General features: G+C 38.5%; 3 protein-coding genes across 19 annotated transcripts in view; all 3 read left to right on the top strand.

Moving 5' to 3' along the window:
* FGD6 (FYVE, RhoGEF and PH domain containing 6) overlaps positions 1–61,379 on the top strand; it is a 72,178-nt gene extending 10,799 nt beyond the window's left edge. The window contains exons 2-21 of one of the 3 annotated variants that reach the window (XM_033514265.1): positions 1–1,182; positions 18,445–18,592; positions 21,317–21,384; positions 21,477–21,507; positions 29,913–30,064; positions 30,805–30,961; positions 31,588–31,675; positions 37,238–37,288; positions 40,264–40,322; positions 40,466–40,537; positions 41,034–41,102; positions 42,687–42,770; positions 44,580–44,659; positions 49,205–49,307; positions 49,813–49,959; positions 50,819–50,921; positions 52,621–52,748; positions 53,244–53,372; positions 55,659–55,716; positions 58,283–61,379. The exon at positions 1–1,182 is cut by the window's left edge and continues 1,240 nt beyond it. In XM_033514265.1, the coding sequence (XP_033370156.1) occupies positions 1–1,182; positions 18,445–18,592; positions 21,317–21,384; positions 21,477–21,507; positions 29,913–30,064; positions 30,805–30,961; positions 31,588–31,675; positions 37,238–37,288; positions 40,264–40,322; positions 40,466–40,537; positions 41,034–41,102; positions 42,687–42,770; positions 44,580–44,659; positions 49,205–49,307; positions 49,813–49,959; positions 50,819–50,921; positions 52,621–52,748; positions 53,244–53,372; positions 55,659–55,716; positions 58,283–58,290 (2,917 nt within the window). In that variant the 3' untranslated portion in view covers positions 58,291–61,379. Of the gene's footprint in view, positions 1,183–18,444; positions 18,593–21,316; positions 21,385–21,476; positions 21,508–29,912; positions 30,065–30,804; positions 30,962–31,587; positions 31,676–37,237; positions 37,289–40,263; positions 40,323–40,465; positions 40,538–41,033; positions 41,103–42,686; positions 42,771–44,278; positions 44,531–44,579; positions 44,660–49,204; positions 49,308–49,812; positions 49,960–50,818; positions 50,922–52,620; positions 52,749–53,243; positions 53,373–55,658; positions 55,808–58,282 lie in introns of those variants that run through there. The other 2 variants (XM_015628451.3, XM_033514266.1) reach the window with 2 other exon arrangements.
* Positions 61,380–64,341: 2,962 nt separating this feature from the next.
* On the top strand, positions 64,342–118,989 carry NR2C1 (nuclear receptor subfamily 2 group C member 1). Of its 15 annotated transcripts, none has more exons than XM_015627400.3 (17): positions 64,342–64,448; positions 74,863–74,919; positions 77,888–77,963; positions 82,451–82,558; positions 86,655–86,885; positions 90,268–90,349; positions 92,247–92,426; positions 93,105–93,200; positions 94,365–94,512; positions 94,614–94,704; positions 96,333–96,517; positions 99,751–99,913; positions 101,322–101,443; positions 104,500–104,639; positions 106,433–106,570; positions 108,591–108,696; positions 109,211–109,767. In XM_015627400.3, exons 3-17 carry the CDS (start codon positions 77,910–77,912, stop codon positions 109,383–109,385), a joined length of 2,019 nt encoding a protein of 672 aa, XP_015482886.1. In that variant the 5' UTR covers positions 64,342–64,448; positions 74,863–74,919; positions 77,888–77,909; the 3' UTR covers positions 109,386–109,767. The 15 variants fall into 15 exon arrangements, 14 of the variants coding, with proteins under 14 accessions (XP_015482886.1, XP_015482889.1, XP_015482893.1 ...); XM_015627401.3 differs by lacking the exon at positions 64,342–64,448 and adding an exon at positions 68,836–74,062; XM_015627403.3 differs by lacking the exon at positions 77,888–77,963.
* Positions 118,990–121,290: 2,301 nt separating this feature from the next.
* NDUFA12 (NADH:ubiquinone oxidoreductase subunit A12) lies at positions 121,291–134,096 on the top strand. Its single transcript, XM_015627411.3, has 4 exons — positions 121,291–121,415; positions 124,944–125,026; positions 126,004–126,091; positions 133,826–134,096. Exons 1-4 carry the CDS (start codon positions 121,327–121,329, stop codon positions 134,004–134,006), a joined length of 441 nt encoding a protein of 146 aa, XP_015482897.1. The 5' UTR covers positions 121,291–121,326; the 3' UTR covers positions 134,007–134,096.
* The last annotated feature ends 10,083 nt before the right edge of the window (positions 134,097–144,179 follow it).

Genomic DNA, 144,179 nt, shown 5'->3' with positions numbered 1-144,179 from the left:
GGTGAGACATGTTGAATCTTCTTTAAATGCAGACCATAACTGCATGGATGAGATAACAGATCATGCCAGTATGCCAGATGCTGTGGTCAAAAGGACCGACTTTGTCAGGTGTGATACCCTGTCCATGAGTTTGCCAAAGCAGCTCAAACTGGCAAGCAGTCAGCACTCATCTGCTTCCAACAGCCTCCATGTTTCCTCACAAAACATGGAAAATAAAGAATTTAAAATAAAGGATGAGAGTTCCCCAAAAGTTATTCCTAAGAAACCACAGAGGCATGGCCTTCCAGCTGCTGGATTGCTGAAAAAGGCTGCATCAGCAGAGCTTGTGGACAAAAGTTCTTACACCACCAGTGAGGACAAATCAAACAGCCTTCTAGAAGGATCTCACTTCGCACATGCACGAGCCAAGGAGCAGGATGCACTTTTGTCCTGTGACATACCCAAACGTTCTTCTGAAAAACCCGTCTGGAAGTTACCTCATCCTATTCTTCCATTTTCAGGAAATTCTGAATCATTAAAAACTGCTACCAGCTTCAGCCACTTGACTGTTGTGACAAAACCTCGGGCCAAGTCTCTCTCTGCCATGGATATGGACAGGACAGACAAGCCCTGCAAAGACCACCATCACAAGAAAAATAGCTTGAAAAAGCTTCTGAACATGAAACTGTCAGTTTGCTTAAAGAAAAGTGACTTCCAAAAATTTCTGTCTAAAGGCAGCCAGTCAGTGGAGAGTGCTATTGCCAACCTTTCCAATGGGGATGGGTATGGAAATAACAACAGGAATATAGGGTCTGTAGGCAGTGAAAGGAAAGCTAAATCTGCCAAGGCGCATTCCTTAGAAATAGGTAGTCTGGGATTACAGAAGAAGAGACAGAGGAACAGAAGTCAACCTGAGATGCGAAATAACCAAAGGCTGGATTCTTTAGAAAAACATGGACTTTTGGGAGAGAATTTGTCCCAAATGCCTTTGAATTCTGTAACCAGCATTTGTGATCCAGAGTATGAGAACGTACGTCACTATGAGGAAATACCTGAGTATGAGAACTTGCCTTTTGCTATGGGTGCTAGGAGAAATCTCTGCTCTGAATGGCAAAACTCCAGCAGCGTGGAAGACCAGAGCACTGACTTCTATGAAGTTGAGGAACCTTGTGAAGCTACAAGCAGGCATTGGAGACTTGACAGGTAAAATAAAGAGAAAAGGGAAGTTAAACCAGCTGTATTGTAACTCTGTTGGTTGTAAATATGTTTAAATGATAACTTCAGAGGCTGTACCTCTTTCAGTAAATGTCAGCAGGACAGTTTTTCCTGTATATCTTTCTGTAGGCTTTTGTTGTTTTGAAAACTGCTTGCACTTGGCAGTGAGTCAAGAGGAAAAGCTAGTTATTCCTCATATATTCCTCAAAATTTGGGAAACTTTTCAAGTTTTAATTAAAGCAAATCAGATACAGTCATGTATTTGTACCCAAGAATATTTCAATGGGGAGGAATGAACCTTACCAGTCTCACGATGAACTGGAATAACTATCCAAAGGGTGCATAGTTGCTAGGTTTGGAGGGGGAATGAATATATTTTTAGATCAGTTGATAGAGCTGAGAAAAGCAGACAAGCTTTTCATTATGCAAATTCTTCATCAGGTCTGGAAAGCTTTCTCGGGTATAGCAGAAGCTACTGCCTCTCTCTAAATTCAGTGAGTCTGCTGTATCTGCTTGTGCTCCCAGCCAAGGTGGTAGTGGTGCAGAATTTCTATGTGACTCATAGAATGTTAGTGTGATTAGGGGTTTGGTAACTCTGCAGGTTGAGTTAGCTGAGGAGGTGGTGGAGACAGATAATAGCAGATTCAAAAAGGGATTGGACAGGTTCATAGATATGTGGAAATGGCCTCCATTTGTCCCAGGGAGGTTTAGATTTTATATTGGGAAAAATTTGTTCACTAAAAGGGTGAGTGATCAGGCATTGGAATAGGCTACTAAGAGAAGTGGGGAGATCACTGTCCCTGGAAGCGTTCAAGAAATGTCTGCCTGTGGCACGTGGGGACACGGTTTAGTGATGGACATGGCAGTGTTGGTTGGACTGAATGATTTTTGAGGTATTTTCCAACCTTAATGATTCTGTGATTCTATGTCCAAAAGGGTTGCTAAATGGAATAGGCAGGAATGGATCTTTAAATATTTGTATTGCTGTGATAGATTGCTGAGAAAAGAAATGGGCCAGACTCATGTGCTCTCCCTAAACAGTATCACTTAGTGTGGTAACAGGTAAAGCATTGCTTTGTCCCAATATGGTATCATGTAATTTCTTTACTTTAGCTGATCAGTTTTTCTTACAGTTCCTAAAGATTTACCTCAAACCAGCAATAAGTCCCCAGCAAACTTCTTCACGCTATTGAGAACATATGCCTAACAACAAGAATAAATGAATTAGCTTCTAGATAGTCACATTGAACTTCATTTTTCACTGAGTTACTAAGCTTTGTTTCCTTTTGGATGTGTGTATAGCAAACACTTGCTCCAAAGAATGTGTTCTCATATAGGAAGAGACAAATATTTTAAGGGGCATCCTATGTTAATTATTTTACACCTAATATTATCGACATGGGTCTGTTTGTTGGAAAGCATGAAACCTTATAATGGAGAGTAGGATTTCTAGTTATGGGCTATGTCCTGGTACATTTATTCAAGTGGTTGTTGAGTATATTTGTAGTTTACAGCAGGGTGTTTCTTAGTTTTGTCTTTGGCATAATTTAAGCTCCTGACAGAGTGTATGCTTTTTGTTTAAGTCTAATCTTTGAGTATCTTTCAAGGATTTTGACCAAGCTCTCTCGGTATTCCCTCAATTTGGTGTACCTAAGAAGGGTGAGACCAAACTTGAATAAAGATGCATTTCACGTGTTTATGTGACTAATTTTGGTTTGTGTTGTTTTGTTCTGAATACAGGTGAATATCTGTCTGCTTTAGGAAGAGGATAGTTTTCCTGTATGAAGCATGGTAGATGTGAGATTGCAGTTGCTCCTCAAGTGAAATTCTGTAGTCTTCTTATCTGGCTAAATCTTTGAGATTTATTGTTAGTCCCTCTCCATACAAACTTTCCCCAGTACCAACAGTGATATATGGGCTTGAGTGGCCCCTCTGGCACGTCTACACATGAAGCTGCTCCCTAAGTTGGATGTCCTTGGCACAGCTGGGTTTGTGTTGTTTTTCTTTAAAAAGCACACATAGAAAACCAGAGCTAGAGCCATTTGTGTGTTTGTTTAAATCAAATGAAATAGCGGGAAACTACCTTATGAAACAAGTAATACATGTAGTTACTTTGATAGATTTCAGAGAATAAAGAAATGCCTAGGGAAAAAAATAAAGGGGACACAACAGTACAGTAGTCTCTTGACCTGTATCAGTGCTGCTGGGAAAGCAGGGATTAATATTCATTTTGGCTCTGCCTTGGGAGGTGTAAGGGTCCTCGCCCAGACAGGCCAGGCAGGCAGCTTCTCCCATCCAGTATTATCTCAAATCCTTTGAAGCTTCCTTATCAATGTTGTCTCACCCTTTCTGCATAGTTCTGTAAGAGCTTTTTATCATTTCCTGGGCCAGGCTGTATTATAAAACCAGTTAGAGAAACAGTGCTGCTGTTGTTATTGAAATAATTGCCTCTCGCGTTTTCCCTAGCCTGTCAGAACATGCACTCAGCTCTTTTTCATAGATTGTGGCACACGAATTCCTGTAATGCACTGCTAATGGGGATCTCAAAGCAAATTATGTTATGATTAAAGCCAATGTACAAATGAGATTGTTCTTCTGAGAAGTTCAGACCAATTGCCAACACTTCTAGTCATAAGAGTACATTCAGTATATATTAAGTCTGAATGCCAGTCTTGGCATTACCAGAAGAGTTCAATGGTGTCTTTAGCTCATGCTACATTTCTTTCTGGAGGAAGAAATAAAATTTTGATAATGTACTCAATACTTTGGTGGTTACAGAGGAATTTCCTTACAATCTGATCTGATGAAACCAGTGTGCTTTAATGGAAAATGGTAATAGCTTTTGACACTTTTATCTGAACTTTTTATGTCGTATTTAATTCAGCTATGTTTTGCTTGCTTGAGCCTTCCCACAGGGAATTAAATGCACATGGAAGGCCTGGCTAATTAATGGTAGGTATCAGTTGTCAGGACTTAATTTCTGAGATATTTGATGTCAACCTGCTTTCTACTGAAAAGAGAAGGCTTGGCTTTGAAAGGAAGAGAGTCAGGGTCCTGATCCAGTATACGAACCACTGAGGTGGAGCAGGTGCTGCTGATGGGAGTCAGAATGGATTTGGTTTTTGTTACGTAGTTCAGAGGAATATTCTCAATAAAGTGAATAATATCAGTAGCTTGGGAACATATAGTCTATGTTTCCATTATACAAAAAAGAAGTCTTTCAAAATGGTGTTTAAGGATTGTTTATTTTGGTCTAGTCTACCTTCTTGTCTGCCAATTTTAAATGGATAATTTAGATAAATGTGTTTTTATGCGGACTCTATAAACAAAGTGAGTGAAGACTATATGCTCTGAGATAGAAAATGTGCTGTTATATATAAAAGAAGTTTTAAATACATTATCCAGTCATATAACAACAGGAAATGCAGCTCTCTGGGTTTTGTGGGGGTTTTTTGCATGTTTGGGGTTTTGGTTTGCTTGTTTGTTTTGTGTTTTGTTCTGTTTGGAGGTTTGTTGGTTTTGTTTGTTGATTGTTTGGGTTTTAGGGCTTTTTTTGAGAAAACAATGGTTCAGGCCTGAAAAGTGAGATGAAAAGTCAGTCGTGCTGGTGCCACAATTCGTTTAGTGTTGTCAGAAGCCAGTTGTTGTAATGGTTGTTTCAAAGTAATGCCATTCTTTTGAAAATTCCAAATGAAAGAGAAGTATTTTTGCATTAGTTATCATATTTTTAGTGTCAAACCTTTATTCTGAGGAGGACAGCAAAATCTTCCTTAGATCTAAAAGTAACATTGAGTGTACATTTGTCCAGTGAACTGAAAATGCAAAGGAACAATAAGTGTGCCTTGGAGCATCTGTCATGCTACAGAAAATAGAAATTTAAACTCCTTTGGATCTTTTGGCCTTCCTTTTGGTATTGCATTTTTCTAGACAAACAATTGTATTTTAGATTGAGTGAGTCTACTCCTTCAACCTTCTGGGAATAGCACAGTGCATTTACTGGATACTTTTGACAGTGTTCCTTGAAGATGTTGCAAATGTACACGACTGCTAATTTATTTATGTCTGTGTCATTGTGTTTCCAGCTAGGATTTTTCTTTGGAAAGGCCTGAGGAGGGAGAATACCATGTGACAACAATCGTTTATGCTTTCAATGTTGGTTTAATCAAATACTATTTTGTACTTTACCCACACCTGCTGATTTACAATAATCCATTGTTTTTCCAGAAATGAGCATGTCAGTACAAAATATAAGTTTAGTTTTCTGTACTAAATTCTGCTTTGGGGACTGAGCCCCCAGAGGGCAATTAAGTGTCTGTGAAAACCTTCATGGAATATTGAATTTCATATTGAAATCTGTGTGGCTAAGCACTTTGCTTTGATACATATTCCTCTTTGATGTTGTGGTGGGGTTTTTTGGTATGTTTTTGTGTGGTTTTTTTGGGTTTTGTGTGGTTTTTGTGGGTTTTTTTTTGCAATGGTGAAATTCCCATTCAGAAACACTAAATTAATAAAAGACTGCAAGATCTAAATAGCATTTAAAATACTGCTAGTTCAAACCCTTATGCTGAGATTTGAATGTACAAAATACATTCTGGGTATTGGACGTGTTATACCTATGTCTTCCATTTACTGAATTTTTTTGAAGGATATAACTTCCTGATAAGTAGAGGCCAAGTATGTAGATTTTTTTTTTAATTTAATTTGTTTCTCAAAGATTATTTTCTGATCTGAAGAAGGTCAGTTCCTCCTTCTTCATCAGCTCTGCAGTTTTGCCTTGTCTTCCAATCTCCCCTGTGTGTCTAGCTGGCTTCTGCCACCCTCAGTTATACAGAAAATTCTTTCTCTGAAATTGCCCATCAGGTTTTAATGAAATAGCTTCAATAATAGACTATTTAGATTTCCTATCAGGCTTCATTGTCCTTGGTCGTCATGTGTTATCGCTGGCTTTCTTTTTGTGCTGTGCTTCCTTGGGTCTGCCTTTCTTTTCCCCTCCCTCCTTTTTGCAGTGTGGTGCAGCAGGGAGGCCTCTGCCAGCTCTGAGTTCTTGTCAGTGAGGAGTGAGGCAGAGGGCTCAGATCTGTGCTCTCAGTCCCCCTCAAGGCTGACTGCAGAGCTCTCTGGCAGTCCCAGCCCCAGAGCTGGGAATGAACAGGAATGGACAAAGCAATTCTTGCCTATCAGATATAAGGAATAAACCGTTTTGCTGACTCGTCACTTTTTGCTCTTACAGACCATGAAGGAATAAATTCTGTAATTGTTAGGCATGTCTAATCAGAGTTGAATCAGGGAGGCAAGGAAATGTTGGTGAGAAGAGGTAGTAGTACAGTTGCTTGGGAATACTTTTGTGTGACATAAGGACTTAGGGGAGAATGCAGACACTGGGAACCTTGGGTCTGGAATTTTGTAGTGTCGAGTTAATTATTTTGTACCCACAGGGTAGCATGTTAAACTACATGGAGGACTCACAGTTAACTTTTTTACTCAGGAGAGCACATGGGCTGTTTTGGGTTTTCTTTCTTTCCAAGAAACTTCATGTGAGTCAGTGTCTCCATGGTCTGCTTTTCCAGTAAGAGTATTTTTCCTTAGCATTGGAGTGTCTTTCAGTTATACAGCTTTACAGTTTAGTCTGCTATACAACCTGAAGTAAAATGCATATACTGTAAGAAAAAATTATGCAGTCTAGAAAAATACCCAAATCTTCTAAAGCAATCTGGTAGAACTATGCTGATATTCTCCCTCCTTGCCTCCCCCTCTTTTTAAGATTTTTTAAAATTGGAATAAATAGGAACTTTATTAGAATCTTGACAAATTCTCATGCAAATATGTTTTTGAGATGTGCTGATTTAATCTGTTTTGATAGTGGGATTCTGAGGTGTGATTTTCTCCATCTTCAATGAGGGAAAGAAGTTGGAGAACTACATTTTTCCAATACTGTAATTCTGGTGTACAGTCCAGTAATGAAAAGATTTAAAATGTTCTATAACATGCAAATAACTGTGAAGATCCCCAAGATGGTAATAAAAAAGAATTTTCATCTTTGATATTTGTTTCATCCCTCTTTTTGAGGGCTCCCTCTTGATTTTGGTTAAAGAAAGAGGTGGGTGAAGAACGCTGGCATGGTCAGGGAAACTTCTGACAGAGCTGGACATGCAATAATGAAAGTCTTGGAAGTTACCAGGTGGTGTTATAAGTGCTACATAAAAACAGATGTGGTTTCAATTCTCAATGTTACCTTTTTATTTTATTTAGTTAGGGCTGGGTGTGCTTGTGAGTACAAGAGGCAGTAAGATGGTGACAGTGGTGATGAGGCAGGCACTGCTGTGAGTACTGCCCAGCTACTGGGTGAATCCTCATCTGCTCTCCAAAAGATTTGGTGGCTACTTTGGTCACAGTCTTGTGCAGTCTAGAAAATTACATCATATTAACCTTGATGCACATGCAATCTATATGCATTAAAAGAGTAATTTTGAGGGTAAACTGTGCTACCCTTTGTTTCCCACTGAAGAAATGCTCACCACAGATAGCAAAAATGTCCAAACTTCTGTTGCCACTTCTCCCCTGATACAATACAAGGATGTCCTTGTCCTTCCGGTGACGTTGCCCTCAGCTCAGTGTGCTGGCTCTTGGCTCCAGCTGGAGGGTGGCTCAGTGTGCTGTGGGGGAGCCTGAAGGAAGCAAAGCCGTGCACAAGCTGCTGCGTCTCTTAGGCTCCTTCCTTACCCCCCTGGTCATGGGTAACAGGAACTTGAACATCACGCACTTTTGTAAATTAATCTGCAATGCTTTATCTTTTTCTTTCCTCTTTTATTCCATGTTTGTGTTTTTCCTAATTTTGGCATTCTTCAAATGTATTTCCTGTCCTTAAAGGTGGAGAAAGCTAAGTTAACGCTGCATATTTGTCACCAATGTTGGCCTTTCTCCCCTGCCTCCAACGTGTGTGCTCTGTCTCCTTTTGCCAACCGTGATATAAATTAGCAAAATGTAGCTCTAGAGAATACATCAGATGCAGAGAGGAGAGTCAAATGTGATATGAGAATTGATGAAAGACCCATTTATATGCTCAACAGCAGCCTTTTCCTGTGGTTATTTTCAGCATCAGCTCAGGAAATGTGCTTGTGGAGCTCTGTGGCACAGTGATATTCCAACTGCATTCTAATGTAATAGTATCTGTAAAACAGTAAGATTTTTGGGTTGCACAAATAAATGTCTAAAGAAAGTGACCAAAATACAAACTTGTTTTTTTTATTTAAATGGCAACAGTGCTATTAATATGCCACATTTACCCAACATTTCTATTTGACCTAGTTAAAGATGTTTTAATGATTAGATTTACAAAAGTGTGCAGCTATGTTGTTTCAATGCACTAGACAAAATTTAGGTAAAGAAGTGCTGGTTTTATTTTAGATGCTAGAATCCAGTAAGTTTCATATAGAAACATAAGGTTTATACACGATTTAATTTTTCTTTAAAATATCTTTGTCCTTATGAAAAACTGTTCTACTCAAGCAGAAGACTAAAGAAATATTTAAGATGCATACAAATAAAACAAGGTAGTTTTTACGAAAACTACCATTTTGAAAGCTACAATTTGAGCCTTATGGCTCAGTGATTTCAACTGCTCAGAGTTCACTTGGTTCTTTTGTTGCTTTTTTCCTAGTGGTGTTTGTGGAGGTGGGCTGTTCTGTACAGATTTTTAGATGAACTGAACAAGTTTATGAAGAGTGTCTGAATCTCATTCTTCTAATTTGTGCAAAAGATTAGAGGAAGAGATCGCATGGGTCTAATCTCGCAAGAAGCTCAGTTAGTCTTTGTTCTTAGTCTGTGTTACTCTTGACCAAACTATTTCATCCTCTCTTTTCTGACATACTGTCCAGGAAGCTGCATAAGCTCCCATGCATGCAGAGAGTTGTGTGTTTAGGAGCTAAGCCACTCCATTTTTGTTCCAAATCTAGGTCACTACCTTTTGAGTAAGCTGTTACTCAGCTTTCTTTTGTCATCTTCTCAATATCTGCTATGTAAAAAAACCTGAGTGCAATAGGATGTGCGTTATTTTTAAATTGAGTGAGCAACTGTTTGAAGAGAGATATTGGAGCCCTGATTCAGGAATAGTCATGCAAAAATCATAGAAGTAATGCTGAGTCAGTACAGAAGATACTGGGTAGGGCCTTGCATTGACTCTGATTATAGGGAACAGAAGTAGCTATGGATTGAAATGTCATGGTAGTTCTGGCAGGGCAAGGCAAATTTTATTTGAAATTGGTATTAATAGGAAGTTTTGTTGTCACTTGGTCTGAGTTTTCCCTTTCCTATTTGATACATCTGTCTTGGCATTTTTTTGTCACAATTATATTACAGTCTTCCAGAAGTCTATTTTTCGTGTGGTAGAGTTCTGTTGTGGTTTTTCCTTTTTTTTGTGTGACAGGAAAACAAGTGTTGCTTTACTTCTGATCATGCTGTCCTTTCCCAATCTACTTCATTCCACTAGGGTCTGTTTTGTAAATTGAGAGAAGTTAGAATGAGTGCCATATTTTTCTGGCCCTTTTTTATATTGTTTTTGCCAGGAGCTTCTTCCAAAGGTCTTGCCCATGAGCATTGCAGCTCTCCCTTAATTCTTGAAACAAGAATTCATGATAGGGGAAGGCAAAAAGCTCTAAATTCTGCTCTAAATCTCTGTAAGGAGATAATTTGAGAGCTGTTCGCACCTTTTTTAAACTGTGCTTTCTAAAGTCATGCTGCAAAGTATGCTCATGAGTGTAAATTCTCTTTACCTACCCTGGGAGACAGGTAATGCCTCACAGCTTTTGTTGGTGACAGAAAGCACCGATGCAGGGAACCCTTTCCCTTTTATATGCTTCCAGCTAAGGGTTTAAATCCCTAGGTTTTGCCACAGTATTTCACTTTCCAGAACCAGTGCTCAAGACTATCCTACTGTATCCTCCTGGATTATATTTTACTATATTGGCATCATCTCCTTTTGGCACCTTTGCTGGAATGGGTAAGATAAATACAGCTCCTGGCGTAGGCTACATTTCACTCTCATTTTTTGCCTCATGGTCCAGTATGCCCAAAGGAGAATGGAAAAGAAGGGGGACGTAAAGAGGACAATGAGGGAGGGGATTTTTTAGCTCTAATGGTAGACAGTCACTGCTGTTAAGAAGATCTGAAGTTCAGGTGACAGTTCTGAATTTACGATGGGCTAGGTTCCAGGTGCATCTAGAGTGATCTTAAATTAATCTTCATGCTTTCTAGACTGGTTTGCAAAAGGAAATGTGCTGGTGTTGGCTTCTTCAGGCTGCTTGTGGATGGGAGGTATTGCAGCAAAATGTAGCTCATCTACAGTGCAGTAATTGATGCCTTTACTAGTCTTGCTGATCACTAATCTCTTTATGTATTTTTTTAAACATTCCGTAGAAACCCACTTTTGATCTTGGTTAGTATTCATGATAATTTGTCAATTTGTGTGTCTGTTCTGCTTGTTCATGTTGTGCCACACTGTTCAGGAGCTGAGCTGTCCCACTCTGAGCACCAGTTTTCTTGCAGACTTTTAAACTGAGACTTCTGTCTTTCTTATCCATTTCTTTTTCTAATGTGGCTTTGCTGTGGTGACTGTAGAAACATCTGAAGCATGCATGTGTGTTTATGTTAAACTTTCAATGGAACTGAGGAATTGTCAACAAACGGTCTCACTGAAGATGACTTCGGTGAACATGGGAGGCTGCCTGTGATGAGCCATTCTTGGGTGCCTCTGGCCTCAGGAGCTCATGTTTGCAAATCACAGCTAAATAAGGAGATAATTTGAGATCTGTTTGCACTTTTTTTAAGCCATTCTTTTTAAAATTGGGCCATGGAAATATGGGCATGACTGTATCGATCATAGTGTGCCCGAAGTAGGGTGACTTAATTTAATTAATTAATAAGAGCAGATTACTTAATAAATTTTGTACTTTCATTTTAATGTGAAGCTCATATGACAAATGTGTGCTTTTTTCTGGCTTTTTTTTTTTTTGCCTTAGAGTGTGAGTCAGCTGTATTTTTCTTTCATCTCCTTGAAGAAAGTAGTATTAGCTGTCTTGACCTGAGGATAAGAAATGCTAGACTGAATGCTGCTGGCTACAAACGCTGGGATAACTTGGTTCAAGCAAGTCAGGTGCAGAAGTGTGCAATGTGCTCAGCCAAGTATAGAAGGAGCTGCTAATGGCATGATCTAACAGGCTAAATGCAGTTGCAGCTCTCGAAGTGTTTGTGATGTCCTCCTTGCCCAGAAGTCTCAGGTGTAACCAGTGAGTGCCAGAGGTAAGGACTGGGACAAAGATGATAGTTCTTGGTGTTTCTCCTGGCAAGAGCAAACTCCTGGCATTCCCACATGGCCTCTCTCAGCAGCCAGCCCATTGTCCAGGAGCCAGCAGACAGCTTTCAAAGTGCAAGTGGCTCTGAATGAAAATCCATTTCAAATAGATTGTACTGAGCTTTTCTTTTGGTAGTGTATTTCTGCCATTGAGCATCCTGGCTTTCTGTAAAAAAATACACTAATGAGTGCATACAGTACATATGATATTGTTTAAAATAATTCTACTTCAATTCTTGAAGTCTTTAAATTGAAATTTGAAAAAGGAACCTGGAGTGCACAAAGTATTTTCAATTGTAGTTGCTCAGCTGGATGCTAGCTGTTTCTGTTTTCTAGCTGTGATTCTTGAGGAGTGTTTATATTTGTAATTGAATCCTTTAAATTCCCTAACTAGCCAGGAGAGAATATAGCACAGCAGTTCTAAGCAATGCAGATAGTCATTGATTCATCAGTTTAGTTTGTTTGGACCTTATTTTGTGCTGCTTTTTATTTTTAAGACTTTATTTTAATGATTGTTTTATTCCTTGCCATGCCACCTGTGGAAGGATCACTTGCAGAAGGAACTAATGAATCTCACAGGCATGATCTAGTTAGGTAGTCTTAAAAGATAAAAAGAAAATAAAAATCAATTGTTGTGTTCCTTGGGATCACACCAATAAAAATTCATGTCTGGTTGCCTTTTTTTCTTGTTACTAGTTGTAATAATAATAATAATAACTTACTGATATCAATGACTTCTTACTGCAGAATGTTAATGCTATTGTGTAAAATCATATTTGAGAGGGCACCTTGCTATCTTGCCTCTTACTGTGAAAAGGTGCCATTTTTGGCAGAGAAGTTGAAGGCCAAGCAGGTTGGCTGCAATAAGGCAACCAGTCTCCAGTGCTGGCAGCCACATCAGCACTGCGAGAGACACAGCAGCATCCACCAGCCTTTCTCACACTGTCCACTACACCTAGAGGAGAGAGATGTGATCTCAGCTTCAGCTTTTTACATCTGTGAGTCTGTCATTAAACCAGAGAGGTGACTGATGCTGTAGAAATAATTCAGAGAGGTAATCCCCCTGGCCTGGGTTGCATTTCATCTTCATTTGCTGCTTCATGGTCCAGTGTTCCTGAAGGAGAAATGAAAAGCAGGGGGACATGAAAACAATAAAAAGGGATGGGATATTTTAGCTGTAATGGTGAGCAGCCACTGTTGTTAGAGAATCTGAAGTTCAAATGAGAGGTGAATATTAAGCTCCAGTTAAGCTCCAGGTGCATCTAGAGTGATCTGAAATTCATCTTTATGCTTTCTAGACTGGTTTGCAAAAGGAAATGTGCTAGTGTTGACTTCTACAGGCTGGCTGTGGATGGGAGGTATTGCAGCAAAATGTAACTCATTCAGAAAGTGCAGTAATTGATGCCTTTACTAATCTTGCTGATCACTAATTTCTTTATGTGTTTTCTTAAACCTTCCATAGGAGCTCACTCATGATCTCGGCATCCTTTATTATCTCAGTGCTTTGCCAAGTATGGTTGCTTCCTAGAACTGATTTTCTTTTTCCAAAAACCTGCAGTAATTAAATAATAAAAGACAGTGGACTGTCTTTAAAAATGAGCATTAAGCAAAAGCAGAAGAAATTCACTAAACAAAACAAAATGGTTATTAACCAAGTATTAATTTCACTTTTGCTTTGAAGGAGCATCTTCTGTTGTTTGGGCACCAAATCAGGGAATTACTTCCTAAGTTGTTTTGGGACATTAATTCGAGCTCTATGTTTACAGTCCTTCCTTGAAAGGGATTCTGAATTTAGATAGGACCAAACAGAAAAGGTTCCATAGAACATTTTATTTCTTTAGGTCTTTGACTGTTGCATTTTCCCAGAAGTGTACAACTAGGGTTCATGGGGGGAATCAGTGAGGCATGCTTACATCTACTGGGAGAATGATGGGCCATGAGAAAAATAATGTTATATCAGCTATTGCCTTCACAGAGAACCAGTGCACTTTTAGGTCTTAAAAAGCCAGCAGGTGAATGTGCCTTAATTACTAAAATTGATTGCAGGGAATGGTGATGTTAAAAATTGAAAATGGATAAGCACTAATAATAGTTGCTTGCTCTCTGGGGGGAAAATGAGGTGCAAGCAGCTGTGAAAAGATTGTGAAATGCTGTAATGAAACGAGAAGGATTTGAGACGAAATATTATAATGGGGCATGTTTAGTTGCTCTCTCAAGTTGTGGTGTATATTTTTTATTTGAATAGGAACTTCAGTTTGTTTAATTCTGCCTGTATGCTGAATGATTGCTTTAAAAATAAATAAACAAACATAAACACCCACAAAAAACATGCAATAAAATACTGGAGGAAGAGACAGAAGGATAAAGCAGAGTATACTGGAGACTCCTTTTAGAACAATAAAAGGATGAGAAATTAAGAGTGTAGCAGAGTGTTGTGTTCATTCAGCATTCCTACGTATTTTTATTACTTACTGAAAGTAGGAAAAAGATCTAAAAATAATGAAGATCACAAGGAAATGTGTGTAAAGCAGTAGTGTGGATGAATCTATTTCAGCAAATACTTTGGAGCTGTGGAAACTAGCTTTAGTAGTTATGGTGATGCTAACACTTGAAGTCATTCCAATATACTATAAAATACTTAATGTTGGAGCATTCCATGGCAGAGAATCTTTCTGAATGATTTCAGTCAACCTTAAAATACTATTGGCCTTCTAAAGGAGTTGAAAACAGAGACTGAAATGTTAATTGTGACTTCAGGTTATAGTGCCCTGTATTTGCAGGGTCCAAATCAACAGTGTCTGAAAGTGAAGCCACAGGTGCACTTGAAGTTTCTATAAGACAAAATATTCTGAACTAGTCTTGGTCATCTCTTGAAGACAATAAATGGTTTTTATGCTGATTCCCAGTGGTAATAGTCAGATGGCAATTTTTGATAGTTTATCTTGCTGTATGTATGTCTTGCTAGGACCAGCATGTTTTATCTCATTAGTGTTTTACTATTGCAATAGGAAAATACAGCACAACATATATGCATCATCCCATAAGCCGTTCATTCCAAGGCAAACTAATGGTTCCTTCATTTTATGTGTCAAATAAAAAAGCCCCACATCTATATTTAGATAACTTGCTCACGAGATACAGCAAGATGTTCTTACTCAGTGCACAGCACAGTGAGTTGGCAGGGCTGGTGTTTCACATGACTGATAATGCAGAAGTTTCTATCGGTATTGCTGTGGGTAGGACAAAGAATTGCGATGAAGAGGGAACAAGATAGAGACAGTTCACAGTATCCCCAAAATACCTATCAGAAGAGCCACTTAAAATAAGCCTTACTGCATGCTTGTGGCATTTTGGAGAAGGGGGATTAATATGTGTCAGAAAAGACTGTTTATTTAAAGAATTATTACTATTTCCAAAGGCAGTTAAAATGCAAGAGATTTCACTTTATCCAGAGATAACTTAGAGAACCATACATACAGCTGTGTTGTAGATGACTTCAGAGGTAAAAGTACAGAAAAGAGTAATCAGTAAATACAAACCTGCTTTCTGTTTCACCAGAAAAGGCGTAGCATATACCATGAAAGGTTAAGGTGTGATGTATGAAGAGAATTGCGTGTTATTCAGCACGTGGCTGATAAACACAAATGAACGCAGTAACTCTGTCCCCATTTTCTATGAGGAAGAGGACACAACTGCAGATACTACCAGGAAGGTATCTACCCCTGGCTTCAGTATTACATCCTGTCCCTGAACTGGTGGCTTGTTTTGGCTGAGGGTGAACTGACTCTTGATCATTAATCATCTAATCATCCAATGTGTTTTTGCTTTAAAAAGCAAAGAAAAAAAGGGAAAAAGTATTAAAAATACCACTAAAAAAACCCTCAACAAGATATATCATGTGGAAGAACCGGAGAGCTGTGATAAAAGTGGATAAAATACTGTATGTAAGATTTTATACATGGTTCTCTCAGCTGTCATAGCTTCCTTTACATGAATAGTAGTGCATAAGCACCACAAAGGCCAGAAAAGGAACCTAGTGCTTGTGATTTATAGAAGAAGAAAAAACTTATACAGTGAGTGGCTGGCATTTGTGGACACTTGTTACACATCCTAAATTATCACTAGTAAATTATTAAAATTTTTAAGTAGTCGTTATTTTTTACTGAAACTTTCAATTAGATAAACCGATTAATCTTATGTTTAGAAGAAGCTTCACACAACACATGCCAGCTAGTTTGTTCCTCATCCTTCAGTGGTGAGGGGATTGTGTTTGTGCAAGAAAAATATAGAATACCTGGAAGCATTCTGATTGCTGACTTCCAAAAGGGTGGATTTTCTAAAACTCCTAAGTTTTGGCACAGCTGCTCTGAAAAGTTTAAATGGAAAATGACAACAAAATCTGGGAGTGGGCATCCAGTAGAATATGCTGAGGCAAAAGAACAGTGATGTCACAGGTGTGAAAACAATGTTTTCTTGATGAGAAGGAATCTCAGTTAAAGGAAATTAAAACAGGAATTAAAAGAGCATTAAGGCTAGGAAAAAGGGCAATAAAGTATCTAGTAGCAAAAATAGACATTAATGAATAATGGACTAAAAAGTGTATTCCTCTGACCAGTGTGGTCAGAGACAAAGCACTTAATATATTTTGTAGTGGGGGAAAACATTCCCTTGATCAGAGATAGATTCAGTGACAGACATGGATGGCAAAGCTGAGTAATTTAGTAAAGGAAGAAACAGTAGTAATTTCTGTTGCAGGTTTTGACTAAAGCTGGGGCATATATCTACTTCATGTCATGCTACTGATATAATAAAGATGTTTGTCATAATAAAAGAATGTGAGGTGACATCTGCTAAAATAAATATTCTCAGCTGACTGTGACTTATAGAAACTAGACAAGGAGTTTTGTGAATTGCTGAAGTTAATGAATAACTGCAGAAACCTTAATTTCCTGCTAGCATGAATCTGGGGAAATCTCCAGTAAAAAGCTGTCTTTTTTGCCTTCCTGAAGCGCCTGGAGACTCCATGGGAACTGTCCCTGGCATACACCATATGCTGTTGTCATCAGCACTCATCTCTCTGGTGCCTGCTGTCTTCCTGCACAAAGCTGATAATTTCCAAACCCAAGTAAAGGGGTGCCTCTTTGCACCTAGGGTGCTGTGGTTGTGGCTCAGGACCTTGTTGAATTCGGTGATGAGCTTGCAGGCGCCTTCCTCCTCCCCCCCATTCAGTTCTGGGAGACAGTAGCTGCTTGGGAGTTTCCCAAGTCCTTCCTGTGTTGTCTTAATAGAATCAAGTTATTTTAATCTTCTCTATGTCTTCATGGCTGACCAAGGTCTGTCCACAGGCCAGCTAATCTTCATCTCCAAATATATTTCTATTTGTGATCAGCATTTTTGTGTTAGTTTGTTTTAAACTCTATCTTGAGCATTGAGTAATAAATGATTGGCTGTAGTAGAATCCCCTTTCTTGAATGCTGGGCATTCTTGCTGAGGGTGCCCTCAGTCCCACTGTTTGTCACTGACAAACCTGTTTAACAGTGCCACTTCCAATACTGAACCTGAGCCCTGATGAATACTTCTGCTTTTCAGATTGCTGGCAGACACCTTCTGTGGGATCCATGGTGACAGGTTTTCTTTCTGGCAGCTATCACAGATAGAGGTGGCAAGTCTGAATAGTTACCCTCCATCCCTGCTTTCCTCTGATTCAAAGCAAGGAGAAAAACAGTTATAACTATTCCTTCCCTTGGGAGCAGAGGGCCAGGTACATGGAGAAGTCTGTAGCCCTGGCAGTTGTTGGCTGTGCAAAATTAGGTGTTGGCTGCAGCAGCTTGTGGACAAGGGTTCCTAGATTTGCTTTTTGTTTTGCAGGATAGCTAATCAATTTTGGCTCATGTCAAAAATCTGTAGCATCCCAACATCTCTTTTGCAGACCTTGAACACATGTCTTAGTGTTTCTTAGATTCTAAGGTAGCTTTAGTGTAATTGGAGATTATTAGCTATTTTTAAGGATTAAAAGTAGGAGCCCAGAGATTTGCTGTGTTTCCATGTAACCTTTCAAAAACTTAAGGTTGTTTCCTCTAGTCTGTTTTCCTATTTATCTTTCCCTACCCCCTTTTTTATTTTCTTCTAGAATTGCATTTCTTAAATCTCTACTGAAGCTGTCAAGGCTAGTTAGAGGAAGGAGATTGTGTGCCTGTCTCATGCAATTCCTGTATTGCAAATATGGCTGAAGCTAATAAAAAGAGACCTGTATAATGATTGTACAGCAGCAGAACAAGGTTGTGTTTTATAGCTGTGACAACTATCCAAAAGGTGTCTGTTTCTGAGGGATGGGTGTTCTTAACAGAAAAAGATTCTGCTTTCCTGCTTTGAAGAAGAATTGTTGGACAGAATGGTTATGATATTGACGTCACTGATGCAGTTGTTTAGCATATGCATTGGGAAACAGACCCATATGTATGCATGCATCTAGAATTTCACACAGGAAGCTCCAGTGTGAGTACCATATCTGGAACAAGACCTGCTGCCGTGAGATAGAGGATAGCAAAATGGCTATGATCTTCCTTTATCCTGGCACACAGTACAAATGTTGCTCTATACATGTGCATAGCAATAAGGGTATAGATTTATCAGACTTTGTTGTTAGGCAAACTCTGATGGACACAAAACATATAAATACTCCAAAGGTACTGTGGCTTTTGCTTGCTGTTAATGAGCATTGTATTAATACTAGCATAAATAAAATGATGCAGAGTTACAAGTCCACTGTGGAAAAGCCTCAAGCTGTTGTAATCTTCAGACTACCCACTGCTATAGGTCTCTGATACCAAGTAGATAATTTATTGTGGGTTAAAACAGAAAGCTCTTTACATAAATGAAGTATGATGTATATATTTTAATATTAGGTCCTTAGAAGAACATCATGATCATCCCAACGTGGTAATGGGAGATCTTCAGTCAGATGAAGAAGATATCATGAACAGTTCTGATGAAGATGATGACACAAATTCTGATTCCAGCAAAGGGGAAACTGATCTTCAAGAAGATAAACAGGTATCTTTTCATCTTTATCTTCTGAAGCTATTCCTCACTCTTGCAGTATTTCACAAGTTGTAACCTGTTAGGATATTTTCAAATGTAAACCATCTGTTGCCTATTGAGGTCTGACCTTCTGTTACCTTCTGTGAGTGCTAGCTTGGAGTGATTTTCCTTATTTTAATCTTATTTCTTCTTCAAATGAGAAGCAGGAAGACAGTGTTAAGTACTCTGAATTAAATGAAGTTATGAGGGTCCTGTCTCTCCCTCTGGAGGTACCCATAGTCTTACTTTCTCTGTCCTGGAGACCCTGTAATCAGCCTGCCTGTAGACCAATGCCTCTCCTCAGCACCAGTCCCAGCAGCTGTTTCCTTTGATAGTAGTTGTATCTGCTTCCTTCCTTTAAAAATAATTTAAAAACAAAACAAAAACAATGCCCCAACAAGATAAACAGAAAAACCCAATGAAACCTTACAGTGCTGGAAGAGATGACTTGGCATGGTGGGCCCGAATGTTGTTAAACCAAATGAGAGGACTAAATTGGGAAAGAGTCAAGGGAAAAGCTTGTTCCTGTAAAACTAAAGAAGACTTTACCTGTATAGAAGCTAATTTGCGTGCCTCTAGAAGTGCCCCCAATCTTTCACAATGGAGTTCTACACGAAAGTGTCCCTATTAGGAGGGCTCTCAGGCATGTTTTATGGAGTAATTCAGTGCTTGCTGTGAGGCATCTGCTGTTGCTGGCTTCAGCTGCCTGCGGCACGTGCAGCCGGCAGCTGGGAATTAACAACCAACTTCCTCACAGCGAGAGCAGCTGCAGAGGAGAATGAAGCAGTCTCTGCATCGGTCATCAGCTGGGCTTGTTTCATTTTTCCTTACCGCAAGCATGTGGCTGTTTTGATGCTTTATATCTGTTAGGGGACTTACAGGGCTTCCTTCCAGTGTTGTGCCGGAGAGCCTTATTTGTATCCCTTTGGTTCTCCCATTAGAGACTCTCAGAGCCAGAGTATCTTTGTCTGAGCAAATGCAAAGTGGCCCTTTCAGTGCCAGCTGGTATGTGAAAAGTCTTTCAAATGAGGTTGAAAACAGGCTGTGATACTTCGTTTTGTAATTGTTTAGCGGTAGCATCTTGTTCTCAAAATACTAATTTTCATCTCATTTGCAACTGACACATCCACAGTGATGGCAGATACCTTGCTCTGCATAATTGACTTACTTGTGAATTCAGTCTTGCAGGGAGCGTGTCAGCTGTGCTTTCTAAATAGGCAAGAGGCCTGAGAATAGGTGTTACAATCTTGTCTGAATGCAATTGACCCTCACTGGATAGATCTCAGTGTTCTTTAGCAATAGGTTTAATTTCATAAGTAAAATTCCAGATCTATGTGCAGATGTCTATCTATATAGTATATAAAATATATCATGTATTTAGCACATATGTGCTCTTATACAAAATTATTTAATTTAGAAATTAATTTTATTTCAGTAATTAGGTGTGGTGTCATTTGAATTCCAATGAAAAATTTTAATTTAGATTTATTTTTTATTTTGCATACAACAATATCGTTAAAACCAACCTATGAGTACTATCTGTTCCATGGTTTATTTTCCAGCACTTGGCACTAATTTATAGGTTTCGAGAAGAACTAAATCTTCAGAGAAATCTTGCAACGTTAGTGCTTATGCACCAAAGTTTTGTGGATAAAATGCCACCGGTATCTGATTTTTTAGATAAACTGTTCAGTGCTCATATTGTACCATATTCAATACAGCCTTCCCAGGAGTTCCATCTCACTTGAGTTGTATATCCTGTGGTTTTTTTAGGGCTCCTCATCATCTCTGTCTTTGTAGCCCATTAATGGAAGCCTGAATGTGCAGTAGATGTGACAGCTGGCAGCAGAGAAGCATATGGCAAATCATGAGAGCTGTTTTGGAGAAAGGTGTTCCATCTGATGGGAATTGTTACACTACACACGTTACACATGGAAGTTACACTGTGTAGCCTACACATTTGCATCCCAATGCCTGCCCCTTTTGCTCTGTTATACCTGTTCCCTCTGTCTGATGTTGGACAGTGCCATTGGTCTTTTGGAAGCCAAATATGCATGTGAAACCCAAAATCATCTCCACAGTGTTTCAGGCAGATGACAAGGCTCACATATCTGCATCTTTGAAGTACAGTTGCTATGTATTCCAGCAGCTCCGTTAGTAGATTGTCAGAAACTGGCTTTTCTCTTCAATGTGATTTTTTTCTTTTTTTTTTTTTTTTCTCCTGTCATCTTGTTTTTCAGTAAGGAAAATGTATGTCTTTTAAGATGTTTCTGAAACACATTTGAGTTCACTGAAAATATTACTGTTGCTGTATTAATCAGAAAAAAAGGGAATCAAATAAGATAGAAATACTACCTGTACTTTAGTACTTATGCTAAACCAGTAATTGTTGTTTGCTAGGACTTCATTCATTATGGCCTTCAGTGCTTTGTATAATAATTAAAAGAAAAGGCTGACAGTGTTGTAAAAACTGCCCCTAGCTAATATTGTTGTTTCCAGATACAAGCTAAATTGATTTTCTCACAGATCCTGAAAAATCGGAAGATGTCAAAGCCAAGAGATTTCAAAGCAGTATGAAGTGTTTTTCTCAGAAGTAACTATCAAATAATTACATTGAATTTAAGGAACTAACAGCTGGAAATTATCTTTATGACACTTTTAGTAGGTGTGTAGTGTAACATGTAATTTCATTTGCAGGGTAAGGAAGCTGGAAAGAAAACAAAGGTTTACCATATTGCTAAGGAGATCATGAGCTCAGAGAAAGTGTAAGTGTCAATGCTACACTTAATAAATACTCAATTTATTTTAATTGGGCAATTAAAATGTAACTGTTTGCTTTTTCTTGCTTTTCTGATAGGTTTGTGGATGTGCTAAAGCTCTTACACATTGTAAGTACTTAAAAAAAAAGCAGTTTCCTCTTCCTATTTGTTTAATCTATTAAAGTTTTATATTTAGGCTTTATGGTAGTGACTGTGCCTTTTTTCTGCTGCATCTACATATTCAAAATATAAAAATTAATCTAATTAAGCTGAACTTTAAAGTTTCACATTTTACATAATGGATGAATATTTTGCTGGTTTCTTCTGGATCTCCTTAATAATTTATGCAGTTTCCAGTTGAGTGTGGGTATTGAATACTGAAAATTGAAGATACATCAATTTGTGTTAATCAGGGTCATATTCATGAGCCAGCTTGTACTGGCTTATAAATATGTCCACAGCAACAAAAAGCTTTTGGTTAGAATAAGTCCTTAAATGGTGGGGGGAAAGCAGAAACAAATTATTTTTAAAATGTTACATTAAAATGCACATTCTTGAAGTAATCCAGCTAATAGCTCTAATGGTGCATCCATCACCAATGCAGTGTATTTTTTTGAGGCTGCAATTCCTTGACAGAGGTTTCCTTTCTGATAACACCTGTGATTGTAGTTCCTGCAATGTGTTGTACACAGCAAGGGTTAAGTATTTCATCCGTGTTTGTGCAGATCAGTCATCTGTAAAGCATGCTATGTTGAAGGTGATAATAGGAAATTAATTAAGAAATTTTCTTTCTATAGCTCTGTTTTGTGTGTTTTCTGTCAGGTTTGAAATGATATGTGTTTGTACCATTTTGTTACTCTATTAAGTGCAAACATAGTGGTTTTTTTCCTTGGGCAATAGAAGCGGTTATATTGCAAACAGATGCATTGGTCTATCTCAGTCTCTTGAGAAGTGAGTTCTGTGAAACTGAGAACAAAGGATCTTATAGATTGTTGTATACCAGAGATTTTTTTCAGGGAACAAAAAACTCACCACATCTTTTGCTGATTTCTCTTTTGCTTTCCTCCTAGTAAATGATTTTCTGGTTCTGTTCAAGCTTGGTTTTTAAGAGCTGGCTTAGTCAGTTGCAGCCAATATATAATTTATATTCAATATGGTTTCTAATACAGAACTCAAATACTGGTAAAAGACAGTTGTCCTAGGCAAGTTTTAAGCTATGTAATTTTAAATTATCATATTTTTCTGACATTTAACTTATTTTTTGGAGGTATCTTTGCTTTTCAGTGTACCAGCTTTTAGGTAATATGTGCAGTACTGGAAGAAAGGCTGTTGGTGAGGAGGATGCAGGCAAGCAGAAGAACAATGTGAGAAAGAGAAGAGTGGAGAGCTTAGGAAGTTTCCAGGATAAAGCTGTCCCCACAGTGTAAATGTGCAGTGTTGTAGGATGTGTTTTGCTTTTCCTTTAATGGATAACTTGCAGCTCTATCCATGACAGTTTGCTAGTTTTTAGCTACCAAATAAAAACTATTAGAAGTGTTTTTGTTGGCTAGCAATAACAGTCAACATGTATTCAGCCTGGTCTAACAGGGAGGATGTTAGACTAGGAGTTTAGGAAATACTTTGTCCTGAACTTGTCAGTTGGCCTGCAGCAGGAACCTTGGTGAGTGTCCTTTTAAGAGAGGGCACTGGTTTTGAGGCTTTGTGTGTGTGTGCATTCTTTGTTAAATAAAAACTGCCATAGCTGAGAAAGGTTGCAGATGCCTAGTTTATTTCCACAGAGTGGTATGCCTGAGTATTTGTGTGTTTTCCACACTCATTATTGAATCATTTGATTTAATCATATATTTCTTGTGGGTAATATTTTAATGCTGATAAAGCTATCCTTTTGATTTTGATGTGCACTGACCATTTTGGCTTACTAATTACCAGTCAAGCAACCTCTGACAAATTTTTGATTTAGAACTTAGATTCTCCTCAGACTGGGCTCTTTTAGCCATAGTAAATTTTTGGCTTATCAGGGGATGCTCCATTGCACCTTCTGATCCATCTATTAGTGGTTTTCCACTTAAAATTAATGACTAATTCCATTACCAATGATCTGAAATGAATATACTCTCCTCAGTATATTTTACTAATGTCAGCTAAATGTATCACATGGCGCCAAGGAAGTGGACTGTTGATGTAAGAAAGAACTTTTTAATTTGCTTCATCTTAGGGCCTTTGAAGTGGAATCTAAAGCAGTTGAGGAGGTAGGAATGTGACTGCAAACTGTTTATAAGTACCTCTGACATTTTTTAGCACTTTTTTTCTTTTATGTTGACAAAGTCAAGTTAGGTGGAGCAACTCTTCCAAGATACCAGTATACCAGCCTATGTGGACCCTGTCACACACTACATCTGACTGCTTCTGATGAAGACACACTGCAAAACTATAAACACTTGGTGATACTTCTATAAATACTAAACAAGTTGGTCATAACAGAGATAAGGGACTCACCTGGTTTTGCACACAGAGACTCAGAAGCAGCAAACGGGGTTGCTTGAAGATGTAATCAAACACTGGATGTAATCTTGAATTCTGTTTCAGTTACAGTATTTCTGTTACAGTGTTAGTATTTTTTTTAGGGCAAGATTTCAGTAAAATGCTTTTAGAAACTCCTGGAAACAAAGGAGTTTAAATCAAACTAGCTCTTCTGTATGCATATCTGTGAGATGCATTGCCTCCTGAGAGTAAACAAGGTTGAGAATATGGGAGAAGTGCTATTTTTTCCTAAGGACACTTGCAGGAAAAAGAAACTGTGAACTGGGTATAAAACACAAGTGACATAAGAAAAACAAGCTTATCACTTCTCTCTGAGTTGTCCTGTGCCTAAAAAACACCCAGTGTTCCTGGAAAAAGGAACAAGGCAGGATTGGTGCCCTTTGTACTTCTTTCTTGCGAGATTCTTTGGAGGTGGTTTGCTTTCCATGAGTGAGAGGACCTTCTCAGCAGCACCCTGGCACTGAGGGTAAGCTGCCTGGCTTATTTGTTGTCATTTTTTTGGTACAGTTTTGCTCTGAATTTTGTTCTTTTGCCAGAACCCTCTGCTCTTTTTGTTTTTCCACTCTTTTTGATTCTGTTTCCTCCCTGCTGCTGAGGTATAAGCAGCAAGGCTTCTGGTCCAGCAAAGAAACCTGTTTTTTTGAGATTACTCCTTTGCCTGTAAGGCTTAGTGTATAACTTTTTGCTGTGGCCTGTGAGCTTTTGCCTGAGCCTTTAAACCTGTGCTTCTGACTTAGACCCCTATTCTGTCCATGTTTGGACTCTGAGACCAAGTAAGTAGGAGCTTATCAGTAGACACCTCTTAGCATTTCTGCAGACACAAGATCAACCTCTTATTGCAGAGGGCAGATTGTTTTCTCTTGTGTGTCCTTCCAGAGACACAAGAGTGAGAAATTCTGGTTTAATGTTTCCATTTTTCAGAAGAAAATGGCAATGTTCTGTGTATAAAAACTATATATAGTTTATGTATATGTGTGTGTATATATATAAACTGATGTCTATTGTAGCAAGTATTATGAAAAATAATTCATAGTAGATTTGGAAAAAGAATGTAGCAAAAAATAGAATAGCTATAGCCTTTGGAGCAAAGTTCTGATCTCTGGTCCTGGCTTATGACGGACTTACTGTTTGATTGTGAAAAATTCTCTCAACATCCGACTCCTTTTTATCCATTTACATAATTTCAATATTTGACCAGTCTGAGGTGCATATGTTGATAAATATTTCTCTGAAGTCTCTGAAGTACTTTAGAACAGCTGAGACATTTGACAATGAGTTGTAACTGTAGTCCTTTTACTAAGAAGACTAATAAAATAGTTTTCATTAAGAAGAAAGTATTGTTCTACTATTTATCCTATTGTCTGAAATAGCATTCTGGGAATATGCCACAGTCAAATCATTGATTATTGAAAAAAAAAGTCAACTACATTAGTTTGTTAAAGACTTATAAATTATTTTATTACCTGAGAATAAAGGTGTGGAACAGCTTGGCAGCTTTCTAAAAGTAATGGCATATGTTTGAAAAATGTTATGATCCACACTTAGTCATAGTCATAGTCTTGGTTAACTATAGTTACTGTAGTTTGACTTAGCAGTTTATGGCTGATAGTCTGACTCTAGCTAGGAGTGTCTATTTATATTTTAAATAATCTATTTATGCAATCTTCTGTAGCTGTATTGCTAAGCTGTCATGTTTACAGTTTGTCACATCTAGCAGCCTGGCTGTTGTGAAACTTCCTCTTCTTCCCTCCTCCTTCCCCATAGGATGTCTGTGTGTTTGTGTATTCCTTGAAAAGTATCCAAGCGCAAACATACTTTTTTCCCTAAATTAAACTGATACTTGAGCTATCTGCAGGTGTATTTAGCTGGGGAATTTGTTCCTCAGTGCAAGGGATTATGACTTTTTTTTTTTTTTTTTTCTGATGGTATGTTTTGGGAGAACAGATCCAAGATGAATATTGGTTGAAGCTTTAGGAATAGAATACATGACTATTTTTAGATTTTGTATTACTTTCTCTTTCTGTTAAATTGCCAAGAAGTTTTAATTTCACCCATTTGAAATTATCTTAATTCAACTATTAGGTATCTGAAGGTACACTTGACCCAGTCAGCAGCTGAATGAGGTTTTAGTGTGCTCAGTACCTCTTTTGGTTTACAGCTAAAATTGTCCTTTACTCCTTAGACTGACACAGGCAGATCATTGTGGGCCGGGAATCCTCTGGTGGGAAGAACTGAGGGATCATGAGTCAGGGCCTTTGCAGAGGGGAAGTGCATGGGCTGATTGAAGATGATTCAGAACAGGGTCAGAATTATTTCAGATATCACAGCCTTTTGCTTGTTTAAGGAAGTTGCATTGAAGGAGTGGTGTGAGGAAACAAAAGCAGTGATGATGGTAACCTCCTCAAATATTGTTTAAATACTCCATGGCTATAAGGGGAGTGTATACCAACAAGATAAATAGAATTTCCTACACATTTTCAAGTTGGAAAATGTGTTACTGCCTGTTTTATCAGGCGGTAATTCAGCAACAGTATGTACTCAGAAGCCATTAATATGCCTAGACTGGATTTTCATATGGACGAGTACCCAGTGGGAAGCTGTCTCAGCCTAGCATAAACTAAAACTGTTTCTGGTCTGGAAAGAATGTTCCTTCCAGGGATGGTGATGTGTACTGTCCTCATGAAGTAGCTATGTGAAAACAATTACCTTTATCTAATCAGTAAAAAGTGATATCAGAAGATTATTATTGGGCCAGAATATAATGTAAAACTAGAAATTGTAAACAAGTATTTCAAAAAATGGACAATAGCCTCCCCACTTCTGAAAGGGAAAAAAAAAAATCTGGTTAAAAGCTGGGATGATTCAGCATAACTAGCATAATATTTTGGGTTTTGTCATGCAGCATATGAAACATCTCTAGAGTTGCAAATGTTTCTCAGTGAAATAAGCATAATAATTCCAAAGTGTGGCAAGTTGGTTTTTGGATATTTTTTTTTATTTTTTATTTTATGTTTTTTTCTGATGAGTAAGATTTCATTATTTCAAAGACCTATTTTTAATTAGAAAATCTGTCATTAAAATTCACTTGTAATGGATTGCTGCATTGCTTCAAACAGAATAATTTCTAGGACAACCTAGGTGATTGCCTTTGAACAGGCTGATGAAAGCAGTGCTCTTCAGCAGTTTTATATAGGACAATGTGCTAAATATGTTTGTAATATAAATCACATCATGCAGGCACGTATAGATATCAGAGCAATGTATGTATTATTTGCAAGAGCAATTCTGCTTTTATTTAACAGTGAACTGATTTAGGTTTAGAAGGAGCTAGGTCTTGGTACTTTAAATTACTTTTACTAGAGTTTCTAATTTCTAAGTCATTCATCTACTTGCATTAAAAGTTGTCATCTGAATACTTTCCACCCACTGCGGTGAAATTTCAGGGTTTAGTTTGTAAATTAGTGTATTTTATATCTGGTAATTAAAACAGATCTGATCTATGTTTTGTCCTTTTGGGTATGAAATTACTTTCTCGGAAGGCCGGTACCTTCAAGTGAAAACTCTGTTAATTCCAACCTTGTTACATTTGTTTTTCTTTTCCCACCCCTGATCCCCAGGCATGTGCTCTCAGCATTCAACTCTTGAGTTTATCTCAAGATGAACTTGGCCTGACAGTTACTTCACACCCACTACCAGGTTAAAAATAAATCTTAATATGATTACAGTGGCAAATGCATAGTCAGTAGTGAAGATAATTTTTAAAAAAAAAAAAAAAAAGAAAAAAAGAAGAGAGCATTGGAATTTAGCTCTTGTTGTTTCACAGGCTTTTGAAAGGTTCACATTATCTTTCTTCCCTGTATTTCCTCTCTGCAGCACTTCTTCAGCTTACTCAGTTGTAGAAGGGGACATAGGGGGTGATGAAGTAAAGTTTTGGTTGGCTGTTTTAATGACAGAGCCTTTCATGGTATAATTTATAAACCATGATGAAGCTGATGGACTTTGTGTCAAGCTAGTTGAAAAATCAAATCTGCATTTGGAAAACACCCTGCAGACTCTTTGAATGTTGTATCTAGAAGTTAAATAAATGCTCTTAACTACAGCTGAGTTTCCTGTGTTATCTAGTGGCGCTTAAACCTGTCTCCCTGCGCTCCTTTTGTTGTTTGGTCAGGGGCAAGCCTGGGTTGTTGATTATGGTACAGACAAAACTGCTTTGCTTTTCATCCTGCAAGTTGCCTTATGACATTCAAACGAAATTCTTGTCTCATCCTATGGCAAAATGCATACAGTATATTGAGTGTGCATACAATTGGGGGTGGGGGAAGAATATTATCATAATATGATGACGCATTGTTCATGAAGCTCTCCAGAATGCCTCATTTGAGCTTTTGCCATTGTAATTCCATGTATCATTTCAGTGTTAAGCAATGCCCCAGGGTCAGGAAAACCCATAAGATGCAGCTGGTAGTTAACCTATGTGTCACTAGTCTGCACAGAAGATGTAAACCAGAACATTTCCATATGAATAATGCCATCTGTTTTTTAACTCCTTTGCATTTAGTTCTCAACCTTCCCCCTATTACAGCCAGTGTCCTGTATCTCGTTTCAGTTTCTTGTCAGAGCTGCCCAGTCACAGCCTTTGTGACCCACAGGGTCACAAAGCAAGGAAGCGTGTCTGGAGCTCATGTTGCCCAGAGCTGACGTAATGAGGGGGGAGAGCAGGGGAAAGTTGAGGCTTCAGTTTGAGAGACCCTAAATAATGCCAGATGCTGGACTGATAGGATAGCCAGTAAGAACTGTAGTAGTAGACCTGGGAAGAGGGGAAAGGGGGAATTTTTACTTTTTCCTCAACCTGAGGACCCTACAGGTTTCCAAAGACAGGCGTGGACCCCATGCACATTTAAAAGATAACTTATTACTGTACTTAGAACATTTTATTGGTCACTTTTTTCAAGAAACCTATAGATTGTACATGTGATATTAGGTTTCATTAACCACAAACTCTAAAAGAGCTCTTCTGGATTAATTCTTTTTGCCCAAATTTAAGTGAGACGCAGTAATATGTAACACTACGTAATTTATGTTTTCTTTTTTGTCAGTTTAGACAGTGTTGTTTTACCAGTGAAATGCTAGATTGCTAAACTTTTTGAAATTTTTATTTGCTTGTGAATAAGGAAAATACCCTGTATAATGGATACTGAGTTTCAATCTTGGCCATGATGATTTGTGTGAGATCAAGATTTAAATTTTGAATAGTTTAATGAGGACCAATGAGCCTCCCTGTTGGGAGCTGCTTATAGCATAAAAATGCTATCAGATCCTTCAAGGGTAAGAAGGGTGCTCCTCCTCCCTTGTAAATGTTTCAAAGGTACTAGTCAGAGTTGACTTTGATCATTGCTAACATTTGAAATCTTGTGATTCCCATGTTGTTACAGTATCTTTTTTGTTAAATGTTAATTTTCCTGAATATAGAAGAGTTGCTACATATGGTAATTTTTTTTACCCTGCTTTTTGCCCTCCAAAATGGCATTTGTAGATGAGTTATGAACACCAGGATGATTTTTAAGTAAGATTGCGTTATCTGATATAAAAGTTTTGCTTTTTGACTTATATATTTACAAGAAGACACTTAAGGCTGCCAGTAACCTTAACCTTGCAGATACAAGCTTTGTTTAGCTCACCTTAGTTTCCTCATAAGTAATACTAACACATTTCTTAAGGGCATGTTGTAAAAATAATGAACAACTTCTATATTATGCATACAGGACCAAGAAAGTAAAGCTCCAGTGTCAAACCAAAAGGATTAAGGCAGTCCCGAGGGAGTAAATTGAAGCTGCAGAAAAACATAACCCAGATGGTACCTGCTTTGCCTTTGGTAATAGGGAGCAGTGCCTGGAATGTCTGCGATGAGAACTCTGTTGTGCTCTCTGTGTTGGTGCTTTGAAGGCTGTTCACTCATGGCAAGGGGGGTTTCTGTCCTCTTTGTACTCCGGCAGGATTTCCGGGATGCTGTGGCACATGCCTCTAGGCAACTTGGAAAGCCAGTGATTGAGGACAGAATCCTGAATCAGATCCTCTACTACCTACCTCAGCTCTACGAACTCAATCGGGACCTCCTGAGGGAGCTGGAAGAGCGATTATCTCACTGGTGATTTTAAATAAAGGGATTCCACTCCTTTGATGTCGAAATTTATCTGAGGGGCTTATCTGACTTCATGTGATCATGGTTTGACTCTTGTTTGCCTTTCATGTACCTTCCTAAACATCAGAATTTACTTTGAAAGGGTAGGAGATTATTTTTCATTTAGATGTGATTTTTGTGCCATTTAGATGCATTCCAAAAGGCATGAAAATACATTTTTATAGCAATCACAGTTTCTATTTGAAATTTCGTTTTTAATTGAAAGTTCTGGTCCCTGCATGAGCATAATAAGTGTACTGATTTCATTAGGGAAAAAGGAGGCTGTTCTGAAGACTGGCTTTTTAGAGGTAATTTAGATCTGCTGATCAGGCACAGCGTTGATTGACAGCCACAATCGCCTTGAAGACCATTCTCAGTTACCACTGGTGGGTGGAGCTATACAAAACCTACTGACAAGGTCATTGCAATGGGTACTTTTCTCACCTTGAACTAAGGTGTTCAAACAGTTCAAGATCATTTTTAAAAGGCTGTATATTAAGTAGTTCTCATCTAACACTACTGTATTGAAAAACCTAATAAGGTTTTTCAGAATAGCAGTTGAGATGGGTGCCTATCTGCAGTAAGCTTTTTGTTCAGAACATAAACTAGCACATCTTACTCTGAAAAAGAAAGATGCTTTGCTGTAAGGTTAAGAGATATGCTCTTTTTAGCTCTAATTGCATCTTTTTTGTTGTTCTTGTTTCTAGGCTTGAGCATCAAAGAATTGCTGATATATTTGTTAAAAAGGGTCCCTACCTGAAGATGTATTCAACTTACATCAAAGAATTTGATAAAAATGTTGCATTATTAGATGAACAGTGTAAGAAGAATGCAGGATTTGCATCAGTAGTCAAAGACTTCGAGGTATTGTACTATTTTTATAAGATGTATCCTGTTTTGTGACTTTTTAGCAGTTGTGATCCTCCACTGGGCTTTAGAAACTATCCTTAATTTGTTTGTATTTTGGTGATTTTTTTCTGCAGTCTCAGTTTAAGACAGGACAAAGACAAGAGGCCTTTTGGGTGTTTCCGATTCAGATTGTTTTGAATGCAAATGATAATTAACATTTTTGAAGCATGGATTTTTAATTCTGTGTTGTCTTTAGATTAATTAAAACTTGGACAGTGAGCACCCCTGTCTTCTCTGCCTTTTTGCCTAATGGGCACTGACAGCGGGTCACAAAGGAGCATGTTGCCCTTCCTATCCTGTTTCCTTTATTTCTGGGAAGCTTCACCTCTCTTCCTCCTAGGTCAAAGCACCTGTTTTGAATCTACAGGATATAAGTGCTTACTCATGTCTTTTACGCATGGGTAGTTTTGCATGCAGTCTTCCACATGGAAATGCTTGCTCTTTAGTGAGGTGCTTAACACTGTGGCAGTAGCACTTTTCAAAGATAAAAAGCTTATCCGGTATAATCAGTAATTGTTTGTATGCATGTTTTCTTTTCTAACTGCTGTGGAATTGTTACTTATTTTGAGTGTTTCTTTCAGATGAGCCCCCGCTGTGCTAGTCTGGCCCTCAAGCACTATCTGCTCAAGCCAGTTCAGAGGATTCCCCAATACAGGCTCCTGTTGACAGGTACAGTCAAGCTTTTTGCAGGCTTAAGAAGCCAGTCTTGACATGCCCCAGGACACCTGTTTTCAGACAGTTATATCCATCTATAAAGTGTGTTTATCTGACTTCAGTATGTGAGGCTCTTTTAAAACATGTCACAATATGTGAAGCTCTTTTTAAAACATGGTATGGGTTTAGAGGCTTTTTCTTGCTAATAGTGATTGTGGTAATATACACAAGCAATGTTTCCAATACTGTGGTGTGTTCTGATGGTAGATTCAACAGTACATAGAAAACATGAAAGCTGTGATGGTTTTTGCTTGAATCTGTGGTAATAGGAGCCTGTAATTTCCTCCAAGGGTTGGAATGCTCCTATTCTGCATTGGGTTTTGCCTTTTTGTTTGTTTTCTGGGGGGGGATGGAGGTTTAACAAATGAAAAAGGCAGTATGGAAAATTGGAGCAAGGAGAAGAAAGGTATCTATGCAACTGTGAACTGCTAAGTAGCATCTCCATTTCTCCCCCACCCAGGTGTTTTGTCTGTAAAATCCATTCTCTTTTAAAGGCAGAACACATGTTTTTAGTGCACACCAGTAAGTGCTTAAGACTTGCTACCAGAGCCAGCTTAGGAGCTGATTTGGAGCTAGAAAATCTGGGCTCTGTACCCTGCTCTGTCACTGGCATGTTTGGCTGGCCTTGAGTAAGTCATCTCCATAATGCAGTGAGGGTTTTTGTCTGTAAAGGGAGGGCAGTGACAGAGGCCTCCTTTGTGAAGTATTTTGGGATGTGTTTGTTGTAAGAGGGGGATGGCTCCTGTAAGGATTTGGAAATACTTAAGGCATTGTTTTTGAGAGCCATTGCTTCTTGATGAGCAATTTAAAAATAGCTTCTGTTTATGTAGTAACTGCAAAATAAAATGCTCTGTGACCTTTTTTTTTGGCTCTGTAGCAGCTCATTGGCATTTCCCCAGCATGTACTTAGACTAGTGATGCTGTGGTAGATTCAGACTTAAGTGTTATAGCGCAGTTACCAAAAGTTATTAACATTAACTTTTTCATTTTAATCATCTCATTAAACTCAAGGTGTTGAAAAAAGGTGGAGAACTCCTATTAAATGGAATATTCTGTAGGGGAAAGTCTTAATGATACTTAACTGATTAAATCAACCCATAAAACAGCATTTGGGGACTTGCTTTATTTTAAAAGGATACTCAGAGCATGGTATAGTTTGTTATACACTTCAAAAATCAGTGGAGCCTTGGGTAAGTTCAAAGGTTTTAATTGGAACAGAATTTAGTTGAATAGAGGATCAGGATGAAGCAAATGCCGTTGTCAGTATACACAGCAGAGCTAGAGATGTCAGGGATGGTTGGCACTGAAACAAAACTCAGATATTGAAGGGGGGAGTTCCTCATGATGATTAATTGTTACGGTGTCTGGGACAGACTATTTTAGACCTGAGAAAAGCCTCATCCTGTGCTGATGGGGGTTATTGTAGGTGTCCCCAGTCTGCAGACCTTACCATGACCGTACCTTACCAGACCTTGCCTGCCCAGCTTTAAATACACCTGCAAATGCTGCTGAAAAGAATGAGATTGCCATGCCAGTAGCAAATATAGAAACGTAATTTTCTCTTGTTCTGTGTGAACAATAAAAGAGATCAGGCCAAGAATTTAATTACAGTGGAGCTGGAGAGTGATGTTTTGGATCTGTTTCATTTTCAGTCTGTTCAGTCTTTCACGCATGTATGTTGCCCTTTAGTTCTGACTCTTCCATGTCTCTGTGGCTGACCCATCTGCTTAGTTACCTTCCAACAGGTCTGTGTAATAATGAGCAATGCCTCTATAAACTTGTGCTATATGAAAATCTGGAGGACATGCAAAACATTTGTATCTTTTATTGCAGTGAGATGTAGCAATGGAGCAGCTGCCTAGGCCAGAGACGGTGCTGGGGGGTGGGTCTGTGGGGAGGAGGACGAGAGCAGCAGAATGAAAATATTCCAGGAAATGAAGCTGTCAGGCCTGAGTCAGCAGGGATTTCTTCCTATTTAGATGTTCTGTGTCAGTGGGGCAGCTTTGTACTGGTAACCTGCTGCTACTCGGTCACATCACAAGGTTGTTGCAGTGCTTTGAAGTGGAGTTACTTTTGTGCTAACAAAAGCAGGAGCAGGTGGACTCATAAATCAGGCAAGGAGATGTACAGCTCAGCACTGTTTCTGTTTAATTATACAGCTTCTCCAGTCTAGTAAGTGGACTTCCATTTTCTCACATACTGGCCCTGAGTGCTGTAACAGTAAATACTAGATAGCTCATGGGGGAGGTTAATCAGAGGCCTCTGATTTCTGAGAGAAATGAAGGAGAGGGGATTCTCTTCTCCCCAAAACCTCTAATTTGAGTAGATGACTTGAGACTGTGCAATATGAACAGGCTCTTGGTTCTCACTGGCTAAGCTTCACTCCTCTTTTTCACAGCATAAGGTTGGCAGAGAGTGTCTTTTATTATCCTTAACTGGGTTATAGTGAGGGGAGGCTGAGTGGGATGAAAAATTAGCCTTTTTGCACTCTGCAGCTTTGCAGGTTGGAAATAGAGTTGTCAGACTCGAGCCAATTACATGTTGTGGAACAATTTATGTGAGTTTAATTACATTAGACAACCCAAGACAAAAAGTAGTTAATGACGCAGAAGATAATTTTAAGCTGAAGTGATAGCCACTGCCCCCAGCAAGTGGGAAGAGGGAATTGGGGGCTGCTGTCAGGTAGAAGTAAGCATACAGAAATTTTCATCATAAAAACAGTACTAGTGTGCTTTTATGTTTATTTTTGTTGTGCATTGGGTTATCCAGCAGAATTAAAAATTTCTGAAGATATGATTAAAGTCTTTGTAGTCTGAACAATGAAAGCTTATTTCAGAGGGGAATTTATTTTTTTTATTTGGCAAAGACATTAGATGTCATTTCACCTTAATATCTGACCTCTGTATTTATTTCGTCTAGGAGTAGTTTTGCAAAAATTTTACTGCAACATTTTTCATGTCTGTGCAATCAGCTTGTCTGTATAGCTTATGCCAGTACCTCCAGAAAGCTGTTGTGAGCACAGAATTTCCAGTGTGTATTCACAGAAGAGACTAAAAATATCTGTTCTGATGCTTCTCTGAAGCTGAGTTTTAGCTGTGAACTGAGGTCCACTTACCAGATGAAGAGAACACTAAGATGAAAATTACCTATTTATCACTTTCAGGAGTTTACAGTTTAATTGGCTGCTGCAGTTTTGTAAGACAAAGGCTGCCTTCTGTTTTAAATACATAATTTTAAATGTATGCAATTAGGTTAAAATCTTGATTTTCCCTCTTCTCTTCACTGATTATATAATTTAAAATGCTAGAAAATACCCATTCAAAAATGGGTTTGAGTTGTGGTGTTTTGAGAAACATGTTATAAAGCATGAATATGCCAAGAAATAATTAGTTCCCATCTTGGGTCTCTGGTTTCATGTTCCCACTGCAATTACTTTGGATGTTAAACTGGATGTCTTCATGTACCAGAGGCAATGTCTTAGAGTGCCAGCTGTACATTTGCAGATGAGGAAATTATACCCACCTTACCTCTTGTTCCCAGCCTGTAGAGGTCAGTGAGTGGTTTGGGGGCTTTATTTTTGCATGAGCTGCAGGGACTCCTTTTTTTATACTGGGAGATTCCCATTGGAGTCCTTTGTGCTGGCCCCAGTGAAAATCAGGTTGCAATTGTAAAGTTTTAATTTGTCAGTTTAATGAAGGAGTGCAAAGAGTGCTCTGCCTCAGCAACATGGTATAGCTCCAACATAAGACACCACCCATCCACAGGCAGGGCAGGAGAGGGCAACTGGTGGCATATCTGTGACAGGTTCCTCCAGCTTAAACCAAATTAAAAAACCCAGTGTGAACTATTCTCAGTTCCTTTCAAAATACCTCCTGGGTTTGTTTTTTTTTTCCCCTTATACGAGCCTCTTACCAGAATAACAACCCAAGGTGAAGCAAGGTTAACTTTGTTTTTTTTTTTAATTGAATATATGGCCACCTAAATATTGCATTAGAATGGCTGGTAGCTACTACAGCTCAAGATTTTGAGGGACGTGAAGGATGCAATATTGATATAGTAAAGCAGGAGAAGTTTTGGTGCCAAGTCAGACTTCTCTTAAAAGATCAGATTAACCAAATCCTGCTAATGATCAGGCAGATCTCTGAGGAGAGCAGAAAGCTGTGAGTGTTCCCATGGCCCAGCCAATCATACTTCCCAGAGCTCCCTCCCTGCCTCCCAGCTGGTTCCTCTTCCTGCACCCCAACCTGCTCTTCATGCTTCTCCCTTGGATCCTCCCTTAGGTCTTTGCCAAACAATAAAAAGTCAGTGCCAAATGTTTCTCTTCCTGCAGTTCTGTTTTTCTCAAAGCTTTCATTAGCTGTGACAAATTCTCTTACTCTTCGGAGCAATTCTACTGCAGGAACATGTTTCATAATTCCCTTTTAATTTTGTGCACAAGGAAAAGATTACAATATACTGAATGGTCTCTGAGGGGCATGCATGAAGCAAGACATCTTATGAAGGCAGGAACAATTGGCTCCTGATCATTTTTGAATGAAAGAATGAATTTGGGTAGGGCAAGCATATGGGAGTTGAATTATTTCACTCCTACACGAAGCTTGTACAACTGAGAAGCTAAAATTGAATGCTTTGCTACATTACATGTAGTTAGTTTTTATTAGATCTGCTTGAATATTAATACTTAATTTAAAAGGTAATTATAAATCGGTATTTGTTGCTTTTATCAGTCTAATGCATATCTTTTGGAACATTTCTGTTTTGGTTTCTTTTCATTTTAAGGAGTTCAAAGCTTATAGAGGGTAGATGGTTGATGTTTTACTAAGGATATATATTAATTTTTGACAGGGTATTACACTTTTTGATGAACTATACACTCAACCAGGGAATGGAAACTCGAGGGGGATGTTTTCTTGTATAGTCATACATTTGGAGATAATTTTAGCAAAGTAAAATAGATTTTAAAACTACTAAGACTTTAATGGATCAAGGGTGCCATCCCGTGGTTGAACTATATTTGTCATTGAAAACAGAAAAATGCCTATTTGAACATTGAGGGAAGTATATTGTTTTTATTACTGAAAAATATTAATAATAATCAGATCTTCTTTAATGGAATACATTTTTTATTAACTTCTATAGACTATTTTAGGTGTTCGGACAAATACCTATAAACCTCAAAAGTTTTTGCATCAGCTTAAACGTAAATGATTGCAAATATGTACTAATTTTTCACTTGCTTGTTTTTTTCTGGAATAATGTATACAATATATCACTTTTCACTGGAGAAGACCACTGTTTCAGTAACCTATCTCTTTGCTGATACACTTTCATTATGGAAATGCTAGTTTTCACTTTGTTATTACCTTGACACATTTAAAAGATGAAGTAGTACATCTTTGTTGATTAAGTAGTGGATCTGAACAGTAGATTTCCAGGAAAATGAGGGGGTTTGCTACTTTCTGGTGTTGTTTATTCATTTAACAAAACTATCTCTATATTATTTTTTTCTTTATACAGATTATTTAAAGAATCTTTTAGAAGAATCTGCAGACTATAGGGATACTCAAGGTAAATGTCTCTTTAAAGAAATAACAGCTTATGTACCAATGTTTCCAGATTTTAAATGCAAAATGCTAAGCCAGTATTAGAAATGTTTTCTATTTAATTTTAAGTTGCTCAGCAGAGATACTAAAATATTGCACTCTTGTGTTTTGAAAAAGTTTGGAGCTGGCCGTGATATCAGCTCATGCTTGAGTTGAAACCAAGAGATAACAGTGAAGCTCCACAGGCAGTTTAAATAGATATTTTAGGCTATTGAAAGAGACAGTCCCTTGCAACTGTAGACCTTTAATAGGCAGCCTGCTCTCTCCAGCTATGAGCCTTTCTGGCCTCCTCCTCTCTCTTTGTGCCAGGACAAGCATCCATGTGGCAGAAGTGAGCAAGATCAAGGAGCTGCCATGGGTGATATTTAACCTGAGGAGTTCTCCAGTTTGACTTGTCAGAAGCTGCACAAACACAAGTTACTTACACAGGTTTGCCTGCATGTGGGGAGAAAGGAGATCAGAGGAAATGAGAAGTAGTTGGTGATGAAGAGGACAGGACCACACACTTCACAGTAGTGCAGGATTAAGGTGGTTTAACTCAAGCATATCAATGCAATGCACATTCAGGCTGTTTCCTTCTTTAGAATGTGCCTCAGTAGTACAAAAAATGCTCCCAGTCCATGTTTCCTTTTCGTTTGCATAAGGTTCTGTCACATTTGTGCAGGTCCATTACCTTTAGAGAGTAGTTGTAGTTGATTTAACTTCAATAAATGAATACCTTCAATTTACTGAGCCAAGTTTGCTTTGTGTGCTGGTACAATACTGTGAAATATATGAGTAAACACATTTCTTAGGACATTTAGACCTATTAAAGTATGTTGAAGATACAAGCCAAAAATATTTTAACTGATGGCTCTCAAAGAGATAGAAAAATTCATCTTGCACTTCTTATGGCTGTGAACAAAATAACACTTGCACTGCATATTAAATAGCTGGCTACTTGAAAAGAGAGCAACCTAAATATATACTTCACTTTTTTTGTGGTTCCTCCAGCTTCTTTGTTTTTTGTAGTTATCTATTTCACAGTGTTTTTTTCTCCCTTCTTATATCAGATAGAAGCTGAAGCTAAGTTAAAACAACAATTAAGTGTTAATTTGACATTTGACATATTTGGTAGTCCATCTTACAACTTGGGTAAGAAAAGAAAGTCTAATTTTTAGTCACCAAGATCTTTCCTGAAATAATTAAGCTTAACTTACTTCTGAATTTGCTTAGTTGTTGAATTCCACTGCAGGGCCTGGGAGTGAAGGGGAGGAGTGGAGAGGAAGACTAGGTTTGGTTGTGATTAGTACTCTTGGAAAAAAAAACCCCAAATAGCACAATTCTTTGTGCTGACCTTCATTTGAATACATTACTTCAGCTAAGTGGTATAAGTGGAATGCTCTTCCCTGCCAAGAAGCACTTTGTTTCTGGACTTTGACCCTATAGATTATTTTATGTTGTTGTTTAGTTTCATTTAGTCTTGGCTGTATAAATAGTCCTGAGATCCTGGAACTTTCCCTTCAGTAGTAGCCAGCAAATTTTATAATTTTCTCTAAAATTCTTCAATCTTTCTTGAAGTCAATGAATAAAATTTTAGGATTTTAATATATATAGTAACTGAGAAATGAAGGAAAGTATAACATAGAGAATCAGGTGCTCATTCCTATCTTTGTGAATTTAGCTACATTTCCCTTCATCTTCTTTCACATGGGTGGGAGCTGGGAAGGGTTTTGCCTGAAGCAGCTCCAAGCTACATTTCAGCAGGCTTGCTTGATACCCTGGCATCTATATCTAAACTTAAATTTTGCTTGAATGCTTGATATGTGCTATGTATTTTAGCTGTTTGGCTCTGTGCTTGCATTGTCTTGGTTTGTAACAATTTTTTACAAAAATTCTCCTTTGATTGGCTTAGGAGGAGCTTTATATTCATGTCTGTTTAGTTCCTCATATGGCTTCATGACATTCTGAACCTTTCCATTCAGAAAGCTCTGTCTTTTAACATATTCCCTTTCCCAATATGAGTCAACAAGAAGGGAAGTATATGCATTCTACAGTACTAATATTCTAATGATTATCTAGGAAAAAACCCCAAGGACTTGGTTTTACCTGGTTTGGTAGGCTTCTCTGTGGACTTTTAACCAAATTTATTCCCTTCTTTGAAGTGCTTGACTGTAATTCAGTCACTCAGAAGGTGTTAAATGCTTCATCAGAACAGTTGTTCTAGTTTTCTGTTAAGTGTCTTTTTTCTTCTTAAGTAAATTGCAGGTTTTTGGATAAGATCCTTTATGGGATGCATCCTCAGACTGAACGCTCACTGTGTTCACATAATCATTTTATATAACTGCTTTTTACACTTACTCCTTAGGATATTTTACAGCTGAGTTGCTGGTTATTAAAAATCAGTACTTAGCAAATTGCTCTTTTTTTTCAGAGATTTCTTTTTCTTTTGGTATTACAAATACAAAATATAGAAATTTGAACATTACTTTTATTTTGAGGGCCAGAAAAACTCAAGGCAGAAGACAGAAATTTTGAAGATTTATATGTTTCCTAGGTAGTCTTCCATGAATGGCAATGATGGCATTTAGGTAAACTTGCAAAAACAGTCTCTACAGAGTCTCTGTTAAAATGTTGTTAACTTTTCTGCTGTAAGTATAGTAAGTAATTTGTTGTGTGAGAAACTGGAATTTAATTTTGCCTGTGGACTGTCTTGAGTAGCTCTAAGAAATAATTGACACTGTTGGTTGAAGTAATGACTTGCTAGGGCACACTTACTAAACCATGATCCACAGACTCTGGGATTTTTGGGAAGTGGTCCTGAATGCAGTGACTGTACAATAAGATCCTTCAATCTTGATGTGGAAATGCAGTATGGTATCTGTGCTTTACATTATACCGATGGTAACTGGTCTGCATAACCAAAACCTTTCCTCATTTCCTCATTCCTTCATCTTTCAGATGCTTTAGCTGTTGTCATAGAAGTTGCAAACCATGCCAATGACATCATGAAGCAGGGAGTAAGTATTTTGCATTATGAAGTTGGTTGATTAAAGCTTTTTCTCTTTCTTTCTCTCTTTTTCTCTTTTTTTTTTTTGTTCCTTAAAAAAAAATCATGAATGCAAGGGCAAGTACTTATCTTCTGTTTTTTTCCCCCTCATAGGATAACTTTCAGAAACTCATGCAGATCCAATACAGTTTAAATGGACACCATGAGATCGTACAGCCAGGAAGGGTAAGTGCCCCACAAGCCAGTCAGCAGATTGCAGTGAAAGTGAAGATGGTATGCAGGCAAAGACTGATGCTGGAATATACCAAGAAGAAAATTGGTCCATTGCTTCATTATTAGATTCTAACAATTAAATAAATACTGCCACTCCATATGTGTGGTGGTTTTTATTTGTTTATCTGACAGAAACTTAGAATTTTTAGAATATGATGCTTGCCAGATTTTGCAGGCACGTTTTTGTCCTCAAGCTTAACCCTGTATTTCTCATGGTTTCATGTGCAGCATGGAAAACTAATGCAGTCATCTACAGCCATTTTTACAGAAACCTAAGGATAAACCACTTTTCTCAGAAAGGGATCCCTGAATCCTAAAACTTGTACAGCACTTGTAGTGTAGTAATAATAGTAGTAGTAATAATAATAATAGTTATAAAAAAAAAGGTAATTTGCATGGCTTGTGCCCTAAAAAGCTAAGTTTTGCATTTCTTGTTTTAATTTACTAGGTCTTTCTGAAAGAGGGGACACTAATGAAGCTATCACGGAAGGTCATGCAGCCAAGAATGTTTTTTCTGGTAAGATGCTATGCATGTTGCTATGTGCTTTATCCTAGTGTAATTTTTAGTGGTTAAAATATTACACTGCAAATATAACTAGTAACTGCAGGTAGTAGAAAAAATTACTAATTGTTGCTGTTCTATTCAGTCAGTTCTAATGTAGAGCTATTATCTCTGGCATATGCACTAATTTTAATGGAAAACCATTTGTCACTAAAGTGTACTATTTTGAACAATGCTTATTTAAAATCCAAGAGCTTTCATGAGAAAACATTATCTGTGGTACTGTGGAAGGTAGCACAGTTATTCCATCCCTCTTAGCTGTACCAGATCTTAAATTCCTGGTGCTGCTACTGCACCCTTCCCTCCCTCCTTTCCTTCCTCCTGTCTCCCTCCTCCTCCCTCCTTCCCATTGCAGGAGCCCATGTGCATCCTGAGCAGAGCACTGGGTGGAAGTTAAGTACTGGGTTCTCTTCCTGTCTCTGCTACAGCTTTGTTTTGAAACTTCTGTGCATCTCTGAAGTTTCTATTTCCACTTAAACCTTTTGTTTATCTCTTCTATTTAGACAGTAAAGCAGCTGTTATCCTGTAATTTATGGCATTATTGGTCCACAGTCTTGGCTGAATTCTGTCTTGCAGTTACCCTAATATGAAGAAACACTTCTCTAGGCAGTCCTGGAGTGTGTATTATACCAGTTCTGGAAATACTCTCAAAAACGTGGTGCTATCTCAAGCTTCACAAACCAGATACTGCTAATTTCAGCATCTCTATCTTGGATTTTCTCTGTTTTGTTTTATGGGGCAGGGGGTTTGTTTGGTTTGGGGTTTTTCTTAGATATAAATGGTACAGGCTAGTATTCTAAGCTAGTATTAGACAGTGATTTTTCCATTTATCATGTTGTGAAGATTTAGTTAATCATTTGAAACATTTGGTTATTTTGCAAAGAATCACATAGCAAAAACTTATGAGGCACTTCAGGTTTTGGTATTCATTTATGTGAAGTAGTAAATGAAGTTTGGATCCATGTGTTCAACAGCATAGAAAATTTTAAAAAATCTTGGTTAGTGTTCATTAAGTGCACTGAACAAATCTAAGTCTGGTAGAATGGGAGATAAACTGTAGCTGCACTTTAAACTGGTAAAATTCACAAGGTATGGTTAAGTTTGTCCTTATATATTGCTAATCCATTCTGCTATCTCCTAGCTTCTGGATTGTCTTGACTTGTTTGAATGGTTAATTCTAATATCCTTTTAAAGTAGTTTGCTATATTATATACCTGTGTACATTTTTGTCCCTTTTGACAGCCTGTTTTTTGACATCCATGTGCTGTTTACTCATGTGCCAAATGTATATTTACACAAGGAGGATATAAATAGATACTTATTGTTTTCTAAATTCTAAATTCTATCTAATATCTAAATTCTATCTAAATTATCTAAATGAAATATTTCTTGGATTCTAAGTGGAAGAATAGTAAGTAGAGAATACCCTTCCAGACAGTTATCTCAGTGCTGTAGGAGTTCTGAACTTCCAGTAAAATGCATTTGAAATTACCTGTCTTTTAACAAATTATAGTCATTAAAAAGCATTTTTTATTACAGTTCAATGATGCCCTGTTGTATACTACTCCAGTTCAGTCAGGGATGTATAAACTCAACAACATGCTGTCACTGGCTGGAATGAAGGTGAGTTGTTAAAGCCTTTCTCCAAATCTACCTAAATTCAGGCTTTCTGTATTGGTTTGAAAAGACAGCTGTCTGCTAAGGAAGGCAGGAGCCTCTTTTGAAATGGAAAATGTAAACCTTCTCTCTCCAAGTTATTATAATTTTGCAATTAAAGGGCTCTCAGGCAAAGATATAGTAGGAATAACAGTTCTTTAGCATGTATAAATTATAGCATGTATAAATAAAAAAAAAAACCCTACAACTTAATAGGAAAATTAAAATAAAATGCAGTAGTGCAAAAACCACTGACAGAATCAGAATATAACCTGACACCCTGTTGGTCAGGGTGTCGGTAGCAGTCCAATTAAGTGGTGGCTGCAGTCCTTCTGCAGTGACATGTGGTTTTGTTGCAACAGTGATGCTATAGAAGGGTGTAGTTTTCATCTGAAGGTCCAGTGATGATGTAGAACTGTCTGGTCTTCTTCTGGGAATTCAGTGGAGAAAGGCTGATTGTGGTGTTCTAAGCCTCAGAGTGTATCTAGGTAGGAATGCTTGGCTCCTCCCCCCTGGGTGAACATCTCACAATGGGATGATGTAATTTTATCAGTCAGTCAGGCAGTGACTCAATGGCCCATTAACAGAAGATATCCCCCTGGAGTTATGAGGGATGGGTCATGGAAGAGATTAAGAACACTACCTTACCTGGTTTTAAGGGATGGTGATAGAATACATACTTTTGGTTACATTTTGCATTGCAACCTAAGACATCTTCAAATTTTGAAAACACAACTGTGTTTACTGTTTGCAAGAGATATTAAATATGTTTATGTTCCAGAGAAATCCTCCAGGCTTAACGTTTTTTGCATAATGTGGCCTGTGGGATTGTTCTCTAGGTTTCCCTAAATATTCTGTTTCCACAGCATCTTCTTGGTTGCATTTTGCCCAGTGTTGTCTCACTCTGGAATGAGACTCACTTAGACTGCCTCACTTTTGCCTTTTAACTGATTTTTATTGCTGACAGCCAGAGATTAGGCATCTTTGCCTGATAAGATGCTAGTGGATCAGTTCTCTGTAGTTGATAGAGATTTGCTAACTGAGATACAGCTTTTCTTCCCAAGCCTTTGTGAAAAGCATCAACGTTAAGCCTTGAGCCCCACTGGGTAATGATAAGGGATATATGCATGCTGTATAATGACTCAGTCACTGACATGACAGTTAATGGGAACAACAAATCATTGCCCTGGGAATCATTGTCTCTAGTCCTGTCAGAAAAAATCACCAAGTCCAGTTGCAGGGCAGATCTGGTGCTCAGGCCCAAAGTTCTGCAAGTAGAGCTGCAAAATCTCTTTTGCCAGCAGATGTCTTGCGGTGGCTCAGACCCACCCTTGACTTTTAGGCCCCCTTATGTATGAAATTTGGTAGCTCAGAAGGATGAACAGGATAGTGCAGGCCTTGTTCACTCTGGGGTTCACCAGTGGCTGTACCTCATCCTGCAGCAGCAGCAGTGCCTTTTTTTTGTCCAATTGCAGGAGGTGCTCAGGGGGAACATGACTGGGCCTGCGTGGAAGGTGTCTGACAGCTCTTGAGCTTCATTCCCCTGTACATCTCCAGTGTTTGTATGAGGCCCAGTGAAATAAAAGGATGGGCTACATGTAATCTTAGTGTATCTGGACCCTCTGGACTAGTATATGATTTCCTGTTTCTGAGTATTTTCTCTCCAGTGTTCCGCTTCTGCAATAAAAATGTAAGAGATTTTACAGGAATTAAAATTAAAGCAATGACAAAAGTACCATTTCAGTTTGAGTGTGAAGTTTTCTCTCTTGGGTGAAGGTTAAGAAGCCAACCCAGGAAGCATATCAGAATGAACTGAACATTGAAAGTGTAGAGAGATCCTTCATTCTTTCAGCGAGGTAAGTCTTTCAAGTAAACAGTGATTTTAAAACTATGTGTTTTCAAGCAGACCACACAGGTTTTTTAGAGCTTGTTTTGCGCTTAATGTAATGAAAAGTTACTCTTGGCTAGAGTGATTACAGAATAGAGGGAATCAGTAAATCAGAGTGAATAAAACAATTGTTTAGTACTTCTTTTACAACTTAGCTACACCTTCAGAAATTCCAAGTACATTGAAATGCTACCCTTGCACTGCCTTTCCTTGAGAGGGTTTCAATTTAATTAATTTTAGGCTTTTTCAGTATTTGTTTATTCTAAATTTACTTCTAGAATTACTGATATGCTCCATGTTACCAAATTCTCTAAGCAACAGCAAAAGGCTATATGGTCACTAAGTCCAGGCAGCTCTGGTCACTTTCTCTGAAGTGCCTTTAGCAAAGGCCTGTTTTTATGGACTGTTGTTTTTACAGTACTTGAGTTGAAGTTTTATGTGTTCTGACATTTGTGACAGTGCTGATACCAATGAAGAAAGACATGTTTTCTCTTTTATTTAGCAAAGCTGAGCAAGAGCAGACTGCTGCTTTTTGTGTGACCTTGTAAATACTGTCATGAGAATGCACAAAGATAGCAGAATCTGTAGCTGAGGGGTAGACCAAGGTTAACATTGTCAAAGAAGCCAAAGGAAGTAGCTCAATTGTCAGAGCAGTAGCTATTTATAACAACACACTTGAAATGGGTAATTCTGTATTTCTTCAACAAATTTAAATGTTTCTTATAGGTCTTCTGCACACTGGGGAAAAAAATGCATTTCACAATTTAGGGTATGGTTCTGCTCCAGTGTAATATGAGCATCACTGTGCTGCTTAGGTGCCTTGTTGAGTGGATGTCACACAGATGCATGAAGGTATTCAGAGAATGGCAGTAGACAATGAGGATTTATCTCTGCTTGACTTGAAACAGTGTTTCACTTTTAATTCAGTTATTTTAAAAAATTGTAAAAGAATAATTGGAACTTCTGAAAATGCTGTCATCTTAACATACAAGCTACCTATTTTCCACAAAACAGGAGACTAGTCTTTTTGATGAACTGATTAAGTGGTAGATTAAAAGCAACTCCTGAGAAAGATGTGCTGGTCCATAGGGGAAAACCCCTATATATAAACATGCTCATCAAATTTGACATAGTTTGTGACATGCTTTTGTCTTAACCTTGAAATTGCTGGCATTAACCTAATGTTACCAACTGAGGCTGCTACAATTTCCTTTTTTTGTTTTACTGTGTTGATGTTGCATCTTTGGGGAGCATTCAGCCCTGTTATTTTTATTCTTGCTGGGAGCCGTGCACGTGCAGGAGCCCTAAGGTACACAGCAGGGACAGAGAGAGGTTGCATTTGCCTGGCATGAAGGAGGAGCTGGAGGCTCCAGATGTAAATGACAGTTTTCAGTTTGTTTTCTGTCTGTCACCAGAACTGAGTCTGTTGTGGTGTAGGAAGGAAGGAATTGAAAAACACTACCAGCAACAGGTGCTTGCATATATTTTTTCCCAATCAACTATCGTACTGATAAACATTCTAAATGTGCAGAGAATTTGTATCTTGTCAACCCAGGCTACATCTTCCTTTGAATGATTCCTCATTCTTACAGCTTATCTGGTTCTATATGGTGAAAAACCTCCAAACCCTTCATTTCCAAACTGTTCAAATTAGTCTTAAAGACACTGGAGACAAGTTTCACTTCCATGGGTTTTTTTCAAACAATAAGCATTATGTGGAGTGTTCACCAAAGAAAAGATTCTGAAATGATCCTGGGATCAGAGACAAGGAAGTGAAAAATTAAGCTGTTGAAAAATTGCTAGTAATAAAAACCAGGCCAGTTAATAACAGAAATATAGATTAATTCCTAGATGAGAGTCTTTGTCACTTCAGGTTTAGTTTTACTGACTGCATTAGTATTCTGCTTTATCTACTTTGGGTTGAGGTTTCAGTTTTCTTGGGATATCTGTAGGAATGTGAATTGTTTTTGTACCAATTGAATAGTACAATGCAGTATTGTACTAGAAATCTCTTCATCAGAAAAACAAGTTAGTACATCTGCATGACACACCACTGTACAGAACTAAAGCTTTGGTCCTGGCAACAACAGTCATGCCAGCCTGATGTGGTCTGGCCCCTCAATAAGGCTGATGAAGAGCTACCCCAGACAGATAGAGCTGCATCTCTTCCTATCCTGCCTAAAGATAGGTACTTAGCTAAGTGGTCAGGCAAGACTGGTTCAGCTGGGAAAGGTGCCCTAAGGCTCTGATCCTGGAAACAAGAGGGTCACACTTGCCCATTGTCCTCCTGGGCCCACTGAGCAGCTGGATGTGTGCCCCCAGCACATGCATTTGCCAGTAGTACCCATTGCTGGGCTTCTCCATAATCCATTTGGAGTTTTCTACTGTGATGTTAAATCTTAAATAAATAAATAAAAATAATAATGTTTAAAAAACCCAAGAAACTCCTGCAATTTTAGTAAACAAAATCACTTTTGGAAGGACTCAAATACTGGACCTGCAGCTGTGAGGAGGGCTGGAGTGAAACTGCCAATTTTGCTGCAGCAAACCATTACATTAATTCCATTGCCAGCGGCACTATCTTGGCTCTTACATTCTAAAGGATTGTAAACAATCCTAAAGGCTACCACTGGCAAACCTACCAAGCATAAGGTTCCTGGTGAAATTAGGTTGTAAGCCAGTAGCTCCATTGTGCAAGCCACTGCATACAGAGCAGTCCCCACATGATGGGGGGAGGGTGTGGGGTAGGGGGGTCATGCATAATCTCCAAAACCTGTGCCAATTTTCAATTTAATTAACTAATACAGTTACAGGAATCTAATTAAATGTAATCAGATTTTGAAAAAGCCAAAGGAGTTGGTTAGAGTTATGAATATTACGTATTTAATGCAGACCAGTTGTTCTTTCCAGATGAGGAAGCAAAGGTAAATAGACTGAACATTCTGTTCCACTCAGAATGTGAGATGTTGAGACAGACACTAATGCACTACTTTGCCCTTGCATGTATCTTATTTCCTCTCCTTTTGTCCTGCTTTTGTTGCTGTGTGTGCTAGATTTTTTTTTTTTTTGGCTTGTGCCTCACAGGCTTCCTGTGTGTTTATTTCAGCAGAGTTGTCCTTTCTGATTTTGTATAGTACTCAGTTTCATCCCCTTCAAACTCCCCATTCAAAATATTTTCCTTAAAGGTCCAAAGATGATAAAAGCTTCCAAATTCACCAACAAAACCATTATATAATAATTGGCACTAGACACCTCATTTGTGTAAGTCATTGCTTACCTCTTCCCTAAGTTTCCTTTCTATATATTTGTGCTCAATTCATTGCTTTAAACAAACTAATTTATTTGATACCAATTAAAAAGTGGGGAATAGAAAAAAATGTTGGGAGAAGATTCTTGTTTAAATTTTAGAAGCCCTTTTTAAGCTGGCATGGCATTTTAAATAGTCTAGCTGTTCCTCTGCTGCAGAACTGCTTCATCCTTCCTCAGAGGCTTCTCTGTGTTGCTGGAACAAATAGTTGTTCAGCTGTGTGATGAAACTAGTCAGTAAATTAATCCAGAGGAAGGGCAGGTTGATGGCTTGCTTTAATATGGATTTGTTTCTCAGTCCAGCCTGCTGCATAACTGTGTGTGTTCTGCCACAAGAGTGCAAATAAGATCTAGTGGCTGAGAGAAAGGATAGTAGGCTGCCCTTTGCAGCAGGAGCAGCACAGATTTATGAAGATGGTATTGTGCCCATGGACAGAGGAGGTGCTTTGGCACTGCACATAATCCAGTATGGCTGCAGGATCCTGCTGCACCAGGTACTCCTTGTGCTCCTCGTGCCATGCCACTTCAGCCTAATGCTTTCCTTGCACTTGATTAGTGACCCACCAGCTGTGGGGTAAAGAGATGGACTAAGCTCACCTGTCTCTCTCTTTGAGTTAGCTCATCCAATGGATGAGCTTTTGGAACAAAAAATATTATTTGGAAGTAGCATGACCTAGTAGGAGCAAACAGCTAGGAGCACAAGGCAAGAGAAGAGTCAGTGTGCCTTTACCTGACAGAAGTGTGGAGTCACACAGGGTTGGTATAACAGACTGCACTCTGAGACAGAAGAAGTGAGGAGAAAAAAGGCTTGTTGAAATTTCAGGTTGCCTTCAAGATGGAAGGCCCATGCCTTTGTTCTGGGAGCATCATTTAAAGAAGTATTATTCAGGCTTTTCAAGGGTCTGCAGAGGAGGGGGAAGCAACGACAGACAAGCCTTGAAAGAATCAAAGGATTTTGGAAGGGAAGAAGGGAATCCACATGACAACAACAGACAAATCTTTTTTAGTATTAGTCAATATAAATAACTAACACCATACCAAAGGTTAAAAAATAATGCCAGTTGCAGGAGGACCTGTAGACGTTTTATAAACTGAAATTGCAAGAGTTACTCCAATGTGCAATGAAGCTAGTGGAATTCTAATCAACAGTTGCTTCTTAGAATGTTAATAATAATAAATTGTTTTTGTGGGTTTTTACTCCCAACAGTTCTGCTACAGAAAGAGATGAGTGGTTAGAAGCTATCTCCAAATCAATTGAAGAATATACAAAAAAGAGAATCACATTTAATCCAAGCAAAAGTCTTGAAGAGGTATATCCCACCATTATTGTTGGTTTGTTCCCTTTTTGAATATAAAGTTTCCTGACAGGTGCTTAGAGAAACAAGAGGTATTCCATGAAAAATAATAAAGCAGGATGGTAAATAATTGAACAGATAGTAGAACAGAATATTTCATAGTGTAATGTACTTCAAAAATTTAAAATTATTTTCTTCAAAAAAAGCCAAATCAGCTTTAACAGTTCTCTCTGTAGCCTTGTGCACAGAAAGATGAAATGAAAATTAAATGAAATGAATTTTAAAATAAAGCCACTATTGATCCAAGTAGGCTGGTAAAATTTTCAAGTCATTAAATGCATCTTTGTTGTCAGGCTTGCATTATAATGGTCACTGATGAAATAGTAGATAACATTTAAGACCATGAGAATTTATCAGAGAAGGTTTTCCAACACCATTAGCATTATCCTATAATCACTGATGAATATTAATCTTATTTCTCCTCACTGAATGTAACAATACTGTGCCTATGTTCTCTCAGGCAGATCCAGAAAAACAAGAAGAAGATAGTCCTCTGGGATCAAAGGCTCCCATCTGGATCCCTGACACGAGAGCCACGATGTGTATGATCTGTACAAGTGAATTCACGCTGACATGGAGAAGGCACCACTGCAGGGCATGTGGGAAGGTTGGGTGATTTTGTGGTTACCTCTTCAGTCAATCATTCAGGTTCATTATGTGACATCAAGTGGAGCCTTATCACCCCAGCTACTCTTCTAAACAACCCTGTCCACAACTGTGTGGGTTAGGACCAACATGTTCGGGTTGGTGGTTTGAGGGCTGGGGTTTGGATTTTTTGGACAGATGTTATGACAGACCAATATTCAACCTTCACCATGCTACATGTTAATTATTTTGCATTCTGGAGAGCTATTTATGGTTATTTTGCAATTACATAATACCCATGAATGTTAGCTGAAATGAAGAGGTATCTTCCTCACTAATTTCCATAAGATAAATAATGGTTTTTGAATTTCAGTTAGTACCAACCTTTTATATTTTACACTTATGAAAGCTATATTTAATAAACTTTATCTTTCTTGTTTTAATCCAGTAGGAGTACAAAATTAGAATGCAATGCAGTTGAAACATCTTTATTGTAAAGAAATCATCAGAAGAGCAATAGCTTTTCAGCTATTTCAAAAAATTTATGATTGAAACAGTTCAGTAATACAGTAGGCTTGTTCTGTTTTTAATAGATCATTAGCATTGGTTTATTATTACTCCTAATTCACTACTTTTTAATATTTAAATTTTTATCATTTTTATATTTTATTTTATAATTTTTATTTTTTAGAGGAGGAAAGTACAGCATGTTGAGCATAAAGACATAGTATAAGATCTTAAAACATTTCCACTGCAACATAGTGGCTGTTTCAAGTTTTTATGGGCTTAAAAGTGCTGAAGTGAATGTGTTTGGGTATTTGGTGATTTACAGGTGTACATCATGTACAGTAATGCTTTTACTTGTTTCTGTCTGTTTCCAGATTGTCTGTCAAGCTTGTTCATCAAACAAACATGGCTTAGACTATATGAAAAACCAGCCAGCTAGAGTATGTGATCATTGCTTCAGGGAGCTACAGAAGCAAGGTAAAGAAAACCTTCACAAACTGTCTGTCTTACTTTTGTGGCCTTTATAACATGGTATGTGTGTGCCTCATCTTTACTGCTGCGTTCAAGTGCTTAATTCTGCTTATCCCTGAAAACCGATAGGCACCTGAGATTCTATGCCAAACAAGCTTCTGTGGCACAAGCTAGGAAATAAATTTGCAAAACATTGGCTCTTCCTTCCAGAAAAATGTGTGCCTTGACCCTGTGGTAATGACATGTAGCTTATGCTGCTTTCCTTTTGAGATAACAAGTGCTACATTGCTTTTCATTAATCACAGGGTGAAAGTGTATATTAGAGTCCTTGCAGTTTATCCTGACCTCCCAGGGGGTTCATGTTACTTTTACACTCTGTAACTCGTATGTCTGTAAACTTCATTTTTGCCAGCTAAGCTGCTGAGATGGTTAAAGTTCTGGGGGCTCTGTAGAGACATAGGCCTTAGCCTTTATGCAGCTGAGTCTCTTCAGGTCTGTAAACTGGCCTCAAGCCACTCAAGCCTCAGCTCATATGGAATGCAAAGATTTTGTGTATCTGTACCTCGTTTCTGCAGAAATAAGTGTAAAATGGAAGCACCTCCCAGTGAGGTGGGAATCCAATCCCATTGCACAAGACTTGCTGCGAATCAAGTCGAAATACTCGAGTATGAAGTACACAAATGAGCTGGAAAGAGACTGAAAGAGCTATCTGCCCTTCCCTTGGCAGAGGCTCCAGTGCAACACGAGCTCTTTAGGGTATCAGGAAATCTGTGGTGCCCGGTGAGATAATAAAGCTATGGATCCCAGCACGCTGGGGGTGACATTTCTCATGGGAGTGCAGAAAGCAGCATGGAGAACCGTGGAAATGACAGTGAGATCCTGCACTGATGGGAAAGCCATTGTCTGAGCCACCTGCAGGTGTCTGCACTGGGCACTAGATGCTGCTGTGCTGCAGGCAATTGCAGCTGCCTGAAGCTGGGAAAGGGCTGGGGAGCAGGTGCAGTACAGCTGGCAATCACACTGCTCTCCTGCTCTTCTCATTATTTCAGAGGCTCACCGAGTTCAGGGCCAACTCTAGAAGCAGACTTTATGAAACCACTCATTCCAAGTGCAGCTGTAAAAAAAGTGGTGGGTGTTGTTAGAAAAAGGGTTTTTGAAGAGGTGAAGTGTTGCAGAAGTCTTTCAAGAGAGATGAAGTAACTGCCTGTGGCAGTGGAGGAAGCACATGCTGGGAGATGGGAATGTCCAGAAGAGTGTGTGTGCTGGAAGAGGAGCATCCCTATTGAATAAGGTTGAGAAGTTAACAGATGTAGAGAATTGAAAGATAAAGTACAGACAACATAAAGGACAGCTGTAAAAATTTACTGTGATTTTTAAAACTTAATTTTCACCATTTTTTATGAGAAAAGGCAGTTCAACACCCAAAAACCAGACTTTGAAAACAAACAAGACTAATTTGTTTAGTTTTAAACTTGTAGGTTTTTTTTCAGTATGATTGTAATTTGGAGGATTCTAACTCATGGTGCTGATGATAACACTGAAAAGTTAATTCAGTGCTGAATTTAACATGATTAGGTATTATTATTGTAACCCTGTAATCTGAATAAAAATGCCAGCTTTTTTTAAGAAGAAAAGTCCAAGAATGAATTGCCTGTGTTTAGTCATCTGTGACATGAAATCAATATATTCATCCTGTGCATTTTAGATAACCAGTGCACTCCTAAGAGTGGATCCCCAGTCAACCATAAATCTCCATCAAGTGCCTTGTCTACTGTATTACAAAGTATTCCCTCTGGAAGAAAGCAGAAAAAAATTCCTGCAGCCCTCAAAGAAGTAAGTATTTTATTGGTCAGAAGAGGTTGTGGACTCTCCATTCCTGGGAGTGTTCAAGACCAGACTAGATGGGGCTTTGAGCCATGTAGGCTCTAGGGGAAAGTGTCCCTGCCCATGACAGGGGAGTTGGAATGAGATGATCTTTAAGGTCTCTTCCAAGCCAAACCACACCGTGATTCTTCTGATACAGGAATGTGTTCTACAGCTGTATGTTTTCCTCAGTGTTTCAGCTCTCTCTTGTCCTGTTGTATCCAATGTAAGTTCCAATCTTCATTTACTGGAAACCTCTCTTCCAGACCAGATAGATGGTAGCAGGTAAAATAATATTTCTTTCATCCACCTGAGTTAGTTAGCAACATTAACCCGAGATCAGGTAAGAATTTCAGTCTCTAACAGACAGGGATCTGTAAATCTGTTTAAAAAAAAAAAAAAAAAAAAAGCTGTGCTGTGAAATCTTATTAGGGTTTGTTGATTAATTTTGTTTTTCCTCTTCAGGTTTCAGCAAACACAGAAGACTCTACAATGAGTGGCTACCTACACAGATCTAAGGGCAGTAAGAAACCATGGAAACATCTGTGGTTTGTTATAAAAAATAAGGTGCTATACACATATGCTGCCAGTGAGGTAAGAGACCACATATTAGAAATTAAATATCCAATGATAATGCTGTCTTTGTAACAAAATTGTTTATTCTTATGATCTACAAAAAAAAAGCTATAAAATTAGATCACCTTACAGTATTTGATCTGATTGTAATGCAGTATTTTGAAAAGGCCCTTGATACCATAGTAGATTGAAATAGCTATGTTGTTCCTGATTCCAGATCTAGCTTTTGAGTTCCTGTGCACTGCATACCATTGCTCAGTTGTAGGTATTTCTGAGTGAGTTGGATACATGGGGGGTCTGTTTGCATGCATCACAGTGTACCAGTGGCAAAGGCAACATTGTAAAAGCATCTTGAGCTATCTTGTTCTGTAGTTCCGTAGGGTATTTTGAATGCTTGTAAAAGGAGTAAACTAAATCTCTTACTGCTCCTCAAACTGTTGTCTTCAGCCTGGGGTTATTTGATATAAAAGAAATGCATCTTACATAACAGCACTTGCTTTTTTTAATTTAGAATGTGTAGTCCTATTGCAGTGTGGAATAATCTCTAATGTATACATATTTTTATATATATATGGTATCCCAACATGTTCTGAGGATGCAGTTTTACTGCATCTTAGAATGTTCTTAGAATTTTTTGTAACATATATGGATGTATTGATCTTGGGCTTCAGGTTTTTGTATTGTTATAGTTTACTGCTAGCTTTCAAGAGCAAAATATCCAAAGCATTTGTTTTAAGGTACTGCTATCCCTCACTTTCTTTCAAAATATGAGGCCAAACCTATCCTGGCTATGTAAAGAATTTTCCTTCTTCACTCTATGCCACCCCCACTCTAGTTATTTCCTGGTTTGTGCTCAGATTTGTTCCTGGGTTGTTCCTGCCAACCTTTATTTTAGAACTTCTGAATTATGTCCAAAACCTGTGATGTTATTTCCACTAAAGCATTGGAAATACTGAAAAAACCCCAAACCCCAACCCAAGTAGTTCTAAAAATAGCTTAAATAATTATGTAGAAAACAATTTTTTCATTGTTTTCTTTTACATCAATTAGAAAATAATTTCAGAGCATTGTGCCTCTTCTGGCCTTCGCAAAGGAAACTTTGGCAGAGGTAAAAAAAAGAGCAAAGTCTGTGACAGTCACCTTAAATTTTCTTTTGCTTTGCTTCCTCTGAGATATCAACCTTACAGAGTAGCTTCAGTTTGCTGTTAACAATCACAAAATGAATTCTTTCATATCTTCTTAAACTGAGCAATCTCTGTCCTTAGGTTTTTTTTTGGTAAGCCATTGCAGGAGACATTATTTAGAGAGTCTAAAGGCAAGGTGCAGTGTTGCCTTGGCCACTTAAGCTACTTATATTTGTTCCAAGTGATAGAAAGATCCATGGTAAAGAAATCACCTATTAGTAGTATGTAGACTTGAGACAGTAAAACAGATTGCTCAGCCTTACAGGACTCTTCAAATATCAAGAAAGGCTGCTGTCACAGGACTTTTGTTTCACTGTAGAGGCAATTACCAAAGTCTTCACCTGATGTATCAGTGTTTATGTAAGTTCGGGGGGGGGGGGGAATTTAAATATTTATTTTTCTTTTGTTCATAAGCATCGTAGGACCTTGCCTTTTTGGAATTCACACAGGATAAAAATTACTTTTTTTTTTTCTTTTTTTTTTTTTATTCCAAAAATCCTGTGTATTGTATTCATTAATAAAAAGAAAATAGTATTAAAAAAGTAACTGAGATAAATGAGGAAGGGTCTTTTCCAGTCAACTGTGAACACTTAGCAACCTTGTTTTTCTCTATCCTGTTGATTTCCAGCAAAAGAAAGTGAGATAAGTTTAGCCATTTAAAGATTTGGATCTTAACTTCAGAGCTTGAGAACACAGGTTGCCTGCATAGCTCCTCCTTTTAGCATACTCAGTGCAGTTTATTGCATCCCACTCCACTTCTGAGCTGAGCTGGAGAGAGCACTGGGATTATGGGCCTCTGCTCTGCTGCCAGTGGTGGCTGATCTGTTGATACCAGAAGTCCTTGCCAGGCAGAATGATGAGACCATGCAGCAAAAGCCAAGGTGGATGCTACCAGGGAAATGAAAAGAGGATCAGTGATGTTGAAGTCTGCAAGGTTTTATTTCCTGTCCCCTGACTCATGCAGGGAGAATATAAAAAGGAGCATTATGTGCGGGTCTATTTGTAATAATTTGTTGTATTGTCTGCTGCAGTGGTATGGTGTATAAAGTCTAAATGCATGCCTTAGTATGTCTTACAAGCTCTAATTTTGTATTTTTCCCTTTTTCTCCCTGTTACATAGGATGTGGCAGCATTAGAGAGCCAGCCTTTACTTGGATTCACAGTCAGTGAAGTAAAAGGTGAAAATTCAGAGTCTAGAGTGTTCCATTTACTGCACAAAAACACTTTATTTTACATATTCAAGGCAGATGATCCCCATTCAGCTCAAAAGTAAGAAACTATTTGAATTAATTTCTGTTACATATTTCTAAAAAATTCAGAAGTGGTGAATGTTAATATTCACACATTAAGCATATGTATAAAAGATGCATATTATATCATAAGTAAATGAAAGTTTTAAATTACTTAAACACAAGGTTCTGGTTTCATTAGGGCTTCTGAAATGAAGGAAGCAGACCCTTCTCTGCAAAGGACTGAATGTAGAATGAGAAAGTAAAAGAGAAAATAAGAAATCTTTCTTTTTCCTTGCCCATTCCTCTCACTCTGGTCTACGCAAGTGAAAATTGAATGTTACCTTTGGAGAAATCCAGAAAATGTTTTTAAGAGATAACTGATATGCTCCTTTTTTAACTTAAACTGTTCATATTAATTTTTTTAATCAATACATGGCAGTGAAAAATAAAGCAAACACTAGAAGTTGGGGGCCAAGGTTTGAACTGTGTGAGCTGATACCTATAAGCACCCAGGCATGCACTCGGACCAAAACCTTGCATTCAAAGAACATTCACACAAGCTGTTTTGTTTCAAGTCCTTTCTGAATTTGGAGTCATATTTATCAAGCTATGTATTGTGTCCGTTTCATATAAAATAACCTGGAAGCTTGATCATTAATCAGTAAAAAACATTAATTATATGATTCATGGAGTAAACTAGAAATGAGCATAGAAGGAATACATGTAAGCTATTTTTCTTACATGCCTATCTTATCTGACTGGTTTCACTGCAGTTTCCCCAAACGAATTTTGCATTATTAAATAGATATGACACATTTACGAGCCCATTATTAGTGCTTAAACATTCAAATGGATACAGGTTTAGTTTTCTGCAAATAGGAACATTCTAAAAACAAAGTATCCAGTACAATAGGAAATTTTAAACAGCTGAGAACCTGCTTTTTTTCCAGAAAAAAACCTGGCAGTCTATTTGATTTTTGGGAGTATTTTGTGCAGATGTGCATAAATGTTTCTTTGTTAATTAAGATACTATACTGTTGTTTTCCCTGTGTCCTCATTTGTACTATATAAAACAACTAAAAAAAAAAAACGCAGGCATTCAATAAGTTTATTTTTCTATTTAGACAATTGCTTTTCTCATCAGAAGGAAACTTGAAATTTGACATAGTGTATTTTACTGAGGTTAGGAATAACATTAAGTACTTTGAATTTCAAGCTTTCTCCAAATATTTAACATCCTTAGGAGATTTATACTGAACCTTCAGAAGAAATGTTGCTTTTACAGCCTTAAAAGGAAAAACAAAAACATGCTGTTGGCCTGTTTGCATCGGTGGGCAGTACTTTTTCCTGATAGGACCAAAGAAATAATATGATGTATTTATCTAAGTGTGTTAATAAATTTTAACAGATGGTTATTTTTTATTGTGGTTTTAAATTCCAATGCTATGTCCAGTGCTTAAGCTGTTTATGAATTTCTTATTGGTATTCCACTTTATTTAGTTGTTTACAGTGTATACATGGCAGTGGAAAATACTAAAAATATTACTAAAAAGTAAGCTAGGTGCTTGAATTGTGTGTGCAGATATGCCTGAGCACTAATACACGATTAATATGTTAATGCCAAAAACTGGAATTCAAAGTTCATGCACACAGTTACAAAAGTAAATGCTCAAGGCAAGGAAGAGCCAATATCTGTGACTAATGTTTAGATACTCTGTGAATACCAAGACAGTTTGAATTTCCATGATAAAGAAAATTACAGTCTTTGTCTCATTCAGTTCTTCCAAGATTTCCACTCAGGAAAAAAAAATATCATTTTGTGGGCCTCTTGCCTTTATATAAAGTTCAGTCTTTATTCAGAAAACAGAATTACTTGTTCTGTAGGTAGCATCAGGGTGCTTCAGGAACATTATTTTTGCCTCCTTTAGAAGCTGAGGATGTTTATTACCCTCCTAAGTAGGAAAATAAGCCACAGCTATAGGGAATAAAAGTATCTGAATATTAACTTCAAATTTCCAGTTTAAGAAACCTTGGATCAGCTGTTTGGGACTTCTCCCTTTGCCCTCCTTGCCCTTCCCTGCCTTTCCATGTGCCCTCCTCCCTCAGCCCCACAAGTCCTGGCTTTTACCTGCTGCAGAAGCAGAGGTGAAGCCATGCAGATGGCTGCCTCTGTTACAGCAGTGTCCTGGTTCCTCCCAGATGATTGCAGTGAAAATGAGAAATGAGTATTGGGGGTTTTTAAAGGTATACAGAACTTTTTGAGCATTTGGTTTCCCAGCTTCACCGGTTCTTTGTGCACTGTAACTTCAGGATGGGAGACTTCCATCGGATGTCCTTGTACCAGGCAGCTTTGTATGTTTGGACTCATTGGATAGATTTTGGTATTTGCACTCGCAGACCAATTGGTAGTGGAAGAATGATGTTACTTCTTGTGTGAATCTGTAGCTACTGACAGCAACAGAGATTTATTCTTTTATCAGCTACTTCCTAACAGTGTTTAATTTTCTAACAGGTGGATAGAAGCTTTTCAAGAAGGCACTGTATTATAGCAGTGTCAGCATTGTGTCTGCAAGTTTAAAGGAAAATATCCAAGGATGGTCATAAAACAGACTACAGCAACTGTTCAAAGAAACAGAATCCTGCCGTTGCAACCTACACAAAATTGTATATTTGTCAGGATTAGGAGTTGTTGCATTTTTAGTGTAAAGTAATATTTTTCTAAAGAATTGTATGTATTTCTGTGTTGATACAAAATGTGTTATTTATTAAATTCCAGTGTTTACTTAAATGGGCAGAATTATTTGTGCATTGAAGTCCAAAGTGTCCTCAGAATGGCAGATGGTTGGTCAACAGATTCATACACTTTATTGAAAAAAGCCCCACAAAACAGATTTGTTGCTGTTTTACATTTCCTCGTGATTTGTGTATAGGTTCTTGAGTTGCTGATGTTCACTTTGCAATTTAGCAAGGACAGATTGGTATAGGAATTTCACAGGTTTGGGATCTTTGTTGACTATGTAAGCTCCATTATGAGAAGTTGTATGATATTGATGCTCCTTTCCTTGCATGGCAGTTGAAATCTTGCATAGCAGTACATTTAAACAGTACAACAAATTCTGTATCACAAAACCAAAATAAGGTTCAATTATTAAAAAACAGAAAAGGGAAAAGTATTTTTAAAAAGTTTGCAATTACAGGGATAAGGCACTAGAGCTGTTACAGTACTACAGATGCCAAAGAGACTAAATTAGTTATCTTCCAGCAATTGCAGGATTTATTATCTTTTTATGTTTCCAGTAATAATTCAAAGCAGAATAAATTTTTGATAAAGACAAATATCTTACTAGTTTCAAAACTTCATGTCAAATGAGTTCTGTACACAATATGAAACACTGTATAAACTGTTGTTCAAAGAATAGTAAACAAATGTGTACCCTCCTCTGAAAATTTTAAAGCTATTGTATATTTAAATATTATGTTTAAACTGGAATTGCCATACCAAGACAATAGAGCTTTTTTTAGTGCAGGAGGCATTGACAATGCCATTCTTTGAAATACTTTTTGTTTACAATATGATTTGTTCTGTTTGATACTTTAAAACAGAATTCAGCTTTAGGTGTTTGGGGTTTGTTTTTTTTTTTTTCTTAAAGAAAATCATTGGTATACCTCATTAGGAAATACTCACTGATGATTCTGGTGCATTTATTCTATTTAACTTTTAGAAAATTTTAACACTGTAATAGTATAAATGGAACTAGAACTATGAAACCCACATGAAAAGGAAGCCATTTTTATGTCAAATGCAATGCATATGTAGTCAGTTAATTTTACTGTATGAGATACTTGTCATAATCCCCTGAATCAAGCTAGTTGTGGTAACAAAATTAAGAGCAATTAACTTTAATAGTTTGAGTTCCATGTTAATAGCTATTCCATGGCCTCACAGCAGAAAGAGATGATAGAACAGTTAATATTCATCACACAAAAAGGCCAAGATTGAAAACGCAAACCAAAATTCTCTTATTCCCTCGATATACCTCAAGGTCAGGTCCAAGATACTAACAGAGCTCTGAAGAAGCTTGATTTCCAAGAGCTTCTCTAAAGTTAGTAGTGGGCTTGGAAGTCAAATTCTTAATATTAACTATACAAGAAACTTCATTGACTTCCAGCATTTCAGTAGAATACTTTATGAATCAGGGACTTAAGGCTGTAGATCTGATTTTCCTCAAGAACACTAGACATCTGACCAACTAGTGTTGGCAATGCAGTAGGAGGCTGATCAAAGCCCTTGTTATCTTTTATTGTAATACAAATGTGCTAAATAAATACTTTTCTCTTGTTCTATACAAGGGGCTTTTACTTCATTTTCAAAAACGACTGCTGACTGAAGCTAATTAATTATTACCATGTCTCTTCAGGGTGATTTCTGACAAGATTTTTACTGTATCCAAAAGAAAACTGATATCAATATACTATAGATGTGATGTGTCTCTTCTAGTTTTTAGTATCAAAGGTAAGAGCTCCTTCATATTTTTGTGGGGACTTCACACCAATGGAGATGGCAAGTCATGAAGCAGCAAATGAATCAGAAATTTGGCTAGGAGCAAGGCAATTTAATTTCAGTTTTTGCTTTGATATTTTCCCTGCTGCAAAACAGAGCAATAAAAGTGAAAACACACACTGAATAAGGTGCCCAAGTTCTGCTTCATGTGGTGTCAAACTACCTCTAGAGGATTTGGTGCAGAGGGAGAAAATAGCTTAAAGTATTCTGTGGAAATCAGAGGACTTCTTCCAGAAGTGGTTCATCAATCAAAAAATTTGTGACAGAAATAGATTGGAACAGAGCTTTATAAACACTAGTATACATATTGCTGTCACATTCTGTGTGAAATAAATTGTCCTTGTAAGTGTGTTTGAATATTTCTTTTCCTCTCTCCTGCATTAGTGCTTTGTGCCATATGAAGAAGCCACAGCACAAGCATTTTTCATAACATTTTCAGATGATTGCTTTTCAAACTTGCCCTATTTCTCCAGTTCACCTCCCAGTTTGATTCATTACTATCAAGAGTAAAATATTTACATCTTGATTTGGCTAAACACTAAAATAAGATCAGAAGTTTTTAGACACCTGGCTACCTCTTCTTATAAGACTTTATAGTAATCAATTTAAGATTGATTAGTTGAGTATGAGACAAACATTAGCATTGGATATTAGTTCTAACATTTTTATTCATAGATAAATTAAAGCTTCTAGAATCCTGAATTCTCTTTAACTTAAAACTATGTGCCCAAAGGACTTAAAACAAACAGAGCAGCTTTGGAACACATTTTACTAAATATTTTGTGCATGGAAACTCAATTACTCAACTATGTTTATTGCATCATAATGTAAAGAGATGTCTGGAAAGACACATTCAGTGCATTTGTTTGCTGTAACTGCTGTCCCCTATTTACTATCCAAATAGGCTTTTATTTGGAGCAGTCCTAAATCATACTGTCTAAATGGAAGAATAGAATTTTTATTTTGTAACTGAAAACAGTTTAAAGTTGTAAATATTTCTGTGGATATTCATCATTTTGTATAAATAAATTCACATTATTTGAGTCTACGTCTTTTAATATTTTCAGGTTGTATGTACTATGTAATTTGTGTATTCAGTGATTTTCAAACAGCAGAATTTGCTGCCATTACCTGCATATCAGTCTTACTTTAAAAATCATTCTCAAGAATTAAGGGGGTTAAATCTATGTGAAGGGTGTTACATTAATAAATGCTTTTGTAAAATGTAGTTCTGCTGTATCAAAGTATGACTGAATCACAGCTTCTGTTGGCCTTGGGTCCTTCGTGTGGGTCAGAACAACCCCAGAAGGCTTGGGGCAGGCAGAGTGTCTGGAAAATGATCGGCAGGTGCTGGTCAACAGGAGCTGAGCACAAGCCAGCAGTGCCCAGATAGCCAAGAAGGCCAATGGCTGCCTGGCCTGGATCGGCAGTAGTGGGGCCAGCAGGACCAGGGCAGGGATTGTCCCCATGTCACTGGTGAGGGCACACCTTAAATGCCATGTCCAGTTCTGGGCCCCTCACTGCAAGAAAGATATCAAGGTGCTGGGTCGTGTCCAGAGACGGGCAGCAGAGCTGAGGAAGGGCCTGGAGCACAAGTCTGATGAGGAGCGGCTGAGGGAGCTGTGGGTATTTAGTCTGGAAACAAGGAGGCTCAGGACACCTTACTGATCTCTTCAAGCACCTGAAAGGAGGTTATAGCCACGTGCTCAGCTTCTTTGCTCAAATAACAAGGAACAGGACAAGAGGAAACGGCTTCAAGTTGCAAAAGGGGAGATTTAGATTAGATATTAGGAAAAATTCTTAACCTGAAGCACTGTCACAGACTTCCCTGGGAAGCCGGGGACTCGCCATCCCTGGCGGTATTTAAAAGATGTGCACTTTGGGACATGGTTTAAGTGGTGGACTTAGCAGTTGCTGGGGTAAAAGTTGGACTCAATGATCTTAGAGGTCTTTTCCAACCTCAATGATTCTTTAATTCTGTTAGTATTTTAGCAGGGCATCTGAGGGAAAAATTTTTCTTTCAGGCTAGTTACGTTGCCTCCTTACATATGTTTGAAAGCAATTTTTAAAAAAACTTGCAATAACAGCAGAAAAGGATTTTCTTCTATGTGTGTTTTTGATAGGGATGTGTCTCCTGTAATCCTGGCTGACACAGCTGCAGAGACATGCCCTTCATATACAGATCAAGTATGAATTGGGTCACTTGCTAAGAAAAAAACAAAGTATGTTCTACTGGTTACAGTGGCATTTCTGCTGTACTGAGAATATCAGAATACTTGGCTTAAATAAGCTTTGGTGCAAATTACTTGGCATTTGTTAAACTGCTCTAAGCTCCAGTATTTAGAAAGTGAATGTGCAGCTCAAGCTAGCTTGGGAAGTGACAAGTACTATAAATTGAGAGTGCTGCAACGTTTGACACTTAAAGGAATTGCTTAGCAAGTTAATTTTTCTGACTTAAAAATTCTTCACTGAGTTAATTTGCATTTTGCTTTTGGTAACGTCTTTGATCAAAAAGCAAAATACAATGTTTCCAAGTGCTGACTGACCTGGTGATCCTGAGCTAGGGTTGATAGATACAAGTGCAGCTGTGGGACTGGCAGCCGGAAGAAAAGAGTAAAGGAATTGACAAGATAAGAGTGTGCATAATTTCTTTAATGTTAACACATAAAGTTACTTGTATTCTTTAGGTTTTTTTCCTAACACTGCTCTTCAGATGTTGATGCTTATGTCATCTGATTCAGTAGAAATTGCATTAAATGGTCTAAATTATTTCCAGATCATGAAATTGCACATACAGCCCAGTGAGCTAAATGATCTTGAAGTTGCAGCTGATCTCTGACCACAGCTACACCATCTTCATTGCAAATGAAAGAAGAAAAAGGGAAAGGCTGTTATTTAAAGTATAAGACTCTTAAAATTAAGGTAATTTAAACAATTAGCATAAACTAAGGAAGTAGCTAACACTACTTTGGTCCAAACTGATGTTGAGGCAGAGCCAGAGCAGCAGCAAGTTGTTCTCATGGCACTACCCCAGCACGAACAGGCACTCACTGGCAGCCAGGCCATTGCCTCCCCAAGAGCACTGTTGAGATTTAAGGACGGAACTTGCTTTTGCCATGCAGGCGAAGGGCAGCTCTTTCAGACTTAGCTGGTTGAACTGCTACAGTGACTGTGCAAGGCACTGTGTGTGATTCCCTGTCACGTTGCATGTTTCAAACCCAACCTGCCAGTCTTGCCTATGGACCTGCCTCAACCAGGAGAGCCCACCGAGCTCCCCGAAGCCCAAGTGCTGTGTTGTGCACCTGTGATGTTCAGCTCCGCTCGGTCCCATTTCTCTGCAGGGAACTGCTGTGGGGGTTTGGAGACTTGTGCCCTCCACTCGATGGGCACAACACTCGAGAACTGTGTTCCATTTTGGAACCCTCACTCTAAAAAGGAGCATCCAGAGAAAGTGAACAAGGCTCCGGAAGGGTCTCGGAAACATGATTTACGAGGAAGGCCCGAGGGAGCTGGGTTTGTTTAATCTCAGGAAGAGGAGGCTTAGGGGAGCCCTCATGGCTCTCACAGCTACCTGTAAGAAGGGTGTAGTGAGGTGAGGGACTGGTCTCTTCTGCCATGTCTGCAGCGAGAGAACTAAAGAAGTGCCTTTAAGCGGTACCAGGAGAGATTTTCAGATCAGGAGAAAATATTTTTTTTTAGGATGGTCGGGCACCGGAATAAGCCGCCGAGGGAAATCGGAGTCACTATTGCCTGGATGTGTTTTAAGAGGCGTCTGATCTGGTGGTGTGGTTTAGGTGTTACAGTGGCAGCAGTGCTGCCTGGACGGTTGGACCGGCCGATCTCACAGGTCTGTTCCAACCGCTCCGGCCCTGGTCCCACGCCCCTGCCCACAGGCTACGGGCCGGGCCCGGTCCGGTCCCGTTACCGACCGCAGCCCAGAGCCCCGCCCTCACCGCCGCGCGCCCGGGCGCGAGTCTCGAGCGCTGGCGCAGGCGCAGAGCCCGGGGCGGGGCGGGGCCGAGCGGTGGCGGAGGCGGGGTCGCGAACTCTGACCCCCGGGAGCCGGAGCCGCGCCGTCGCTAAAGAAACCCGCCGGACCAGGCACCGGCCCCGCCAGGTGAGAGCGAGACCCCCAACAGCCGAGGGACGCCCCCCGCAGCGGGCGCGGTCCGGCGGCAGGAGCAGCAGGGGCGGCCGCGCTGTAACGGTGCGGGCCCGCGCGGCTCCCGGCCGCCACCGCTGCGGAACGTGGAGCGGAGCGCACCCGCCCCGCCCCGGGGCCCGGCCCGGCCCCGGGCGGCCCCGCGCCCCCCGACCTTTCACCTACAGGAACCGCTTGCGTGTCCCGCCGCTCCGCATCCGGCCGCCGCTTCCCGCGGGAGCCGGGCAGCGGAGCCGCGGACAGAGGCGGCGATGGCCGATGCCCCCTCATGCTGGGCCCCGGCCGCGCGCAGCCATTTTGTGCGGAGCGCCGCGGCGGGGGCGGGCACGACGCTGGCTCCGCGCCGCCCGGTGAACCCCCGGGCAGGGGAGATGTGAGGGCAGCAAGCCGGGGCGGCGGGGACGGCTGGGGCCGGAGGAGCCCCGGCGTTGCGCTATAGCTTGGCCTCGGTGCATCTCCCTTTCCCCCTCCCGAGCCCTGCGCGTCAGCGTTCCCGGGGAGCGGCCATGCGCTTCCCCGAACCCCCCAGGCACTCTCTGCCTGCCGACGGCATCGTCCCGCCGGTTCGCTCCTCTTGTATATCCCTGGCGGCTATCTGAGTTTATTTGGGTTAAGGCAGTATGTCCTGAGCAACACCCGGTATTATTTTTATTGGGTCAGATGACCGTGTCGCTGTTCCTTATTTTGTTTGGTTGGGTGGGGTATTTATTCCGAGCTGCGGAGTTTTTGTGGAGTCTTTATTTTTCCTTTGTTGCCATATATTGCTGTGTGTGTAAAAAGCACGGCCGCATGCCCCAGGATACGCTTACATTTGCAGGTTGTGGAGGGAATAGGGGAGATGCTGTGTGTTGTACAAGTGAACTTATACAACAGAAGAGGGAAAAAAGGTCTTGATACTGATTTTACTGAAAGACGAGTGTGTGAACATGATTCTTGAAAAATCAGGCATTCATGCTTACGTGAAATTTCTGATTTGAAGCTACTAATGTCAGCAGAGTGGACTTGGGAAGTGGTGTAGCAGGAAGAGCTGCATCCATGTAATAGAAAATAAGATGGGAAAAAAATTCAAATAGTTTTCTGTAGGACAGCTTCCTGGTTTTGCAATCAGAGTGATACAAATGGAAGTATCTGTTCGGTGGGAAAACATCACCATTTCTGTCCCAGTTCAGACTTCATCTGGTGACTCTTTGTAATTTTGTATGGCTTTTTCTGAAAGTTATTTTTCTGAAAATAATTCTGTGAATATTTTCCCCACCCCCTTTAGTTCATGGTTGGCAGTTGTGGCTTGAAATGTCCAATACAGCATTTAGCCCACGGCTTGGTCCTTGCTGTTCAACTTTACTCAGGGGCTCTTGTTTGAGTGGAGTCTTAAGGTGTGTGAAATGTTTGCCTGCTTCTCTCTGTAGCTCTTTCTCCAGAGATATTGCTGAATCTTATCACAGGACTAAGTATTTTCATGTGATGGTGGTCAGCTGTATGTGTGCACATGTGTGATAATACAAGGAAGGTAACTGAGGTCACCCGGAGGAGCGTGCAGTTCTCAGCTGCTTCTGCCCTTCCTGTGCACTGCTCTGAATGGTTGGACACCTCTTGCTAAGTCTGCTGCATTCTGCAACAACAAATCAAGTTGGTTGTTACAGAAAGAAGCTGACAGTAGATAAGTTAAATTAGCTTTAACTTTTCTCCTCAATTCTTGTTAAGAATTATTTCTTATATTTCTGGTTTTCTTACTGGTTGTATTTGCTTGCGAAACATACTCTTGAAGGGAACAAGTTTGATTGGAGTTCTGATATCTTTAAGAATAGTCATATCCTAGGTTATATTGTGGAATACGGTTGGTTGGGGTTTTTTTGTTTGGGGTTTTAATGGTTTTGAAGCTTTTTTAAAGTATGCCTTAATTTTTCAGTTTAAGGTTCTTAGCCTGTGAAGAGAAAGCCCTAAGCAGCATAGGGACCTCTGAGGCTGACATGGTTTTAGGGGAAAAGGAGTTGACCCAGCTGACCTCCAGAAGTACCTTTCAACATCATTTCATGATTGTATTGTTATTAAAGGTCAGGGGGAGTAGGCAGGTGTGCAGGGAACCAAAACCAAACAAAACACCACTGATACTGTAGCATGCAGCTAAATAAGTCACCTGTGAAATACAGCTACAGAATGCTTATTGCTAATGTGGTAGTCCAGTGAAAACTGGTTTTGATCCATAATGTGAAATTTCATATTTACAATAGTAAGATTAGTTTGTGCCCTATGCTTATACTCCATTTTTGCTTTAATTTATTGTGTGCTTAATGTATTATGTAATTAAAGTTTGTGCAGCCAGTGAATTTGCTGAACTTTCCCTGGAGTTTGTGAAGGAAAGCATTCTCCCTAAAGAAAGTAATCTGCTTCTAATGTTTGGGTCAAAAAAACCCTGAAAAAAAGCAGTACCTCTTGCTTAAATAAGGAGTTTTAGTTGTATGTAAAAACTAGAGCGGTGTCACATCTTAACTTGTCCATGTTTGTTCTGCTGGTGGATGAAGTGCAGCTCTCAGCTGGCAAGTGCTGCAGCTGGTACAGGGGGTGTGTGTGTATGTCTGTCCTGCTTCAGCAGCCATCCTGGCTTAAGCACTTCTAATAGTAACCTTTGCTAGCCTCAGTTATTTTGGCTGATGGAGATCTGGGAGCCCTCAGGCCTGTGGTGGGTTGGACATCCCCTGTGAGGAAGCAGTAACCTGCTGGGGAGGGTTACCCCACCAGCTCTGGCTGGCACAGCTCTCTGCTTTTTGTCACACACAGGCTGGTGTGTGCCACCAACAGTGACCATCAAGGGAAACTAAACTGTACCTGGGTTACTTTCTGGCAAAGTTTTTAATTTTAATTTTTTTTTTATTCCTTCCCCCTTGGTGGTGTTTCAGGCTGCTTTTAGCACTTTAAACTTGTGCCTGTACATTACTGGGATAAAGTAACCTGCTGCAAAACAAAATTATATCAGTAGAATTTCGTGGATAAAACTGTGAAGGTACAGTTAATTAAACTCTTACTCTTATGTATACCTGTCCATATTTTTTCCCTTCAGTCATCAGCTTTTAATTCCAGAGATTACTGCATTACTTTACTAAATCAGTAAAGGATTTATTTTTTGTAAAACCAAACTCTTTAAAATTCCAGTTCTCTGAGACTGGAAGATGACTTGTGCTATCTGAGCCCCATGTATCTGATGATGCAGTGCTGCAGATTTTGTAAGGAAGTGCATTCCTTCCTGAAAATCATGGTCCAAGAGCTGCATTTCTGTATCAATATTTAGATGAATTTTGTTGACTTTGCCAGGCCTTCTCTAAAAGGCTGTTTACATTTGTTTAGCCTAAATTACTTTTGTTCAACTTGGTAGTAAGCCAGGCTGGACTAAGCTCAGTATTTGAATGCCTTTGTCGGAAGTTGAAGTGGAAACTTAAAAAATATAAACCACTAAAAAACTAAAACCAAACCCTCCGCTATTGTCATAGTAGCTCTCATAAAAGGTTATTTCATTCCAAATATGTTGAGGTTGCTGTTTATAATTTAGCGGTAACTTTGTGGTGTGAGAACTACCCCATTTAGTGTGGTAATGTGTTTCCTTTGAAGTATTAGCAGGACAGTGTATCAACATGATTCTTAATTAGACTTAATATGAAGATTTTTTTCAGTGTGCTTTTCACATTTTTATAGGAATTAAGAAAATCCCAAACCCAACAAAAAAAAATTCACAAACCCACACCATTTTAACAAAACCTAATCCTGTGTAGTCGATAACAAAGGAAAAAACCGGAGAATCACAAAATGACTTGGGTAGGAAGGAAGTATAAAGATCATCTAGTTCTAACCGCCTGCCATGGGTAGGGATGCCATGCTCTACATTACTTTGCTCAGAGCCCCATAAAACCTGGCCTTGAATGTTTACAGTAATGGAGCATCCATAGATTCTCTGGGCAACCTGTTCTAGGGCCTCACCGCCCTCACAGTAAAGAATTTCTTAATATCTAATCTATGCCTGCTCTTTTTCAGTTGGAAGCCATTCCCCTTTGTCCTGTCACTACATGTTCTTTAATTAAAAAGTCCCTCTCCATCTTTCTAGTGGGTTCCCTTCAGGTACTGGAAGGCTGCAGTTAGGTCACTCTAAGCCTTCTCCAGGTTGAACAATCCCAATTCTCTCAGCCTTTCTTCACAGGAGAGGTGCTCCATCCCTCTGATCATCTTGGTGTCCCTTCTCTGGACTCTCTCCAGCAGCTCCATGTCCTTCCTGTGCTGGGACCCCAGAGCTGATGCAGCCCTGCAGGTGGGGTGTGAGCAGAGCAGAGGGGCAGAATCCCCTCCCTGGCCCTGCTGCCCACGCTGCTTTGGATGCAGCCCAGGACATGTTTGGCTTTCGGGGTTGCCAGTCCACATTGCTGTGCCCAGCCTTTCATCCAGGAGAACTCTCAAGTCCTTGGCACTGCTGCTCTTGATCAGTTCATCCCCCAGAATATTTTACATGGAACAATGCCAACAGTGATTTACTGGAAGGATGTGTGAGGAACTCAGTTTTGTTGTATGGGGGTTTTGCTTCTTTGGGTTTTTTGTTTTGTTTTTCCTTTTGATCTGAAGGAAGCTTCCATGGATATGCAGATGTGCAAGTTTGTATGGGTTATCTTATTGGTAGTACAGCTGTTGGTAGTCGTATTGGTAGTTGAAAAGGTTTGCTGATTTCTGTAGAGTACCTTCATGCATCAGCAGCCTCATCTGTGGCTGTAGTTCAGTGAATACCCCAAATAGTCATCTTGCATAACACGTGAACTGACAATTTGGCATTACAGATAAGCTGGTGTAACATCGTGGGATTTTTTCCAAAAATAAGTGGTCTCAATTCTGCTTTTCCTGTATTCTGTGTAACAATTGTTAGGTGCAGGGTGAATACAATCAGAAGATGAGTTTACAGGTATACAGCCATGAAAGCAAATGCAGAGGGGAACAAAGCCAGCAGTGGCTATTCCCATGAAATACTGTGATTGTACCATAGAGGAGGTACTGTCTCCAGGTGTTCAGAAGGAAAGGTTTGTCCTCCCTCTGCTGTGTTAGGGTGTTCTTTCTGTGCCTGCTGAAATGGACCTGGCTGAACCTAATCCGGTGAATGGAGAAGTCTTCAGTCAGATGAGCTTCCTGGTCCTGGTTCATGGTGCAGCTTCAGCTCTGGTGCAGGGAATCAGTTTGGGGTTTTTTTCTCATGTCTTTTTGCAGGCTTCAGGTGGAAATGCAGGTTATGGCTGATAGTACACAGGGCAGCTTGTTGTGATTAAGTGTCTGTCTTGTTGTCTAGCTCTGGCATGTAGCCAGTGCTCCTGTGAGTAGACTACACTTGCAGACAGCCTCTTTGCCTTTCCTCCTCCTCCTTTTCCCAGTTGGTTATGGAACTGGTGAGCTAAGTCAGCTCACACGTAGCTGGTGGGGCAGGTTCTAGACATACCATGATAAAAGAAGCAGAAGCCAAGGCCTAAAAGTGGGACTATCCTTTTGGTGACCCAGACTGTAAAAATGATTTGTTAGTCACCTGAAAATTTATCCTAATGATTATTTTCTCATGTTTCCTTCCATTGTAGCACTTGCTTACAAGAAAGGATAGTGAGAACACTGATTATAAATTAATTGCACAGGCATGCCTACAAATGCATCTCTTTCTGTATCTCTGTGCCTTTTAATTACTCTCTTATGCTTTTGCAAGCATCTCATTTTCCCTTGGTTGCCTGCAGATCCAGCTGCTTCAGTTTCATGTTGTAACTTGTCTCTTAGATATGCACTATCTAAATCTTAATCTCATGCAAATTTAAAAAACAGTATCTAACTGGGTGTCAAGGGTTACATAAATATTCCTCAATTCATTGATAATCTTACTCCTTTAAATCTGCCAGCTGTTCTATCCTCTTGAACAGTGTGGTTTATAGAACAATAATCCAAGAATAACTCATTTAGCTTGCCATGTTCATTGAGCTTTTCCTGTATGAAGCACAGAGCACAGTAGCATCATTTGTTTCACAAATGTGTTTGAATTCCTTAGCTTAATTTATTATCTAAAGCATTGCAGAAAACTGCTCTCAAGTATAAAGAAATCTTGGGGAGTTCCTTAACTTATTTAAGCACTAACTCAGGCATGTTTAATCACAGAGGGATCATTAAGTGCATTCTATTTCATGTGTAGGAGTTTATTAAACAACTTTGGCACAAATTGTGCTGAATTCTTAATTAGTGGATGATTAGCTTGATAATGGAAGTGAAGACTGTTTTCCATTTTGAGGTACAGATTACCTGTAAGCCCAATGTGATGACCTGAGCTAAAATCCTTAGTTGACTTTGAGTTGTATTGAAATCTTTCAGTACTGAAGCAGTATGACTACAGAGAGATTATTTCTTCTTCTTTTGCAGTTAGTTTTCTATTATATTAACTTTTTGAGCTTTCTTAAAAGGTAATGTTGACCTTCCTGTGTTTGTCATTATTGTGTGTCGTGGTTTAACCCAAGGCAGCCACTTGCTCACTCCCCCACCAGTGGGACTGGGGAGAGAATCAGAAGGGTAAAAGTTGGAAAACTCGTGGGTTGAGGTAAAGACAGTTCAGGAGGGAAAGCAAAAGCTACACAGACAAACAAATTGAAACAAGGAATAATTCACTTTATCCAGCTGATAAGCTGATGTTCAGCCATCTCCAGGGCAGGTTGCTGGCTGAATATCTGATGTGATGGCAGAGCCCTATCATGTGTAACAGTTCCTTGGGAAGACAAATGCCATCACTCCATGTCCTTCTTCCTGTTTCCATTTTTATATACAGAGCATGATGTCATATGGTGCAGAATATACCTTTCTGTCCTGGCTGTATCTGCCACCCACCTCCCATGTACTTCCAGCTTCCTCACCAGTGTGGCAGCACAAAAAGCAGAAAAGGTCTTGGCTGTGTGCAAGCACTGCTCAGAAATAAAAACATCTCTGTATTATCAGCCCTGTGTTCATGACAAATTCAAAACACGGCCCCATATCTGCTACTGCGAAGAAAATTAACTTTCCCCCAGCCAAAACCAGCACACTGATAAAAGAACAAAAAGTAAAGTTGACAGTCTTCATGTTGATGTGGTTTGTTCTTACTCATTTCAAGGATATTACATCAGAATCAAGGCACTTGATAGTGGGGCAGCTATACCAGAAGTCTAATATAATAAAATGAGAGATGTTGTCATATCAAATTGAGCATTGAAACATAAAGAAATATACTTCCTGCAACTACTTTTAAAGTCCTTAGTCTACCCTGGTATGATATTTAAAAATACTATTAATAGGAACCTCCTACTAGGACAATTAAAGTTGTATAACTTTTGTCCCTGGAGAAGGGTAAGTTAAACTGTGATGTCTTCTGGGTATAACTTAACTGTACTAGTGGAGAGGTTAGTGCTTCTGACTACCAACCTTCGAAATTGCTGTCTGCTCTCATGGGAATGTTTCCTGACCCATTTGAGTTGAAGTAAGCCTGAAATACTTTAAGAAGTATTTCATAGGTTGTTTTGACTAAAACATTGAGAAAACTCTGGCACATAAAAGCTGAGGAAGAAGTAGAGAGGAGGGGTTTAATTGCTGCAAACTAGGGAAAGTTTTCCACTGTTATGGCAGCCTACAGAGTGCTTATCTAAAGTAGCAGTGGAACACCACTGAACTTGTGATGCCAGATTCACCCCCAGCCAGTTTATACTGATGATAGTGATGTGTTTAAAAATAATTCTGAGTCTTGTCAAGAAAGCTGACTAATTCATTTACTAGGGACATAGACTAACAGTATGTAACTTAGAGACAAAAAGATTTTGGTAGCATTTTGAGTCTGAAGGTGGAACAGAAGAGCAATAAAAGCATTTTAGTGCATTTAAGAGGAAGTCTAATGCTTGCCTTCTGTCAGAATGCCTGCTTTTAAATGCTGCTTCTAGTGGATGGGGGGGATTGAGCTTTTGTAAGGAAAAGGGATGGATTTAGAATTCTGTTTATTATTTTTTCAAATGTTTTTGAAATAGCTTCATTTTTTATTTAATTACATGGCAAGTAATGCTGTGAAACACTCAAGGAATAAATCTGAAAACAAGTTCAGTGATTATCCTTGTAAAGCAGGTCTAATCAGTGTAAATATGGATGCTGACATTTGTGTTACTCTGTACCTAGAGCAACAGAAGCAAAACGTTTCTGTGCTTTGTATCTTCTGAGAAGGAGATTTTCCCCTGTTCCCAGAAATAAGAAAGTATGCAAAAGGATCATCACCGACTAAGGGAATACAAGGCTGCCAAGCTAGAATGTGTTGTACATTTGCAGAGGCAGCAGTCTAATCATATTGACAGTCTTAATGTTGTTAATTTGACATAGTTGTCAGCAACACATCTTTTTAAAGGAAAATTTTAGAAATATTGTTTTTTCTGTAGTTTTGCAGTGTGTCAGATCTTAATGGTATATCTGCAGAAAGTTGTAGAAGGAAGTGAGAGCTTAAGTTGTGACAATGTCATTGGCTAAATGGCCATGGGACAAAGCGCTTCTTACCACTTAATTTTTCAGAAATTTTGTGGTAAAAGTAAAGGCAAGGATCTTAGTCTGATGTGGAAAAGGGAAACCAGTACAGCAGTTGGGCAGTACTTGTTATAAGTGGCTATAGGCTTGCTCTTTGAAACAGCAGCAGTTGAAAATAATTTTTGCAAGAGTATTCAAAGTGAGATATAAATGAGGTAAAAACTATTTGGGGAGTGTTTGTAAACAACAGAATGCTTGTATGTTGGCAAGAGCCTTGACTCCTTTCTCTCTTGTAGTCACCATATAACTAATATTACAGTTTTTTTAACTGTTGGATATTATAAAGCAGATCCTAGAAGATAAAATGTGAAAATAAAATGTGATTAGCAGTCTTAGGCATCTGACTAAAGTTTGGTTTATTGTGATTTGTCTCATTCATTTTGAAAGGAGAAGAGAGTATTCTAAAGAAAAACCTGTTAATTAATAAACCTGTTAATTAACTCCATCGACTTCTTTCCTATACTAGCAATAAACACATTTCTCATATATGGGCTTGTGTGTCTTTTGAATGTGCATGGCCTGGTTTTGTCAAGCATGGAAAAGAGCATTTCTGAAATCAAGATGATTTATGTTAGATGAGAACACCTTGAAGATCACTTCTCATTATTGAAGATCAAAACTCAGACTGATGATACTTAAAATCATTAAGATTGTAAAGAGATTGAGTCCAGCTGTTAGCCCATCACCCCTGTGGTTGCCACTAAGCCTGGTGCTACACACATGCATTTTGAACACTTCCAGGGATGGCAATTCCACCACTTCCCTGGGCAGTCTGTGCCAATGCCTGACTACCCTTTCAGTGAAGAAATTTTTTCTAGTATCTAATCTAAACCTCCCCTGCTACAGCTCCTTTCAGGTGCTTGTAGAGAGCAGTAATTTTCTGCTGATCACCCCCACCTCCCTCAGCTGCTCATCCATTGACTTTATGCTCCAGAGCTTTTCCCAGCTCCATTGCCCTTCTCTGGACAGCCCCCAGCAACTCCGTGCCCTTCTTGCAGGTAGGTGCCCAGAACTGGACATGGTATTTGAGGTGTGGCCTCACCAGTGCTGAGTACAGAGGGACGATCCCTCCCCTGGTCCTGCTGGCCACACTGTTGCTGTTCCAGGCCAGGATGCCACTGGCTTTCTTGGCCACCTGGGCACACACTGGCTTGTGTTGACCAGCACCCCTAGGCCTCAGCCTATTGTTCCAGCCTGTGCAGATCCCTCTGCCAGAGCCTTCCTAGCTTCCAGCAGGTCAGCACTCCTGCCCAACTTAGCATCATCTGCAAACTCTAGTCAGGGTGCCCTCCATCCCCTCATCCAGATTGCGGATAAAGATATTAGACAGGGCTGATCCCAGTCTAACCACTGGTGCCCAGCCACCAACTGGATGGAGTCCCATTTGCCACCATTCTGGGCCTAGCCAGGTGGCTGGTTTTCTACCCAGGGAACAGCACCCCTCTTCAAGCCATGAGCTGCCAGTTTGTCCAGGAGAATGCTGGGGGAGATGGTGTCAGAGGCTTTGCTAAACTCTGGGTAGAAAATATCTGTGGCCTTTCCTTCATCCCCCAAGTAATTTTCTTTGCTGGGAAATGAAGGTTATAAGGTGTTCAGGGAAGATTTCTCAATTCCAGGTGGCTTTGAATTTAGAATATATTTATCATTTCATGTGAAACAATTCAGCCACTGAGAATGTTGGCTGTAGTAATTCAGGAGAAGAAGCTTTCAAAAACATGAAAAATGTGCTAAATTTTAAAATTTACATAATAGAATAAAAACAGCTGAAGTGGTTTTTTTTCTCCTTAATTCCTTGCAGGAATGTCTAAAGAGTGATAAAGCATACCTGATATGAAGTCTAACACAGATATTCTAGGTAAGAGACCTTTTTACTCTAATAAAAATATGAACCACAAAACCTTTTACAGCTGTCCCAAAGGTAGGTGAGAATTTGTAGATAGCTTTTTTTGACATGTCCTGCTCCGCTGTCCTCAGAGCAAGATGCATAGCTTGCCAGATGGCTGCTCCTCAGAGAGGTAATCTTCTTTGCTCAAGTGGCTGTAAGCTTGTCTGGCTCCAGAGTGAGCTGCATCAGGCACCTGGCTGGGCCCAAAACAGTGGGTACTGTTTCATGGTGCAGTTAAACTGAATTATCAGCTTCCCAGCAATAATAATGGAATGGAGGTTTGCCTCCTCAAATCTTCCTTCTTTTCCTCCCTTTCTCGACTTACAACATGTTTTCCCTTTCATCTGCAACAGAATGAATCTGACTGCAAAAGAAATCAGTTCAGTGTGCTTACCTAGGTGATGTTTGCTGCATTTCTGCCAGCTGAGTTTTCTTTACTTTTAGTGAGTTGAATTGTCCTGTGTGGTCAAGACCACTGCAGCTTGTTCAGGGCAAGCAGGACCTCCTTCCTGGGAGTGAGCTGTAAATTTTCTTCAAACTGCCTTTGAAATTTCCTTGTCTCTGCAAGTAAAGAAGTTGTTTCTGACAGTTCAGTTGCTTGAACTGACTTCTCAAGCATTATGTGTATGCCAGCACATGAGGAGATGAAATTAGAAACCAAAAATGGAAAATGGGATAGAAACACCTATTTCGGTTTTCCGTATCTGTAGTTGATCTGCAACATGAAATGCTGCCTAAAGTTTATATGTGAAATATCAAAGGTGAATTTTTTCACTGTTATACATGCTCTTCAAAGCAAAGTTGCATGGTTTGTTGGAGGTGATTCAATTAAGATATTTTAGTACAGAGTACTGGTGTTACAAATACTAGTTTTGTTAGTGCCCTTCAGTTTAGGGATCACTGAGCTAAATAAAGCAACAGCACACAAAATAACCTACTTCTGAATGTTTACACAAATTAAAAGTGCAAATGTCAAAATCTAAAACACCGTGTGATTAATATGTAAATTCTTGTCAGTAATAGTGAGTACATTGCTTTTCCATTGTGTGCTTGCTTCACATGCTCAAACTCAGATGATTTGTGTAGCTTTGACAGCTGGTTATGCATCCATAAGTTGACTCTCCTTGTGCTTGTTCCAGACAGTATGAAGAGGTAGGATAGGTTCAACCTTTTCTACAGGTTCCTCTTCATCATAAGAGTTCAGTCTTGTTTGTGTACTTAATGTTCTATGTTCATGTAAGTGTAGTTTAAAGGAGTCTCTTTTAGATAAGTTTCAAAAATTCACTGTTGGTGGTTTATGCCTGAGAGCCATAATGACTCCCTGTGACTGGTGCATCATAGTTGAATACATGTGTGTTCCTTCACTGCTTTACTCCAAGGTGAAACATGTCAGTTTAAATCACTTTCAGTTTTCAAGCTAATATTGTTTTACTAATACATCTTGACTGTGAGGGCAGTCACATCTGATTTAGGAGAACTGACTATCTGGTGCAAATTAATCCCTCAAAGTGGGGTTTTTTTTGTTGTCTTGTAATGAAGTAGCATGCATTTCTGGCACTCTCCATGTAAACAGTACAACCTTTTGTTGCTAGTATTTTATTTAAAAGAAGAAAACACTGATAAAACACATTGCCTGCCTTGAAAATTCCAAGTGCTCTTTGAATAGTGATTGTGTAGCTCACTGGATGCAGAAGTGCGCTAATAGAGCACTCCTGCAAGGATGCTGACACCTAGATCTTCCTGGGAGATAATGCTTTTCAGCAAAAACTGCAGTATCACATCTCTACATACATGCCTGTTATCTTTTGTCATAATTGAACTATTAATGCAGCATGCTAGTGAGTGATTAATAATGGTATACAGTGTCCAAATATTTTTGTTTTTCCCCTTTCACACATTAATTAGGCTTTAGTATACCACTGGGCGCACCTCCAAGGCCTGCAATTCTTGCTCTAGTCAAAAAAGATTTGTCTTTCCAATTTTAAGAGCAGAATTAGCTTGAGTTATATTTGAGTTAAAAGTGAGTTAAATTTTTTATTTGCACGCCTCATTGGGGAGGTTTTGAGATTCACTGAAGAAGAGGTAATTCCTAGGAGTTCCAGAAAAGTCAAAGAATGAAATCCAGTATTAGTGTAAGAGTACTGTCATTGTTCATACAAGAAGTAGGTATTGCAGTGTTTTTAATTCACTTTTGTCAGTAAAGATGTTTATACAGTGCTTTATAATTTGTGAATGTTCCTTTTAAGTACTGCCTAGTAAATATTTGTATATCAATAATATAATATATGCCTTGCCAAATAAACGAGGCATGCATCTGAATCTCTCATAGTTCATTAATGTAACAGTGTCCATTAAAATGCACAAAATCCTTCTTATGAGGATTTGGGCTTGGGCTGTAGCTATAGTATTGATAATGAAACAATCTTTTTTTTTTAAACACTTACTCTCTGTGTCCTAAGTACTGCCTCCTGTTAGTTACAAAAATGACCTTCAAGCACTCGTGTTAATACTAAAAAATATTATATGAATATATGTCATATATTATATGACTATATGAATTCAGAAGAACTTAGATTTGCCCCTCTTGATTTGCATTAACAAAACTGTCTGCATTCCAGTTTTTTAAGACATTAAATATGTACCTGCTGAAATCATGGTCAGTAATAGGCTTCTGTTCTCAGTGATTTTACTGTAGTGTTGCTTGTTGGAAAAGCAGAGGAGGAAAAATAGGAAGTGTCTGTATGAGTTATTTGAATAAAACAATATAAAGATTTCAAATAGTAAATTATTTATTTTCATAGTATAGTCAAACTTTAAATTCTGCAGGGATGTCATCTTCATAAAATTGTGAACACACTTATGTGAACTATATTTTCCCCAGGATATTCTTACTTTCAAAACTACAGATGTTAAGCATCTTCTTTCCTTTCTTTGACAGGAAATTCTGGTGATTAAAGATCATGGCAACCATAGAGGAACTGGCCCATCAAATTTTTGAACAGCAAATGGGAGAGGTATATAAATTCTGAGTCCTGTTTAAGAGAAACTGAATAGTAAAATGCACAGACTGATTTATAAAAACCAAAATCACAAGAGAAAATTTTTGGTACAGACAAGGCTTCTGGACACTTCCCTCAGAAGACAGAAGAACCTATTATGTCCATTTTGAAGTTACCTGCATAGCCTTTTTTGCCAAAATTTGCCCCACAGAAATAAAGAACAATCTAGCAGTGTTTCTAGTAAGTCACTAGCTTTTCAGCTTGCTGTCTTGAGCCTGGAGTGTTTTTCAGAGAGCCATCTGGTTGTGTATATGCTTTACTCAATTTTAGTTAAAAAAGTCAGGACGCAGCTTTTACTTTACAACTATGCTATTACTTCATTTGTCATATTTATTTTCACTAGTAAAGTTTTGCCATGTTCTTCACTTTCATGTGAATATGTGCTTGCTATTTGTCAAAAGAAAGACTGAGCTCCTGTTTCTGCAGATTTCTAGTTTTGGTTCTCTGTGACCTGTGTGTAGAATCTGTGTACTGCAGCCAGAGAACTGCCAGAGATGCACAGTTTGAGTGTGGATGAGTATACATAGTTATCTAGAAAGTGTCAGTATAGCATAGACTATTTAGAATTACCACCACTTTAAATTAGATAGAGGCAGTAATTTATTTATCTTAGATAAATGTTATTTTTTTAGCTTGAAATACCCACTCTTGGATTCTTGTCTAGATATAGACTTCACAAGTAATTTTATTTCTTCTCAGCCTTGATTTCAGATGGAAAGGTTGGAGTGGGGGATGGGATGGTTAATTCTACTCTGAATAAACTCACAGCTTTTTAGTTTTGTAGCATCTGAGTGTTGCTAAGACTATCTCAAAAGGACATAAATGGGTTTATGGGATGTATGATGTTTTCTTTCTATTACTTGTGTTTTTCATTAGGTGAGAACTTGTGTTTAATGCAGTTTTGTTTTGGGCCTATAATTCTTTGTTGAGGTCTAAATAGGGCTGTATTTCCCATTTACATTTATTTATTTTTTACAGTACAAGGCTAGTCAAAGCTAGCTGAAGTATATGTTCCACTCAGGATGGTGTGATGATGGTGTTTAGCCTCTGTGGGGGTTGTTTCTCAATTTCATTATGTGATTCCAGGAGACACTGAGCTGACTTAGTATGATGGGAGAGACAGGCACCTTTTTCTGTTTCTTTCCTTACTAATTTCTTCAACAACAGCAAGCTAGTAACAAGTGGAAGGTTTTCTGCTGGGTTAGCATGGAGTAGGGTATGAGAAGGCTCCAATGACTACCAGAGCCAGCACAAAGAAGAAAGCTGGTAGCCGAAGGAAGGCAGGGGAGAAAACAGAGTGAAAGTGCAGTGCTGCAGAGAGCTGTAGCTGTTCCTGTTTGTGGTGAAATCACAGTTCTACAGTTTCCATGGCTGTTGTTTTGTCAGCACTGTAAATAAGGATTTGTCCTTTAGCAAGGTTTTACCATGTCTGAGATGGTCACACCATATTTGGCAGCAGTGCAGCTTCATCGTTCCCCAGTCCTCACTTAACCACTTCTTCTCATGCAATGCTAGTCTTGCTCCTGTAAACTCTGTGTGTCATCATCTGGTGGACAAAACTAAGGAAAAAATTTAATTACAGCATAGTGGATGAAGGTCATCTCCGTGTTGGTTGTGATCGGTGTCCTTGTTTCGTACAAGGTGCGGCCCAGGCAGACGCATGGTTGGAAGGACTGAAAGGCACCCCTGAGGGCAGTGCAAGCTGGGACTCCTTAAGCCAAAATTATTGTCAGAGGTGCATACCATGCATGAATGTGCTGTCTGAAAGGTGGAATCAGCAAGGAAAGCAGTCTCACAGGGGCCTCCATGCAGTAACTTATGTTCCTGCCTACCTACAGGCTGTAATTGCTTGGTGGCATTCCTAATCACTAAGCACTGAAAAATCATAGTTTAAGACCTAGAGAACTTCAGCAGTATTTTTGCTAGCATTTATAATTCTCTTGAATGTTGAAGTAGTTTTAATTGAATTTACAAAAAAAACCTTTTTTTTTTGAAAAAAGAAAGAAACTGAAAGGAAATGGTGTTCCAGTATTGAGGAGAATGGAAATGCTTCTGTGTCTCATTGAAATAATGGTCAGAAGTGTTTCGTACATAGATTTTGATTTTTTTATTATGATTGTTGTTCATGAAGCATTTTAAATCACAAAATTGTGACAACAGTTTTACAATGGTGTTCACAAACATGCTTTTGTTAATTTATGAATTTCATGCTTTGCATGAAAGCAAAACATTGAAGCAAAATATAACCCTTTCTATATGGGGCATTGTGCAGTGATTGTCATTGCTCAGATTCTGCCATCAGCTAGTCATCTTTTGCTCAGTGCGAGATAATTCCTGTTTCTACATCAAGACCATATTTCTTGATTCATGTAGGGAAGCTACCTGCCGAGAGCCTGCAGCATTCTTCTTTCTTTAATCTGTGGCTGGGTACACTAAGTATATGGTGGTTCATTTCCACAGTCCTGCCAAGTTTACTGTAACAGGGGAAAGCTACATTGTTGTTGAAACTGTCTGTCACACACATAAAAAGCACAATTTATAACAAATTTTGCAGTTACTTGTATCAATATTAACTGCAGTAAAAAAACCCTTGAATTCTGCATAAATGTAAAAGTGTCAAGCTGACATTTTGTGGGGCTAAAAAGCAGTTTTACCTCACACAGCATGTGGATCGTGACATTTTAAGGGAGCAAATGTAAATCAGTTCCATAAAATGCAGCTTATTTTGTAAAGCAAAGGTAAATGCATATAAAACTTTAACTGCTTCTGGATCACCACGTGTACCTGTTGATTTGAGTGGCTGATGCAGAACTTCAGTGCTTCAAAGTACCTCTCTTGAAAGGAAAATGCTGCTGGGTAATGAGTAGTTTTTTGTCCTTTGCTTAAGCAATGAAGTGGATGAATTGTTTAAAAGTACTTATACTCAGAAAAATCAGGTATTTTTAGAAAGCAGTGTCCAGAAATGGCTTGGGCAGTAGTTTGACAAGCATTTCTTTTGGTGGTGCTGGCAGCTTAAGCAATCACCCCAGTAGCTTAGCCTCACTTATTTGCTCTGATACATCTGCTTCTGAGCATTGTGGAGACTGGATTGAAGGTTTGATCTGTGCTAAGAATAGCCTTTGTTTGCTGGGCTGCTTTTCAGCTTGCACTGGTGTCCTGTTCCAGATCATGGAATGACTAACGAGCCAGTTTTACCTGCCACACTGAGGGGAGAGGAGCAAGTAGATTATGAGTCTGCAACCAAAAGTAACACCTTTTTGGACAAAGCTTCAAAATCAATGTAGACTGATGGGAGCTTGTATTTCTGCTGCCAGGGGAAGTCTTACCCTCTACCCCGTCCCCCTCTGATACTGACCTCCAGCTGCATGTTCTGGCCTGCTTTTGTCTGCTGCTACTAGCATTTAGATGATCTAATGGTTGCAAAATCAGGAAGCTGATCCAGGAGGAACAAAAAACCTTTGCAAACTATTATGAAAGAGTACCCTTACTGCAATAGACATATATATTCTCTATATTAATTGGGAGGGGCAGAGGGGCAGTCAGGTGTAGAGGAGTATTTGTATAATGGTGTATATACTGAGAATTATTGGTAATACAGATTTGCAGGATATTGCAGGCAGTTTTGTGAATAGCAAAAAGATTTTGGAGTTACCTGGGAATTTAAGATAAAAATTTCAATTTGAAGGTGTCTGTAAACTCTCTGAAGACAACTTCTCTTTGTACTGCAAAAAATCTGGCCTTTGTGATCCCTCTACAAATAGCAGCTATCCTTAATTTTTATTGACAGATAAAGTAAAGGGTAATACCTTACCTCATATGCCATTGGCTGTAGAGTGTGAAGAATTTTTAAAATATTGATAATTGTTAAAACATTTCCATGAATTGTGTCTGAGAGCATTCATGCAGAGATTTTAATACAAGATATACTGTTTGCAGATTTCACACAATTTATTAGTTTCCCCTATCTTTGTTAATAGTTCTCCAGCATAGAATTCTTTAACAGAAAAACAGAATTGAAACTGACAATTGCTGTATTTCCATACAAAAAACCTTCTGTCAATTCAAGTGAGCCATTAAATTACATTTATTGCAAACACAGCACAGCTATGATGATGGGTATTTTGTCTCATGAACATCAACAATAGTAAATGTTCAGTTCGATTGACATACGTAGACTTGTCAACAATTAATTGCTTTACTTAAAGTATTTGTAAATTTCACATTGGAAGGTATTACCAAATGGGTTTAAATCAGGAAAAATTAAGGTGTTGAATTAGATTCAAGCATTCACATTTTTTTATAAAATAAGTGTCAGACTTTCTGTGGCCTTGTTTAGAGAAATTAGAAGTTGATGAAACCTTAAGGTTTAATCCATTAAGGTAGTGGATCCATTAAAATAGTACATCTGTTGTCAGTCCATTACATTTGTTTCTTCTTTCTAGGTTACACATTCCCAGGAAGGTGGTACACAAACACTAATGGATGGGACACCACAACGAATACAGATTGTCCCTGCAGATTCAGGCCTCTCTTTATCACAGCGTATACAGGTATGCTTCATCTGATGCATTTTAAAAACAGAGATGAACTATTTGCTTCTGCCAGTTTTCACATGCAATTCTTCTTTGTTTTCATCATGTTACTTGCTTTAATGTAAATATTTGGCCCTGGATGGCAGAGACCCTTTCTGTATAAACAGGAATAAAACATCATTCTAGTCTTTCCTGTCTTTTTTTTTCCTTTTTTTTTTTCCCCTTTTAAGAATTCTAACATTACAAAAACCCTAAATCACTGAACAGAAAAATACTTTTTACAAGTGAGGCTATTCCTTGAAAGTTGAATATTTGGTCAATTTGGTAGTTCAACTAAGTTGAAGGATTTCTACATTTTGGAGCAGAAGCTGGGAGTGAAATGTATTTTTGAAGTCATGAAAAAGTGCAGGAAGTTTAATGTCTGAGAAGAATACTAGTTTTTGGCTGTCCTAACCCATGTTGCATGTCTTGATATTGTAATCCATAGGCTGGCCAAGTAATAACCTCCAGCTGAAGTGAGGGTAGTGAAGTTTCTGGCAATGTAGGTACTTAAGTCAACATAGAAATGTGTATATGGAGACTAGGAAAATTTTCAGAATGCAATTTTATATTTTATGCCTTAGAAGTCAGTGCAAGTCAGTTTTATTTGTAACTATCATTGTAGAGGAAAATTATCAACTGCAGAATAAATGGAAAAAATATTCTGAGATGTATGTTGCTCTTACAAAAGCACACATTTAAGTGAGACTGCTGCTAGTATAATCTTGGCTGCTTTTTATTTTACCCGCTTCACTCTGAAACATTGTCCTCTGCTTTTTCCTGTTTTGGTGCATTATGTTCAAGCTTTCAACCTTCCAAGGCTCTTCACAACCACCCCCCATACATGATGGGGTTTTTTTAGATTTATTACCTCCCACCTGTGCTCTAGTCATGGTATCTGTCTTACAAATCCAGTAGGTCTTCATTGTTTCAGTGACCTCAACTCCATTTCTACACTTCATGTACAGCTGTACTTTTAAGTAATTAATTTGTGCACATCAATTAACCACCATTCTGTCTTCAGAAAGGACAGTAAGTGCTTTGGTTATTGTTTCTTGATACGTGTGGAACAACACTCACTCGAAACACTCACCCTTCCTGCAAGAGACATCTACAAACATCAGTAGTATCAAACTTAGTAGTAAAAACTTTGCTCAGAGGAGAATTTATGTGAAGAGCAAAGTAGTTTGTACAAATAAATGCATCTCAGTGAAATGTCCACCATAAATTTTGAGTATATATTTTCAATTAATTTTTTTTTCCTTTATTATTATTAAATGCACCTAATTATCTGAAACACTGAAGTAGAAAATCCTCAGTAAAAGGTTCTTTAAAGCATGTTTCATTAGTCACTCTTCTTAGGGAATACTAGCATTTCTTCTGGGAGAAAAGTTGAATGTTATATTTGTTCAACAGGCACTTCTGCACAAAATTGACTATAAATTGGTTATAAACAGGTGTATTAGTTGTCTGTGTTTAGACATTTTCTTTTTTTGTAAAATAGGAACACACTGAGCTGTTTAATTTATTGAAATGATGTTCAAACGGAAATCAAAACTTGTTAACAGACAAGGCTTAAAAGCAATAAAGGAAAATAATATTTTCTGTTATCATCAGGATGCTTAAATGAAATACATGGGGTAGGGTATTTTTTGTGCAGTCAGTCCTGAATTGATATGTTCCTATTTTATAATATTGTTTTAGCAATATTGAGTTTCAGATTATTAAGGAAGATAATGTGTTGTCACTGATTTGTGGTGCATTTGTAGTCAGAAGATAAGTGGTTTTCCTTTTCCCTCTGATTATTTTTTTCTCTTACTTTGACATTTAGGTATTGCAAGTTGTACTATGGTGAACTGCTCCACTTTTCAGTGTCCCCATTGCAATGTAGGTGGAGGTTTTGCAGGTGTGTGGCCATAGGAGGTCAGCTGCAGACAGAACCTGCTTAATTGTTTAAACTGCTCTCATGCCTCTGACAGTTGTTGCAGAAATCACTTGAGCAGGTTGAATAGCTTTATAAGAATATTAATGTAACACTATACCTACTATATCATATAGTGAAAACTACCTGGGCATCCTCCTAGAATTGCAGGAACCCATTTGAAGACTGGGACTCCGTTAAATAGGCGAAGTGAATTGGGTGCAGTAGCAGTGGTTCTTCTGCCTACTCTCTCTGCCATATTTATCTACAAATTCATATATTTCTTTAATTACACAACTGGGCTACAATAGGAAAAAGATAACTTAGTATATATGTCCCAAAAATAATTTCAGCTGTAGTTTAAGTTTGTGTCTTTACTGTTTGGGACATGCTGGTTTTTGAATATACTTTGTATAAACGTAACTAGATGGAATATGTGCCTTTTTTACGGTACACACGGTTGTGCTTTTAAGGTTTGATAGGGAGACAGATTTTAGCTAAGAGTGTCTTTCAAAGAGCAGGTCTGGAAAACAGCACAGTGTTCTGTTTGGCTTTTGTATATTTATGCACCCTGTTGAGCATAATGTACATTGGATTTCTCTTAATCCCAGTTAAATAGATGTTTGGAAAGAAGGGGAATAGAATATCAGCTACTTATACCCCAAATCCCATGATAATTTTTGGTTTTTAGCATTTAGAATTTTATCATTTTACCTGCACTTTTCTCTTAGATATACTTTTAATCATATTTTGCTGAGAAAAAGATTTAAATTTGGTCCATTATAATGTTAGAACACAAGGCCACCGGAAGGAAGCACATTCATTTTGTGTATTGAAATTCATGATTTCTGAATATTTGAAAGTGGCAATATTGCATTATAACTGCTGAAATTGGATACTCATCACTGCTTATATTTTTCAAATGTAAGCTATACACAGGTACTGAGCATTTAGAGAAAGTAATAAGCATATTGTGAAGGTACAATAGCAAAGCTCATAAAAAGCTCCTGTGAAATTACACCTCGTTCAGTTTCTTTGTGCCATGGTTCTCCACCTAGGAAATATAATTCATATTGGTAATGTTGATTACATGAAACTAGTTATGGTAAGTATTAGAAAATGAAATAAATGTCCTCTGTAATAAAAATAAAATTCATATCTGTAATATGAATGTTGGGGATGTGTCAGTAAACATAAATTAAAAAAAAATTATTAGGAGCTGTTTTACTGATCCGTAATTCAAAATGATTTGCAGGAAACAGTCTTTGTAAGATAATTCTCCTTAGTCTCCAGAAAAAACCAGGCAATTTTCCATATAGGCTTTTTGATGGAGAAAAGAAGTGACTAAAAGTGAGATTTATAATGGAATATATATATAGAATCTTGATTATTTTCTCTGAGGATTATTATCTTTTGAAAAAGTTGGCAGAAAGTGGAGGATTATTTAATAAAATTCTGCTGTGTTTGTGCTTGAAAATAGGAATAAAGTGGAAAAAACCCCTGTAGATCTGTTCTTGATTATAAAACAAAAAACAGTTTTTCCTTTAAAAAAAATAGAAAAGAAAAAAAGGCAGGGAAAGGTTCTGTTTCACTTTATTTAGAAACTTATATGTAAAATAGGTCCCCACAAAATGAAGTCTAAAATGTATACACAGGTGCAACAGTATAATTGCTTTTCCTGCTGTTTGCTGTTTATTTTTTTCACTTGGACATCTACGTTTGTGGTTTGAAGAGGTTTTTTCTTTAGTAACCAAACCTTGGAGGTGCTGCAAACACTTCATGTAGAATGCAGTGAATTCAAGATTTAAGATTTCTTATAACCTGATGGGTCTTAGGGCTTAGCTACAGACATGCCTTGAGTTCTGATGTTAGAATTGTCAAGAATTTCAGTAGTGTTGTAAAAGCATGTGCCAGTTGTAAAAATTGAGTACAAACTCCGTTTTTGACTTCAAACACCCCTGATTGAAATGTGTTTCAAATACAGTGAAAATCCAAGTTTTCGCCTGAGTGTAATTCGCTCTTGTGTGACAGAGGGGAAGATGATCCTGCTTCTCAAATGTGAAAGGCAAAGTTCCCATTTCCTTCAAGTGCCCGGATTGGGTCCAAAAAGTTAACTTAAATCACCATAACAATTTGAGATAAATGTATTATTAGATTGTCACAGATCAGCAGACGGGCCAGAAGATTCAGATTGTTACAGCACTTGATCAGAGCTCAGCAGGCAAGCAGTTCATCTTAACAAATCATGATGGCTCTACCCCAAGCAAGGTGATCCTTGCCAGACAAGATTCCACTCCAGGAAAAGTTATCCTAGCAACTCCAGATGCTGCAGGTGTCAACCAACTGTTTTTTGCATCCCCTGATATATCTGCACAACACATCCAGGTAGATAATCCACTTTGTTTCATATTTTTCATTCAAATGGGATAAGAAAAGATGTTTTATTTCCAAATAAGTTTGTCTGGGTTCTCCTTTTCTATTTTTTTTTAAGTATAATTTTCCTTGCACTACAACTCATTGTGGATACTTAAAAATTATGAGAAAGCTTTTTTAGTAAATTTCTTGATTTTAAAATGTCTATGTTGGCTCATGACATTAGGAAGAATACAGTTATTTTTATTGTCATTTCCAGATTCTGCCATGCCAACAGTCCTTTATCTCTGCTCCTTAATTCTCCATCTGTTTTCATGTATTGTTGAGAAATATTCACTTTTCTCCATTGTCCTTCTTGCTGTCCTTTGGCTCGTTTCCCTTTTTGTACACTGTTGCAACTGCTGTTCAGCTATGTGAATTGTAGTCCACAGCAGTGCTCAGACTATTTAATAGGGAAATATATTACTCCATGGGGGTGAGAAAATAACAGTAATGATTTTGGGTTTACTAATGTGATATTGTAACTAGCCAGGGTTGTAACTCCCTAAACTAAGGTCCCCAGTGCACCTTACTCCCGTGCATGTTATATGTGCAGCTTCCTTAGTTGCCAGCCTGCAACTTCCAGGCTTTCTGTCCCACATCCTTAGCCTGGCCAGGATGGGATGGCACTGATGTGAAGAATATAAAAAACATGCAAGAAGAGTTGGGAGATGTGACCTCCTTCAGCATGAAGTAGGTTACTGCACTCCAGCTAAAGTACAGTTACTGCATATAATTCAGGCACACACGTTTATGCTTCTGTTAAAATACATCAGTGGTAGGCTGATACATTCAGATAGCTGCAGTCTATTTAGTCTAATATCAAACACTTAAACACTATGACCAAAAACAGTGGCTTAAGGAAAAATATTAAAAGATGGCCCAAGTAAAGAATGATCTTTCTGAGCATATCCTTTTAGCTAATGATACAGAGCAGCCTGCTGATTTGAAGGCTGCAATAAGACCATCATATTTGATAGCTGATATTAAACAACCTTTTATTGTTATTTATATAGACCATGTAAGCTTTAGTCTGTATAATATCCAATAGTATTGTATGGTGTACAAGAAATATGTTAGATGATTTCGCCATCTGGGAGAAGTGTTTAATTAGGTGTCTCTTGCACTCTAAGATACTATTAAGGATTTGTGTGGGGGTTGATAAATCACTCCAAAATCCTCTTTCAAGGAGTCTCTTTTCAGTTGCAGACCCTTTAACTGTTTAGTTTGTGCTCTTCTGTGAACCAGTTCACTGATTGACTACCCCCACATTATGTAAGCTTGAAAGAATCTCTGCATTATACAATACTACTGGTTTTGAAACTCACAGTTCTTTGAGAGTGGACGTCCTAGGTCCTTGCTCCAAAAATTTGATTACTGTGAATAGGGGACCAGTAGCAAAAGCCAGTTCTCTTGAGAGGCATTGAAGCTTGTTTAATGTTACCATACACTTTGTATTTTAGGTAAGCCACAACAAAAATACAAACCAGTGGAATATGAGTAGTCCACATAAAAATTATTTTCAAAGACAACTTAAAAGATGAGCAGTGTGCCACACTGGTTTAAAAGGAAAAATTCAGGAAAAGAGGAAATCTGTACAAAAAAATTGAAAACTGTAGTTCTGATTGTATCATTTGGGCAAAATAGGTCAGTTTGAGAGGCAGCAGAGTATTCTGTCACTCTAGTTAAATTGTTCTGTTGTCTGATATGTATGGGTAGAGATTTCCTTTGTCCATTTAAAAGTTCATGAAATGCAGAGTACCATTCATTTGTTGTTCATCTGCATCCCTTTGGGATCTTTTGTATTTTCTCCCTCAAATGATCTTTCCATCTGCAATTTCACTGTTCTTTTCTTCTTCTGTAGCCTTCATTTGAAATGCTCATTTGTTTTGTTCTGACAAAAATGTCTCTGTTATTGCATCTTATCTTTACATTGACTCATTTGGCAAGACCCTTTCTCCCATCATCTATTTAAACTTCAGTGGCTCTTCTTCATATTAATAATCAATTTTTATTCTTTATGTTCAAGGTCAGTAAGTTCTCTGAGTCTGGGATTTTAATCTCCTCATGGGCCAATTATGTAGTCCTTCCTCATGTGGAACTTCCCATGTCAGTGCAGCTTTGATTTATGGAAGGACTTAGAATTTATTTGTATATATTTTATATAATGAAAATACATAACATTAATACTGGAAATTTGGAAGGAACAAAAAGTTAATATTCTCTTAACTCATCATCTTGTTTTTCTTAAAAAGTTGGTGTTTTTTTAAAGAAAACATAGGAGATGAATCTCAGAGACGGTATCATTCAGAGTGTTAACTAGAAAGAAGTATGTTTGTTAAACTTTCCTACATATATCATCTGTATTATCTTCCAAACTCTAAAAAGCGCAATTTCTAAATTTCTCTGTGGAAGGGAGAGCACCTTCTGTTTCAGTTACTTCTCTTTTTATCAGAGGTCCCATTCTGAATATGTGAAACAAGGATGAGGAGTCTGGCTTCCCTTTATGGCACAGTAGAAGTTAAAAACTCTTCAAGCATCTAAACTATATTCTCTTTTTAATGAGAAGAATATTTTTTCTTTTCTACGTCAAGATGATGTTTGGTTGTTACTTGTGATTTGTGTGTTCCTTTTCTAAATGGAGCTTTTGCTGTGCTTTATTTATGCTGTGATGGGATAGTTTTCAAAGATTAAGTGAAATGTTCTGTGCCTTCCCTGTAGTACTGGGATTCTAAAATTATGTGCTTAACAAAGCTTTACAGGTACCAGAGATAAATGAAAGAGACAAGACAAGAATGCTTTAATAATATCAAGCTGTTAATGAAAGCCAAGCTATATACCATTTGGAAGTTAATGGTAGTGTCCAGAGTACATTTTCTTTTGTTCCATATTTATGTGTATTATAAAAAAAGGAGTTAATAAACTTTGTAGATCTAGTAGCCTTTACAAGGGATTTTTTTTTTTTTTGTTCCATCTGTTTAGTGCTTCCGTCTCTTTTTTATTGTGGGTGAGCCATTAGTATATAAATATAAAATTGAGCAAAATGTAAGGGTATGCAGATGCTGAAAGTTTTTCAAGATGTCAGTCCATTTTGCAGAAGTAGTATTTAGAGAAATGAAATCTTGAATTCTTCTCAAAAGCATTACAAGTAAAACTCCAGTTCCCTCCTGAAAAGGGAGCACAGTGGCATGGCAGGTATCAACTTTGTGTCTGAAGACCATTAGATATCATCAAGAAAACATGATACTTTGTAGATTTAGTCCCCTTAGACAAAAACCGCAAACACGAGATACATTTTACTATTTCTAGATGGTAAGAAAAAGTAAAATTAAATTCTTTTCCACTTTTTTTTCAGATTTTAACAGACAACTCCCCCAATGAACAGGGCCTAAATAAAGTGTTTGATCTGTGTGTTGTATGTGGAGACAAAGCATCAGGTATTTATTTTTTTCTTTCTTTTTTTTTAAGGTGGTACAATTTTATAAAAGTGGTTTACAATTCTTCTGAAGATGTGTAACAGTTTGCATGCATATACATGTATAAATTTCTATACATGCAGTGGAGAATTTCACTAAATGGTACTCTAGTATCCATAGATAAAATTTATTGTTGTTTTACATAGAATCATAGGATATCCTGAGTTGGAAGGGACCCACAAGGATCACTGAAGTCCAGTTCGTGGCCCTGCACAGGACACCCTAGGAGTCACATCCTGTGCCTGAGAGTGTTGTCCAAATGCTTCCTGAGTTCTGTCAGGCTGGTGACCACTTCCCTGTGGAGATTGTGCCAGTGCCCAGCCACCCTCTGGGTGAAAAACCTTTTTCCTAACATCTAACCTAAAATCTCCCTGACCAACTTCATGCCATTCCCTTGTGTCCTGGCAGCAGAGGGAGTAGATCAGAGCTCATCCATTTCCCCTTGTGAGGAACTTGCAGACCACTATGAGGTCTCCTTTCAGCAGGGAGCAAACTTGCTAGAAAGTAAAATGTATATTTTTTTTTCCTCAAAAACTTGGCAAAGTTTAATATAAAAAATACAGTTGCTAGAGCAATTTCTTACAAACTTAAGGCAGAGACCTGACTGGTGTGTTCTAATTGTTAAAACTCTCCTGACTCCCCAGAGGAGGGCTGGAGTCTCCTGTGAGGGACTGGAGATCCAAAGGAGGTTTTCCTCTTGTGCTGGCCTTGGAATATTGGGCAGTGGTAATGACTTTGGGAGAGTGCTGGGTTCCTCTGAGTAGCTGCAGGTTTTGGGGAGCCTCCCATGTGACAAACACTGTCATAAAAACTGCTTTGCACACACTTGCAAGCTGGAATCAAAGAAACTACATCAAAAAAGTAGGTGAAGAAGCAGACGTGGTACATTGCAGAATGAATATTCATAATCAAGCAGCCACTAAAATGTTTCAGACATTATTCTTTTAATACATACAATGCTTCTGAAATTTCACATTTTAATAGTGGTAAAAAGGTTGTGATAAAGGAATCTAGAAAACCTGTCAGAATTTCTAGAAACTTCAGGAAAGAATCTAAAAGTGTTGTTTTCTCCTAAATCAGGTCATATTTGTTATTTATTTTGTAATGGGCCATAGGTATTTCAAGGATTTGTTGTTGTAACTAACTGCCAAGCATGCCTTCATCAATTATTTTTAGTAATGTTTAGATTTTATGCAAAATCAAAAAAATTGCTTCTAAAAATAATTTTAAAAGTTACTTTTTGTAGTATATCTTAGAAATTTTTATATTATACATTAAATTTGCAGAACTGGTCTTCAAAAAAAAGTCGTAGCTGTTCTAGATTATTCTTTCATTGGTGTTTTACTGCAAGAGCTACGTGTTAGGAAAATGAAAGTTGAAAGTAAAGCTTTGAAGTGATTGCCTCATGCTGTCAAATGCCATGTTTGCACTTTCCATGATTCCATTTGATTTAATGCATACAATTTCTACAGCTGAACTTGTAATGAGCAATCGCGGGGCTTGTCTGTAGGTAAAATTACTAAAGAAATCTATAAACTAAAATATTTTTTGCTGGGTTCTTACTAATGTTTTCCAGTCTTTTTAACACTACTGCCAGCAGATAAGGAAATGATTTAATAAGCAACTTGCCTGTTCGTAAAATACTGTTTAAGTGCTTTGAACTAGAAAAATGGTTCACTTGCTTTTTTTATGTTGTTTTATAGCCCAGATATATTTTAAGATATGTAACCCATGGGGAAAAACAAGTGTTCCTTTTCTGGGTAAAACAGCTAGTACTTCGTTTTCAATAAATGTAAAGTCTAAAAAATAATATTATACTATAAAATTAATGTCACATTTTCTGTTATTTTAAAACTAGGGCGTCATTATGGAGCAGTAACCTGTGAGGGATGCAAAGGATTCTTTAAAAGGAGTATACGTAAAAATTTAGTTTATTCCTGCCGAGGAACAAAAGACTGTGTCATAAACAAACACCACCGGAATCGCTGTCAGTATTGTAGGCTGCAGAGATGCATCGCCTTTGGCATGAAACAAGATTGTAAGTCTGAATAAGAGCAAACTGCTTTACCTGGCAGCTACTTTGTGCTACAAAAGATATGCTTTATATAGATACAAATTGTTGCCTTGGTTACATACTTTTAAGTCATTGTATCTTTCCTTTAAAGAATTGTAAAGTTTGGTGTATCAGAAATATTAAATGCTTTCAGGTGTTTGCTTTAAAAGCTTAATAAGCTCCATTCCACGTGATGAAAGTGAATGAATTCTTACTCCTGTATGGCAAATATCAAACATGTCTGCATTTTTTCTGGTGCAGTTCAACTTCTTTCTGGGTAAATTAAGCTACTGAACTTCTTGAACTCTACCTTCTTTTCAGTTTTTCCATAGCTGAGATTACTGGCAGTTGCTGTTCACTTTTGGCAAAGCTCTTCAGAGACAGTTATTCACAAGGCATAGATCTGTAGTGATCTGAAGTTCACGTCTTTCCAATTCCTGCAGATTCCAGGTTGCTTTTTAGCTTTCCATACATTTGATGTAGTGGTATTGCAGTATCAGAATACTAAATACACAGAAAATTACACAAAACACAAGTTCTTCTGACATAATACTGTGATGCTGTTGCAGTACATACAGTATTGGTCTTGTTGTCTGCTCTCTGTCATCCTGCACTTCTTTTACTGACCCTCTTGAACCTCTGTGGACATTTTCCTCCTTACAGCCCTGCTTCTGTCAGCAGAAATCAGTAACACAGAGGAAATTAATTCAGAAAGCTGGGGCAGTGAAAGTGGATCTTTACCCTCTAGTTCAGCTGGCAGTAAGTAAGAAAAGGCCCTTCCACTGAAGACTTTTTAGGCAGAACAAAATCACTGGGCTTAGGGATCAGACGGCAGGAAAATAATCTCTGGGCCATGGGGGAACATTGAATGAGGGAGAGGATTGTTTGGTGATAAGAAGTTAATATTCTCATTCCTCAGTGGTAAGGGAAAAGAAAACTTAGGATGATCTTGGACTGTAGCTCCCTCAGTGAGGGTTATTTGTCTCTTGAGGAAGCCTTGGTCTTTTCTCAGCCAAGTGAGACACTGCTACTGAGCACAGCATTTGCAAAGGAAGATGAAATACTTGCCTCCATCTCCCACTCTTTAAAGCACTATTTGTGGGTTGCAGGCTGACTTCAACAGCATTGTCAATACTTGATATTACAACATTTGAGGTTTAAGATATTTATCAGTGTAAAAATTTCGATAGCATCACAGTCTACTGCTGTCTTGAAAAGTTTTTAATTTCTTTATTTGAAATGGCACATTTTTCACATTTCCACATTTTTCCCATAGGGGATGATACTGTAAGTTTAATTTTAATGTTCAAAGCAAGGTGATATATCTGTAGGTAAAGCCTGAATTCATTCCACCTTTTGTTTCATTGAGTCATTCAAATTAAAAATCCACTTCTTCTCTGAAGTCACTGACTGTGGGTCAGGGTGTTGCCCAGATTGATCTTAAATGGTCTGAACTGAACTTTGTGCATGAACCTTTTCCCATGTACTGTCTGAGGTCCTAACTTGAGAAGCTTCTTTAAATGACTGAGGTTACGTGGGATCAGCACAGACCCACAATCCATAGAAAAACATACCATGAGTCCTTTACAAAAGAAGTAAGAGTGTGAGATAATGAAGCTCAGAGAATGAGAAGATTTAAGCTTCCACTTTGATTCAAATTAAAAATGAAGGGATGTCTCTCTTAATTGTAACTTAAAAATCTTATATATGTTTGATCTCAGACTTTGACTACTACATCATTTCATTTAGAACTCATCAAGTCAGTGTGCTGGTTTTTATCCAGCTTGTTAGCTTGTTGGTTATGGGATATATTTTATATATATTTTCAGAATTATTATTAAAATCAAATAATAATTTAAAAAAGTATTATTTCTTATTCTGTAATTCAGGGTGTAATTTAATAGTTGGGTATTATTTCTGTAGCTGTACAGTGTGAGAGGAAACCTATTGAAGTGTCAAGAGAAAAATCTTCTAACTGTGCAGCTTCTACAGAAAAGATCTACATTCGGAAAGATCTTCGTAGTCCATTAGCTGCAACCCCAACTTTTGTAACAGACAATGAAACAGCAAGGTATGTAAATTGTATTCAGAACTGGCTCTCTCTGTCTTCTGAAAAAGGAAAATTCAATTTTAAAATTAATCAGAATTAAAAATTGCGCTGTTTTCTGTCAGATCACCGGGTTTGCTGGAATCAGGAATGTTTGTTAACATTCATCCATCTGCAATAAAAAGTGAGCCTACTGTGCTGATGACTCCAGATCAGGTATGTGATGATATGACAGATATAGTAAGTAGAGCTAATTGATGTGATTGTATATGTAAGGAGAGAAGGGTGTTCTATTTGGTTAAATTAATTTTCAAAATACTGCTTTACAACATTCACCAGTGTTACAAATGCCTTCTCTTTACAAATTCCCTTCCTTCGCATTTTTAGTGAGACTGAAGGGCTGTATTATTTTAATTTTTTGTTTTGGGATAATTCTGATACTTGGCTTGCTCTTTTGTACAAATAAAGTGAGGTGCTCACAAAACTTCTCATGGCACTATCACAGTGCCATGTGTAAATATTGTTGGATTTTTTCCTCCTAATCACTATTTTTTTGGCAAAGCTTGATAAGACCTATCTCATTGACAATTTTATTTCTGAGCTGGTTTCCTTGGTTTCCATTTTGTTGCACTTACTGATCCACCAAAGCCATGTGATAACTTCCACACATATGCACAGTGGGAAGCATTTATGTTTTTCTAGCTGATAATAAATTACTCCATGGGAGAACAGATTGTAAGAGAATAGAGCTAGTGCTGTAGGCAATCTTGCCCCTGTTAAGTTGCAGATGTGTAAGACAGGTGACCAGCATTGAAGGAGAAGTGTGAAATGCTGATGTGACCAATGGCAAAAGAGTAGAAGGGCATGTGGGTGTTAATGCATGTAAGAGAAAAGGTATAAAGAGTTAGGAGGAGAGAGGTGCTGGTGTTGGAACTAGTAGGTCATGCTGTGAGAGGAAGGTATCTGTGTTGTGAGGTGCTACTCTTAGGATTGTAACATAGAGAAAGTATGAAGGCTTTAATAAACTGCTGATGCTTGCTGCTATCTTTAGTGTTAGTCTTTTGAGCCCTGTATCAGTCAGGGATAACAAGGGACTGATGCTGGTGTCAGTCATGTGACCACAGTCAAATTGGTGCCTTGTTTTAGGGAGTGTTGACAACAAATGGTGTCATCACTCCGTGTGAGGAGTGACTGACAACAACCTTGTACTGTTTTCATGCATTTTGCTTTGCTTGCTCTGTCAGGTGTTAGCAGCAGCATACTTGTCTGTAATAATGTACCTTTTTTTTTTTTTTTCTGGGACAGAGTGGGTCACGTCTTACTGCCTATGTGAGCTGCTAGCCAGTACTGAATCACTTTTTTCCTTTGCAATAAAATAAAGACATAAACACCAAAAAGGCTACAGCAGAATTCTTTTTCTGCTTGATTATAAAGGTGACTTTTCATGCATTCCTTCTTCTCAGATGCTCTTCTACCCTATTACTACCGACTCATTTACATAGGGAAGGAAGATACTAAAAATATAATCTAGAGCAATTTTATATTCCTGGTGATGGACTAGTGTGTAGAGATGAAATCTTCTTTTGGCACTTGCTCACCATCAGTAGTATTCTTTCTGAAAGAGATAGACCACTATTACTTTTACAATTAAATGTCAAAATATATTTTAGATGCAGTGCAGTGTCTAATTGCTTTATTGTGTTGATCCATGTACTGAAAAGAGGTTTCTTACAAGTATATCTCTGCATATGTTCTATTCTTCATTTATGTGAAAGTTAGGCTCTTCTCTTGCAGGTTAACTGCTGCCAGTTAACTGAGAATTAAAAACTGTTCTTCTCCCTTAGGTAGAAGCATGTCAAGGAGATTTAAGTACCCTGGCAAATGTGGTGACTTCATTAGCAAATCTCAGTAAATGCAAGGACATGTCACAAAGCAGTACAGAGCTATCCATGATCGAAAGTTTGAGTAATGGAGATGCATCATTATCTGAACTCAAGCAAGAAGAACAAGCTAGTAGTGATGTTACAAGGTAAGGCATGCTACACTTAAAAATACTATCCTTTTCAAGAGGAGGCCTCTGTCACTTCAGTCAAGTCAATTAGTTAAATCATCACACTGTGGGAAATTTATCTGCTTTAAAAGTAATAGTAATATTAGCATAAGCTCATGTAGAAGAAAACTATATTAAGATTCTTCCAAGTGAAATGAAAAGAAAATTCCATTAGAGAAATAAATCCTTTTAGTTGTTTTGTACTTGAAATTAATTTCAGTATAAATGCTCAGTATAAATGATTATCTTACCTTAGTATGGCAAACCAAAAGGTATGTTAGGTCTTAGTACCTTGCATCGTCCTGCAAAACTTGTTCTTAAGAGATCTCACCTGTGTGATAGTTAAGTGCCCGTAACTATTAGTCACATTAAAAGCTGGTAAAGCATTTTCCTTCTGCACAGGAGAAGTTACAGAATTCTCAATATTAATACATCCACTGAGTATCTTCCAGACTTGTATCTTGCACTGGTTTTAACTGAACCATTGTAGTGAGTGTACGTGTAAGATGTATATACAGAACTATACGCAACATCCACAGCTATTCCACAAGTCACAGTCATGTTCTTTCTTGGTTGTCATCTCCTGCTTCTGACTGCTGTCCCAGCAACGTTCTTTAACACAACATCTACATTTTATATGCTGTTCTGAAAGTGTGTGTACAGTAAATCTGTTAAGGGGAAAAAGGTGGGTGTAGAGTGGCTGAAATATCTGATTTCCCCTGTGCTCTTTACTGGTTTGTGTAATTGCTAGCAGATTACGTTTTTACTGCTCCTTTCTTTATATACTACTTAGAAAGTCAGTCTGACTTTATAGATGCTGATTTGGGCCTTTGCTGTGTCCTCCTAGGTAAAGAATATTGGAATATGCCATGTAAATGGTACTGTTACATGTGCTGATAGACATCATTCAATATTGTGGCTGAGATGATGTAATCTTACATTTGCTGACACTTCCAGATGCTTATTTTTACCAACTTCAGGGTTTCTGTTCAGTTTTAGAAATCTGTCTGTGAAAAGGCATCAGGTTATCTCACCCAGAGAGCTTTGAAAGAGCTCTGACTTGATGTATTCTTGTCAAGTAGGCTGCCTAATAGTTGTATAGTGGGGAGGTTAGAGTTAAACATTGCTGTGGAAAGGGAAGTTACTCCAAGATAAACTAAAATTCTTGTCTAAATTTTTGATTTCCCTGTCAGGCCCAATGCCAGCATGATCTAACAGACACAGATATTTATTGAGGAAGAAAAGTTTAAGGGACTTCAGAGAGCACATTTCATCTATCCATGCTTTTCATGTATTTTATTATATTCTGCTTGCAGTAGTTACGATTTCACTTTTGCTGACATAGACTACAACTTTTGCTGCAAGCACCCCACCGCTTTTGTATTGTAATTTTACATGCCTTGTCCTCTAATGCTTCATGATGTTCTTTCTTTACAGTTTATCTGCAGTCCTATATATCTGTTGATGACTGAGACTGGCAAAAAGAGAAACAAAATTATTTGTAGCAAAGGATGTCAATGCCATGTATTTTAATGTTGATTATGCCTTGTTTTCTCACTTTGTGGGCTAGATTTTCATAGCTCCAAGGCAAGTTTTGTTCTAGATCCTCTTTTCTGTAGTGTTTTACTTTACAGACATTGCTCATGTTGGAGCTTTGTGTAGGAAAGGACTCACATTACTGAGCCATGAGGAAGCAAAGCTGCTACTGATTTCTGCTGGCTTACTACTGGCAGTTTGAGATAAGAGGGAGAAGATTTCTTTGAAGGCAATATTGAAGAATGAGTTGGGAAAAAGTGTCATGGGCAGACATGGTTAACAAGTGTACATGCCCATGCTATTTAAGAAGGACTCTTCAGCCTGTGCTAGAATAAATACAGGATAATGACAGATGCATGTGACATTTACCTTTTGGGGAAAGGGGAAGTCTTGTTCCTGTCTTAAATTTCTGTCCATGCTGCATGAAGAGCCCTGTTGTTTCTTAAAAGCAGCCATCACTGAGCTGATGTATTTGCCTGTTCTACCTAAGACTGCAAAGAGTGAATTGTGGAAGACCTGAAACTTAGATGTTCTAGCAGGAGTCCACAGAATAGTTTCTAGAGCTGAGCCATGTGAATGCCTTCCCTTTCTGCCAACTTTGTACATACCAGAGACAGGAGATGGCCCAGGTATGTCTGTATAGTCCACTTGTGTATGCCCCAGTCACCCTCATGTACACATCAAGGCACACAGGCTAGTTAGGACCAAAAAATTATTCATTTACCATCCCAAGCCTTTAGGCAGTGTCAGCAGCTCTGTGATAATTCATTTTGTTGTGTATAGTTATGTTAAACAGCTCAATTTTTTTAGCATATTAGTGAATTCATATAGCTAGAGAGAGTGGTATAGAGAAGGTGGCCAAGTTCTATCCCAGATTTTGGAATTAAATCAGTGATTTTTAGACTCTGTGGTAATAAACATGTCTATAAATTGAGAATGAGCTCTATATACAAGCTGATAATCAGCTTTTGTAAAGTTTTCAGGCCTCAGTGCATAAGTTTTGCAGCATGCAACACTGTATAGAAATGTTGCTGTTCCCAGGAATCTGTCTGTAGGCAGTGATCAAGTCTGTGTATTTTTGAGTAAATATATCTGTGCTTGTCCTGACATCTGCCCTCTAGCATTTGTGCTTGTGAAAACCAAGAGTCACTGCCATGCAGCAGAGGGTACTGGATTTTATTGAAAGCATGGGAGTACTTTCTCTTACATATTTTGAAGTAGTCTTTTCAAATTTAATTTGAAAAATCCTAACTACAACTCATTACTTAACAAAAAAATCTTATTCTCTTTGTGCTTCATAGCTTTAAAAGCCTGTAAAATTTATACATGCAGTAAGTGACTGTAACAGCAGTCTGGTGATCTTGTCCTCAAAATGCTCACGCCAGCGCTCTCAGCGAACATCACTAAAGAGATCTTGAAAAGCAAACTGTGATTCAGCAGCACAACCAATATGTCAAAACTGTGAATTTGTTGGCAACAAGTGTAAACAGGATCTGCTGCTAATTTTTGTTTCAGAGTTTGGTGGAATGTCAGGAAAAGCATGCTACTGATGACTTATTTTCCAAATCTCACTCTTTGAAGCAGACTTCTACATACAGGTTTCAGACTTGTGCGGGTTCCTCTTAAATTGAAATGGTCTCTAAAATGAATTTTTTTTTTTGTTTGTGATCTTACAGGGCATTTGATACTCTTGCAAAAGCATTAAATCCAGGAGAGAGCTCAGCATGCCAGAACTCTGAAAGTGTTGATGCCAATGCACAGATGCTTGGTGGAGAAACAAACATGAACATCGTTGAAATAGAGGGGCCACTACTCAGTGATGCTCATGTAGCATTCAGGGTACTGAATACTTTCTTAATGTTGACTTTTTATAACTATTTTGACATAGACATGTACAATAATGATCTGACTAAATTTTATTTTGAATTTCTTAGAGGAGCATTTGTTCAGGTATTGGCATTAATTTGCATTTAATGAACTGTTTTTGTTCACTGGTTAACTCTTTGTTTGGGAGAAAGTACTGTGCTCTGCAGTGGTTGAGCTGCACTGGTTATTTTATAGTTTTTTACCTTTAAAAGTACTGGGTAATCTGTACAAAAGGATTTAAATAGACAAAGTATTGGCATGAAGCAGAGTCAGCATTTTATTGCATGAAGCAGAGGCAGCATCCACATTCTCACTTGTTAACAGCTGGATCTGATGTGACCTGCAACAGGATTTTGAGACTTATAAGTGTATTTGTGTTTCTTCTTTGTTTCTTCTTTGTGTAGATACCCGATTTTAGCATGTTAGTAATTGACTTACATACAGTTTCCGTGTTATTTAGATGTATATATTTTCTGGATTTACTTCTCATTTTATAAGCTTGCAGAAGTTCCTTCGATATATTTTTTTTCATCATCTTATTTTTCATGGACAAATCAAAAAAGCTTCATCATCTGAAAACTTAGTAGCTAACAGGCATTTGGTTAAACTTTACCTCTGTTATCAGCATCTGTTTTGATTAAATTAACATCTCTTATGCAAATTTCAGGTTGTTTTTTTTTTAACTGCATTACCCAGAACATGTTAAAAAGTATTAATTTCTGAAGACATAATTACAAGTTCTAAGCTATTCAAATCATTCTTCACATATGCATGTAATGTCATTAATTTTACTTACTAATATTTTGAAGGGTCCTTTCTGATATAGTTATGTTGGTTATAGTTTTTGGACTTGGGAACAGCAGTGTATTAGTTATTTTACTCAAACACCAAAAGATTTCTCATGTATTTATTCATAAAATATTCATTAAAAGTAAAAAAAAAGATGTTTTGTGAAATAGAATTCTCTCTCTCTCTCTCTCTCTCTCTCTCCAGGAGTTGTAACTCCTCTAATGTAAGCAACTTCATTTCAGTTTACAATGATTCTTCTCTCTTATTCTTTGAGAATGTCACAGATGTTGAAATTTGAGGTTTTCCATTTCCAGTTGTCAAAGATATGAAGCTTTATCTATGAATCAAACTTTGTCTTTTTTATTGCTTTGTAGGTATATAACACAGCATGTAATGGTGTGGCTAATAATGCAAAAAGCAGGCATTCAGTTTTGTGTCAGGATTATACCTTTTTTATTGAATGAACAATTTTATTTTTTCACTTAAAAGAAACTCAAATTACTGATTTCTTCCTAAACATATTATGAAGAAAACAAAATAACTGTCTTACACCCTCTCCTTTTTTTCATCCTACTTTTTCTTTTTTTTGCAGCTCACCATGCCTTCTCCTATGCCTGATTATCTTAACGTTCACTATATCTGCGAGTCTGCCTCCAGATTGCTTTTCTTGTCCATGCACTGGGCACGTTCCATTCCATCTTTCCAAGCTTTGGGGTAAGTGTTCATTTACTCTATACTTACATTGTGGATATGTGCTTTTGAATTTTTGGGTTTTGCTGTCTTCTTCAGGGACTTCTAAAACATAAAACTACTAATGAAAATGGTTATAAATCTTAATTGTAAGGTAAATTTTCTGAATCAAAACCACTCCAAATTTGAGTCCAAATTCAGGACTTTGGTTGGGTTTTGTTAGAAAAAGGAGTAGATTTAAAACAATCAAATACCACAAACTGTTGCTTCTTAAATATATTTTGAGAAAATAGGAATTTCTGTCAGCTTTTTAAGCTACAGCTCTATGCTACATCCTGATGCTTATCAGGTAATCACCAAAAAGATGCTCCTGTCTGAATCCCCAAAATTTTTATCCTTATATGGTGAATTACTAGTAATAATTTTGCCTTTAATAACCTACATGAAGAAAATGGTTAGCTAGATTCAGCAAACATTCAGAATGAAATTGTCTAATATCAGAAAATTCCCCCAAAATAAATGACTCCTGTAACCGAAAGGTAATTTTAACTGTTCTTTTTACAGTTTGTATGGCATCCTGCTTCTCTATCACAATTCAGTGTATTGCTTAAAATTCTTAAGTTCACTTTTGTAGTCCATTACTGATCATCATGAAAAAAGCGTGTTCAAACTACATGGGGAAAACTTGTTTTATTTTATATTTAGAAGTAACTTTATAAAGATACATCAAACAAATAAAGATACTCTATCAGCTGTGACATAAATGGTGGATAAATCATATTAGTTTGTTCTCATGTGCAGTGTTTTCTGTTTAATTAAATATCAAAATAGCCTGTGACTGTGGCAGCAAAGAGAATTCCTCTTTTAAAATGAGGGATTGTCCCCTTTTCCAGGAAAGATGTCAAAAGCAGGATGATCTATTATTGCCATTTGTGTTTACTCAGATGCTTCAGCCAAGTGATTCTACAGTTTTTAATGAAAGTTATTGTATTGTGTGTAATTAAGCCTGTGTTTGGGGAAGGAGAAAGGAATATTGTATAAAGTTAATAGTAAGGGTAAAAAAATAAGTAAATATGATGTTTTGTTTTGGTAGAAATTGTTGACCTGCAGAATTATAAAATACATAGCAAATAGACATAGTACATTATGTCATTCTAAGTATTAAAAAGTTTTTTTGTTACAGAGAAACAATGCAAATTTAGTACAAATTGGTATTCTAACAACAAATGGGAATTTCTTGAAAATAAAATGCAGTACAGAAGACCTCTCTCTTCAAAAAGATTTAACAAGAAAAGTCTGCACATGCTCTTTTTATCTGTTATTTCACAGTATATTTTTCTACTTAAAAAATATGGAGGAGTAAGATGCCATAATAGTGTTAATATTCACCTGTAATAGCACATATAGACCCAACAAAGATCATGGGCAACAGTATAATAAATAACATAAATTCACAGTTTTCCTTTAAAGCACTTAAAATGTAAACTATTTTCAAGTGGAGATTTATTTGAAATGAATGCAGCCCTTATAGTTGGATTATTACATATTACATTATTATTATACATTATTACATTATATCCTATAATTTTGACTTTCAGAAGGGTGATTCATTTCACTTTTAAACTGAAGAGAAATTTATGAAGCACAATAGTAATGATTTTGTAAGGAAGATGGATAATTGTACCTGGGTTGTTTTCTCCTCAGGCAAACATTCTCCTTTAGTCACAGCAGGATAGTTGACTTTGACCTAATGATGGAGTTAATGATGCCAGATACTGATTAGTTCATTTTCCTGCATGGGCATCTCTGTTCACAAGAGAGTTTCCTACTGAAACCGTCACCAAGCTGGTTACAGCCTCTTAGTTTTGTGAGGCTGCTTAAGCAAAATTAAAAACTGGCTCTGGTGTAACTTTGTTCAGCCATAAAGATGCTGTAGATGACATGTTTATCTACACACACGTATCAGAGGAGTAGCTAGTATGCCCTGTTTTCTCAGCATAGTCCCTTTGATTATGTTAAAGGAGATGAGCAAAGATGTGACAAATATATGCAGAATCTGCATGTACAGTATCATGTCTACCATAACAAGAACTTGATCCTAATGAAAAATCATATTACTCTCAGTAAGCTCTCAATAATCCAGTTAAGGACATGTCTGTGTACACCTGCCATTTGGTATCTTTGTATTGCACTAAATCATCAGAACTGTTCTTGAAGATTGTATCAACATTCTTGCAAAAATCCATTCCACTGTATTTTTGTAGTTGAAATCCTAGCTTTAATATGTTTTTCTTCTTTGATAGATCTTGTACTTCTTTTAAATTTTCATTATTCTCCGGCTAAAACTGAAACGTGGTACCTGAATTTGACTCCTTTCTGGTGGGATTTGCTTTCTAAGGTACAGAGCTCTTGTAAAGCTCTGAGTGTTAGAAATGCTTGGCATTACTGAAAATTAGGTTATTACTATGGAAGTGACTATGAATTGATACATTTAATTTTAAGCTACGAAATTAAAATTTAAGCAAAGAAATCCTTATGACTGGTACAAATACCAGTCTATATTTCAAACCTTATTCCAAACTTGAAAAGGATGCAGAAAGTAGCAGTCAGCAAGCTCAGAAACTTGATCACCCATGTTCCATTTCACCCATATCTTTAATTAAAAAATTACACCAACCTGTCAATTTTCAAGTAAAAAAAAGGACTCCTGAGTCTGTTCTACATCCACAATACAGGAGCAGTGCAGTCTTTTTTTGTCCATGTATATAAATGTTCCAAATGGTAAGAAAATTAGCATGATGCAATACACTGTGACAGTTGTCATTTACTGTAACCTCAGCTTACTTTTATAATAGAAATCTATCTCCTTTAAGGTAATTTAAACAAAAATTTATTGCTTTACAAAAGTCACTTTAAACCAGATATTTTAATTTTAGCAGGCAGAGAAAAATTATGCAGAACTTCACTTTGGTGTTGGTTGTAATGATTTAATTAGATAAATGTTTTATGACATGTTCTTCAAATTTAAAAAAAGTGTAAATGCAAATGGCTGTTTATTAAATAATTGTGCTTTTTAATAGACAGGATAACAGCATATCATTAGTAAAAGCCTGCTGGAATGAACTTTTTACGCTTGGTCTAGCACAATGCTCACAAGTTATGAATGTGGCAACGATCTTAGCTGCTTTTGTTAATCACCTTCAAGGCAGTTTACAACAAGGTAAGGTGTACACTGTGCACATGCCAGACTTGGGGAATTACTTGATGTTTTTTAAGTTTTTAAAGTGCACAGAAGCTCTTTATTTGTCCTTCAGTTGTTATTATAAATTTGTTTAAAGAATTTCATGTTAGTATTGAAACAAAATGATACTAGCAACTACAATCCACAAGATAGAATTTTTTAGCAATTTTGCAAAAGTCAGCTATGCTACTGTTTACCTCCAAATGAAAAAAAAACACATTATTTTTATATGTTATAATGTGTAATAGTGTTCTGCTGTCTGTTAATATCACTAGCCCAAATTAGGAATATTTTGGGCAGTATCAACATTAAGGACACAAGAGTATTGTGAATATGATTCCTCTCTATGAAGGATACAAAGTAAAGAATGACTCACCTGTCCTTGTTCTTCATGGCTGTGACACAAAGCAGCTGAATGCCAAGGCGGTGATACATAACTTGGCTTGTTGACTTTTAGTCTACATGGAAGCCTTCAACAGATCTCCCCTAGGTACACTTTGTTCCTTGTTAATCCCATGTCCTGCATCTTTGGCACATTTTTCATTCAAATGAAAGACATGTCAGTTGGCCTCTTTAATTCTATCCTTCTAAGCAGGAGGTGGAGTCTTTTAGCTAAGCTTTGTGTGCTTGTGGATACAAGGTTGTCAGTTAACTAAAAGCTAAACAGTCAATAATAGTATAGTCTTCATCTCTTCATAGTCATAGCACATTATTCATAAGGTAGATGCACATACAAATATCTAAGCATTTTCAGATTTAACTAAATTTTTGAGTTGTTTGCTATTTGGAATATGAAAATTCACTGTTGTTGATGCTATGCAAATGCTGATTGGTAAACTGGAAAAAAAATCAGCCTAGCAGACTATAGATTTTCATCTTCTTTAAGGTAGTTAAAGAACTATTTCCAAGAATTTTTTGTGTTTTAAAAACATCCACAAGATCCTCCTATAAATAATACCTTAAAACAAATGAATCAAATCACGAGATGTACTGGATCAGCTAAAGATACAAATCTGTGATTGTCTCTAGGACAAATACAAATGGAATCTGAAAATTTTGGTCTATGTAATATTTAAAGTATGTTTACCAGAAAGGGTATTGTAGTAATTAGTCATGTTTATATCATTATTTATATTGATATATATATGTATTTCTACCATTTAAATTGGGAATTCAGGTTGGCTGGAAGAACCAGTTGTGCAGTATGCCAGCTGCAGTATCTCGAAGAGATAGCAAGTTTGTGGAGTCTGGAGACTCTAGTTTGATGAGTTATGGAGGGAACATGGTTTTCAGCCTGTTTTGCTATTGCTGACTCAAGGGGAACAGCTCTGCACGAACCACATTCCCCTCAGTGCAAATCAGGGAAGGTGTATAGTACACCTTTCCTAGCAGTGGCATGGTCTCTGACTGAAATAACCCATGAAGCTGTACACTGTCCTACCATGTGGCACCTGGTCCTTAGACACAGAGCACGGGTCAGCAGTGTATGCTTTACTTAAAAAATCTCTTCCTTCCATGATCATATCAAGCTCCAGTCCATGCCTGATTAATGGAAGCATTAGTGGCAGGAAGAGCCCTAACTGGAAGAGGTGAAAAAGAGTGTTAATATTCCATAACTGTTGGTGTCGGGATTATTCAGACCTAATAGGAATTTATAGATGGCATAGATTTCCCATTGTTTGTGTCTAATAAGAAAATTATTTTTAAAATTCCAGTATGACCATGTTTTTTGCATGTGTGAACTTGGGAATTTTTTTTGTGTCTTTATTTAGATAAGCTGCCAACAGACAGAGGAAGACTAGTAATGGAACATGTCTTCAAATTGCAAGAGTTTTGTAACAGCATGGTAAAGCTGTGTCTAGATGGATATGAATATGCATATTTGAAAGCAATTGTCCTCTTTAGTCCTGGTATGTAATCATTCCAAATGTAAAATTTTAATCTGTGCTATTTGTTGCCGTATAACTGTTTCATTATATGCAATATAATATATAGTATTATATATATAAAATATTATATATACTGCCTCATTTGCTGAAGAATCTTGGAAGGTGTGTAAGGACTGCAGGAACAGGAGGGTTAATTTTTTAATGTAAACAGCTGAATGTTGCTGTGGGGACATTTTTGTGGGGGGACACAGATTCTTTTTATTAGCAGATTTTTATTCTTGGCTGTGCCACTAATACTTGGTTTTTTTTGTTGATTTGGGTTTTTGTTTTGTTTTTTTCTTTTCATTTATTTATTTATTGCTTTTAATTCTGTGTCTCCTTTCTGGGGTACATTTTCTGAAGACCTGCAGTTTAATTTTTGGAAGTATTGCTCTTGCACATCCAGGCGGGATGGATTGAAGTTGGGGTTTTAATATATAAAGACTATGTGGACATCAGTTCTCACATTCAGAAATAGAGAAACATCACCCCCCTCCACACAGACAAAGCATATAGCATTCTGGTGAATGAACTCCACAGATATTCACTTACATTATTATTTCTGTCTCCTAAACAGTATTTGCTGAATGTACTTTCAGTAGCATTACTAGACATACATTAGACAGTGAAGGTAATATAACTTCATTTCCCTTCTGGGTGATTAGTTTACAATAGGGAGCAAGGAGTCCTCTGGTTATGGTAGATATTTACTGAGTAGTAACATTGTACCCATATGCCTGGACTGTAGAAAGTTACAAAATTAATTTTCATTATTTGAAAGTTGTAGAATTAACTTTTCACAAAAGGCATTCAGGTATTGTATCAGTATCCAGCAGACCTTAGATTCACCATTCAGAATTGGGACTTAATACAAAGCCAAAACCAGGACTTCCGATGAAAGAAAAATGTACAAATCTCGAGTACTTCCTCTATCTTCAAGAATTTTTTACTCTCACAGTTAGGTGATCCAGCTGTGCCAAGCCAGCTGTTTGATTGCCACAAGACAGCCTTGGGCAAAGAGATTAGTGTACAGGGTGTGCCAAGAAGACTTGGCATCTTTCTGAATGGCTGCAAGTGTACAAGCAGTGTTCTTCAAACTACTGTTTCCAGAAGTTGATTTCTTGCTGTGTTCCTGACATGGCTCTAAAAGCAGCAGCATGAAGTGATGCATTTTGCACATCAGCTCTAACTCTTCATTGACATGATTTGTCATGCTGGTGTGAAAGTAAAATTTTTATATTCAGATAGATGGATAATAAAATTATAGACCATGTAGAGAGTTCAGAATTACTGGATAATAATTTCCAAGAGTGACTTGGCAGTTAGGTTGATGTCCTTTCATTTTAGCAACACTTACATTTCAATTAAGTTCAAATCACTGCTAAAAATCATGATTAGCACATTTGAAATTTTTGTACCAAATAGTTGAAAAAGAACAATCTGCCATACAAGCCTATCTGAATTCAAAAAGCATTTGGACAACACTCTCAGGCACATGGTGTGATTCTTGGCGTGTCCTGTGCAGGCCCAGGAGTTGGACTCGATGATACTGATGGGTCAAATTCAGCATATTCTATGATTCAGTGCTGTTTTCTCTGTGTTTTAGGAAACAGTTCACAGCTTTTTATTCTGCTTCTTCCACTGATCTTAATTTTATCCTTCACTTTTCACCTATATCTGTACATCCAGTGTTGCAGAAAATGTCAGTGTGTTGAAACAATCTTGTTTTGCTGCTACACAGAGAACAGTTGTATCATCAAGATTAATGTAAACATTGCAAGCACTGAATTTATTTGAAATGTCTGATCATATTTATGGAAAATCAAGTAAAATATAAATGTAAAAGAGAAATATAAGGAGGTAAAATAGTGTTTACCATTAAAACTGAAGTTGCTGCAGCTACTACATGATGATTTCAGTATGTTGACAGCTGGATAGTCTATATAGATTTTAGTTAATTTTCTGTAGAACAGGTATAATGAAGAGGAGGGTTTTTTTTCAGATCACCCAGGTCTAGAAAATGTGGTACAGATTGAGAAATTTCAAGAAAAAGCTTACATGGAGTTCCAAGACTACGTAACAAAGGCGTATCCGGATGATACTTACAGGTCTGTAAACTTAGGTGCTTACTTGATTAATTCTCTTTTCAGAGTCACTGATTTGTACAGTTTTCCATGTAATAGATACATACATTTTCTTCTTACCACCCTAAAGTTAAGAAATTACCTTTAGAACACTTCAAATATTATGCATGTGTTAATACATATTATGAGTTGTATTTTTCATCTCATGAATTTCTAAAATTAACTGTCAGAAATAAATATTAGTAGCATTTAATTTGAATTGCATCTGTTTGGAATATTTCCTCAATTAGTCTTAAATCCAAACATGCATAGTACATGTAGTTGGTAGGCATTCACACATTTTCTGTACTCTTCCAGACATGACTAAACATAAATTTAATGCTGTACTGATTAAGCCTTTCAAGAACTAGATATACTAAACTTTGACCAGTAGTGTCCCTTGTCAGTTTTCTCTCTTCTTTTACTAATAACATCATGAAGGACAACACCAAAATCTGTGATCTGCTAAGTAATACATTTCATCAAACTTATTTTCCAGACTGTCTAGACTTCTTCTCCGATTGCCTGCTCTTAGGCTGATGAGTGCTGCCATCACTGAAGAGCTGTTCTTCGCAGGATTAATTGGAAATGTTCAGATTGACAGCATCATCCCATACATTCTGCGAATGGAGACAGCAGACTACAACTCTCAGATCATAGGTCATGGCATGTAAAAGTAGCAGTCCAGGATTCTGTACCATGGCAATCATGGTAATGTAAATGCATACCCTGTCTCCAAGAGATGGTCATAAGACTTCCAATGCACCTTTCCAAAGAAGGCTCATATTCCTCCTTTCCAGTACACTTGGGAAACATGGTGGAGTGTAGTAGGATATAGGATCACTTGCTGTTCTTCATCTGTCTTCAAGGACTTGTAAATTATCTTGATATCTGAAGAAAGTCAAGAATTGTCCATCCTATTTTTGTAGGTAGACGGACTTGGAATATTTGTTTATGAAGCTCAGGCTTATGAGGAAATTGAAGATGCTTTGACTGAACTAAGGTATCTCAATTTAGTTTGATGCTTTAGACAAATAAATTAACTTTCCTCTCTGAGTTTTGTTTTCATTGTTTTGCTACTAGTTCTTTTTCATGTATCAAATCACAAATACATAATCAAAAGATCCTGAAAAGTCCAGTTTCCATGCAGACAAGACCCAATTTAGTTTTGGCCGTTGTTTTGAAGAGAGATTTGTTTCTTGCTAAATTAAACACTGGATACCATTACAAGTGCAGGGAAAGTAGAGGGCATTCACATTTTAAAATATTCTGATGTAAACATTGATGCAGTTGATCAAAAGAGAAGGAGCAAAGAGTCAGTAGAGTCTGTTTTGCAGATGCAGCAGAATACTGTATTGTAGCAATAATGTGGTAGACATCAGCTGTTCTATACTGTGAAAAACTAACAGAGAAGTGTATACTGCAGGCATTAAAAGGCAGCATATTCCTGCTTTTTCTGGTCTCAGAGCTTTCACCCTACCTCTCCCTCCCTCATAATCAGTGCTCAGTGATGGAGGCATTCTAGATGCCTCTTAACTTTTGTTCACGTCTTTATTTTTTGTTACGGCTAGCCCTTGGTCGTGTAATTCTCTTTTCTAACCAGTCCTGTATGATTACTGTTCAAATTTGAGTTTGTCAAATCCAGTGTCCTTCCATATTGGGAGCATAGCCTCTGCTGCTTTTCCTTTCCTCATTAGAAATGGATCTAGGTACTCTATACATGTTGCCTGAATCATACTCCATAGGTCCACCTAAGGATGAATTTAAATGTTCTTCTGTCTTGAGGATGGGACTCACTTGACAAGTACCACTGACATACAGTTGTTTCTTGCTTCCTTTTGCAACAGAAAGTTACACATCCCTGGCATTTCCTGTTGCTTAAAATGAGAGAAGTGTCCCAGTGAAAGTGATGGTCTTCTTCAGACATTAACATTTAGGATTTTCTGGATCTTGGGTCAAAGATGAGTTCTATTTAGTATCACGCCTTTCTTTCTCTGGCAAAACTGAGTGAGGAAGAGCCTCACCCAATCAAGAAACACATGGTTGCACCAGACATTGCTTAGATGGAAGGTCAGATTAAATGGAGGCTTTTGCCCACTCTGCAGTGGCAGTTCCAAGGCCACCGTAATACCAAGAGACTACTAGATGAGGCTTGGGTTCTAAAGTGCTTGAGTTCTGGAGTTTTTCTCAGGACCTGAGGATTGTCACCAGACAAAAAACCTGAGAACTGCCTCTGACACTGAATTTCTGTGTTCTTCTCAATTCTGCTAACTGAGCTGCTTGCATCTTCCTCTACCAAAGCTCCATAATTGGAGACTGTATCATAGAACCACAGAATCAGATGATGGTTGGGGTTGAAAGAGGCATTAAAGATCATCTAGTTCAGCCATGTGCGGGTGGGGACAGCTTCCACTAGACCAGTTGCTCAGAGCCCCACTCAACCTTGCATTGAATGCTTCCAGGAATGGGACATTCACAGCTTCTCTGGATAACCTGTTCCAGTCCCTCACCATCCTCACAGTGAAGAATTTCTTGCCAATATCTTACCAATATCTAAACCTGCTCTCTTTCAGTTGGAAGCCATTCCCCCTGTCACTACATGTTCTTTTTAATTAAAATGTCCCTCTCCATCTTTTTTCTTGGGCTCCCTTCAGGTACTGGAAGGCTGCAGTTAGGTCACCCTAAGCCTTCTCCAGGTTGAACAATCCCAATTCTCTCAGCCTTTCTTCACAGGAGAGGTGCTCCATCCCTCTGATCATCTTGGTGTCCCTTCTCTGGACTCTCTCCAGCAGCTCCATGTCCTTCCTGTGCTGGGACCCCAGAGCTGATGCAGCCCTGCAGGTGGGGTGTGAGCAGAGCAGAGGGGCAGAATCCCCTCCTTGGCCCTGCTGCCTATGCTGCTTTGGATGCAGCCCAGGACATGTTTGGTGTTCTGGGCTGTGAATGCCCATGGCTGGCTCGTGTCCAGCCTCTCACCTGTCACCCTGAAAACTCAGCTTCTGAGCTTGCTGACATAGTTTTCTAAGGACTTTCCCAGGACAGTAACTGTAAACATAGATATGTGTACATTCTTTCTGTTACACATCTTGTGATGGGCATCTCTCATGGCCAGTGCAGTGAGAAAGTGTTATCCTAACCATCCAATCCCTGGCTGTGGCCAAAAGCCTATAAATCCTGGGAGGAAAAATAAACTCGGCTCTTTCTTTCACCACACCTCGACCTGTGTCTGCGTGATCTATTCATCTTCAGCGGTAACACTCACCCACCTGCACTCCAAGTCCTTCTCCCAGGGCTGCTCTCCATCTGTTCATCCCCCAGCCTGGATTGGTACCAGGGGTTGCCCTGACCCAGGTGCAGCACCTTGCACTTGGTCTTGTGTAACCTCATGAGATTCCCATAGACCCATTTCTCCAGCTTGTCCAGGTCCCTCTGGATGGCATCCTATCCTTCAGGTGTGTCAACCACACCACTCAGCTTGGTGTCATCAGCAAATCTGCTGAGGCTGCACTGAATCTCTTCATCTATGTCATTAATGAAGATAAGTAACACTGATACGGGTCCCACCTGTCACTGATGTCCCTAGGCATTCTGAACCATTGAATCTGAGCCAGCCTCTGGTTGCGACCATCCATCTGCTTTTCTTATTCATCTAACAGTGCACTCTTCAAATCCATCTCTCCAGTTCAGAAAGAAGAATGTTGTGGAGGACCACACTACACGGTTGGTCATATCTAATCCCACAGATCAAAGCACTTAGTGTTGAGGACCCCTGATGGCATGAAACAACGTGTGTGGGCCTTTGCTGTGCCATGGCACTTTCTGGCTTGCTGAAGACAACTTTCTGTGTTGGAACTGGCCATGGCAGCTGAACTCTTCTCATGTAACACCTTTTGAAGATTGTAGGGTTCAAATTCTTTATCTGTGTTTCCTGGAGTGGTGTGTGAAGATGACTATCCTGTGCCTCAGGAGGTGTGCATCTCAGCAGAGTTTATGGAAGTATGAAGGACTTGCTGCCAACCTGCTATGCTTGTTCTCTCTGAATGGGTTAGAGGCCCATTTTTGATCTGTAGGACCGAGTTGCAGGTGGGATGTCAGTCATTCTTCAGCTCTCCTCAGAAATTCTGACTCTGCCTTCTAGTCCCTTGCTATCCCTAACCCACTTCTGGCCCTAGCAGGCACAGGAGATTTACAGTTCTCTACATTAAAAGTTTAAAGGAAACAGACACCATATTACTCCTGAATATATTTGAAGTAGTTTTCCAGGCATTCCACTACTCTTGGAAGAGTTTTAATATTCTCCAGATTTATGAAACCAGGTAATAGTAAGATGGAAATAAAAACCTGCTTTCCTTTGTAATGCAGTACACTGTGCAAATCTCTCCCGCATCCTTGAAGAAAATTTTCACTCCATAGCTTGAGCCTCAGGTGTGATACGCAGTTCTTCATTTACAGCTGACCAAAAAGTTCTGCTTATGCAGCCTCTCATGTGGTACTGTCCAGCTTTGGAAACAGCTGAGAAAATATCAGTGTATCTACAGATGTAAATTTTTAGCAACTGAATCCCATCTTTATTACTTGGAGGGACCTCGAAAAATCTTTCATTCCAACCTTGCATAGGAACAGGACCCCAGAAGAAACTATCTAGTACCCTGTCCAATCACATCTTGCAGTGATTGATTGCTCTCAGCACCAGAAGTGTCTATTATATCAAGGTTGTCAAGGCTTCTTAAAGAGAGTGGCCTTGCACCAGTATCAGCTGTTTCCTTTAATATTCTAGGGTGGATTTCTTCTGAGCCCGTGGATTTCTGAGGCTGCAGACCAGCTGTTCACCTTCTGGTGGGTTGACACATTCATTATTGTAGATACTTGATCCAGTGCTCTGTGGTCCAGCTGTGCTGGTAAAGGTGGATGTAAAGATACTGAGAACCTCTGCCTTACCAGCATGACTAGTGAGTGGTTTCCCTGCCTAGTTAGGCAATGGCTCTGTGTCTTCCCTGTGCTTCTGCTTACTACTCACATATCTGTAGAAACCTTACTTGTTATTCTTGACATCTTTGGCCAATTTTAGTTCTGTCTGAATCTTAGCATTCCCAACCACATCTCTGCATGCCCTGGCAAGGTTTTTGAAATCTTTGATGGGTATTTAGCTGCCTTCCATAGCTAGTATGTGTCTTTTTAAATTTTAATTGGAGCACTGTTTTGGAGGGGCTGTCCTCAGAACGTGATTTTCTCGTGACTCCTGTCCTTATTTCCAATTTGTGCCATAGTCTGTTTGAATGCAAGTTAGCTTCAGTTACACATGGACTGCAACTACCATGGACTGCTGGATTAATGGGTCAAGACTATGTGCTTAGGCTGTGTTAACTTATAAGCACAGAAACCTTGCTCATGTTTCACATCAGGTTGTTTAAATTCAGGTGTTTGTATATTGTGAGGGCCAAAAAACCCCTGTGTTTTATGATCTTGGATACCTCTGACATTTGGACCTCTAAAGAGCCAAAGTGCATCCATACCACACATAGCAAACAGCTGTGGCTACTGGTAAGTGTCCTTTTTTCCCCAAAAAGTTTAACATTTTTATAATAATAAATTTTCAAGATTGATGAAAAGGTGGAGTGCAGCTGATCTATGCTGCCTGCCAAGTAATCTGTTCTGTCTTTATGATGATCTGAGAGATGCCTCCCGTACAGGAGGTTGTTGTTTCAGTGTTACTCACTTTGCTCAGCAAGATCTTTGTTAATTATTTCAAATTATTTCATTAATCATTCTTGAGCTATAAATTCATCCTTTTGATAAGGAATCAGGCATAATGGGGTTTTCTCAGGAACAGGAGCTTTAAATCAGGCAAATACAGGAATCAGCATGGTTTTCCAATATTCATCCATGTTAACCATTACAGGCATCTAAGAACAATGCAACAGCTCATGAAAAAACAAACCATGAAGTTCTGCTTTTGTTGTTTTGGTTACTTTAAGATAACTGCTTCTAAGTTAAATGAAATATATCAAGTTACCTTCAACTGAGACCCTTAGTATTTCTAACAGTTATTTTTTATGATTACATGATCTCACATTACCACCTGTGTGATTTATTGTCATTTATAGTCTTGCGAATGAGTATTGCTTGGTACTGAATGACAGACTGGCTAATATTACTGTGTTCTGTCAGTACCACTGTCAATACAATAACAAAAATGTGAGTATTGAAGCTTACTCCACCATGGGTGTTAAAATATTTCATTGTTTTTGTGATTTCTTTTCAACTTTAAATTACTTGTCAACTGTATGATCTTTACAAGCCTTGATAGTTTTGAGCCAGTCAGGATTTAACCAAACTGTGACATTTACCAACCAAAAACTCTTTGCCAATTAAAGGAGAAGTTTAGTTTCAACAGCTTTAAAATTTTCGATGTTGACAGCAAGAAAAATAATTTTAATATAAATCACATGAAAGGAAAAAGAATTTTATACATTTTAGAATCCTATAATTTAACAATGATAGTACTGTTACACATAATAAGCTTACTAGTTCAAATATTTTTGAAACTGTATGTTGCACATGTGTATGTGGGTTTAGGTTGTTTGTTTCATACTACTAAAGTTCCTAGTGCAAATAATTGTTACATTCTAAACTTTTTTCAAGAGTACCTTCATTGAAATACTTTCTGTAGTTACAAACCTATCTGTCCATACATTTCTTCTTGTATGTGATCTTCAGGGTCAGTGAAAGTCTGTTCATTTTGTTCAGCCTTTGTGGTTTGCTAGTACATCAGTTTCAGTGTAAGCAATACAGTGTCACTGTAGTTGTCTTGCTGTTGTATAAAAAAAAAATCACTTTAAATGTCTTGAAACCTGGCTAAATTGGAAAACTCTATTTTGGATGTATTTTTAAAAGTAAATTGTAACTTTCTATTATAGAAAACAATTGCAATATCCTATTACTTAAGTAGTGTTTTATATGGCTTGTTGTATGGACCTAGAACACTGTCTATGATTACAGATAGTTTGTGGATCTTTTACATTTTTATTGCACAGTGCAGTATTCTCAGTTATATTCAGTCTCTGGGATTTGTGGTAGCTGCAATATCTTGCTGTTTGCTAATCTTTGTTGCAATTAACCTTTTGTTTCCATGCTTACTACTTTCTGGCCTATGCATTTGAGAATTAATTTATTGTAAAATTTAATTTACCAGTGCTTTGGTTTTTAAAATGCTGTATGGAAATATGTATTGTAATGAACCCAAATCATGGATCTTCATGTCATATAATGCAATAATGGATATTTGGAAATTAGTATTTGATTCATTATGGATCGGTTTTAGGTGAAAGTTACAGTATGGTTGAACAAAGCATTTTTTCATTTGAAAGAAACAGACTTCAGATGTTCAAGTAAACTTATCTCAATTTTAAATACTACTGGATAAATAATGTATTTATTAATGTTTAAAACTCTGAAATCAGCACCAGTTTTGGTCTATTTCAGAACTGATTTCTCAATGATAATTTAAAAAGTGTAAAGCAGCTTCTATTATAAATGAAGGTGGCATTTGTATGGATATGTAGATAACTCAGAACATTATCCCAAATGAAAAACTAATTCCCATTCTTTCCATGTTTAAATTCTGAAATGTTTTTATCATGAAGTAAATTAATTACCCACTGATACACTGCGGAGATGCAGTGGTAAAATGCACTGGTAAAACATAAAGTTTGGATAATGCAATGAGTTTACTAATTATGAGAGCTGGAAATAAGCATTTAGAGTCTCTTTCCCAAGAAATTTTACTCCAGGCTCTATCTTGCCTCTGTTTTGAAGACTTAACCTTTCTTGGTACTTAGAATCACAGAATGGTTTGGGTTGGAAGGCATCTTAAATACCATGTAGATCCAACCCCTGCCATGAACAGGGACACTTCCCACTAGACCAGATTGCTCAAAGCCCTCTCCAGCCTGGCCTTGAACACTTCCAGGGATGGGTCATCCACAACTTCTCTGGAACCTGTTCAGGACAACCTGTTTCAGTGCCCACTACCCTTATATATAATTTCACAGAATCGTTAAGGTTGGAAAGGACCTAGAGAAAGGACCTCTAGGATCATGGAATCCAACTGTTTCATCCTTGTGTTCAATCTAAATCTGCCCTCTTGCAGTTTTGTTTCAAGCCATTTCCCCTCATCCTGTCACTACAGGCTCTGATGCCTTTCTCCATCTTTCTTGTAAGCCTCCTTTAATTATTAGAAGGCCTCTAGAAGCTCTCCTCAGAGTCTTCTCTAGGCTGAAGAACCCCAACTATGTCTGTCTTCATAGGAGAGGGGCTTAAACCCTCTGACCATTTTTGTGTCCCTCCTCTGGATCCACTGACTTCTACAGGGCCCTGTTCCCCAGTCAGTCTGCTAATGAGCTACTCTTTTTTCTAGTAACTTTTCACAGCCTTTTGGCCACCTCTGTGGCATTTGTCTTCTGTGAACAAACATCCCTAGCACCCAGTCTTGCCCTACTTTATAATACCTCTGCCAAGTAACTCCAAAGAACATTTCTATTTCATCATAGGAATCTATTTATGATGAGATGCTTTTTCTTCCTGTGTGTACCAAGGCTTGTGTTAATACATGCTGTGGATAGCCCTGCCCTCACTCTGATATGCATTGGCTAATACAGAATACAGTTTTCTCTGAGGTGAATCTTTATGAGAAGAAGTCAGGGTTGTGCATTTGGCTTGAATGTAAGAACTGATTGTGCCCTCTGAGGCACTGTGATGCAGGTAAAAGCAAATCACTTAGACCACTAGAGCATCACCATCTTCAAGTATCAACATCTGGATGCTTAAGGTTTTTTGTGGCTGTTGATAGTGGTTGAACAAATACATTTCCTGATTATTTTTTTAATAGCTGGATCTTGTAGTAATGCTTGCCCAAATATAATTTCAAGTTAACTCTGCTTGGATTAAAGGGAGGTGGTGGGGTGCTGATAAGGAGACAGGAATATTTGTGTTCTGTGTGAAATGGTGGGGAAAAGATAGCAAGGATAGCAATGGATAGCAAGGAAGTGATGTTATGGGAATGCTTTTAACTAAACTTTTGTAGTGAATTTGCCTGTGACAACAGAGAAACCAGATGGAACTGCTCCACCATGCGTTCTTCTGAACTAATACAGTGTATTTCACTCAGCAGCAGAACTGTCTGCTGGACATCCAGAGAACCAAACTGCCATGCTCTGAACCTCCTGGCAATACCAACTCCCCAGACAAGAAAGTTGGTGCAAGAGATGTGAGCAGCCAACCCTGTGGATTTGGTCCTTTGCAGACCTGCAGTGTAATCCCTTCCAATAAGCTGTTCATGAGGTGTCTGAGCTCATTTCTGATTACTTCAGTTCTCCTTCATCCTAGGGTTTTGCCAGGGAGCAAACTGAACAGACACATAGTTTGGCTAATGAAGGCTACCTGAGGAACAACCCCAAAAGGAATTTTTCTTTCACTCTGTAACCAGAATTTTGCCATTGGAAAATCAAAGATGAAGGTGGAGCTACTGCTAGAGAAATAACCCAGACACTTCCCACAAAGTGGCAGGTGTTTTCTAAAAGTGCCAGTATTTGTTTTTCTAGGGGTTTTGAGAGCTAAACTGTTCTTACCATTTACATACTTAAATGTTTTTGAAAATGATGAAGTATGTACTTTTGTGGTAACATTTCACTTAGTTCCAGGCTTAGTTATCTTCTAACTTTTTCAGTCAATAGAACCCAAGTGACAAAAACTTCTTCCACTGTGTTTTTGGGAAATACATATGGATGAGAGGACTAAAAACGTGTTTTAGTGAAAGCATTAGAGATTTCACTGTTTAGACTAAAGTGAGAGACACTATGGTTAGAGACTGGATTAGAGTATTATTGGACACTGAATTGTGAAGATTTGTGTTGTGGACTGGATTTTGCTTCTGGAATTTTGTGGTTTTAGAAGGATGGGGCAGGAATAACAGCATAGTATGATCTTATTTGTTAGTCTTTCTTCTGTTGGATAAGAAAAGTATTTCCATTTATTGTTGCAAATGTACATTCCACAGTTGTGAACTACTGCAGAGTAAATTTACATGACTTTCTATATTAAGAACAGAGGAAATGGCAGTGAAATAGGCAAATGTAATAAAAAGAGTTCTTCTAAGGTTAAATGCAAACACTAAGTTATTCTGTAGATGAGTTGACTTTTGCACTTTCTGAGAATATATGAACTTAAGTTTTTCAAGATCAATTGTACCACCGAATAAAGCTCTTTAAAGGAAAAACTAAACTATATAGGATTCAGTGAGATGGTCGTTGGTAACAAAATGAAGGGAAGTTGCTTGTCATCCTTTGAGTCATTCAGGAAATTGATTTGTTTATTTTCAAAAAATATGTTGTTTGTTATGCTCTGTTAGGAAAGAAGCAAGTAGCTTGTGTTCAGACTTGTGAGGGGGTTTTCTAGGCTTGAAAAAGGGTTCTGATACTAAGTTTGTGACATGTACTTGAACTAGAGGAGAAAAACAAGGCATCATTAAATGTATTTAGGAAGAGTTTTTGAAGCAGTGAGGTTCAGTGTGCTAATTTTGGGGTAAAAAAAGCAAGATCTAACAAGAGTCTTAAATTAAAAAACCCTGGGAATTAAATATTCGGTATGGGTACACGACTTTGACAAGCACCTTGAGTGACAAGACAGCATTTCAGTGCTGTCTCCTAGATATGTTCCAGGAAGAAAATCCTCAGGAAGACATACTTGAATTTGCATTCCACTGTATTCAACTGTGACATTTGCACTGAGTTCAGGGAGTATTTTTGAACACAGTATTCAGATTCTCTTTTTCATGCACAGTGACACATTAACAGAAGCAATTTAAGTAGATGTGATGGGACTTCAGCATGATTTTCATTATGAGATGATGAAATTCTCAGTAGAGATCTCACTTGACTAAAGTAATGGAGAAAATAGTACAAAAAAAAAATCACAATGCAATTTGAAGAAGATGCTCTAAAATGTTCCTGCTACTAAGAAAGTATTCCCCACAAAATCTTCGGTAGCATCAGTGTCACATCAAGAAGTTGATCCATTCTTCCAGCTTTGTGGGACAATGCCTTGTCCTCCATAGTGTCACATGAATGAGTGAAGTGATCCAGATAATTTTAACTTTTGGGAAAAACCCACAACAAACATCCATATTATTTCACTGCCAGCAGAGAAAATGCTCATAGAATTACGCTTGCAGTCAGTGAAAATTATCCCACTTAGATTAATCAGGAATAGGCTTAGAAACTGGCACTAAGCATTGAACCTACAGAATGTTTCCAAAGTTGGCTTCCTAATTTAAACTACACTTCTTTCATATTTCACACTCCATCATCAGTAGTTCATCTCAAAATAATGGTTTCTGTGGATGAAGTTAAAGACAATGAGTGAATTCTGACTGTAAATGTTCCTTCTTCTTTTTATGCCTGCTAATGCACACTTGTCTGACCAAATTTTAATATATTTAATAAATTTTCTAAGACTTTGGACTGTGCAAATGCAAATAACCTGCCACAAGTATACTGAAGTCTAAGAGTTGTTGCAAAAGAGATACTGTCGTTTGAGCACATAGCACAGAACCAGCAGGGCCTATGTTTTGTGTTTGAAAACAAAACCACTTGTGTTAAAACCAAAAAATTTTGAGTGGAAACTCGACCACTGGACTACATTGAAATGGATATATTTCCACACTGTGAAGCTGGCTGACACAAGTGTTTCCCAGTCTCATTTTCCTTTCAAGTTTAGCACTACCTAGTTTTTCACTCCAACTCCTGCTTTGTCTCTTCCCAAAACCCCAGTTCCAATAGTAGCAGCTTGGCCTTTCCACGTTTGACAGCTGGTCTCTGCTCATCAGCCAGCACTGGTTGCTGGATGTGTTTACCAGGTGCCTTTCCAAGTCCTGCCTGCCCTGACAAAGAACAATAGATCTATTTTTGCCTGGCCTGTGTAGCAGTAGCCTTGTGAAGGTCAGGGAAATGGTTTCTGCACCTTGCCTGCTCAGACTTGTAGCAACAGTGGTGAAGTCCTGCCAACATCCACAGCAGGGCAATCTAAGGTCTTTCCTCCTGCTGGTGCAGAACCAGGAGAAGGCACTGGACAAGATGGAGAGGTGGACACATGGGTGAGACAATAGATAACACATTCCTTGATGGCCTGCCAGGGTTGGGAAAAGCCAGGAGAGAGAAGACTGTCAAGTTCTCCCCTGACCATCACCCGCAGCCTGCACCGGGTGAGATGTCACCTGCCCTGCCCCCTGATTCTTGATCCGGGCGGTCTCCAGATCCAAAAGATCTCCTTGCTGCCAAGAATTGGTAACTTTTCTCACCAGAAATCTTGTGACCCGTGTGAAATAAGGGATTGCCAGTAGACTTTCTATTATAAAAAGGCTTTTCTCCCTATCCTGAAGTTCTTTGTATCTTGCTGACCTTCGGGTGTAAGCAGTAGGCAATTGTTCTATGGGTCCAGGCTGTGTGGTGTCGCTCCCTCAGGAAAGGCCCGCAGGCGGATCTCGCTGCCGGTTCCGCTTCCGGGCGCTCGCTGTCACCGAGGGCGGGAGCGGGGCGGTGCTGGCCCGCGGCCCGCCCCACCATGGCGGAATACGTGCAGGTGCTGAAGCGGGCGCTGAAGCACATCGGCGGCCACGGCGGCGCCCGCGGCGCCATCCTGCAGCTGCTCAGGTAATGCGGCTCTGGCGAGGGCGGCGGGGCCTTCCCGCGGCGCCACCGCCGCCCCGCGGGGTCACCTTGAGGGGGCGGGCGGGCGGGGGCGGGCGCTGCCTCAGGCCTCGGGAGGAGCCCGCCCCGCCCCGCCCGCTCCACTGAGGGTGGCGGGTCCCGGTCGGCGGTGGGTGCTGTGCTCAGCGCGGTCCCCAGGCAGGGCCCGTGGCTGTTTTCTCTCCTTGAGCCACCTTGGAGGGTTCCTGGGTGCTGAACTGTCGGTGCTGCCCGGGCCGATTGTCCTGGTGTCCAGCCCAGTCCGTAGTGCTGTTGCCACAGCCGTGTCCCTGCTGTAGCTGCACTCCGTGCTTCTGTGCGCACCGTCGTGCTCTTCGCTCGGGGTCACCTCAGTCTGGCAGTGCCTTTCTTGAACTGGACAAATCTGAAAGCAGTGCATCTGCTGAAATACCGTGGTTTAAAGCAAGAGAATTAATTACTTCATCTGCCTTACTGGCTCTATTTCTTCCGACTCATTTCAAACTGCAGATCACATCTGCTCTCTGGCACTGGATTGTCACCGCTGACCTATGATCGGCTCTGGATGCCCTCCAGCCCCAGTGGCACTTAGTGCAAAATAAGTTGCAGCCTTTGTTTCCATTCATGTCTGAGTACTTTCTTCCCCAACTACAGAATCTTGCACTCGTCCACATTAAACTTTCTCCTGGCTTTTTTTCCTCACCCGCATCTCATCTCTTTCTTGTAACAAGTATTTTGAATTGTGATACAGCATGCTTGAGGCTGCCCCCAAATAGGAGCTGCAGGTTTACGAAGGTACTCTTGACATTCAGATCCTTGATGAAATGTAGGGTGGAAGTCTAAATAGTATGTGATCCAAACTCAGCAGTGTCACAAACCTGTGCTATCTTTACAGTTGGTTCTGGAAGAGTATTAAGACATATCCAGTAAATGTTTTAGGCCTAACCACATGCTAAAAAGCCTTTTTATAATCAGTGTTGGGAAGTCAGGAAAATAGGATAGCAGTGATTTGCAAATATGAAATTCCCTGTTATATATTAAGGGCTTTCTTTTCTTACAACAAACAACCCAAACTTTCTGAGTCTTTTTGAAGGTATTCCCCCACATATATCATCATAATGGCCCTTTTTCTGTCATTTCTTGTGGCTTAAATTGATCTCTTCTGAAGAGTTAAACATAGCGTTTCACACAGTTGCTGATCAGGCCTCTTCAGTATTTTCATATAGTGGATTTAGTCCTGTTTAGCAGTAATACATGATTTCCCTGGCTAGAGCTTTAGTATTATAATTACTATTTTCTGTCACACACCTACCCCCTCCCCCGGTTGTTTCCTCCACTTTGTTTTCCTTCTCAGACTGTAGGTATTACTCTGACAGTTGTTAAGAAGAAATAGAGCTGGGGAAATGAAAGTGTGGAAGAGTCATCAGAGTGTCATCATTAGGTGTCATCAGAGTGCCTCTTCCTAAGCACAGCTCTGTGAATGTCTCCTCAGAGATCTTTTGTGACTTTAAGACTGCAGGCTGGGTTGACACCTTTCTACCACGCGGAAAAAGAGTAGGGAAGACTGGAGGCAGTGCTGTCCTTTCTTTCCTTCAGAAGACAGAAGTTAGGTGTACACCTAGTACACCCAATCCTCACCAACCACAAACAGCTGCTGCCTCCTGCTCACCTTTCAAGCCATTAAATCATCCATCCCAGCCTGAGGAATAAGTTTGGTGTTTAAAGAAGAGTTATCAAGGTGTTCTTTCTTGCAACAGTTAATTTTAAGAAGTAATCACTAGTAACTGGAAAAAAATTATTTACCCAAGTCAGGATACTCTTTCTCTGAATTTCCCTGCTTTTCTCCATATGTTTTCCACCGAGGCAGCTGCAGAAGATTTATATGTTATCAAGTCAAATTATTAAGAGCCTTTGTGGCTGAAAACATTCTCCTTACTTAAAATTCAGTGAAATTGGCTGGAAAATATTCTCAGGAATCCATAAATAACTCCAGTGTCTGATATTGGTATTCAGGGCATGAAGTCAGGACAAGGGCATAAGAACACTTGCAAGAAGGGAGGGGAAAAAGGAAGGGAGAACAGCAGTGGAATGGCTCTTCATTTTCTGAAGCTGGGAACTCAGGCTTGTATAGTTGAGCCAGAGATCTTTGAATGTTTCTCTGGCAGAGGAGAGATGTGTCAGAGAATCTCTCTGCCTGCCACCACAGAGGTTTAAAATGAGTACCTGCTGGAATGATTGTCACTTTCACACACCCTGAGGGAAAAGACAACAAAAAAACTTCATCTGAGCACATTCCTCCTCTCACTTGAGATTGAGTTGAGAATGTGCATAATACTACTAACAGCTAAAACCTTTGAGAGGAAACTTATGCCTATGTAATTCTGCCTGGGATAAATATCAGTAAAAAAAAAAAAAAAGCAAAATTGCAGATATGGAGGGAGAAGAGCACTTTGGTTAATTTTATTATCACTAGACTGTAAATCATAGGTTCAGTTTAATAATTGATTTCTGCAATAATGTTAAAATATGTTCTCTATAAGGATATGAAACTCGTATATACTTTATCTGGGACAGTGTAAGTCTCACAGAGTTGCAGGGTAAATGCATGGATCTTTCACAATTATACAAAAGCAAGGAAGTAACAATTAAAGTTTTCCTTGGCAAGCAGCTGCAGTGGCCTAAAATATTACTATTCCTCTCTTGGAGGTTACTTGTTACCTCTCTTGGAGGTTACCTCCTCACAAGATGAGGTCTCTTGTGCTGCTTCAGTGCTGACCACTTCAAACGGCAATTCAGGCTGAGATAGTAGCTACTAATAGTTGAGAAGGATGGTAACATTTCCTACTGAGTGGATTAACATGTCCCTCTGGGACTCCCACAGTATTGGCGATTGAGGGAGAGATGGGGACAACTGACTGCTGATCAGAATCCGAATTTACTGTGGGCTGCATATTTTTTATACCATTCTTGGAAGGCTAGGAATTTTTTACTACAGTGATTGGGTTAATCATCATACGAACAAGCTTGTACATTTTTGCAACATCTCTTCTACTTGCAGAAATTGATTCAATCTTCTTCCCTGTTGCCAGTCTGATCCAATCATCTTGCAATCTTCAAATTTCCATTTGTTCTTGCCAAGGCATCCTGATTATCAAATCTCTTACGCTAATCAGGTCCAAAGCACTCTCTGTCTCTGAAACAACAGCACAATAGTTAAGGTTCTGTGGGTGTTAAATTGTTACATTGTAGAGTTGCTTTATCTTCTACTATAATGAGCTTTTAAATAAGTAAGAGTCCCTGAAAGCTTTTTTGTGTGGATTTTATCATCCTGTCAGTGAGATCCACATTAGTTGCAGGAATTGGAGATTGTTTTGCATCCATAAGCTTGAATAGTTTTTTTTAAAACTACCTTTGCATACATTTACACAGATTTTTACTAACCCTTAAGGAACCTCTGTCACAATTTCGTTCGGAGAGAACATCAGCTGAAACTGTTGTTTTGATAATTCACAGGGTCAATGATTTGAAGACTGGTAATCTGGTAGGAACTGACAAATATGGAAACAAATACTACGAAGACAAAAGAAACTTCTTTGGTATGTGTGCTAATGTGAACACCTCCCAACCAACTGTGTCACTCCCACATAGCTTATGTGCCTTCTGCTAGTGAAATACAACTTGTTGCCTGCCTGACTTCCCTGCACTTGTCTTGTGTGAGTCTTAGACTTATAGAAATGCTTTGACAGCTTCTTTTTCTCTGTTTTATCCCTCAATTCCTTTGCAAACACAGTCAATCTGAAACAGTGAATATGGAATAAATATAAGCCAGTCATACGGTCTCTGTGTAGGTAATTGATATGATAATGTGATTGAGAGTTGATTTTGGTCCTTGACCTAAAGGCTGGTAGTTTAACAGGTGGGGAAAGAAGAACTAGGTTTAAAACTGCCTCACAACTTTACTCACTTACATGATCACTTAAGGGCAAAGAGCACAGGTTGGCTTAAACTTAATATTACTTATCTTAAGTAACAGATTTTAAATCAAGCTTCTCAAGTACTTAAAAAGGCAGCACCTAAACCTAAAGCAACACAGGTGACACATAAGCAATTGACACACTGGTCAGGCCAAGCTAACTGCAGGTTAACTTGGAGTGTAACCAGGGAAAGCACCTGCTGATTAACTTTGCTTGGTAGTTTTGTGTAGCTGAAATTTAGTTTAGTCTTATGTTATCAGTGGCAATGTCCCTTTGGAAAAGACTCCTCATACTGGAGGAAAAAAACCCAAACCTCTTCCTCTGCCTGAAAATTTTATAAGTTCCTCTTTCCCATTTTTTATACAATAGCCAATATTTTCTACCTTGTGAGAGCATTAGATTCAGTCATCTAAAACTAAAGTAATAGTGGAAACACAGAAGACTTGAAAAAATAAAACTCTGCTGGCTTAAAAATAGGTGCCCATTATGGTAGATACTATCACTAAAATGTTATTCCTTGGTTTTCCTGAATTCTCTCCTTTATAAGAAAATAATTTAATTTTTATAGCTAATATGATGTTTCTGTTTATTTACTTAAGGTCGGCACAGATGGGTTGTATATACCAAAGAAATGAATGGCAAAAATACCTTTTGGGAAGTTGATGGAAGCATGGTGCCCCCTGAATGGTAAATTGTTTAGCTTAATAATGTGGACAGATAGCAATTGTGTAATTGCTTTACATTTTCTCATATTACAAAGCAGAAGATTTAAAAAAAAAGTTTTCATGGTCGTAGCTGTCTCATCTGTGACCAGAAGGTTTCAGACCTGTCACTTCTAATGTTGAACTGCATTCATGTCTATTGCTCGCTGTCCTGGCTGAGTCACTCACTGCTTTTTGGATTGAGAAGAGCGTTTTGCCAGCCAGACTGAGCAGGTCAAGACAGTCTTCTAATTTTCTTTATTACTCTGTTAATGGTTTGGCAAAGCCTCGGGCCACCAGAAGTAAAATATTTGTTATTGCCATCGTAAGCAAGACCCTAAGGAACATATGGCAGTAGTGGAACAACATTCCTTAACCCACAGCCACTAATAGCATAATCGTTTCAATTTATATACATTGATGCGGTAGTAAACATTGAAGTACCAGAATGCTCCATATGTTGACTGCTACTTGACTATAATTTTTATTGAGGTTTTATTTTCTGTTCATGCATTTCATTAATAATTCTGTACAGCCTTATATTCCAGAGGGTCTCTGGCCACAGCTGTTGACCCTTTTTTTTTTTCCCTAGAAAACTCACACTACATAAACTAACAATGTACACTTGTAAAAACAATCTCTATGCAATTCTTAAGGAACAGGAATAGCACTTCAGCCACCAAGCAGCAAAAGGTGACATCAAGAGAGAAGTGTTTGGGTAGACTGAGCAAACACTGTGTTTTATTACTCCTATGACAGATATTCTATGCCAAGGCTGGGATTGATTATAAAATCTTCTAATTTGTGGCTCTCACTGGAACATTTGAGGAATGTGTGGGTAGGCTCTCTAGGTGGTCAATTTTGTTTCAAGCTCTCCCAGCCTTACATTATGTTTAATGTGGTTAATGTTTTTTTCTGTCTTATTTGGTAAGAACTGAATGGCATTGTTTTTTGAAGTGACATTAGAATCTCCCAACACCAGGATGTTCATGCCTTGCTCTCTGCATAACTGTTGTTTGGTTCTGGTTGTTATCCACTATTAGACTGTGCTAGGTTTTAAGATTTTCTTTATTTTGAGACACAGGTTTTGTTTCACAAAGGTTTTGGGTTTTATTTTGTTTTTTCTTTTGCCTGTGTTTATGGGCTATTTGTTGCCTCTTTACAAACCTCAATAAAGGGTTTCTTTTTGAGAATCAAAGTGATGTTTCAAGGGTTAAGTAGCTTGTTTACTTCACAGGAATTAATGAGGTAGAAAAACTTGTTTTCCTATCAATGTGGAAAAAATTCCTTTAAAAGAAGCAGTAAAGATTTCATTATTTTCAAGACTGGTGAGTGTAATGAGGCAAAAAAGAGTAAACAGTCTTGTGTTTAAGGTATTTTTGTCAGGAAACTTAGTTGTGCAGTACCAGTCAGGTTTGTGGATTTGGGGCTTTTTTTGGGAAGGGGAGATAAGGTGGAGGGTGGTGTTTCTTGCTGATAAATTTGTATGTCCCATGATAATGTTTATTCTTACACAGGAATCCTAGCTTTGTGACACATCTAAATCACTGATGAGTATTTCCTTACAGCTTAGAGACATCTTAAAAAATATAAATATTTTGAGTGGGAATAAATGCTGCCTTTTAAGACTTTTTAAAAATTTTAATTTGGTGCTCTTCTGCCTTAAATCTTTAACATGGCATAGACTTCTGAATTGAGACTGACAATATTTTGTACAAGCTGCTGTCAGTGTCACACTAGAGTCGTGCAACAGGTGGTTATTTTGGACCCAGAAATTTGTTGGAAATAAATTAAACTGTGTGAAATTACTTATATTAACAAAAAGAGTAATTAATCCATATGATAATAGTATGATACATGTTTGTCATCCTTGGGTCATCAACCAAGTACCAAAGAAGTATTTAGAGTACTGCTGTTAGAGGTGGATGTGGTCTGAATGCTTCTTCTCAACACTGATTTTACTCTGGAATTCAGTTAATTTTGCTCAGTCCAGCCCAGTTTTGTGAGTATGTTGTTGTATCCTCTTCTTGCAGTAAGTTGTGTGCCTTCAGGATTGTAGAATATGAATGATTGTTCAAGTACTATCAAGTTAAGCTCATGTATGATGAACCAGAAAAAAGCATTTTGGTATGTTGAAGTGTTCTGGAAACAACTGGAAAAAAAATGCTACCCTTTACCTTCTCTTAGATACTAGAGAAAAAGAAAAAGCAGCAAGAAAAAACACCTCATATGTAATAACATATTGTAATACCATTTTAGGAGCTACTGAGTATTTTCAGTATTCTGAAATAATTGATGTAATGTCTTTTGACAACGGATGTACTGAAATTGTACAGTCTAAAGGAAATCAGAGTGTTGTTTTGACATATGTCTACTCTCCAGGGAATCGAGACTGTTGCTTTTTAAAAATGTTTCCAGACTAGAATATGTAGGCTTGTGGTTTATTCTGATTTAGTTGTTATTTAACTTCATTTTCACTCTGTGTTTTCTTTCTTTTGGTATCCAAAATCCAGATGTTGGTATCTACTTTGTTGGTGGCAATGTAATTAGATTAAAAAATAAAAATCTTTAATACTTGCCTTGGGAATTATGAATATTAATATTCTTGTAATGCTTTACAAGATATTTGGCACAACTTTTTTCCTTACACAAATTCATCTTTTTCACTTTTAGGCAGTGAGAGAAACCAAATACCTGTTTTGTTTCTTACTAGTCAGTGTTGTTTGCAGGAACTCAGTGCTGCTTCCATTTTTGAGCACAGTGATCTGTGTGCTCTGTGAACATATAAACAATAGAAGTTAAATCCGTTTATAGCCGTGCCTGTGGGGACTCTGTTTAGTGCTTTCATGGATGTCTCCATTGCAGCATCACTAATCCTTGGCCTTTGTGTTTAAGCTGTTTGTTTAGTGTATTTCTGGTGTCATGTACTTCAGTTTGCATTTTGGCCAAATGCTTTGAACAAACAAATTGACAACTGGTGTAAATGTACACACTAGTTAAAAATAAATTGCTCTTTTAGTATGATCCTGTGGGGAAAGAAGAGCTGTAATTTGAGAATAGTTTTTCCTTTTGTAGGGACATTTCATTTTGCCAGCACTGTCCTGTGTATTTGTGGTGTCTGTCCTGTACTTTGAGGTTTATTTCCTTATGATGCAAATCTGACATCTTTGGAAGGAGCTCCAGGAGTGTTTACTTCATATAGTGAAGTATTGCAAATTTACCTTCAGTTTAATAGTCTGCATCCTCTTCAGTTGGTCTGACAGGGAGGGATGTAGCACCTCACACTTGCCAACACACTAGAAAATGTAAGGAAATGTGCAGTTCTCTTGTAAAAAATGCTGCTTTTCAAGTTTGCCTTCAAGGAAAACAAAACAGAAAGATTGAACAGAAAAGGAAGGGGATTGGGAAAATTTCCATCCTTCTAGTAGCTTCACAGTAAATTTCGATTAAATGCTAATTTGATGTTTTCCATCTCATTGCTATGGTGTAGTAGTTTGCATGATAAATTAAAGTTATCTCCCATGTGTAAATGAACACATTTGTTGTCCCTTTTTTTTTCTCTGCCCTATGACCTGAACCCACATATTCATTTCTCTTGTCTCATTGCAGCATGGTTAACTTGTGGCAAAAAGTGGATGTTAGCAAGTTGGCAAACATCATGAGCTGACGCAGGCTGTGCCTGAACCTTGCAGATGCACATATGGTAGTGGCTGCTGAGTTTGTGTAGCACCAGTTCTTGTTTGACAGCTTGTACATCATATAATTGGCTCCAGTCCCTTGTAGCTTCAGTTTAAAATCTACTTGCTTTTATATATTTGTTAGAACTTCGAAAAAATTCTACATCGTCTTGAGAGCTTTTGAAGATACTTTGAGGTGTCTTTTATCCATTTATGCAAGAAAAAGTGCAGAGGCTTTGCTGGCCTCAGTCTGCTTCCTAGTGACTGCTCACTGATTCAGGAAGCTGCTTCAGCTTCTTCAGAGCTGCTTGCATCTTCCTGATTTTTCTGTGTTCTGTGCAAGTTGTCTGCTTCTTTGTAGGTTTTCAGTCATTAATTGCTTTAGAATATTTTTTTTCCCCACAATGGATTTATAGTCAGAGTTTGTATAGAAATCTAGCCATCTGCAGGATGTCATATCTCTTTATTCATGCTGTTCAATCTAGTGCATGAATAGCTTTTCTTGAGCATCTGGGGGTAGAGTCTGAGATATCAGAACTTCAAACAATGCTTTGAGGCAGGTGTCAAGGGGAAAGTCTTCCCAAAACAAAGTTTTCAAGATTTTTAGAGGAAAGTGGGAGCTTTTGTTTTAGAAAACTGACTCTGCAAACCAAAATGCTTTTGTAAGTCACATGTTGTGCTTCTAAGGGGAATCCTTTGTGATCAGGTTAAGCCCTGAAGCTCTTAAATATAAGCATAATTCATAGTGGATTGATTTTGAAATCTCTCCATGTTTTTCAATACTTGTGACTGCACTGGCATGTCTGTCAGTGAGGAATTTTATTTTTACTTGCCAGTGAGAAAATGTGATTCAAGGATTGGTTTTGATGATCTATTTAAATTTGAGCCTGGTTTCATGTTGATGTTCTAGAAATCCAGAAAATCTTAAACACAAAGATACTAATTGCTCAAAAATGCTCTATTTTAAAAGATTTTATGGATTTAGTCTTAAAAATCTGCAAAGCAATAGTTTAAATGACAGGTAAAGCCACTCTGTTAAATGCTATCATGAAACTTTTCTGATGTTTCAAGGAATGAATGTGTGACAAGTACACTTGTAATGACAGAAGTGCCAGACATCACACAAGCTTGGAATATAGTTGATTTTAGCTGAGCATTATTATAGTTCTAGTGCTGTGCTTGCTCCAGTCTGTCTTTCAGGCCCTTTGTAACTGGTGTGTGTGACTCTTGGGGAGCATGAGGATGGTGAGGTGTGATGACAGGTGCCTAAATAGGGATTTGTGTGGAGGATCCTTATCCACTGTTAGCAGAAGCATCACTAGGTGAACGTGTGTGCGTTGTAAGTTTCCTGTGTCATGCTTTAACTCCAGCCAAGCACCGAGCCCCAGGCAGCCACTTGTTCTCTCCCTCTCCAGTGGGAGTGGGGAGAGAATCAGAAGGGAAAAGGCTGGAAAACTTACAGGTTGAGATAAGTACAGTTCAATAGGGAAAGCAGGAGCTGCACACAGGCAAAGCAAAACAAGAATTCATTCACTGCTTCCCATGGACAGGCAGGTGTTCAGTCATCTCCAAGAGAGCAGAGCTCCATCACACATAATGATGACTTGGGAAAATAAATATAATATCATCAGCCCAAACATCCCCTTCTACCTCCTTCCCGCTACTTTATATACTGAGCATGATGCCATGTACAGAATATTCCTTTGGTCAGTTGGGGTCACCTGTCCTGGCTGTCTCCTCCCAATGTCCCATACACCCCTAGTTTCCCTGACAGCATGGTAGTACAAAAAGCAGAAAAGGCCTTGGCTCTGTGTAAGCTCTGCTCAGCAGTAACAGAAATATCTCTGTATTATCAACCCTGTGTTCAGCACAAATCAAAAACACAGCCTCATACAAGCCACTGTGAGGAAAATTACCCCAGCCAAAAGCAGCACAGTCACATAAGAGTTAAATTCACATTATTACTATCCCTTGCACATTGCAATAAGAGCTTTAATTTTTACTTCCAAAAAGAAAATTAACTCTACTCTGGCTAAAGCCAGCATAATATGTTACAGTGAGCAGTTTTGAAAAGCTGTGGCTCCTCTGGAGTGATACTTTAAAGCATTTTGAAATGCAGTCCACGTGTCAGTATTAGCAGAATAGACTGTTCTTTTGCCCTTTCTCCAATGCCACAAACTCAGTGTTTCTGTCTTAGCAATGGAGAGCTTGCTGGGTGTGAGCACAGGATCCATTCTCTGTCAAGTAAGCTTTTTTGCAGTATTTCTGCCAACCTTGATGCAGGCTGTCATAGGACATGTGATACCTGAGGGGATGTGAAGAACAGTAGTACACAAAATTCTTCTGACAGGTGAGAATCGGGCAAGAGAGTTCACCTAAGGTGAACTTTGTGTGGTGTGGCCAGGGCATTTCAGAGACCGGTTTAAAACACCAGGGTTGAAATTGAGCAAGACCTGATCCTCTGTCATCAGACCACATTGTGATTAGTCGTGCTATAGGGCTGCCTTTTTCCAGACAGAAATCGTTAGCCATTTATCTTTTTTTTTTTCATAAAAGCAGTGCAAAATGTACCCTGAATGAGACCAGATTTACGAAGGAGGGCAGAGAGAGGAAGAGCATTATACATGTGCATAACTTCCAAACTCCAAAGTGGATAATTTTTCCCTCAGGAAGCTGCTCTTTGGCACTAAACACAGATTTTTTTTCCTTCTTACTTTCAAATAATCTTATGGTTCCATCTGATTTTATATTCAAGCCAGTTTCCTGGTGGACCTTAGTCCTACAACGTGTGGCTTTAGTTTGGGGGTTTTGTGTGTTTTTTACTTCTAGAAAAAGAACTTTAGGCTGACACTTTTTTTAAAGTGACATTTTTGTACTAAAGTTATAGTCAAAGTTGTGATTTTTTTTTTTTTTTTTTAAATACGTGTCAAGAAGCAATTTGAAAAAATTACCGACCTTCTGTAGAGCTCTTTGGATCTAGAATGTACCTGTCAGTCTATTTCTCACCACTTTTATCATAGTTTTGTTTTTCTGTATAAATGAAGTGTGCTGGATTTGTTGCTAAGGGCTGAAAATGCAATTTTTAGGTTTTCTAACTGAACTAGAGAAGATGACTTCATATTTTTAGGTCAAGTCTTTGCAAAAGCTGATTAGCAGAAGTCTCCCTAACTCTGCCTCAGTAAAAAATGCATAAGCTTGCAAAAAATGTCATAACCTCACTTTTGTTATAACTACCCACAGTATGAAGTACACGTAAACTGACAGATAATTAAAATGTAATTCATATTTGAAAGTTGCTTCAGGCACTTAAGTAGGAAAGGGATGAAATCAATTCAGTTGGTCCCTGCTGCCATGTTTCAGTAAATTGTTAGGGAAAATGCTTTGCTTGATCATTAATGTTGCTTGCACAGAGAAAGATTGACATTTAGTTCATAGGTAAAGGCTAATCACTGGAATCACTTGGTAATTACCTTATTACTGATTGGTATTAATCATTGTGTTGTGCAGTCAGTAAATATTTATGTGCTTGTTTTTGGTTTACTTACGTCCTTAATCTGTATCCCAAGTGGCAGCTTCATGTATACCTTGAAAATGGCATTGAAATTGTTGTGAAGTGTAATCTTCTGGTAATTAAAAAAAACCAAACAAATCTCCATAACCTAACAAAGAAAAAGCCCAGGCAACAAAACCAAACCTCATGGTTTTGTCATTTGTAGTGCCTGCCTTGGTGAAGGCTGTACAAACAAGTGACAGCATGCTCTGTCCAAATACTGAGTGTACAGAGGAACAGGAAAGTTGAACTTAAGGTCTGCTTCCAATTGCTTGGAGGCAGAACTGTTACTTATCAGTTTATGCTTGTGAAACTAATTAAAATCAATATCCTGTAGTCTCATTCAGAGTCACACTGGATTAAAATTACTTTTTTCCCTTTTCAGAATAAATACTTAGTGTCTCTTCAGAGTAGAACCCTTGGGAGTCAGGAGTTAGGTTTGATAGACATCCTGTGATGTTCCTTAATAACCATATGTCTTTTTCCTCTTAAGGCATCGCTGGCTGCACGCAATGACGGATGACCCTCCAACTACTCATCCACCAGTTGCTCGTAAATTTATCTGGGAGAACCATAAATTCAATGTGAGTGGCACTCCTGAGCAGTATGTGCCTTACTCTACTACTCGCAAGAAGGTTCACGAGTGGATCCCACCTAAAACAACCTGCGACTAATAACAGCGACATGACTTGTCTCAGCTTGGGCTTTCAGTGTCAATTGTATTTTCACTGGTTTTGTTCAGAATAAAAGCCTCCTATAGCATTTGTAGTTTAGTTTATTGAATTGGGGGCAGGGAAACAAGTGAGAAGATTTTAGGAATAGGACAGAATACATGACAAGTCTTAATTCCATCAAGATATTGTGCTTTTTCTCATATTGGCAGTGTCCTGTCTTTACATAAGCAGCTCTCCAACATTTTAGCATGATAACCATTCCTGTGATAGTTACTGTTCATGTTTGTGTTATCCAGCAGAATACAAATACACATTTGAAATACAGGTTTCTCATCTTTAACATTATCCTTTTACTGTCTCTGCATGGGAAATAATGCGCTCTTCACATACTATTTTGGGAAGCCATCTCTTTAAATTTTTATAAGACAAGTTAGAATAGTTAAACCAGTCAGGATTATAGTTTTCATTCATAAAGTGTCATAAGTATATGCATGAGTATGCAAAAAGCATTGCTGTATTCCAGTATGGGATGAAACATAATATAAAACTTGTAAGGGTACATTAATCAAATGACATCTCACCCATAAAAGAATTCAGCCATAAGAAGAGGGCCCTCTGTCACCAAAATCTCTTTTGCTGTGCAGGTTCATTACAAGATGTTCTCATAAGGGTTTGAGATTGACTGTTTGCTCTCTTGTGGCAGGATTTTTAAAGGTCTTTGGAAGTTCAGTATTGCACACATTTTTAGGAGGTAGAGAAGTAAAATCTGCCACAACCCAGTTTAAAAATGTGAAGCTGGCAAGTTCATGTTTGAAAGAGAGTTGGCTGGGGCTGTGTTTTTTTTCTGTATCTTGCTAATGGTTGACTTTTATTCCAGTCTGCTTATGTATTTTAGCAAAGCTTGCCCTCTCCACAAGGCTTCCTGTACCTGATGCCTTACTCTGTGGACAGCTGATGGGGGGGTGTGCCCACCTAGCCTTTCATTCAGTCCAGCATCTCAGCTGGTTGTGGAAGAGAAACTTCATGGATTGAGAAAGATGGGAAGAGTGCGTGCCAATTACCATAAAGAGCAAAACAGATTAATTTAGTGCATTTATTGAAATTGCATAATGAGAAACAAAGTCAAAAACTGTAAAACACCACCCTCCCTTGCCACTACTTCATGCCTTCTCTCCTGACTGCTCTGCCTCCTCCTCAGGGGATGGTGGTCAGTCCATAACAGCTGTTGTGGGTTCTGCTGTTCCTGCCCCCTGCTTTGGCCTGGGTCCTCTTCGTGAGCTTCAGTCCTTTCAGATAAACCTGGTATGGGTTTTCCACAGGCAGAGGTTCCTGTTGGGAATTGCCTGCTTGCTGGTGTGGATTCCTCCTGGGGCTGCCAGGAATCTCAGCTCTGGCAGCCACAGCACCTCCTCACCCTCCTCCTCCTCCAACTTGGTGTTCAGGTGACCGCTGCCCACTTCTTTCCCCCTCATCCTCTGCCTGTGCAATATGTTTTGCCCCACCTCAAATCCTCTTCCCCAGAAGTGTCCCTGTTTGGCAGCCGACTGAGCTGTGCCCTGTGATGTGTTGGCTGCATCCAGCACTGGGCAGCCCTGGCCTCTCCCCACAGAGGCTCCTGCAGACCCCGCTGCCAGCGCCTTGACAATTACACTCAGTGTAATGACTTACAGAAATGGTTGTTAAAGATAACTGAGAAGGGGGTTGGATGTATTACATACTTGCAATTGCCTATCAAGAAGAAAAAACCTTTATTCCCCAATAACCCCTAGAATGGCTGTGCCACTGATTCTACACTGGCTGATTTTCCTTTGCAATGCCCACCTGCCTGGGTTACTTAACCCTCAGTTGCTTCCTTCCTTATTAAATCAAATTCTGGATTAATTAATTCTTTAAAGGTGGGGGTTTTAGTTTTAATTTCTTTAAATTAGTTGTAGTCCTTAAATTAGTAGGAAGTAGCACTAACATCTCCTAACCTATCTAATTAGAAAAGGATAATGTTTAATTTAAGTCAGAAAAAGCACTGGGCACAGCTGAAAAGCAATTTGAGACGTACTGAGCAGAATAAATGAAAAGGACTTGTTTAACATTTTTATCTTGATAGATTATTTCACCTTAAGAACAAAGTTTTCCCCAGTGCCAATGGAGAGCTCCATCACTAACACTCATCTATACAAGTCCTATGGGCTCAAACAAAGGTAGAGCAGTTAACTAATTTTTTTTTGCTTCTATTTCACTTTAATGCGTTTTCTACCAATTTCATTCTTCTTCCTTCTTTGTTCTGTGGATGTTTGGATTGCATCCTAAACACACATCAGGAGGTACATTTGGGAATGAGATTCTGTACTTAGGGATAGGCAGTAACTCTTCCTACACATTCCATGCTGAAAGAAGAGATCTCAGTCTGTTTGTTCTTTTGTTTTCTGGAACAGAAACGTTGAGGTAGCTAACAGTTTTGAACAATTTTGTGTGCAGCAATGCTACACAGAGAGAAAAATGAGCATGTCCTCCTGGCCTGCTGAGCTGAAGAAAGTCTAGGACTCAGTAGCTTGGTTTAGAAAATATCATCAATCACATTTCTGAAGAGGACAGAAACCTGCTCATCCTAATTTAACCAGCAGAGACCAGAAATGCTGGATTTTAAATGCAAAATTTCAGTGACATCTCTTGCAGCATTGCTCCTCCAGGGTAGGTTGCACAAGGCACATACAGGAAATAAAGCATATGCAGAAGAATCAGTGGTCTTCCTCTGGGATTTCTGCAAATGCTTCTGCAATTCAGTCTTTTTATCAGCAACCTCATTTGGTTACAGGAGTTCACCTTTTCTCATTACATCTGCCTCAGTATTCAGGTTCATTTGCTTTCTGGTCTAAAAGACATTTTAAATGCCAAGCTGGCCAAGTGCCGTAGCAGCATCTTCAACCAAGTGCAACTGAACCTCTGACAGAAATACTCTCCTTGCACTAAATGTGAGTTTTAAAAGAAACAAATTTCTGATACGGGAACAGGCTCATTAAGAAGACAGGTACCTCCTCCAGGAGCAGCAGAGTGCTGAAACCCACTTTTATGCTGAAATTGTGTCTGTACCAGTACTTTCTGCATCCCCAGGGTCCTGAGCAGCCTTTTGCTGCAGCTGCCTGCAGGCTTTTGCTGTGCTCCCAGCACGCTCAGCCCCATGCATTGGTGCCCCTCCCTCCATGGAGCACTGCATCCTGCCTCACTGCTGCCCATGGCTGCACCTCTGCCCTCAGCTGAAACTGCCCAGGACGTGTTGGAGCAGGGAACAGTGGTGAAGGGAGCTTCAGGAGACCATCTCATAACCATTCCAGCTACAAGAGGAGAAATCTTTGACAGGCAGGAACATCCTAGGGCATTTAAGGATGCTGAAAGGAGAGAACAGGAGGCCTTGTCACTTCCTGCCCAACTTGTTCTGTACTACTGAATCCTGCACACTCTGCCCGCCTGGCTCTTTGAGGGCACACTAAGAACATTCAGATATTCACCAACTCATATTTCTGTGTCATCTAACCTCAGGTTTCAGCTTTTGGGATGTTTCATGCTGAAGTTGGTGTTTAGATGCAGTCTTGATTGGGAATTACAGGGGCAATTATTTTGGATAGAGCTGAAGTCATCAGCCCCAAAAGCTGAAGTATGTATTTTCCACAGCTGTAATGCATTCAGAGTGAAACCTTTGATTTACTAATTCTGTGGGGCTTATTATTCTGATGGCAGCTGTGGGGGAGAGAGGGAACAGATCCTTGCTTTGTTTATAGGTTAAAAACCTGCAAATCTGAAGGCTCTGCTTTCACATGGTGCTTACAAGGAGTGGGTGAAAGTGGCAGCCTTTAAATGTCACTCCAGGTTCCTCACGCAAATCCCACAGTAAATGCTGGATTGCACCAAAGGGAAGCCTATCTCAGTGGAAGATATCAGAGCAGCCCATGTCAGTGGGGAAGGGCCCAGCAGGTATTTTGTCCTGGAGACCTGCTGGGCTTTGAACACCACCCTCTGGTTGCCAAGCAGAGCAAGGCTCTGATGGCAGAGCTGATTGTGACTTACCTCCAGCATAGAGCCAAGAAGGGGAGTGCTCTGCTGAGTGCACCATACCCAGCTGCCAGCAGGACCATGCTCAATCTGCAGAAATCAGAGCTGCCAGAGACTTCCCTTTGCTGAAGGGCCAAAACCTGGTCTGGCTATTTCCTTGTGTTTTTAAATCACTTGAACCCATGCAATGTTACTTCCCATGCTGATGAATTTTGCAGGTGTCTTAGCTTTGTTCATAGGCAACAAACATAAAGGGCAGAATTGAACCAGGATTTTGAGGAAAAAAAGCATTGCTTTCAAAATATATGTATGTAATTACAATTTATGAGAGGGTTTGTTTTTTTGAAGAAGCACTTTAAGATTTATACTTCTCCTCTCTGCCTTTTATTTAGATTCTGATTAATGATTTCTTTGGTTTTAAATATTTTCAGAGTAAAAAAAAAAAAAATGAACATGAATACATGTACTCCAAGCAAGATCTCTATACACAAATATGCGTGAGCAGATAGGTAGGAAAAAAAAAATACACATTCAGCATCAAGATTATATTTAGGTGGAAATTTGCATTACAAAGTTACCAACAATGCTAAACTTTCTTCAAATCAAATTTTAAAGATGTGTAATGCAAGTTAAAAACTCATATTCAAATCAAAATTTCTTGCTTGTTAATTAAAATCACAAATCTCTTCATTTAAATTGGTTTATTCTGCCCTATAAACCAGAAAAGGCAGAAGAGATTAAGCAAGAATTTTTGTTTGTGTGCATGAATGAAAATAAAAGTTACCAGCTGATTTTTGCCTGGGAATTTAGAGCAGGAGCTATGGTCACTGAACAGCTTCATGAATTGCTTCTAAAATCAAAATATTTTTGAAATTTGTTCCCAGTAAGAAGAATATGCAGAAAACTGAAATTTTAGGAGCATAGCTTTTTCTTTATGTAAATTACCCCAACACTACATTATTATCTTAGTGTAATTTAATCTCTGTAACAATATCAGTGTTACAAAATCTATTTAAATGATTTGTAGTATTGTCAGCATCACTTAAACAAATCACAATTCAAAAGACTTTTGTTTTACATTGGCTTATACTGCTAGAATTCATATCTATTTCATTCTCTTTGTGTATGATGTAATTCTTTTCCTATTCCTCTAATGGACTTGTCAGTTTTTCCCTGTGACATTTAAATGTTAGTTTTAGGGCGAGTGGTTGTAGGACTGCTTTATATCCTTCATAGCCCAAAGGATTTTTAGTTAATGGAATAACAATCTATCAAAACACAGCTTGAATGTAACAGATGAAGTCTCACGTGGTCAAGTGTTCAGACACAGGCCTATTAATAGTTTGTTTTTTTGAGGGTAACCATCCATAAAAATCCAGTGAGGCAAAACCAAATTCAGCAATATGTGTGTGGCACTTTTCTTGTGTCTGGCAGTGGCCAGAGTAATCAAGAAAACCACAGCATGTTTTCACTTGAGGCAGCTGTGTTTAAAAAAAAAAAAAAAAAAAAAAAAGAGGATTTGTTTACCTTGGATGTTGGGGAATTAATGGATCTGCTTTACTTTCCAAAGAAAAAAGATAAATGCATGAGCCTCAGATAAACCTCACTAGCCTGCAACACAGCAGCAAGATTGCTGTTGGCACAAGAAGGACATTTTTGTTATTTGGTGTGTCTTCACTTGACCTTGTACATCTTCAGTCTGACCTTCACATCTCTTTGGGACCAGCCTAGAAGTGGCTTGGTCCACTCAGCACAAAGCTACCCTGAGACAGAGACGTCTCTGCTTCTGACAGGGGACATCACCTCTGAATCTCAAACTGAGCCTTGTCACCATGACTCTAAATCAGGTGCCGACTCCTGGCAGCGCTCTTGGCCTTCTGGGTATAGCAAAGTTTCATTTCTGGATGTCTGTGCCCCAGATAGCCCATTAATAATGTGAATCTAAAGCAGAAGAGCTAGTCTGGAAATAGAAGCAGAGGCCAACAAGGGATTTGCACTACCTTTCTTCTGTTTCATGGACGGGGAAAGATGCTGGCGGTGCCAAGTGCTCTGCCTAGCACCTGGAAGTCATGGTGGCTATCTATCATCAAAACCTACCTGTTTTCCCTTTAAATCCTGCTATTTGGTTTTCATTCCCCTCCAGTGGAATCTGGTTTCATTTTTATAAATAACATTTTTCAGTTTGGGTCTCTCTGTCCTGGAGTGTTGTTGCTGTAAATACTGACAGCAAAAGTGAATTTGTGTTTTATCGACTTGAAATTCTTTCCAACAGACTTCAAATGATAGACTTCAAATAATTTCTGATTGATTTTTTTCGATTGATTTTTTTCTTCAAAAAAGTTCCTTACACATCTGTTAGTCTTTGAGTTTTTAAAGCTTGAATTAGCCATTGAAGTTTAGGAGTTGAAAAGCAGCAACAGAAGCTGGTATTTCCTGGATCACTTCAAACTGCAGCAAATAGCAACATGTCTTTTGACATATTTTAAAGTACAGAACTTGAGAGGGCAAAAATTAATTCAGCACCCAACTATCATTTGCTGTAACCAGTTATCAGAGCTGAATGAAGAATTAAATTGATCGTGGATATTTTTGTTTGCACTCATCAAAGTGGGTTGTGGATCTTGCAGTCAGTCATAGGTAGGTGCCTGTTTGGGTGCTCTGGGCTGGGGACCCAGCACTGGCTGCAGGCAGTGGTGTGCCTGCCCCAGGAAGGGGCTGCTCAGCACCAAGGCTGTCTGCTCTGCTCTTCTGCAGTACTCTGTGATTGTTTACATCAGTAATAACAAAACAGAGGCACAGAGATTACTCCCCAAACTAACATCCAGCTTTGCCCAGTGATTGGGGAATTGTATTATCCATTGGAGCAGGATCTGAGTGTGCTGTCCCTGCTGTGGCTCACACAAATCCACAGCAACCACTCCCTGACAAAGCACAGAGCTGGGAAGTGGGTACCTGGCTCTCTATACCCTTCATTCCCAACAAATCTGTCCTCCTGGCAAGGTGCCAGCCCCTCACTTGGATTCAAACAATTGTTAGAACATCTATCAACTCTGTGCTAATAACAGCCTTCTTCCTCAGATCTGGAAAGCTTATCCAAAGCATAGTCCTCTCTGCTGCTTGCCACTCACCACGGGAGCTTACAAAAGAAAGGACAGCAAGGAACTGCTCTGTAACTCACCCCCATAACAGCTACCTTAGAGCTACAGGGGCTGGCAGTAGCCCTGCAACCTACTCACCTACTATGGCTGCAGGCTTGCTTCTGGCAGCTGAAGAAAAGCAGAAACTGTTTTTCAAAAAGCAAACATCAAAAACAGTCAATGTGTCCATCATGGTGAAGCACTGACTGGATGCTCCAAACTGTGAGGGCAGTACAGAAGAAAAGCAGTGAGCAGCAATTAATCTGTGTTGTAGGACTTGTGTAACTACATTTAGTAAACTTTTTTCTTTTAAAGACCAAGTGGGTTCTTGTAGCTCCTATTAATCAGGATTGTAATTGTTGGTACTCAGCAAAAGGGAAACGCAAGCCATGACTGACCATCCATTTGTGTAACTCCACACTGGGCAAAATGAGCACCCTCATGTTTCCATGGTCACCCATGATTCCACAGTATAATTACCTTCATGCTCTGCAATTAACAAAATAGCATCTTGTTACAGAAAGATATTAAGGAAACAAACCGCTTCTGTCGCCCACCATAAGCTGCCTAGAATCAAGTGTTTAAAAGCTGCTGTAGACTAGCACTTGTGTGTTATAATTCTCTCTGAAAGAGAACACATCACCAGGCATTTAGATAATTTCTGAGCTTGTCAGTGTTAACAAGGAGCCGTGAGTGAATTTGTAGGACTGTTTTGTCCTCCTTTCTGTCCTCCCCTTTCTGTTCATCCCTTCTGCCTCAGTTAAAATAACATATAAATAAGAATTATCAATTAAAATATACTCTTCTAAGAATGACAGTAACCTCCTAAATAGGGTTAATAAACACATGTTAATTTAAACAGGAATATTTGTGCTTATCACATGAGTTTGCTTAAGCCTGTAATTGTCTTTTGGTAGCTATTTAGCTTCTATATATCTCAAGTGTACAGGGGACCCATTCTCACCTCCAGCATTGCCTGAAATTCCACTTCTTTTATTTTAATCCCCAAAAGCCATGCCACGGTAGGTCAAGAAAGCCCAAACCCATGGGTTGCATAAATGTTTTGTCTCTGCATCTTAGTAAGCCTCTAAAAACACTGAAAAGCTTTTCACTCGCTGTGCTGGATTGTTCAATTTTTCCTGGTGGTTCAATTTTTGCCCCATGGTGTTGAGAGCACTGTAGCAATAGCTGCTGAGATCCAAGAGCAAACTTATCCATGCAGTTTGGTTTCTTCGCAGCAGGACATACTGCTTTTACAGCAGTGACTGTATCAGGCAGTGGGAGGCCAGTAGTGTAAACAGATTTTGCAGTTGAGGGCAAAGCAGGGGTAAGCTCTCTGCAGGTAATAGTTTTTCTTCTCTGGAACAGTCGATGAGCTTGTGTTATTACTCAGAGGTGCATCTGCACATCTTTCCTGCTTCCCTTCAATTTCCTGCATGCTTTCAGCCTCCTTCTATCCTGTGTTGCCTAATTCCAGGGGCTGCCACTGCAGCTCTGCATGCTGCCTCCTGTCCATTTCCCCCCAGCCACACCCAAGTGGCTTTGTGCCACTCCTGACTTCCTGCATCAGGATCTGCTGTCCCTTCTCACACCAGTACCCTTCTCCCTCTCTCCTTTCATCTAATCCTGCAAGGCTGCCCCTTCTGGATGTTAATGTTTATAATGTTAATGATCAACAATGGAGCTGAGCGCTTAATGCAAATGCATCAATACAATGGCCAATATAATTAAAGGTGCTCTTTCATTTTCTTCCCCCAGACATCCTAACAGTTCCATAGTTACTTACCAGTAGGAAGGAGCAAGAGATGTAAGATTTTAATTTTGTCCTCCTAGCATGTCATTCTTGGCTATTTCTCTCTCAGATATTTGTGACTCTTTTGTTAGGAAAAGAGACTGAAAATGAAAATGTCTCTCCTTGTTCTTCTAGTCAGACAGATGTCCATTAATTGAGCAAAGTAGACCTAAGAGCTTGATTTTTTGTTTTTTTTAAAAGTTGTTGTTTGACAATTTAATTCCTCCTCTTCAAAATCACTAACTTGCATTTATTTTATTCAAAGTTGAGTGAAATGTCTCATTTGGCTCAAGCCTGTCTCTCGCAAAGTCTTGCTCTTTGGAACAGTTTCTCCTTGTTCATGTTTACTAAGCAGGCATCTTTACAAAGCTGGGCCTAATTTCTAATCGAATTTGGCTGGCTCCAGCTTTCAACCACTGGATCCTGTTGTTGCCTTTCTCTGCAAGCTGTGAAAAGTGATGACTGCCCAGTATTTTCTGCCTAGGAAAACACACACTGTAAGCAAGTCACTTCTCACTTTTCTTGCTGACAAGCTAAACAGATGGAACCTTCCATCTCTCCATGAAAAGCATGTTGCCCTTGCAATTTTTTTTTTTTGTGGTTCTCTACCCTTTCTATTTTTTCATCAGTCTTTTCAGAATGAGGACTACATATCATACCAATCCTGTACAGAAAGTATAAAATCAATCTTTTTGCTCCTGCTTGCTTTAGTCCCCTCAAGCCTCCAGCAAGCAGTCAAGGATATATTAGACATTTTTGTTTGCTGCAGGATTGCAAGGGGAACTCAGATTGCTCTGAAGGCAGTGGATAAACAGGTCCATCCAAGAAGCTTGGCTGTGGTCTGGCATCCAGCAGCAGCCCTGGGCTCCTCTAGTTCCGGTGCTAAATACTGCTCACCATGTGCTCCAGACCTACCTTGTACCCTGACATTCTCATTGTACCCATATCCTGCTGTTTGCAGCACCAGCTCCACTCCCAGACACCTCCCTCTAGCTAAGAGCTCCTGAATGATATGTTAGCAAACAAAAAGAAGGAGGAAAACACGGAGCACACACTTGAAATATAGATGGAAGAGCTAAATAAAACTATACTCATGGGAACTGTTGTTTCTAAACTCACTTAGCAAGGGCTTTTCTGACATGGTATATTGCTAATTTTTCATTAGGTTTTACACAGTACAAAATTAAGCCACTTGTAATCACC

The sequence above is a fragment of the Parus major genome, chromosome 1A (assembly GCF_001522545.3).
Source record: "Parus major isolate Abel chromosome 1A, Parus_major1.1, whole genome shotgun sequence".
Lineage (NCBI taxonomy): Eukaryota > Metazoa > Chordata > Aves > Passeriformes > Paridae > Parus > Parus major.
The sequence above is the reverse complement of the archived record's forward strand: the minus strand, read 5'-3'. Positions and strand labels throughout refer to the sequence as shown.

What these genes read in the sequence shown, in the direction of transcription:
- NR2C1 (XM_019006652.2), top strand. Translation starts at nt 65,000, where the DNA reads ATGCGCTTCCCCGAACCCCCCAGGCACTCTCTGCCTGCCGACGGCATC. An exon ending in CCGACGGCATCGTCCCGCCG is followed by an intron (nt 65,057 to 82,450) that starts GTTCGCTCCTCT and finishes TCTTCTTTCTAG; the next exon opens with GTTACACATTCCCAGGAAGG. An exon ending in CCATCTTTCCAAGCTTTGGG is followed by an intron (nt 101,444 to 104,499) that starts GTAAGTGTTCAT and finishes GCTTTTTAATAG; the next exon opens with ACAGGATAACAGCATATCAT.
- NDUFA12 (XM_015627411.3), top strand. Translation starts at nt 121,327, where the DNA reads ATGGCGGAATACGTGCAGGTGCTGAAGCGGGCGCTGAAGCACATCGGC. An exon ending in GCCATCCTGCAGCTGCTCAG is followed by an intron (nt 121,416 to 124,943) that starts GTAATGCGGCTC and finishes GATAATTCACAG; the next exon opens with GGTCAATGATTTGAAGACTG. An exon ending in AGACAAAAGAAACTTCTTTG is followed by an intron (nt 125,027 to 126,003) that starts GTATGTGTGCTA and finishes TATTTACTTAAG; the next exon opens with GTCGGCACAGATGGGTTGTA.